General features: G+C 53.1%; 5 protein-coding genes and 1 non-coding gene across 14 annotated transcripts; 3 read left to right on the top strand and 3 right to left on the bottom strand.

Annotated features, from left to right (window-relative positions):
• The first annotated feature begins 9697 nt into the window (after positions 1 to 9697).
• Positions 9698 to 18836, top strand: DUSP26 (dual specificity phosphatase 26). Of its 4 annotated transcripts, XM_075910746.1 has the most exons (6): positions 9700 to 9884; positions 11282 to 11375; positions 11872 to 12175; positions 14113 to 14371; positions 15545 to 15759; positions 17637 to 18836. In XM_075910746.1, exons 4-6 carry the CDS (start codon positions 14193 to 14195, stop codon positions 17834 to 17836), a joined length of 594 nt encoding a protein of 197 aa, XP_075766861.1. In that variant the 5' UTR covers positions 9700 to 9884; positions 11282 to 11375; positions 11872 to 12175; positions 14113 to 14192; the 3' UTR covers positions 17837 to 18836. The 4 variants fall into 4 exon arrangements, with proteins under 4 accessions (XP_075766860.1, XP_075766862.1, XP_075766861.1 ...); XM_075910745.1 differs by lacking the exon at positions 11282 to 11375 and having other exon boundaries at positions 9698 to 9884; positions 11872 to 12205; XM_075910744.1 differs by lacking the exon at positions 11282 to 11375.
• A 3465-nt stretch (positions 18837 to 22301) lies between these two features.
• Positions 22302 to 55538, top strand: RNF122 (ring finger protein 122). Of its 4 annotated transcripts, none has more exons than XM_075910665.1 (7): positions 22302 to 23757; positions 24706 to 24868; positions 41215 to 41371; positions 50017 to 50062; positions 51477 to 51637; positions 52788 to 52870; positions 54170 to 55538. In XM_075910665.1, the coding sequence occupies exons 1-6, from the start codon at positions 23686 to 23688 to the stop codon at positions 52822 to 52824; spliced, it is 636 nt and encodes a 211-aa protein (XP_075766780.1). In that variant the 5' UTR covers positions 22302 to 23685; the 3' UTR covers positions 52825 to 52870; positions 54170 to 55538. The 4 variants fall into 4 exon arrangements, with proteins under 4 accessions (XP_075766780.1, XP_075766781.1, XP_075766779.1 ...); XM_075910664.1 differs by having other exon boundaries at positions 23421 to 23757; positions 51477 to 51518; XM_075910666.1 differs by lacking the exon at positions 51477 to 51637 and having other exon boundaries at positions 23413 to 23757.
• Positions 55539 to 58490: 2952 nt separating this feature from the next.
• On the bottom strand, positions 58491 to 58589 carry LOC112547386 (small nucleolar RNA U13). The gene has a single exon (XR_003091129.1). It is a non-coding gene; the product is annotated as a small nucleolar RNA U13 (small nucleolar RNA).
• Positions 58590 to 59413: 824 nt separating this feature from the next.
• Positions 59414 to 67566, top strand: TTI2 (TELO2 interacting protein 2). Its single transcript, XM_006132633.4, has 7 exons — positions 59414 to 60285; positions 61488 to 61674; positions 62785 to 62877; positions 63758 to 63945; positions 64026 to 64169; positions 65848 to 66010; positions 67410 to 67566. The coding sequence occupies exons 1-7, from the start codon at positions 59543 to 59545 to the stop codon at positions 67488 to 67490; spliced, it is 1599 nt and encodes a 532-aa protein (XP_006132695.2). The 5' UTR covers positions 59414 to 59542; the 3' UTR covers positions 67491 to 67566.
• Positions 67540 to 77286, bottom strand: MAK16 (MAK16 homolog). The gene is made up of 10 exons (XM_075910690.1): positions 77161 to 77286; positions 75660 to 75709; positions 74621 to 74730; positions 72512 to 72576; positions 71114 to 71265; positions 70712 to 70766; positions 70542 to 70616; positions 69312 to 69425; positions 68347 to 68403; positions 67540 to 67885 (listed from the first exon to the last, which is right to left on the bottom strand). The coding sequence occupies exons 1-10, from the start codon at positions 77173 to 77175 to the stop codon at positions 67676 to 67678; spliced, it is 903 nt and encodes a 300-aa protein (XP_075766805.1). The 5' UTR covers positions 77176 to 77286; the 3' UTR covers positions 67540 to 67675.
• Positions 77287 to 85434: 8148 nt separating this feature from the next.
• SLC18A1 (solute carrier family 18 member A1) lies at positions 85435 to 107644 on the bottom strand. Of its 3 annotated transcripts, none has more exons than XM_075910877.1 (16): positions 107313 to 107640; positions 103487 to 103809; positions 102223 to 102592; positions 102078 to 102136; positions 101581 to 101664; positions 100339 to 100431; positions 99459 to 99548; positions 96462 to 96505; positions 94927 to 94987; positions 94692 to 94787; positions 90932 to 91010; positions 90385 to 90436; positions 89059 to 89122; positions 87396 to 87515; positions 87071 to 87204; positions 85435 to 86066 (listed from the first exon to the last, which is right to left on the bottom strand). In XM_075910877.1, exons 2-16 carry the CDS (start codon positions 103608 to 103610, stop codon positions 85950 to 85952), a joined length of 1587 nt encoding a protein of 528 aa, XP_075766992.1. In that variant the 5' UTR covers positions 103611 to 103809; positions 107313 to 107640; the 3' UTR covers positions 85435 to 85949. The 3 variants fall into 3 exon arrangements, with proteins under 3 accessions (XP_075766992.1, XP_075766993.1, XP_075766994.1); XM_075910878.1 differs by having other exon boundaries at positions 103487 to 103693; XM_075910879.1 differs by lacking the exon at positions 87396 to 87515 and having other exon boundaries at positions 107313 to 107644.
• Positions 107645 to 111506: the final 3862 nt, after the last annotated feature.

The following is a 111506-nucleotide window of genomic DNA, read 5'->3' as shown; positions in this document are numbered from 1 at the left end:
CACGTCCACACTGCCACGTGCGAGCTGTGCTTTTGCACAAGCGCGTCCATGGCAGTGTGGATGCTCTCTTGCTCAAGAAAGCTCTGCTGGCCATTTTAGCCATAGGGCTTTCTTGCGCAAGAAATCCCTGTAGCGGGTCCACACTGCCTCTTGCACAAGAGCTGTTGCACAAGAGAGCTTACACCTGTAAGAAAAAGCATAGCTCTTGTGCAAGAAGCCCTCTCTTACCACACCGTACTGTAAATTTTCTTGCACAAGGATACTCTGAGGATTCTTGCACAAGAACGGCCGTACTTGCACAAGAACCCACCAGTGTAGACACAGCCTCTAGGTCCTAGTGGCCCCTCCCCCCCACAGTCTAGCACCTCAGGCCTCAGTTCGCCTCCAGGTAAGGCAAGCCCTGGCTGAGAGCCAGCTCATGTACTAAACTCTAGGGCTATGTCTACGGCAGCTTCTTGCACAAGAATAGCTATTCTTGTGCAAAAACTTGCCGGGTGTCTACACTGCACGCGCGTTCTTGTGCAAGTAAATTTACAGTCTAGCATCAGAAAACAGGGCTTCTTCCGGAAGAGTTATTCCTCTCCCCACGAGGAATAAGCCCTCTTGTGCAAAAGCTCTTGTGCAAGAGGCCAGTGTAGACAGGCAACATGAATTTCTTGCACAAGAAAGCCCTATGGCTAAAATGGCCATCAGGGCTTTCTTGCGCAAGAGAGCATCCACACTGCCATAGACGCTCTTGTGCAAAAGCACATGCCAGTGTAGACGTGCTCTTTGGAAGAGTTTTTGTGCAAAAACTCTTCCACAAAACAGTTCTTGTGCAAGAAGCCGCCAGTGTAGACGTAGCCTAGGGGTACATCTACACTGCATGCTTATTTCGAAATAAACTATTCCGGAACAGTTCTTCCGAAATAACTTATTTTGAAATAGCACATCTACACCACAAGGAAACCTCAAAATTAGTCCGAAGCAGGCTTACCTAATGTAGATGTGCTATCTTGATTTAGAACCGCAGGAGGCACTGGGGAAGAATAATTTAGAATGACCCTGGTGAGGGTCTATTTTGAAATAGCAGTACTGGAACATCTACACATGCCTTATTTCGAAATAGCTATTTCAGAATAGGCGTTATTCCTCGTAGAATGAGGTTTACAGATTTCTGAATGAGCCATCCGTTATTTGGAAATAATTTCAAAATAACGGAACGGCTGTGTAGATGCTTGCATTGTTATTTCAGAATAACACTAGTTATCTCAAAATAACAGTGCAGCATAGACACACCCTAGAGGTTCCAGGTTTGGTCCTGCTTGCTGGCATTACGCACAGTTAACCTGTGGAACTCCTTTCCGAGGGATGTTGTGAAGACCAAAAATAAAACTGGGCTCAACAAAGAATTAGTTCAGTTCATGGAGGACATTTAACCAAGAAGGCCAGGAACACAATCCCAGGCTCTGAGTGTCCCTAAACCTCTGATGGACACTAAATTAGATGGACTACAGTTCTGGTCCAGTAGGGTTGTTCTTACGCAGTGCGTTGAACCTCACCAACCAGCTAAGTAGCAGTTCTACAGAAAAGCACCTGGGGGTTACAGTGGATGAGAAGCTGGATATGAGTCAAGTGTGCCCCTGTAGCCAAGAAGGCTAACGGCATATTAGGTTGCATTAGGAGGAGTATTTCCAGCAGATCCAGAGATGTGATTATTCCCCTTTATTCGACTCTGGTGAGGCCACATCTGGAGGATTGTGTCCAGTTCTGGGCCCCCCACTACAAAAAGGATGTGGAAGGGGTCCAGCGAAGGGCGACCAAACTGATTAGGGGGCTGGAGCATATGACCTACGAGGAGAGGCTGAGGGAGTTGGGTCTGTTTAGTCTGCAGAAGCGAAGAGCGAGGGGGGACTTGAGAGCAGCCTTCAACTTCCTGAAGGGAGGTTCCAAAGAGGCTGGAGAGAGGCTGTTCTCAGTGGGGGCAGATGCAGAACAAGGAGCAATGGTCTCAAGTTGCAGTGGGGGAGGTCCAGGTTGGATATTAGGAAAAACTATTTCCCTAGGAGGGTGGGGAAGCGCTGGAATGGGTTACCTAGGGAAGTAGTGGAGTCTCCATCCCTAGAGGTGCTTAAGTCTCGGCTTGACAAAGCCCTGGCCGGGTTGATTTAGTCGGGATTGGTCCTGTCTAGGGCTGGGGGCTGGACTTGATGACCTTCTGAGGTCTCTTCCCACTCTATGGTTCTATGATTCACCCTGCTGCATTGCAGCCACGTGTGCCTCCTCCGCTACACTGTCTCTCTCTGCCAGCTTCCTTCTGTGATCAGTCTATTGGATGGCAGCTGATCACGGAAACATGTAAATCCTCTCTTGTTTATGAGCGAATATAATCAACTTCTGGCTCCCGCACTTTCCAGGTGGCCGTTGGATGTGCCATGCTCAGTGTATAAATCCCTGGTGATTGATCTCTGATCTTTAAAAGAGGGCTGAGAGGGCCGCAGCAAATCTGCATGCATCTGGAATCCAAAGCTGGGAAGCAGCGGTTCTGAAGCGCCTGCCATTTATTCCCTCCTGCTCCGCTCTCTGTTTCGCTGCAGTCCAAACAATGCGCCTGAAGGTGATTTATGTATAACAAGAGCAGCCCCCAGTGGCTGCATCCGTGAACTCCGCCACCAAGGAGCCTGTTTCCTTTGTGTCTCTTGCAGGCTCTGCAGCTCTGTCTCCCTCGCCTGCATTTAGTCCTGCCCTGGCACTGAGCCCAGCATAGGGAGGGCGTGCTGGGGGTCGCATGCACCTTGCCTGTTGTGGGGTTGCTGGGGGCTAATTTGGCCTGTAGAACAGAATAAAACAGCCCTCGTGCCCTGACTTCAAAAGCCGCTCCGGGCACGGGGGGTACCTGAGAATAGCTAAGACTGGTCACTCGTGTTCCCTCTATTTTTTTTCCATCCATGTGTGGAATAAATTTGGTTATGTGCACCGAGGCGTGTGCAGATGTGCACCACCAAGAGAAACACACGGTGCTGGCTGTGGGCAATCCGCTAATCAACTGGGTGGCATTTGAATTTTGCCTGGATGGTCACCCAAGCTCTCAGCTGCCAGGGAACACTGCTGACCATCTCGTCTCACTCCTGCTGCTGGCATACCCTCTGCACCAGGAGCTCTTGCAGCTCGGGGGGTGTATTGTCAACTATGCCCGACCCACGTCTCTTCTCTGGGAAGGCAAAGGAACATAGATACCATATACAGGTGGAATTTCTCTAGTCCAGCACCCTCGGCACCTGATTGGTGCCGAGCCAGAGAATTTGTCAAACTACGGGAGGTCAATATTGTCTCAGCATCACCAACACTCCTACTGCTTCGTGGGCTCTTAGAAGACATTTGGGGGTAAATTAGAGCTAAATAACAGCACAGAACAGGACTGGTGACAGTCAACAAACTTTTGGGGACCGCGGGAAACTTGGCCACACCCTTGATCAGTGGATATATGGCTAACTCAAATCATGCCGGACCACGGAGGTTGCTGGACCAGAGAGAGCCGGACTAGAGAGGTTGCTTGTGTCAATGTTGGCAGAATTACATCAGCCGAGAACTAACATGCCATCGTGGCTGAGTGTTGTCTTAACAAGGCTGCATGCAGGAAGGTGAAACTGGCTTCTGTGACAGCTGGACTCTGTGGAGTCCATCTTATGTCAAGACGGTGGCATTAAGGAGTGTTCGTAACTCCTATCCCATAAGGCTTGCGAAGGGGCTGGCAAGGCCAGATCCTCTGCTGGGGTCAATCAAACGCCCAGTCCTGCATACAGGACCCAAATTGCACCCACATTTCCTCTGAGCCTGCAGACCAATTCCTCTGCTCGGAGCTGCCCCTTCTCTTTGAAAGAGGCGAGCTTCATACGAATTCCCTGAGCCTCTCGGCAAGTCAAAACCCCACCCAACAAAGAGGGAGCCAGTTGCTTTCTGCTCCACGTCCAATGCGCGGGGAGAAGCGTTAGTGGGGGAGGGATGGCTTGTGCCCATCGCTCTGCTCGTCATAGCCGAGCGACTTCCCTTAACTTAATCGGGAGATGGCTTGTTGACATTTTTGCTCCATGTGGCTGCCCAGGCATTTCAAAGTGCCTGAGATTTCATTATGTGAAAGGCAGTCGTTGGCTCCGCTACTGAGTCTGGCTACTTTTCAAAGCATCTCCATTATTATTATTGCAGTAAAAACATCCAGAACGAAAATCCTCCAGTTAAATGACCAGAAAGTGCCCTACAGGCAGCACTAAGCCAAAACATTTATCTACCTAATTTTATTTCCCAACGACTTTTTTTTATTCAGATTTACACTGGAGTGATAGATATTTGTAGCTTTTTTTTTCAATGTAAATTGTGAGCTGATGAACAGTCCTTGACCAGTGGCCCAGGAAAGCAAAGGCTTCCATTTATCCACATTAAAGGTGTAGCCAAAATGTAGCATTTTAGATTTGGTATAAAAATATAAATGTGATGTGTAATGACTTGCTTATCTGTAGGCTTCTATTTCACCCTGGGTACGTCTAAACTACGTTTTTTTTCGGAGAGGATATACAAATTCAGTGGCAATTTGCATATCTTCTTCCGATCTCACTTTTGAAAGAGGATCTTTCGAAAATGAAAGTAGTCTAGATGCCGTTTTTTCAGGAAAAAAACCCTTTTTTGAAAAAACTGCGTAAACCTCATTTTTTTTAAGGAGGGGCGGGGTTTTTTCGAAAAAGGGTTTTTTTTTCTGAAAAAAACGCATCCAGACTACTTTCACTTTTGAAAGATCCTCTTTCGAAAGCAAGATCGGAAGAAGATATGCAAATTTCCATGGTATTTGCATAGGCCTAGTTTCTCCTGATTAGCCAATGTCCTGCGTTGCAAACTGAGTTGTGTCTTCTAGTAACTATGACTGCCTTTTGTGAAATGCTCTGCAAAATTGTGTGGTGTGTGTAGAGAAGGTGTGTGTGTGAAAGCCACAACCAATGCCCAGATGGTCCAGAAACTGTGGGGACCTTGAAGATAACCAGGAAATATCCCTGCTGCCTGAGGCTGAATTAAATTGGCAGAATAGATGAGCCCTGGTGACAGGCAGACATTCCCCCCTCCTCCCAAGACTGAGACACAACCAAGAGATCTGATGGGAAGCCTGACAATTGCGGTCAACGAATAACTGTGGAAAACCCTGGAATCACCATCGACGGATGAATGTTTGCAGCAGGACACTGCAAACCCCAGAGCCTCCCACGGGAATGGGCATGTATGAAGTGGCGGGCTTTTGCCATAAGACTCTGGGTTGGGTCCTGCAAGCCAAGGCTCAGAGGAACCTCAAATCGCGATCGAAAGACCCATGCTCAGTCTGACTCTGCCAATAAGATTGATTTGAGCCACGACAGACTGGTCACAATAAATCATCTGCAGGGTGTGTGTGTGTGTGTGTGTGTGTGTGTGTGTGTGTGTGTGTGTGTGTAGATGCATATGCTGCGTCTCATACTGTACTTTTAATACACACAGCATATTGCCTTTTCCCTTGAAAAAGATCCCATGGGCTTCTTATAAACATACCAAAAATACTACATGGGGCAGCCTTTCCCCCACACCGCCGGGCCAATGTTTCTCTGTTGTGACATTTCCAGGTACCAGTGGGAAATTCAGTCTCTGTCACAGAATCGTAGAACTGGAAGGGACCTCGAGAGGTCATCTAGTCCAGTCCCCTGCCCTCCCGGCAGGACCAAGCACCATCTAGACCTGGTGTTTATCTAACCCGCTCTTTAAAATCTCCAATGGTAGAGACTCCACAACCTCCCTAGGCCAGGGGTCTCCAACCTTTTTAAGCAGGAGATCACTTCTCTGAGACCCCACCCCTGCTTACTCCATCCCTCCGCCTCCTCCCTCACTTTCACCAGGCTGGGGCAGAGGGTTGGGGCGCAGGCTCTGGTCTTGGATTAAGGGATTTGGAGTGGGAGAGGGGCTCTGCGCTGAGCTTGGGGCAGACATTTGAGGTGTCAGAGGGGTTCTAAGTTCAGGCTCTGGGAGGATGTTTGGATGCAGGAGTGCTTGGGGCTAGGACAGGGGCCTGGAGTACAGGAAGAGGTTCATGGCTGGGGTAGGGTTTCAGGATGTGGGATCCTACTGGGCACTGCTTACTTCAGGTAGCTCCTACAGTGGGCCTAAGGCAGGCAGGCTCGCCCTGGCCCTGCACCACTCCCAAAAGCAGCCAGCAAATTCCATCCTAAATCCTATTATGCCCCCTCTCTGCTCTGTGGAGATAGGATCCAGGGTGGGAGAGGGGGCACCAGCAGTCCTCTTCTCCCTCCCCTGCCCTGCACAGCAAGCAGGAGGCTCCTAGGTGTGGGCAGAGGCAGCTCCAAAGCGAAGGGCAGGACTGCGCAACAGCAGGGAGAAGGGCAGCTGAAGTGCCCATACTTGATAGGCTGGTGGCCAAACCAGTCGAGATCACCTGTCAGAGGCTCCAAGATCTGCCAGTCGATCCCGATCTCCTGGTTGGTGACCACTGCCCTGGGCAATTGATTCCAGTGCTTCACCATCCTGACAGGGAGGAAGTTTTTCCTAATGTCTAACTTAAACAGGGCCGGCCCACAACGTTTTTGCACCAGAGGCGGGGAGCTGAAATGACGCCCCCATGCCCCCTCGCTTGGGCCAAAACTTTGACAGGTCTCAATTCTCTGGGTCCTACTGGTGTCCCCTCCACCAAAGCCTGGCACCTGAGGCGGCCACCTCAGTTCGCTTCCTGGTAAGGCTGGCCCTGAACCTAAACCTCCCTTGCTGCAATCTAAGCCCATTGCTTCTAGTCCTATCACCAGAGGCCAAGGAGAACAAGTTTTCCCCCTCCTCCTTGTCACACTCTTGAAAGTTACATAACCTCTCTCGGTCTTCTCTTTTCCTGACTAAACAACCCCAGTTCTTTCAGTCTTCCCTCCTAGCTCATGTTTTCTAGACTTTTCATCATTTTTGTTGCTCTTCTCTGGACTTTCTCCAATTTGTCCCCCTCTTCCCTGAAATGCGGTGCCCAGAACTGGACACAATACTCCAGTTACGGCCTAATCAGTGCGGAGCAGAGCGGAAGAATGACTTCTCGTGCCTTATTTACAGCGCTCTTGTAAATGCATCCCAGCACGACGTTTGCTTTTTTCCTTTTTGTCATGGTACCACAGCTAAGACTCTCACCAGGTCCATGTGACCTATCCGCAGCGCTCTCAGGTACAGAGCTGGCCCAAGGTACGGGCCAACCAGGCTACCGCCCGGGCTGCCCCATCGTAGGGGGTGCTGCACGGGGTTGCCGGGCCGGGCGGGGGCAGCACTGAGCATGGTCCACGTGCCCGGGGTGGGGCCATGCATGCGTCGGGCGCCTGTGGGCTGCGCTGCGCTCCCGGGGCCATAAATGGCTCAGGCCAGCTCTGCTCAGGTGACCTGGAAGGGCGGTGCACCATCTGGCTCACGATGGTGGGAACCGTGCTGACTCCTTGCTCTGGAACTTCCGAAAAGTTCATGCTTCAGGGTTTAAACTGGCCACCTGTAGGGGTCAAGAAGGGTTTGTTTTTTTTCTTAAATCTTCTTCCTCTGAAGCGTCAAGGACGACCATGGGTGGAGATGGGACACAGGACAGGGAGGACCAGGGCTCTGAGGTGGCAATGAGCATTCTCCCATGCTCGGCTGGTCGGTTCTTGGTCAGGGTCACCAGATGTGGTGCTGGGAAGGAATTTTCCCCCATGTCAAGTTGGCAGTGATCTTGGGGGGGGGGGGGGGTGTCACCTTCCTCTGTCTCCTGATTCCTCCTGTTGTGGGGGAGGGGGAGCCAGGGTTATCTCAGTCTCTCTCATTTAGCCATTTCCTGACACGTGCAGCTTGGTTCCCCCTCTGCCTGGGGTATATTATAGTGGGATGTCGGGCGCAGGGTCTCCTTGCTGCAGGGGGATCTGGTGAGCAGTGGGGGGGGCTAAGGCAGCTCCTTGCCTGTCCTGGCACCGCAGACTGCGCTGCGCCCCAGATGCAGCCAGCAGCAAGCCTTAGGTGGAGGGAGCACACAGGGCTCCGAGCCCTGCCCCGACTCGAACACTAGCCCCACACTCCCATTGGCTGGGAACTGGCTGCCGGCTACTTCTGGGGCACCACAGGGTCAGCAGTGCCAGGAGAGGCAGGAAGCTGCCTTAGCCTCCGTGCTGCACCACTGACTGCGAGCCGCTCAAGGTCAGCCCCTCCTGCCCCAGCCATGCCCCCCCTCATAGTCGGAGCCCCCTCTGCACCCCAAAGCGCCCCTCCTCCGCCCCACCCCGGAGCCCAAACTCCAGTCAAATAATGTTGGGTCACAGCATCAACAATTGTCTTCAACTGGCTCAGGAGAAAAAAAATGGAAAGCTGCTGGTGTATAGTCTAGTCTCCTGCCGGCTCTCACACTTGGGTTTATTTTCAGGTGTTGGGTTTAGGGTGTGGGTGCTGGGTGGTGTTGGGGTCCTGTGAGAGGAGCTCAAACTGGATGAGCTGGCCCTCCCTTCTGGTCTTAAACTCTACGGCTACGTCTACACTGGCATGATTTTCCGGAAATGCTTTTAACGGAAAAGTTTTCTGCTAAAAGCATTTTCGGAAAAATCGCGTCTAGATTGGCAGGACGCTTTTCCACAAAAGCACTTTTTGCGGAAAAGCGTCCGTGGCCAATCTAGACGCAGTTTTCCGCAAAAAAGCCTCAATTGCCATTTTCGCGATCAGGGCTTTTTTGCGGAAAACAGTACTGTGCTGTTTACACTGGCCCTCTTGCGCAAATGATTTTGCGGAAAAACTTGCCAGTCTAGACACAACCTCTGACTCTCTTCCCAGTTATTAGTATTCGTACTTCTGGCTAGCTCTCAGGGTATGTCTACACAGCAGCGTTATTTCAGAATAACACAGAGCGGGTCTACACTACAAGCCTTAACATCGAAATAATGGCGAGCTGGAGGGTTTCTTACTCTGACTCCTGTAGCCTTCATTTCACGAGGAGTAAGGGAAGTCAGGCTACATCTATGCTACGGAGTTTTTCTGGGATACCAGAGACGTATCCCGGAAAAACTCCCCCACGTCCAGGGAACGTGTCTGCTCTTCCGAAATGTTTTTCACGAGGAAGAAGGGCTCTTCCGAAAGAGGAGGTTTTTCCAAAATTTGGCCCAGAGTAGATGAGCCAAATTCTGGAAAAGCCTCTTCTGGAAAAAGAATCAGAAAACGGTATGCGAATTGCAGAATGCAATTTACGTACCTTTTTCCAAAAAAGAAGTGTAGTGTAGACTCAGAGGAAGAGTGTCCTTCCTTCGACTTCCTGCTGTGCAGACAGTGCCAAAAGCCAAATTAAGCTATTTCAACTTCAGCTACGCAACTGATGTAGCTGAAGTTATGTAGCTTAATTCCACTTTAGCCCTGTTGTGCAGAGGTGCCGTCATATAGAGCTTTCCATCAGTAGAATAAACCACCTTTCCTTTTTTATTTCCTGTACTAGCTGTGTATCGAGGCAGCGGGGATGAAGAACTTGTGTGGGTTTGGATGTGAGTTTTTGGATGTGCACATTCTCGTGGCTGTGTGTGTGGGTGGGGGGGTTTATATGTGTGATTGTGTGAGCGTGTGCATGCATATTCATATGTGTGTTTGCATGCAGGGTTTGTACCAGTCTCCCTCTGCTTTCTCTCTCTCCCTTTCCAACTTCCCCCCCTGCCACACACACACACACACACACACACACACACACACATGATATAAACAAACCTGCCTCTGGACATGTCATGGCTTAAAATAGATGTTCCTACATCAGCCTTTCTCCAGCAGCCGTGGCAGCAGCAAGAGCTGCAGCGGCAGGAAGACATGGCCGACCGGATCGGGCTAGAAAACTCCCCCTGAGCAGAGAAATCGCAGCCTGCACAAAGGTAGAGTAACGGGCTGGGAGGGGGGGCTGTCTCCTGCCTGCTTCCCGTCTGTCTGCCTGTCTTTCTGTCTCCTTGTGAGCATGTGGGGGTGGGCAGCCTGTCCTCAGTGATCCCGTGGCTGTGCAGAGAAGCCGTGTGTGTAGGCAGGATGCGTCTGTCTATCTGTCTCCCTCCTCCCTCCAAGTGCAGCATGTGGGGGGCAGGGGCGGCGGAGGCAGCAAGAATCACCACATACACCGACCACAATGGTGTTTGGGGGGGTCTGCTTTGAGGTCCCCTATCTCAGGTAGCAATTGGTGATATTCACCCACTACCGCCCCTTGCTCATCGACGGGGGGCTGGGGCAGGAGACGAGGCCTAGAGCCTTACGCAGGCCTGTCCCACCAATGCTCAGGGCTGTCCGCCCTGCAGTCGAAGGTGGGTTTGCAGCTCAGGCAGGAAATACCCTGACTCGCTTTCATCCAACCCGTGCAGCCAAAACCGGCCGTGAAAAGGCAGCAGCACAGGTCCGGTCGTGTCACCTTCGCCCGCCCCCCCTCTCTCCCCAAACTCGTGGCCCCCAAAGCATGCTACATTAAAACAACATTCTAGTGGGGGGGGGTCAGCCAGACTCTTGCTGTTTGAACTCCCCTGGGCACCCCCCGGGGTGCATATGTGACCAGGCGTGTCCCCCACTCTTCCACATGTGCCGAAGAAGGTAATTTTGGCCCCTGCTACAGAGCCCTTGGCTCCTGCATATGGCCGTCTCCTAGCCAGAAGTGAACCCTGTCCCCTATTAGGTCTCCCCCTCCATTTAGACCCCAGCCCTCACCATCACCCCCCCTCCATCAGTTCAGCCTCCCACCCCACAGACTCTCACTATCCTCAGTTCAACCCCCTGCTCTGCGCTCGCCTCATCTGCTCAGACCCCCACGCTCTTCCCTTCAGGCCTGGCGAGGGTGAAGTGGGGTCCCCTTTTCTATTTCCCAAGTTGGCAGGGGAGCAGCCACCTGGGGCTGACAGCAGGAGCCCCGGCTGTACCCGGGCAGCCACCTGGGGCTGACAGCGGGAGCCCTGGCTGTACCAGGAGGTAGAGTGCTGTCCTCAAGCTTGCCAGGTATTTATTGGCATTGATCTCCTGGCATTGGAAAAGGTTCAGAAAAGGGTAACACAAAGGATTAAGGGTTTGGAACAGCTGCCATATGATGAGAGATTAAAAAGACAGGGACTTTTCAGCTCAGAAAAGAGGAGACTACATGGGGATATGATAGAGGTTAATAAAATATTGACAGGTATGGAGAAAGTGAATAGGGAAAAATTATTTGCTTGCTCCCATAACATAAGTAGTAGAGGGTCACCAAATGGAATCAATAGGTAGCAGGTTTAAAACAAACCAAAGGAAGTTTTTCTTCACTCAGGACACAGTCAACCTGTGGAACTCCTTGCCAGAGGATGTTGTAAAGACCAGGATTTTAACAAGGTTAAAAAAAAGAACTAGATACATTCATGGAGGTAACATCCATCAATATTTATTAGTCAGGATGGGTGGGGATGGTGTCTCTAGTCTCTGTTTGTCTGGAAACGGATGACGGGGTGGATCACATAATGATTCCCGGTTCTGTTCACTCCCTCTGGGGCACCTGGCCTTGGCCACTGTCGGCAGACAGGACACTGGGCTGGATGGACCTTTGGTCTGACCCAGTCTGGCTGTTCCTATGTTATTCCCCAACCCAGCAGAACAAACATTCAGCAAAGTGCAGGAGACTCAGGGCAGCTGGGACCATGGTATATGCTGCTGCTATTACTCTCTGGGCAGCCACACAGGGCTGACGGGAACCCCTGGCTCCAGACTAGTCTGTTCCATGCCCTGCACAACCATCTCCAAAGCAGCCTCCAGAAAACCCTGCTGCGAGGTCAGTAGGCAGGGACGCAACCAGCAGGTCCCTCTCGATCCCTCCCGAATTCCGCTGGGCCCTCACGCTGTTTCCATCTTCTGTGCGCACTCCAGTAGGCATCTAGGGGCTGGACGTCCCCGGCTGCTGGCCGCTGCCGAGGGCCGGGCGCCAGAGCGACCGAACGGACGGGCCGAGCCGGCCAGCGACTCTGAATTCCCTCCCTTTCCTCCCCCTCCCCCGGGAGCCTCTGCAGCCAGTTGGCGAGTGCGGCGCCGCTGAGGGGAACGGAGCCGAGATGTGACACGTTGGACGGGTGCCCGGAACCTTGGAGGCAGCTCCAGGCCACTCGTCCGTGGCGGCAGCAGCAGCGGCGCTCGGCTGGCTGCACGGAGGAGGAAGGCGGAAAAGGAGAAAAAGGTTCCCAGGGCTGAACCTGTTCAAGGCTGGGTCCGTCCCCCACCTGGGTGGGGTTGTCCTGGGAGGCTCAGTGGTGCTGGAACTAAATCGTGGGTGGGGTGCCGAGATGTCCCCCCTCTTATACCCCGTTCACCTCGTCGCCCACTGGGTTGCCGACTCTCCCAAACTAGACAGACCCAACGCGATTGCTGCAAAAGGCTTCTGCCCTGCCTGGTCCAGGCGAGTTGGGAACTTTTGCTGCAGCTGGAGGCCGGGGGTGGGACCCCCAGGGGCCAAGGCCAGGAGCAGAGCCTGGGGCCGGGGGTGGGACCCCCAGGGGCAGCAGAACCTCCCAGGCAGGTGGGCTGGACCCAAGGGACTACAGGCTGCAGACTCCATAGAGACAGCAGGTGGTAGGACCCCCGGGGGTGGCAGGGAGCCTGGAGGGGCCGCTGGAGCCCGTTACACAGGGCTGGTGGTGGGTCGGCAGTAGGACCAGCCCCGAATGCAAGGAAGCCAGGTGCAAAATGGACCCGTTTAGTGACTAGCCGACGGGCCTGGGGTCCGGCCTCTATCGCTTAGAAATAAAACTCTCGTGCCCCACAATTAAGGCCTCCCCCCTGGGAGCAGCCTCCCGCTTTTCGAAGGCGCCCGGAGGCTGCTGTCCCAAGCGCAGTGAAAACAGCCCCCCTCCCCCATGCGGCTGTTTGCTGCGACGCGAGAGGCTGAGGCCCCATGTGGCACCCTACGAAACCCTCCACCTGCTTCTCCTTCCAGCCTGGCACCCTGCCCGGTCCTCCCGGCCTGCCAGCTCCTCCCGTCACAGGCTGGCGCCGCCGGCTCTCCAGCGGGCATCGTGACTGGCAGGCCGTGCCCGCTGGCCGGTTCCGGCAGCAGCTGGGCAGCTCCCTAAATAGAAAACCCGGGGGAGTCTGCTCCTGCCAGCGCGGCGCGGACCCCGCAGAGCAGAGCTGGAATGGTGCCCCTTTGCTGTAAAGGGGGGGGTCACCCGTGGTTTTCAGTGCCCCCGCTTCCTCCGGGGCTGGGCTCACAGAGCCCTGACTCTGCCCCAAACGCCCCCCACTTTGCAGGAGGGCTGCTTCAGATGCACGGCCTCCATCCTGACCCCGGGGACCCGCCTGCGGCTAGGTCACTCTGGGCCGCTGTGGGACTCTTAGGAGGCTTCCGATTAGGGGCGTGAAAGGTGAACCGCAAAGCCAGTTAACCGGTAACCTGTGGGGCGGGAGCGGCCCCCACCTGTCGTGGGCAGGGGGCTGCTCCTGCCCCACAGGGGCCCACTGCAGACAGGGGTTGCTTCAGCGGGGGCTGAGAGATGGAAGTTGGCGACAGCCTCAGCCCCCGAGCAGGGACTGGGAGCTGGGGGCGGGAGCCCCGCTGGCGGGGGATGGCTGGCGTGACATCCCGGATCCCGAGTTAGTTGCTTAACTGGTGAAACATTAGATTAACCCACCGTTTAACGGGTTAACCAATTAACCAGAACTGGGCACCCCTAGTTCTGATACACGACCCACTCACCGCCGTTCTAGGGGCCCCACGAATATGTGTGTGTGTGTGTATGTGTTCCAGGGGCCCAACGTGTGTGTGTGTGTGTGTGTGTTTGAGCTCATCACCTCACCTCCATCCCAGGGGCCCAATGTGTGTGTGACTGTGTGTGTTTGTGTGTTACGGGGGCTGTGTGTGTGTGTGTGTGTGAGAGAGAGAGAGAGAGAGAGAGAGAGAGAGAGAGAGAGCTCATCACCTCATCCCCATTCCAGGGGCCCAATGTGTGTGTGTGTGAGAGAGAGAGAGAGAGAGAGAGAGAGAGAGAGAGAGAGAGAGAGAGAGCGCTCATCACCTCACCCCCATCCCAGGGGCCCAGCATGTCTGTCTGTCTGAGCTCATCATGGCTGGGCAATACGCCCGTGCTAACACCACCTGGTTTTCTCCGCTCCTTACAGGACAGGGCTGTGGGTGGCAGCAGCAGCAGCCTTGTCGTCCCGGGCCACACAGGGATGCGTCGTGCGTCTCGGCAGCTCCAATGGCGTTCATGTCCAGGTTCTCCAGAAGCAGCTCCAGGTCACCCAGCCGGAGGGTTCAGGAAGACGCCGGCAGCCCCTCCATCCTCAGCGTCTTCGAGCTGGAGAGGCTGCTGTACACGGGGAAGACGGCCTGTAACCATGTCGACGAGGTCTGGCCAGGACTCTATCTGGGAGACCAGTAAGGACGGGCCCAGGGGGTGGGGGGTTCTGGTTGTGTGTGGGGCGACAGGTGGGGGAGGGGGAAAAGGGGGGGTGGGGAGGAAGAGGGGCAGAGACTCAGTAGCATTGTGTGTGTGTGTGTGTGTGTGTGTGTGTGTGTGTGTGTGTGTGTGTGTGTTTCTCCTTGACCAGACCGACCACACACACACCTAACACAGCAAGCACCCCAGTTGGGAGCAAGGGTGATGAAGCATTTGATTCTCAAACAGAGAAGCTGTGAGGGGTTTCTTAATGTCTCTCCCACAGCTCTCTGCAGCACATGATAGTAAAACGCGGCGAGATTTAATTATTAGCCGAGCTAAACTATTAACTCGTCAGGATGCTGTTACCATGTTACTCGCCAATTGTAGTGGATAAAAGAATGATTGGTCAGAATATCCCATATATAAGAACATAAGAACGGCCGTATTGGGTCAGACCAAACATCCATCTAGCCCAGTATCCTGTCTGCCGACAGGGGCCAGTGCCAAGTGCCCCAGAGAGGGTGGACCGAAGACAATGATCAAGCGATTTGTCTCCTGCCATCCCTCTCCAGCCTCTGACAAACAGAGGCCAAGGACACCATTTTATCCCCTGGCTAACAGCCTTTTATAGACCTAACCTCCATGAAATTATCTAGCTTCTCTTTAAACTCTATTATAGTCCTAGCCTTCACAGCCTCCTCTGGCAAGGAGTTCCACAGGTTGACTATGTGCTGTGTGAAGAAGAACATTCTTTTATTCGTTTTAAACCTGCTACCCATTAATTTCATTTGGTGTCCTCTAGTTCTTCTATTTAGGGAACTAATAAATAACTTTTCTTTATTCACCCTCTACACACCAAATCACACAAATTCAAATCCCAAGCTTCATTTGCAACTCCGGTTGCCTACATTAACCACCCTAGTTCGAACTAGGGTGGTAGTGTAGACATACCCAGAGAGAGATGTGTGTTACTGGGTAAGGAGCGACAGACGTTCTTATATTTTCATTTTTGGGTGTCCCCACAAAATGGCTCCCCCTCTTTCCCTCCCCTCCCCCCCTTCATCAGATCTGCTCCCTCCTATAAATCCACGCCAGCCTGGCCCATCCGTTGCCTCCACATCAAGTCCCCCCATGGGCTCCGTTGTAACCCTCCGCACCCCTCTCTGCAGAGATATAGCAGCCAATCGGCGGGAGCTGGCCCACCTGCGCATCACCCACGTCCTCAACGCCTCGCACAGCAAGTGGCGAGGAGGCGCCGAGTTTTATGAGGGCACCGGCATCCGCTACCTAGGCATCGAGGCCCACGACTCGCCCAGCTTCGACATGAGCCCCTACTTCCACCCCGCCGCCGACTTCATCCACCAGGCGCTGAGCGAGAGAGGAGGTATGGGGAAGGGGAAGGGTTGGAGGAGGGGCTGGGACCAGGAGCTTGGCCGGGAAAGAGGAGAGACCCCTCGTCTCTAATGACCTTCTTCCCTTATCAATGCGCCACCCGGGGTTCTGTGCTGAGCAAGACCTGGGGATCCTCTCTCCCGCCTCCACAGCCCTTCCCCAGGTGAGGAGCGCATGGCTCATAGAAACTTCCCGAATCCAGCCACTTCCTCCTGGGTCTGCGAAGCGGGCACCAGCGACACCACGCTGGAACAGTGCGATGCTCCTTTGAGCTCCGGATCTGGCCTCCTCTGCCTCACCAGACCAGACCCCTCCCCCCATCCATCGGGAGGAGACCTGAGCCCCAGTTCTGGGCCATGGGCTGGCCTGTTCATGCCCTCCTGGTGGCACGTCCCAGATCTGAGGGGGATCCCTTCGTCTCATGACACAGGGAATTCCTATGGTGCAGGGGGTGGATGCAGCTGCTGGCAATTTAGGGTTGCCAGGAGTCCGGTATTGAACTGGGGAGCCTGGTATTTGTGCCTTCCGTCCGGTAAAAAAATGCAGAAAATACCAGACATGTAAAATGTTTTTCCCGGCTTGGGCGTTCAACAGAAGGGTGGTTGGGACACACGGTGCAACTCAGGCTGGAGTGGGCTGGGAATTAAAGGGGCTGCAACTGTATTTCGGCCGTGGTCAGTCCTTTCCCCTCCCCCCCCCAACAAATTTTTTTCCTGTTTTTTTTGGGGGGGAGGGAAGGGGAGGGAGTTCGGTATTTTTTATTAAACCATCTGGCAACCCAATGCCAGGGTGGGGGTGGATCTGGAGTCCCCAGCCCTGGATTCCCGGGGTGCAAAGCAGGCACAAGCATCTTCGGCCTCTCACAGTCAGGAGACACGGCCCGGAAGCCGGCTCATGGGGACCATGGAGTAGGCTGGTTGGAAACGTAGCTCTCAGAACTGCGCTTCAAAGGAAGATCGGGGGGCTTTTGACTAAACGTTTTTCACGAGAAGTGGAGACAGCCCAGGCCTGCCAGCAGCAGGGGCACCGAGGGCGGGCAGCCGACTTCAGCGGTGTGACTAAGCAGGCGCAGTGCAAGCCCGTCAGAAAATCAGATGGAGAAAATTGGCCCCACATGTCCCACCCCCAGGGTTGCCTCTGACACAAGATTTCCGTGGATTTTTCACACACACACACACACACACACACAAAGTTTTTGATTTTCAGCCAAACCCTGAAATATTTAGCCCCACCCGCGAACACCTGGATTTGGACATACGGCTGCAGAGCCTCCTGGGAGTTGTAGTTCCGTGGCCTCGTAGCCCCGTTCTCTTTGGCACCAGGCTCCCTAGCCAGACACCACCTCCCAAGATGCATTGTGGCAGAGGGACTCCCATGATGCATCCCTTCCCCTCCCTAGAAAAGGGCTGTGGTACAGCATGGCAGAGGTCACCTGACCGATCCACCCAACCAGAGTGGAAAATGCGGGCACGAACGTTCCGAATTACCGCCAACCGGCAGCATTTCGGAACTGAAATCCTTCGGCTTTTGATTTTTCAATGACGTGTCACGTTTTTTCCCAAGGGAACCCTGCTCCTCTGCCGTTGTCTGATCATCTGCCCCAGCTATAACCTAATTCAGTGCCCGACCCCTTCCCTCGGAGGTTTGGGAAAGGGGGCGGAGAAGGGGTGTGTGGACCGTGGGCTGCAGTAGGGCCCCTCGTGCGGCCCACTCACTAGCCCTGGATGCCCCTCTCCGGCCTAACGCCTACACTGGCGTAACCATCTCCCCCACACTGTTAAAGGGCTATTTCCTAGACATCCCTGACCCAGAGCAGTGGGGCCTAGGGGTTGCAGCTGTTCCGTGACACCGCTCCCCTTCTCCCCACAGGGAAGATCCTCGTCCACTGCGCCGTCGGGGTGAGCCGCTCGGCCACCTTGGTCCTCGCCTACCTCATGATCCGCCAACGCATGACCCTGGTGGAAGCCATCAAGACCGTCAAGGACCACCGAGGCATCATCCCCAACCGGGGCTTCCTGCACCAGCTGGTCTCCCTGGACAACTCCCTCCGGCTGAAGCGGCGAGTGTGAGCGGGCAGGGGAGGGGGCGCTGTTCGGTGCCCGGTGCTCAGCCTAACGCTGCTGCTGACCGAGGAGCAGACACGCGGCAAGCACAGGGTGACTCCCACGACCCCGAGCCACCTGCCCAGTGGAGTCCACGAGGAGTGGGAGCTATACAAAGGGGTCTCCGCCCTGCAGCGCTGCGGTCTAGAGAGGCCTAATATTCTTCCTCCTTCCAGCCTGCGAGATGTAGCGTGTACCCCACAGGGACTATAATCCTGTCTCAGGCTTCTTCTGCCCCACCCCAACCCTGCTGGCTCCGGGAAGCCCTCGCGGGTTGGTTCTGCCAACGGGCACACCCAGGCACCACGCCAGCCCTTCCTGCCATTCCTGCGAGATTCTAGCTGCGTGCATTTCTTTGTGGCCATGTGAACCAGGCATGGGCCCCAGGGAACAGGGCCTTCTGGTGGCATTGACTTTGGGTGCACTCGGTGTAAAACTTTTCCCTGTAAGAATAAAGCTACCCCAGAGGAAAAACATCTGTGGTTTGGAGCGTGTTTGCCCAGACCCCCAGGGGTGGGGAACAGGCCGAATGCGGCCCCCGGCATGCCTGGGTCCGGCCCCTGAGCCTCAGAGCTCCCCCCACCAGCAATGGGGAGCCCGTGGGACTGGGACATACAAAATCTACTCACTTGGGCCCCAGACTCTGGTGTGCGAGGTCTTTCTCCTTCTCAGTCGGGGCCACCTCTATGACAATTTGTTTCTCTTTTTTGCTTCTCGCTTGTGGGCGGCCCCCGACTAATTTTTCTGTGGGTCAGCAGCCTCCGGCCCAAAAAAGTTTCCCTGGTCCTGTTTTAGACTGTGTGGATTCAGGGACCGCATCCCACTGTGGAACGGAAGCGCTGCTGCCCTGTCGCTGGTAGCTCCGGGCGCAATTTACTGGCACTACAGGGCAGACAAAGGTCCAGCCGACCAGCAGGGTACCCAGATACTTAAAAAAAAATGGTGAACATGGCGGGGAAAAAATTGGTTGAGCAAAAAAAAAGGGGGGGGGGGGACCAAATCTGTTGAGCAAAAAAAAAAAAGGCAAAAAAGGAAGAGTCACTGCGCCTTTAAATCCCCGTGCTCACCGCTCCCCCTGCCCCCATCAGATACAGCAGAGGGGATGGGGATTGACAATCTGGGGGGAGCAGCCCTCCACAACCCTGCTCAGATGGGGGCTGGGCAAGTCTGTGGCACCATATTGGTAGCATGGCCTCATTCTAGAAGAGTATTTATAAACAGGCTGGGGGGGAAGGCTGAGTACAATGAGCTGGCGGCGCAAGCTTTGTCCTGGTTTTGGTGGGGGGCCAGGGGGCCGTTTCTGCAGAAGTCTGCTGACACCGGGGCTGGATTCAGACATGCAGAGGCCCTCAGCTATGCCCCGTTTAAGCGGCCCCCCAGCATTACCACAAAAAGGTGCACTATTCTACCAGAACGCACAATGGAAATAGAAATCATAAAGTTTTATGTTTCCATATTTACCCGTAAATAGGCAGAGATGCAATTAAAACCTAGTCATTTTTTTTTTTTAATTTAGAGGCCCCTTATAATCGGAGGCCCTAAACTGAGATTTATTTAGCTCGTGTATAAATCCGGCCCCGCCTCTGTGGGCCCCTAGGCCAGGTGTGGAGGGGGACAGCTCCATGTCCCTGGAAAGGGCGGGGCCTGCAGAAGAAAGGGCGGGGCTAGGGCAGGTAGCCCTTAGCCCCACCCCTTCCCAGCCTCACAGCCTCCCAGTGCAAACTCCCACCACCTCAGGCTGCCCTACAAGCCATCCAGAGCACTCCGTGTGGCACTCCGGCCACGATTTAAAGGGCCCAGGGTTCCAGGTGCCAGTGGCAGGCCTGCCTCAGGGCAGTCACTAGCTAGCAGCAGACTCAGCAGAGGGAAAAGATTGACGGGCCACGGAGCCTAAACCCCCCGACCACGGGACAGATCAAGACCCACCCCACATCTGCCATAGGCCAGGATTGCTTCCAGCTGCATTCATTGCAGCCCTACTCAAAAGCATCCCTGCACAAACTTGGGGTGCCGTACTACCAGTGTCCACAAGGGAGCAGCACCAGACCGAAGAGTAACCCTCCCTCGCCTGCTCTTCACTTGGACGGGGTTTCAGAGGTAGCCAGGTTCAACAGCCAGGAGCCCGGTGGCACCTGACAAATGAACCGTTTTATTAATGGCCCCAGCTTGCGTGAGCCGCACCCCACCACGTACATCTGAAGGGAGCTGCGACTCACGAAAGCGAATGTTTTGGACCCGGTTTTCCAGCCGTCCGGGAGCGTGTTCGAGATTTGGCTCTGGAGATAACTAGCCTCTATGTTTGGGCCCCGCTGTCTCCTTGTATTACAGACTTGAAGCGCCTGACCCCTACACCCACATGCTGCCCTCGAAGGGTATGTCTACACTATAGAGCAGTGTTTCCCAACCAGGGTTCCGTGGAACCCCGGGGTTCCGCCGACCATCGTCACAGGTTCCGCGAGACATCGTGGAATAAATAAATAAATAAAAAATTTGAAATACCGCAAACAATTCCAAATATTCCTCGAAATATCGCAGGAATTTTTGTTCGGCAATTGGCAATACTGGAGTAATCTTCATACGCTACCAACTGCCTCTTTGTTTTGTTTTGGTCAGTTCGTATCTAAGGTTAAATTTAGTTGTATTGTACCTGCTCTTCTGCTTCCCAGAATTCTCCGCGTTTTTAGTCTTTTCTAGTGCACGTTACGGTCGTTCGCTATTTTGTAGATTTGTAGTCTTTGCGCAGTGTTGTAATTCATGTTTTTACCGAAACAGTGGTTGTTTACGTGTATCTAAAATCTCACCTACGTAACAGTATTTTCATACGACCGTTGAAAATAAAAAAAATGTGGAAGTATATGAAAAGAAGGCGCGTCAGTGAAGGAGAGGACAATGGAAATGAATTAAAATGATCAGAGCCACGTACGAGTAAAACAGGAAAAGAAGTGACTGATATTAAAAAAATTCGCCTTTACAATGACAGTTACTTGGCCATGGATTTTACATGGACTAGGGACGAAAATTGCCCCGTTCCATTGTGCATTGTTTGCGGGAAAAAACTAACACACACAGCTATGGCCGCAGCCAAGTTATACTCGTCAAAGAAAAAATCCCTGATGTCATAACGACCCACTGCTTCCTCCATGGGGAAGTTTTGTTTTAAGAACTATTGGGGAGGATTTAAAACAAGTCCTTGATGTAGCTGTGAACATGGTCAATTTTATAAAGCAGCACCCTTTTAAGTCACACATGTTTGCAAAGCTGTGTGAAAATATGCAAAAAGACCATGTGACTCTCCTTCTACACACCCATGTTAGATGGCTTTCAAGAGGGAAAGTTTTAACAAGGGTATCTGAGCTGCAAGAGGAACTACTGCTTTTCTTCAGAGATAATAAAGCCAGTTCTTCTGACTTTCTTGAAATTACAAAATGGCTGCTGAAACTAGCCTACTTAGCAGATATTTATCAGCACTTAAACACCTTGAACACCACTATGCAGGGCCCAGAAGAAAACATTCTAAATTCCACAGACAAACTTCTTGCATTCAAGAATAAGCTCAAGGTTTGGAAAAGACACTTTCAAGTGGAAATATTGAAATATTTCCACTCCTACTTCAGTTTCAGAGTCAGACAGATTATAAAGCAGTCATCCCATTAATTACCAGTCATTTGGAATCACTGACACAAAAGCTTGACCAATATTTTCCTTCTTTGTCATCAGAAATGCATGACTGGGTTTTGTTGAATTTTGTTGAGTTCTCACAAAATTTACTCTGCAAACAGAAGAACAACTGACTGAACTACAGTGCGATCGAACTTTGAAGATAAAATTCAATGAAGTGCCACTTGATGTGTTTTGGATTTCAATAAGAAGGGAGTATCCTGTGATCTCAGCAAAAGCAGTGAACATCTTACTCCAGTTTTCAACTTCTTACCTCTGTGAACAAGCTTTCTCATGTCTTACAAACATTAAAAGCAAAGAAAGAAATGGTCTGCTCTCTGTCGAGGAAGAACTGCAAGTGTGTTTGTCAAAAATTCGGCCAAGAATTCAACATTTGTGCAAAAAGAAACAAGCCCAAGAGTCACACTGAAAGTAAACTTTATATTGACTTTGGATGGGAACTTTATTTTGATGTTTAAGTAAACTTTATTTTGATTTGATATTTTGATATTAAAAAAAAAAGATTAGATAATACAAAAAAGACAGGAAAAATGCTCCAATTTTTTTTTTTTTTTTTTACAATGTAAGCTGACATATATAAAAAACAGCTCTTTACAAATACATTTTCTTGGCAATAATTTAGCAGTAATTGAATTACGCTCCCCTCTGTCAACTTTTTCTGGCCAAGCTGTCAACCTTTTCTGGAGACTAGACCATGCGGCGGGGGGGGGGGGGGGGGGGGGGAGGGGGGGGGAGGGACACAGGAGGCCTGATTTGCCCTGAAAAATCCTAGCTCCATGCAAAAGGATGAGCATCCAAGTGTGGGGCTGTCCACACATTATGTAAGGCTCTGGGTGTGTCTGCTTCAGTGTAACTGAAAGTTGCAAGGACAACATGTGGGTCTCGATAGTCACCCCAAAAAGTGCCACGTTCTTTATGGGGTGTCCCTATAGAACCAGAAAACAAAAGAGGGCAGCTTTTGCCATGGAAGGCAGAAGGCAGGCAACAAACCCATGAGATAAAAGGCTTGAGGGCCCACAATCTGAAACGGAGCTGAGACGAATCATCCAAGCTAGGGATGTTAAATTGCATTTAATCAACAAATCGACTACTCAGTGGAATTTCCATTGACTAGTCGAGTAGTCGGTAAGTGGGGGAAACTGTGGAGCCACAGCAGGGTTAGCTCCTGGCCCCAAGAACTACCCCGCTGCAGCTCTGCCTTTTAAATGGATTAAGAGTTAAGAGCCGGCAGGGGGGATTAGGTGCGAGCCAGGAACCAGCTGTCCCGGCTCATGCCGGGTTCCCTGCTCCGCCTCTGCCTCCCCTGCTCCCCGCAGAGACTGTTAGAAGCAGCAAGTCAGGGGAGCGACTAATCGAGTCACTACTTGACTATCCCATGAGCTTATGCTTATCGGATAGTTGACTAGTCGCTTACATCCCTATCCCAGGCTATTGTATACAACACTAGCAGACTTACCCGGTGTTGCCCGGCTCCTTCAGGGCATGGCCTTGGGGATGTGTGCCGGGGTTCAGGAGGCTGGAGGCCAGGGTCATGGCTTCTTCCCCTCCCCTGGCCCACTCAGGGCCTGTTCTCTCCTTCCCCCCACCAGCCCATTCTCCTCCCCTCTCTCCCCCCCGCAACTGCCCACCCAGGGCCTGTTCTCTTCCCCCCTCTGGCGCTATACACAAGGGCCAGGATGGAGGAAAGGGTTTCGGGAAAGGTGGCTACTTACCCAGTGTGCTGGCAGGTACGATGGCAGAGCCACAGCCCTATTGACCACTCCCGTAGTGGTGTGGCTGCGCCCAGGGGCACACACACACCCCCCCCCCCCCGCTCCTCCCCGCAGCCTCATTGTGCCCAGTGGGCCCCCTCATATCACGTCCTTCCAAACAGCAGCCCCTCTCTTTGCATGTCACGGGAAACAGTCCTGTTCCCAGGGGCTTCCCGTTATCCTGGCACAGCCAACCTCTGACCTTCCTTTATGTTAGGAGAAGAGGAACCCGCATACCACATTTGGTGGCCCTCGCTCTTACCGTTTAGGAGGAGTTCTTGGGCAAATGGACAGACAGACAGACTCTAAGTCTACGTCTACAATATATATAGCTGTAGACAATGGACGCGGGAGAAGGCAAGACGAGGAAATGCTGAACCCACGCTCATGAATTGTATCCACCACCAGATGGTGCTGTTGCTCTCCGCCAAGTGCGCCGGGAAACCCGGCACAGAAAAGGTTAGCTTCTCTGATAACTATTCAGACACAAAAGTCTCTTTTGGACGCCCCCAAGAGTAGACAGCCCCCTCTCTCCTAACACACGGAAGGCCCACGCGGCAGCAACAGCGTCTCTGAGGGCATCAGGCGTTTGGGAAGTACAAGGGGAGGGGTTGCCGACTGAGGGAGTTCTGGGCTGTTCTCCAAAGCACCTGAACTGGGCATGCCAGGCACATCCCAGGCGAGGATGCTGGGATTGTGAGGGGGCAGCTCCCATCCCCACTACGCAGCTCGGGCTGGTCCCGTCTGCAGCTTTATTTGGCTTTGCTCTCAACGGTCCCAGGAGGGCTCCGGAGCACACATTTCCAATGAGCCAGGCAGGATCCCGAGTCAAGCCGGGACGTCTTTCTCACCCCACTGCATTTGATCGGGAATTGTGAAAGCCCCAGGTTGCCAGAAGCTTTCCTAGCGTACCAGGCCTGTCCCTTGGGGTCAGCTCCCTGCTCCCCATGTGGGGTCTGACAAAGTGGGTTTTTGCCCACAAAAGCTTATGCCAGGGGTGGGCAAATACCGGCTGGTGGGCCGGATCCAGTCCGCCAGGGTTAGCCCTTGGTGGGCCCCCGCTGCTGTATTCACGTGCGTTTCCACAGGTACCAGCGATCGCAGCTCCCGTTGGCTGCAGATCACTGATCCCGGCCAATGGGAGCTGTAGGAAGTGGTGTCCCAGTCCGTGCTCTTTCCCGCAGCTCCCATTGGCTGCAGATTGCCATTCCCAGCCAATGGGAGCTGCGGGAAGCGGTGTCCCGGGCCGCGCTCTTTCCTGCAGCTCCATTGGCTGGGAGCGGTGATCCACAGCCAATGGGAGCCACCATTGCCAGTACCTGCAGCAACACAGGTAAATGTAGCAGCGGCGGCCTGTCCAGGGCTAACCCCGGTGATCCGTCGCCACTTTATCTCTTCATCTCTAAGGTCGACTCCTCGTTGTTTGTGTGGATTCAGCCTAGCACAGCTACCGCCATGTTGGGGGTGTGGTCTCAACCCATCAATCGATGTCCATTCAAGCCACCAAGCCAGAGGAAATGCGGCCGTGTTTGGTCAAGGCTGGAACTCCAAACGGCCCCCCAAAGTTCAGGTGAGTCAAGTTTGGGGAACGGTCGGTTTGCACAGCTCCTAGACTCAGTTGTCTGGGGGCTGAGACAGTCTTGCGACCCACACACTGACAAGTGGGATCGAGGGTGCTGGCGCGTAGGAGTGAAGGGAATTGACGGAAGGGCTCCGGAGCAGAGACCAGACAGGCGAGACCCCAGCTGGTAACTGCACTGCACTGGTCAACATAACCACCCCCAGCTACGCTTTCATGCTGGGAGACCTTCCTCTAAAAGCCACATGCCTCCACAGCTGGCGCTAGCATCAGCTCCAGAAAGGAGCGGCCTCCAGCTTCTTTCTATGGGGCAGCCCGTAGCCAGGGGACAAAGCCCCACTGAGCCAATGTGGTTCATGAGAATCAGGCCTCAGGGCATCCAAAAATGGAGAATCCGGGGGGGGTTCTGAAAACCCTGCTGCCTCGGTTGCCCTTGTTTGCCCATCTCTGTAAAAGGCTCTGGTCTATGGCGGAAAACTGCTACAGAGGGGCTAATGAGCTACGACCACACACACGTCACCGTTCAGACCAGATTTAGCCATGTCAAACCGGCCCCACCACGCTTCCGGGGGCTATTGTCCATCTGCTCTCAATATAGCTCCATTCTTCTGCCGCTTCCTGGCCCTCCGGCCGGCGGGTCGGACTGACCTGCGCGTTCAGAACTTGGATCTTGTAAACATGTGTCGCCGACAGCTCTGACGGCCGCACAAGAGCCACTCGGCTCGGTTTGGACGGCAGCCAGCTCGTCTGGGACTCTGTAGCGCACCTGGCCCAGCATCTCGGCAGGGCCGAGGGCCCAGTCAAGCGAGCAATAGGCTGGCGTGGTGCCCATCACGCTCCCAGGGAAACACTGAAAAACGCTACTTTCCCCCTTTGTCGATAAAAGGGATGTTTGTGAGGGGTGGGGGAAGAGAGGAGAGCTAGGAATTGTGGGAAGGGGGGAATTGCATCCCACCCACACTGTGCTGTAGTGTCTAGGTTGCTCAAGGCACGGCAGGACAATACGGAGGAACTGCCCAGAAAAGCCACCGAGAATACAAACAATAGAGGTGGCTGCAGGCAGCAAACCCAGGGATTTCTGGGTAACAGAGAATATTGAGCAGGAGCAGAGGCCTTTGGGTAACACAGACTGTGCAGTTGAACAGGGCTGTTCTGAAAGACCTTGCCGTATTTAGGAAGTTCACCGCACAGGCTCTGGGCCTGCTGGCGTGGGGCCTGTGGCTAATTAAGCCTGTAACAGTGGGCACTGCCCTCGTGGGATAAAGCTGGGACCAGCGAGGTGTGGGACACAAGGAGAAACGTGTATGAGGGAAGAGCAACAACTTAGACTGGTTAGCAAGCAAGAGGTATGAATACCTCCTTTTTGGTAGCCTGTGTTAAATATATTTGGCAGGTCTCAGGATGGCCTAGACACAGGGCGGAACCAATTTAACTTGTAGAATGTTGTTAAACGAGTGCAAACGGCTTATTTCACTCTTATTTCATCTTAAATTGGGATTATTTCACTTTAGTTTGTCAGTTACAAATAGGTTTAAGCTCAGTCTCAATAAATCCCTCTTAAACTGACCTTGCAGTGTGCACACCATGGGTTTGCACTGGCTGAGCTAACCTGAGCTAAACTAAACTGTTGCAAGTTTGTGTGTAGACAAGGCCTAAAGCCTCAGGGGATAGATCCTGCCTGGGCAGAAAGACTAATTTATATAATGACTTCTGCCTAATTTTCTGTTCACAAATTATCCAGGAGCCATTTACAATGACCTCAGATAGATTTGTTATTGAAAATTGCTATCCACGGCAGTGTTTCTTTTTCCCGCTGTTAGAATCAGGTGTCTGTGGCGGAAGATATTCACATTGACCAATATGTCAAAGTTGTTTTCTATGGTATTTTCCGATACTCTCTTCAAGCTACACATTTCCAGGACCCCTGCAGCTGGGATGCATGTTTGCTGGAATAGCCACAAAGCAAACACTAATGAATGGAAACGCCACCAAAGCCAACTCATTTATACATGGAGATGGGCAGGAGGTTTTGTGAGGTTTTTTTTTTTTAATATATTCATCCTCCAATATTGTAAAGCCAGACCATAAAACCATAAGGAACTAGAGAGAGACACAGGAACGCGCAGACTGGATCAGACCTGTTGTCTGCCTAACCCATGATCCTGCCTGAAGTCATGGTTGGTACCAATTGATTCGGTGGAAAGGACAAGAAATCCCACAGTGATTGACTGTGGCGTAATGAGACTTTTCCTATCCACCACCAGTTGGGTTAGTCCTTGAAGTGCGGGGTTCACAGTTCATGGGCCTTTCAAACTTTTTCTTCCTCCACTTGCAGCACGTTCAGGGCATGTCTAGGGAAGTATTTCAAAATAACTGAATTTGAAACAATAACTCCTCAAAAAACCAGATCAAAATAGCATGTCCCTGCTACGGGGGAGCCTTGAAAATAGTCCGAGGCATGCTCCATTAATGCGGATGTGCTACCTCAACGGAGAGCCCTGGGAAGCACTGGGGAGTAATTAGTTCGAATGACTCTGGGGAGTCGTTTTTTCGAAATAGCGGCACTGGAGTGTCCACACAGCCGCCATTTTGAAATAACTATTTATTGTTCCCCAAGGAAAGCAGGAGTGCTGATTTTGAAAGACCCAGCCCGTTATTTCGAAATAACAGGCTTGGGCGTGTGGACACTCCGCGTACAATTTCAAAATAAGGGGCGTTATTTCAAAATAACGCCCTAGCGGAGACTAGGGCTAAGTGGCCTGTGGGTACGATGGGATTCAAATCTTGGAGAAGCCCTGGCAACGGATGCGAAACACATCTCTGTGAGTGACACCGATTTCTGGGATTCGGGGGAGAGAATATATGTTATAGGAGAGCTTTCCACCGCACTGACAGAGTGTGGACCAACGGATTCACCCCAAGTCCTGAATTCTGATCCAAACATTATTGCTGCCTTGAGGAGCAAGGCCCTAGACAAGTAACTTCCATTACAGCCCATGCCTTGATTTCCCCATTTCTACATAACGGGTGGAGTGAGGTCTAACCAGTGTCCCGTGAGCACACAGCTGTGACAATATAAAGCCTGCTATAAACGCGAAGCAGTATTGTCCTTTGTGGCCTTCCAAGGGAATGAGGGAGGATATTCTACTTTCTAGGGTGTGCAAACCCTAAAAAGCAGACCTGTTCCGATGTAGAACAATGCATCTTTACTCACTAACGCTTAGAGGACGCTTTGAGGACTCTCCCACCTATGAAAGACCTATGAGTTGACTCGCAGGCTTTCCATATAAACTTAAAAAACAACAAATGGTCTGGTAGCACTTTATAGACTAACAAAACACAGCCCACTTCCTTAGATGACTGGGGTTTTCAACTGATCCATGTAAAGTTACCTTGTGTTAGCCAGGGCAAGCACATCTGCAGAAAAGCAAACCTTGCCTAAAAGCCATACGCTGGAGAGAGACTTCCAGGCCAGCCTATCACACCAGACTTTGGGAGGAAAGTATGTTAATGAGCCCAGCAGCTCAGGCTGTGGTTGGCGAGGTGTGTGGCTAACAAGCTAGAGGGGGGGAGGCTGCTTCTCAGCCTCCTAGAAATGTAGCAGAGACAGGAGACAATCCTTGGGCAGCAGCTGCTTGTACATTTCAATGGTTGCTAATTCAGAGGCCCCCTGGTAGCCAAGCCACCAACTTTCTGCCATCTTGCCCTGGGCGCTGGGACTTTTCTTTTTGTCACTTGCAAGCCCAACCGGCCGGTGTCCTGGATTGCTGGGGGGGACAGGGGGGGAAGAAGAGAGCCCTCTCCCAGCACTGCTCGGCTGCCCAGCCCCTCCAGCGTCTGGAAAGAGAAAAGATCCGCTTCTCGCTTTCTCTGCTCCTTGCAGGACTTTGGGGGTCATTGATGCACCCATTTCAGTGGTGTAACGGTGAGTAGGAGGGGTTGTGGGGGGGGGGGGGTTGTGCCTTTGTGTGTGTGTGTGTGTGTGTGTGGTGAGTAGGGGGAGAGTGTGTGTGTGTGTGTGTGTGTGTGTGTGGTGAGTAGGGGGAGTGTGTGTGTGTGTGTGGTGAGTAGGGGGAGTGTGTGTGTGTGTGTGTGTGTGGTGAGTAGGGGGAGTGTGTGTGTGTGTGTGTGTGGTGAGTAGGGGGAGTGTGTGTGTGTGTGGTGAGTAGGGGGTTGTGTGTCTGTGTGGTGTGGGGGGGTAGTGCGTCTGTGTGTGTATGGTGAGTGGGGGGGATTGTGTGTGTGTGGTGAGTGGAGGGGATTGTGTGTCTGTGTGGTGAGTAGGGGGTTGTGTGTGGGGGGTTGTGCGTCTGTGTGTGGGGGGGGTGAGTAGGGGGGTTGTATGTGGGGGGATTGTGTGTCTGTGTGTGTGGTGAGTAGGGGGGATTGTGTGTCTGGTGAGTAGGGGCTTGTATGGGGGGGTTGTGCGTCTGTGTGTGTGTGGTGAGTAGGTGGGTTGTGTGTGTGTGTCTGTGTGTGGTGAGTAGTGGGGTTGTGTCTGTGTGGTGAGTAGGGGGGATTGTGTGTCTATGTGTGTGTTGGGGCCTCAATGTTGCACCCATTTCAGTGGTGTCACTCAGTTGTGTGTATGTGTGTGTCCACTTGCACACAGGCTGTGTCCAAGTTCATTGTGTGACATGATGGGGGGTGGGAAGCTGTTCCTATGTATAAAGGCAGGCTCGCTCTGCACACACAATCCAAACCTATTTGTTACAAGATTTTTTTTTAAGTCTCCTCCTTTCCTCAGAGATCTGGAGTGGGAGAGCTCTGCTGAGCCATGTGAGATGCAGGCTCCGGCTTTGTTTCCACTTTCCTCTTTGTGTGTGTTTAAAAAGATCTGGGGGGCCAGTGATCCTGGATGAAGTCAAAGCCAGGCCAAGCACTATTCCAAAGGGATGCCTTTCCCCCCAGTTTTATTACGTTTAGAAGGATAGATTTTCCTCTCCCACTGTTGAATTGAATTATCCAGATTTGCTCTGTGATTATTTTCCCTTTCATCCATTTGCGATGGGCGTTGATAGTGTTTGAATATAGTTAATTGTTAAACGATTATTAGGGTGAGTCAATTCATTCACACAGCTTCCAGTAAAAACAAAGCTTAGCTTCTGTTGTGGATAATCAAACTGGGATCCAATTCACCTAAATAGACTGGCTTATATGGCTGTTCTTTATTTTCCTTTAAACCCCCTCCCCCTCCAAAAATAGGATTTCAGTTGTCTTTAAACATCAAAGTACCTTTAATACGATTCTAAATAATGATTAAAAAATCATTTCCGTTTAGTTTTAGAAACTTTTTTATTCCTTTTTTGCTGTTCTCCTAGTCTGCTTCCTCTCCCTCCCCCCCCCCCCCGCCTTTGTTTTTTCTTCCCAGAGATGTGGTTTTAATAGCTAGCAGATGGTAAATGCTCTTTGTATGGAACATGGTTAATTAGAAGAAGAATCCTTTCTTGGATCTACTCATGCTGAGCTTGGATCAATTATTTCAAGAGGCTTTTTGTTCTAAGGCTAGTTTGCATTTTGTTCCCCCCCCCCCAATTGTAGATAGTTTCATGAAATTTAACTAACACAGCCAATTGGCCATGTGCTAAAAGACAATGGAAGGGAAAAGGAAGGGGAGTGGGGAAGAGAATCGGTTATTTCAAGGACAGCGAATCCTGCTTCGCTTTGGTGAATAGAAGCCAGTTACTAAATTAATTTGCCAGGCATTCATGTCTGAGGCTGCTAATAATGAAAACCAGACTTCCAAGAGTCCGCAGAATAAGAATAAACCCATTAAAAAAGCACCCAAGATAGGGCCTTGTACCTCTATTCTCTTGTGCTACACATGCAAAAGGGACATGACAAAACCAAGTGTATTTCATGAGTTTTATGCAATAATAAAACCTTTCTTATGACTAAGCGATTCAAAATTGTGCTGGGAACTCTCTCATTAAGCCATTGGTGAGAGGCAGGTTGACTGAAACTTCTGAAAGAGCTGCAGCGTTTGAAGTGGAATATAAGGCAACCAGTAGCTTCCTGTCCCACAACACGGCTTCATATCTAGACTGTTCTCATGCAGCTTTGGGGACAGGAAGCCCGTGGTATTGCCCTATGGTTAGTGCTGGTTTGCTGAGAATGCACTTGTCCTCTTTAAAATTAGATGTGCGCAGAGCTATCAGAGACAAATGTTCCAACTTGGATGCATAAAGCCTCCTAAATAACAGAAAGTGGATTGTAGAGGTTCTGAGAGTTCTGCTCCGTTGATTTCAGAAGTTGAGAGTCCTTGGAAAAGTTGAAAACCAGACCACTCTTTCTCAGAAACCTAACCAGGGCTTTCAGAGACTGAGGGGTGGCCATATTTGCCTGTAACTTAAAAACTAACTTTTAAAAAACGAGTAGTCCTGTGGCACCTTAGAAACGAACAGAAATACAGATGGTATCGTGAGCATTGTGGGCAAAACCCACTTCTTCAGATGAGAGGCACTTGAGTCTACTAACCTTAGGCCCTGTGGTTTGTGAATTTTGGAGATGTCTCGCACACTTAAAAGTTAAGCAAAAATGTTGGCAGGATGTGATTGCTTTAGCTTAAGCTTCTGCCCTGATGGACAAACTGATCTTTCCCCATAAATCAGGTTTGTTTCCTATTGGGTAGCAGGTAGCACACGCTACAGTTAACTGGGGAGTCCAACTCCTATGATTTATTTAGAAGTCTATAAAAGATTCTGCTTCTTGTTGAGCTGTTTACAGAATGCTGAATTATATATTTGGTCTGTCAGAGAGACACTCCAGGGGTGGCTGAGAGCCAAGTGAGCCAGGGAAGGCGTGATCCCGGCAGTGGGCTGTTTGGTACAGAGATGACTGGCTTGGGGGAATGCATGTGTTGGGAACAGCAATGAGATGCGGGGCTGGGTGTGGTGTTTATTTCACGACCTCCTGGGTGTCTCATGAGCCTCACGAAAAGGTACGAGGCCTGTCCTTGCCCCAATCCCCAATTTTGGAGCAGTTTGTCCAGACCCTTGTGTCTGCACCAATCTGGATGGGGCAGTACATGCAGACTTTGGCTCGGCGACCGTTGCCAAGGTGGGTCCCCGAGCTCAGCAAGGCTTCTGTGGTCCACTTCTCATCGGCGGCCTGTACGTGTTTAGGGCTCACCTCATTCTCACTGGGATTGCCAGTGAATCTGGCACCGAGACGGTGGATGATCTCATGCCTAAATACGTGCTAGCAAATGCAAATCTCGTCCTTGACAAGTAACTTTGAAGGGACAGGGTCGAGGGCTGTTTTCTCTCTTATCACGGGTGGGAGATGTTCCTTTTTTTCTTCCAGAAGTTCTAACACGTTTGGTCTCTTCTACCGCAGCAAACGTAGTTTTTTTTTTTTCTTATTTTTTAAAAAGACGCTTGTGTTGCTTTGAAATGTTGAAAATGAACATGGCTTCTCTCACTGTCTCCTGGTCTGTGAGCGGGATCTCTCCGCACAGCGCTGAGCAATCGATTGTTTCTGTCTGCTCGTTTTTTTTGGTGGCCCTGTACAAACAAAAGCGTTGTCTCCTCAGGAGGGGGGCTTTCCTGGGCAGATGCCCGGTTCAAAACATTCAAGTGCAGGGCTCGTCTGTCTACAAACGTGCACTGTTTTGCTTAAACCGATGCAAACCTTGAAGTGGATCCTCTTATTTTGGATGAAGAAGGATTTAATTATTTTAATCTTCAACCTACTCTGAATTGCTTTTAAATTGGATTCACGTAAACTGATGCAGTTGTCCATGTGGACAAGGTCTTTAGCTAGCCTAGGATTTCAAGGCGCGTTGGTGGAATGAGGGGGGGTGGAGGTGGCTATCTGACTAGCTTTGTGATTCTCAAACTTTTTGGCCACCCTGCGCAAAACAGGCCTTTCCCCAGATCACCTGCCATTCATGATGACAGAATGGGTGCAGGAGCGGGCTGGGAGTAGAGGGGTCTGGGTGGGAGGTAGGGTGCAGGAGCGAGCTAGGGGTGGGGGATCTGGGAAGAGGGTGGGTGCAGGAGTGGTCTTGGATTCAGGGTCTCGGTGGGAGGGAGTGCGTGAGAGGAATGGGGGTGCTTACTTGGCTTCGTGCCTTTTGTCGCTGCCAAGCACCCCCCCCCCCATTGCCTCCATTGGCCATGATTCTGGCCAATGGGAGGAGGGGAGAGGGCAGCGTGTGAGCAGCCTCCTCTCTGAGGCTCAACTTCCCCCCACCCCTCCCCGCAGCGGGATGCCGGCGCTGGAGCTCCAGCCTCACGGGGGCAGGGCGGGAGCACCAGGGGGTGAGCCCTGAGCCTGCAGCTACCTGCAAGATGGTGGTGGGCCACTAGTGGTCTGCAGACCATGCGCTGAGAACCACGACGGTAAAGCGACGCTTCCTGCGCCTGCTACCTAACGGGCGCCAACAACTCCCCTTTCTGCCCTAGTCTAGTTTGGACTGGACCGTTTCCCGTTGGGAAGGGAAGCTGCTTCTCTTTATGGCATTTCGAGCTGCATCTCCTGGATTCCACGTGCCGGTTTTCAAAGAGCCGAACGTCCAGAGCAGGTGCGGCTGAGACGCGTTTATGACGGGGATTTTCCACTCCATCGTAAACGAGTGATCAAATTGCCACTCAAGAGGCTGGCTCTCAGGCCTGGATCATTTTCGAGGACAAAATCTCTCTTCTGAGTCACTGCTTTCAGGGGCTCACGGCGAGAGATGCCGCACGCTGGGAGTTTAACGCTCGACTCCACAGCCAGGGGAGAATCCAGAGTCTTTCCAGTCTGTCGGGAAGCTTGACTGCAGGAGCCAAACACTTGTCCACGGTCACCCAGTGCGGCGGTGACCACTGCGACTTGAACCCGGACCAGCTGTTTCCTAGTCTAGTGGCTTTAACCACACATCCTCCTTCCGCGTCGCTTGGAGGCCTCGGCCTGCCCTCAAGCAAGACGTCACAGGCCTGAGTGGCAAACTCTGTCTGCAAACCTTTGTGCAGAGACAGTCCCAGGGACCGGCAGCTGGCACTTTGCGGGTCACCTGGCGGCCAAGTAGACATCTGCCAGGCTGGGTGATCTGAGTTTCCCAAACAACAAGCTGCCGTCACGTATGTGTGGCCCGGTATCCCCATCGTCAGTCATCGCTTTTAGGGGGTAACCGCTAACGGGCCTTCCTGTGTCCAGTGAGAACACGCCAAGCCCCCCTTCGGGACTCAGGCAGCGAAGTTAAATATGGCACAATGGGTATGTGTGGTGGGGGCATATAACCCCCCAAGTGCTGTGGGCAGGAGGGGCAAGGGGCCAGTGCCTCTGGGCAGCCTGGGGGACTAGCAGGAGGGGCCTGGTGCGGGCAGGAGGGGTCGGGCCCTCTCACACCATCAGTGACGGAGGGAAGCGGTCAATGCGGCTTCACTTCTCCAAGTCACTCGGGGGAGAGGTGAGACCTTCTGCCCCCCACCCCCACGCGCACTGGCAGGAAGTGTAGCAAGGCAGACGGTGGGGGGTGAAGAGGGGCCTTGGGGGCAGAGGCAGGATGAGGGTGGGGGCAGGACGAGGTGGGGCGAGGTGGAGCCTGGGGTGGAGGGGACGTGGTCCTGGCCTTTCCCCGAGAGGCACGGGGAGTAGCTACATGGGTGGGCACGTGGCTGCCCCCCCCCCCAACTTCCTCCCCAGTTGCCCCGGATACCCCTACTGTGTCTTTAAAAAAAGGGGTGATTTAATCCTGTTTTGACCATTTCTGATGCGTTTCGGGCCCCACAGGGAAGAGAGCCCCCCTCGTGCCCGTCTCTTTCCCCGCCCCTAGGGGCAGAAGAGAAGGATGCTGGGAAATGGGGTGGCGGAGGCTCTGTTCCGGTATGGCGGGAGAAGGGATACAGGACTCTGAGCCCTAGGAGCGTTTCTAGTCCAAAGGGAAGTAGCTTAGGAGTCTCGAGACACAAGCCGAGTGGGGATACTGGGTGGGCAGGGCCTGTCCCGGCGCGACACACTCTGCTTCGTACTGTGAAACAAATCGCTGGTGTCTCTCACCCGTATCCTCTCCCCTCCATACAGTCCAGCACCCTAGCGCCTGTCCTAGCTCTGATTGCTGCTCCCTCGGTCCATGGGAGACCTCATACTCCAAAGCTATGCAAAAACCAAGGCCCTCCCCAGCTCCCAGCTAGCAACACACCGAGGGGGTGGTCTGCGGGATTTCATGCCTGACCCTTGCAGGGCTCAGTTTGCACCCTAAAGCATGAACTTTGACCGCCCTTCTCTTGGCTTGTAGAACCACACATCCCAGACCTGTAATTATCCGTCCAGCTGCCGCGTTCGGCTCTGCCCCGCCCGCAGCAGCAGCCCGAGTCGGGGCTGCAGAACCTGGCCTGGGACCGGAAGATCGGTAGGCGAGGCCCCTTGTCTCCGGGTGTTCGCATGTGTCTGAACGGACGACGCCGTCTTCCGGGGGGGTGTCTGGGACGTCCGGCTAGGAAGAGCTGGATGTGGCGGGATAGCAGCGAGTGTCCGTAGCCCGTTACATCCCAGGACTGTCCAGCACTTTACAGCTGTTGCTTTCATAACCCCCAGAGCCCTCCCCTGCAGGTAGGGAAGCGCCGTCGTCCCTCTGGAAGGACGGATAAACCAGCAGCCAGAGGGGTGGGGGGGGGGATGTGCCCGAGTTCATACAGTGAAGTCCTGGAACAGGGAGGAGATTCCTGGGGGACAGCTTGGTTCACTCAAATCAGGGAGCCACTGAGTTCAAAGGGACCAGGATTCATCCATCCCCTTTTGTAGGAACATCCCCCCCCCCCCCCAGACTGCAGGTTTCTTTTTTTCCCGTGACCCAGTTGAAGAAAATCATTGATGCTGCAACACAACATAATGTGACAGCATGTGGGCTCGGGGGTGGTGCTGAGGAGGGGAGATTTGGGATGCAGGAGGGGGCTCCGGCTTTGTGGGGGCAGGGCTGGGGTGGGAGGGGCTTACCTTGAGCGGCACCCGGACAGCGGTGCAGCAGTGGGGGCTAAGGCAGCTTCCTGCCTCTCCTGGCACCACAGACCCCAGAAGCAGCCGGCAGCCGGTTCCCAACCAGTGGGAGTGAGGGGCTAGTGCTGGGGGCAGGGGCAGGGGCAGTGCGGGGAGCCCTCTCCCCCTACGAGTTGGGTCTGCGGTGCCAGGACAGGCAGGGAGCTGCCTCAGCCCCCCCACGGTTCACCTGATCCCCCTGCAGCCACAAGCCCCAGCGCCCGTCCCCCCACCACCCAGCGCTGGGCCGCACCCTGTTGTGCGAAACCCACTGGCCTAAGAGATGGGACAAAACTCAGCTCCAGGCCCCTCCACTTTCTCTAGACGTGCTGCTGTCTCTGGACAGCTGTCCTCAGCCTCCTGCTTGGCTCCTGGGCGAGCCGTTGGCCGTGGCTCTGTTCCAAGAGCCTGCAAAGCTGGGAGCTCTGTGCTCATAAGCCACTGTCCACAACTCCGCCCCTACTGGGTGGGAGCAGGGGGGAAGTGATCACCCTCTTCCACAGGCTGGGGGAGAGAAGGGGGATTTAATTGCCTGTCATGAAAGCCTTAAGGAGGGGTTGATTGAGAGGCGGCGGAGCAGGGAGGCAGGGCGCTGGAGCGGAAAGGGGAGAGGAAGAGGCACTTGAGAACACAGATGGGGCCTCAGCCCGGAGGCGGCTGCCCTTGGAAATCGCCACTGGCGCGGGCTCTGAAGTGAAATCCAAGCCCCCCCCCTTTTCGTGACGTCGGCGTCATTTTGACCGACAAAGAGGGCACCTTGTCCTGCCGAATCCTGCTTCCCCGCAGGGTCCAGGGGAGTTTGTCAGCGTGGGCGTTGGGCTTTCCCCTTCTGCTTTCTTCTCTTTGTTTCAACCGCAGCGCTCTCCCCAGTCCTCGAGGCTGCTGGTTTCACCGTCCCCGGCTGCCCCGTGGCCCCCCTGCCAGAGCTGGTTGTGCTCCCCTTCGGACGCCTGCGCTGCTGCCTCTGGCCGAGCAGCCGTGATGTGGCCGTTGGCCGTGGTCCCAGGTTGGCTGCCTCCCTGGTGGGGCCTGTGCGATTCCAAACCCTAAGGGAACAAGCCGCTGAATGAGTTGGGATGCGGAAGTCAAATCCCATCCTAGCCACTAGCACCAAGACGAGCCGCAGGAGGAATGCAGTGGGGAACGTGGGCACCGGGGGCTGAACCCAAAGTGCACTGAAGTCAGTTGGAAAAAAGTCCCATTGACTTCAGGTCGTTTGGAGCAGGCGCATTGAAGGTGCCCCCGCTCCAGGCATGGAGGCAGGAATTCATCCATCCTCCCCGGCTAGGGAGGATCTAGTCAATTTCAGCTCCTGGCTCGTGTGTGCTAGCACCAGGCTGGAATGACACATGCCAACTGTTCCTGGTTTTCAAGCCTTTGTTTTCTGATCTGCCCTTGTGTTGGACGGGGAAGGGAGCTTTCTGTATGGCTGTGGAGAGAGACAGACATCAGATAGACTTTCTTGCAAATGCTCGGGCTTCTGCCGGGGGTCCAGGATGCTGACGGAGCAGAATCGTTTTTATAAAAATCCGTTTCCGCTGGGGTTAAGAACAGCACAGAGCAGAAGCAAGTGGACAGCGGTCGCCTCCCCTGTGCTCCTCTTTTGACAGACCGCACCTGCCATAAAGAAGCACTCACTGGCTATGTCTACACTTGCGGCTTCTTGCGCCAGAAATATGCAAATGAGGCTAAGTGTGGAATATCGCCACGCCTCATTTGCATACCTAATGAGCCGCCATTTTTGCAGAAGAGGCCCTTGTGCCAGAAGGAGCTGTCTACCCTGCCCCTTGTGCAAGGAAAAACCCCTTGCGCAATGCCGCTACGCTGATTATTTTCAGGAATAACGGCGTTGCGCGAGAGGAGTTTTCTTGCAGTGTAGACAGCTCCTTCTGGCGCCAGAGCCTCTTCTGCAAAAATGGGCGGCTCATTCGGTATGCAAATGAGGCGTGGCGATATTCCACGCTTAGCCTCATTTGCATATTTCTGGCGCAAGAAGCCGCGAGTGTAGACATAGCCACACCTCTAACCCGGCCCCTTCTGCCCAGCACCGCAGAGAGGTAGGGCAGTGTGGGACAGGGATATGCCTGGAGGTTTGGGAATGCAGAGCATTCCCCTGCCTACTTTACCCGCTGCCCCAAATGTCTGCATTGTTGATGCAAAACAAAGGCACTTCCAATGCAAGAGGTTTGCTGTCCTCGACCTCTTTGTAGCTGCACCAGGGAAAACCCCTTGTAGCTGCCCAGAGAAAACCCCTTGTATATACAAACAAAGCAGCTGTTAAGTTTGCAAGCTGTATGGGACACAGTCCATTTCTTCTTTGAGTCTGTTCGTACAGCACCTAGCACGGTGGTCCGTGACTGAGGCTGCTAGAGTTTGCTGCACTAAGATAACAACGCATCAAAATATTTGCCACCTCTGCTTGGAACGAGGGTGAGCTGCATCGGTGCCAACGGGCTTTTAGCAGTGTACCCTGTCGAAGCTGGAGGCTTCCCCAGCTGCTGAACTCAAGGCAAATCCCCAGTGCGGATAAATCCAGAGATCCACTCGCAGGCCTGACTTCACTGTCCTGGGGGGTCAGTGGGAATGTGGGAAGAACAACGTGGCATCCAGGGGAGGTAGAACAAAGGTGACCTTCAGCACAGGCACTCCCCAGGAGCCCTAACAAGGCTGAAGTCCCCCAAGGGAAGATCTTGGGGAGATAAAAGCTTTGCTCTGCAGGTGAGGCAATGTTGTAAAAGGGGGCCCAGCAAAGCTATTTCTTCTCTCTCTGACCGCTCCAGGGCTATTCGCTCTGCAAGCCCCAAGGTGACAGTTTGGTTTTATTTTCTTCCCGTTGTGCTAACGCCTTTTGAGTAGGGTTGCCAGAAGGTTTAACGAAAAATAACAAACCCTGGCCTCCCAGCTCCCACCCCAAAAAAAACACCAGGGAAAAAATTCTGTTGAGGAAAAAAAAGGGGAAGACCAAAGTTGTTATTTTTTTGCTCAAGTAAATAATAAAAAAAAAAAAGCGTGGCCCCTTTAAGAAATGCTTTTGAGGCCTTTTTGGCCCGAACAGGCTGCTGGCAGCTGCCCGCCATCTTGCCTCCCTGTGCCGGGCCAAACAGCTCTCCTGCGGATCCCGGTAAGCATTCAGGATTTTTGCCTCCTGGCTGGGAAAAAATCAGAAAATACCGCACATTTTAGGTGTCCGGTATTTTTTGAATTTTTTTACCAGACAGGAGGCGAAAATATCGAACTGTCCGGTTCAATACCAGACACCTGGCAACCCTACTTTTGAGGTCTATAAAAAAAATCAACCTGGGCTCTTCCTGCTCCTGCAGTAAAGTTTCTGCAGCTGGACTCGATACTCTCTAGTGGTTGCATGGGGCAGAACAAGACTCCAGTTTGCTGTCCTGCAGCTGTCGGCTCCAAAGGGTTAATGGGAGTGGAAACATGCGTTTGAGGCCATGAAGTCATCAGCGCAGACTCAGACTAAGGCTAGGTGTACACTACGCAAGAAAGTTGACCTAAGATACGTGACTCCATCTATGAGACTAGCATAGCGGAGTCAATGTATCTTTAGTCGAATTTTTGCCATGTCCCCACTGCGGGAAATCAACAGGAGACACTCTCCTATCAACTTCCCTTCTCCTCATGACCCCATGGAGTACTGGGGTTGATGGGAGCATCATCAGCAATTGATTTAGTGGGTCCTTACTAGACATGCTAAATCAACCCCAGGAAGATCAATCTCCAGAGCATGTATGTCTGGTTAAGTTTAGACCTGGCCTAACAGGGAGCAGAGAGATGCTGTGTGAACAGAGGCCATTCTTACATATGTCTACACTTAGGCTTGGCAGAATTTGGTTTGCAATTGTATTTAATTTTGACAGCTAATAATCAGTGCCTGATTTTAACCTTTTTTAAATCCAATTTTAAATTTTCATAATTGCGAGAAATGCTGGGAGGGATTTGACAATTATTTAATGGTTGTAGAGTTGACATTCAAAAAATTAAAGCTTTATATAAATGGGTAAAACACAAATTGCCAACCTTGCATGTCAAAATAGATCTCTTAATTCAACTTCTACCCATTTTCACTAAACCATTAATATATTAGACCCTTAATAACCAGCCTCATTCAAAAGTTTACATCATGGGATTTTAACTGTAAACATTTCTCACAGTATTTTCTTTCTTTGCCTCTCTACATTTTGATTATCCTTGATTGAAAATAATGTTGCGTTTGCAGGTGTGCGATGTTTACTCATTTAAAAAAAAATCTAGTCCTTCCAAACCTGTGCATAGTGTTCTTAACTCGGGTTAAAGTAGCAGTGGAGACAGGACAGTGTGACTTTTAACTCAGATTAGCAGCTCCAGTTCAACTCCAGGTGGCTTTGCTGAGCCTTCCTGGTCTTAGTCGGGGATAGCTGATAGCAGTGGACACACACAGTCCCTTTCCTCTGCATAGCAACCCATTATAATAATATATGGAGTTGGAAGGGACCTTGAAAGGTCATCAAGTCCAGTCCCTTGCCCTCAGGGCCAGACCAAGTACCATCCCTGATAGATTTCCTCTAGATCCCTAAATAACTCCTTCAAGGATTGAACTCACAACCCTCAGTTTAGCAGCTCAATACTCAAACCACTGAGCTGTCTCTGCCTATGACAATGTTATGGTGCATGATGTGCCATAGGTGCAGGGGGTGGGTGCTGCAGCAGACCGGGCTGCCAGCTTAGGGTCTGAGATCCCAGCTGCCAGCTTCACATGCCCAGTCGTGGCTGCTGCCCTGCGTGCTGAAGCCTCAGTTCAACCCCCATGTGCTGGGGGCCTCTGCTGCCAGCCCCATGCACCAGGGGATCTGCTGGCACCCCACACAGCAGGAGCTCTGCCAGGGTCCTGGTTTGAGCCCCATCCATCAGGGGTGTCTGCTGCCAGCCCTATGCCCAGGGTCCTGGCTTCCAGTCCCATGTGCCAAGGCTTTGTCCCCAGCCTCTTCTGGGGTTGGGCCCCACTGCGAAGTGCCTACGAAGAATCCACGGGGGTCTCCGTTCTGTGGCTGGAGTCCAGATTAGCTGGCGCGTCAGGCGGAAGATAAAACCCAAAACTATCGTGCGAGGGCCAAACCCCCAGGACCTGAAAGGGGATTTCTAGGGCGAGAAGCATTAATCTCTACATCTTGAGTGCAAGAGCCAGGCTGTCTCGCGGGGGGAGGGAACGAGAGAGGAACATAGCCAAAGCCGCAGCGAGATACAATTGTGCTGTCTGTGGCCCATGCACAGAATTTGTGGGGGCAGCATTGTATTTCTCTAAGAAGGTAAAATTTGATCTTCCAGGTTTTTTTTCCTCTTTTTTTTTCATCCTAAAAGCGACTTCTCTCCTCTCTCTCTCCCCGAAGGATGCTTCTGTGGTTTGGGGCTGATTTATACCAATAAATCGTGTACGATGCCTCCCATCACCTTCCAGGACCTCCCGCTGAATATCTACATGGTCATTTTCGGCACCGGCATCTTTGTCTTTGTCCTTAGCCTCATCTTCTGCTGCTACTTCATCAGGTGAGCGAGGGAGCCCTGGGCTCTGTCTGCACCGGGTGGGATGTTTTCCTCGAGGTTCCAGCCTGGGAAAGTTTCACCCCCAGCTGCGTTTGGGGCGGGGTGTAAGGACACGAGGGCCCAGGGGGCCAGTGGGAAATGTGTTAGGTGAAAGCTGGGGGAGTCACGTAATCACATGACTCCAAGAACTGGGTCTTGAAAAAGCCCTGGCCCTCGTGATAAAACCCACGATAACGGGCAACACTGTAACTTGCCTTAATTTCAGGGGCTCCCATGAGAGAGCCTAGCAACCTCCAACTCTCACCCATTTCGTGGGAACCCAGTGGGGAGAATCCCAGACAAACCCACTGTGCCACCCCAGTTTACAGTCGCTTTTATACAGGGGTGGGCAATAACATGGTGGCAGACCGCCAGAGCTAGTCCCTGATGAGGGACTATATTCCCCTGCACGGCCACAGGGACCGGCGATCGCAGCTCCCATTGGCTGCAGATCACTGCTTCGGGCAAATGGGAGCGGCAGGAAGCGGCGCGGAGCGAGACACCACTTCTTACAGTTCCCATTGGCTGCAGATCACTGCTGCCGGCCAATGGGAGCGGCAGGAAGCGGCGCGGAGCGAGACACCGCTTCTTACAGTTCCCATTGGCTGCAGATCACTGCTGCCGGCCAATGGGAGCGGCAGGAAGCGGCACGGAGCGAGACACCGCTTCTTACAGTTCCCATTGGCTGCAGATCACTGCTCCCGGCCAATGGGAGCGGTTGGAAGTGGCCATGCATGTAAATATAACAGCATGGGGCCGCCAGGAGCTAATCCCAGCAGACCGACTCCAGCCTGAGGGCCATACTTGCCCACTCCTGCTTTTATATCTGTACAAAAGACCTCTGCATTTCTTTCTCTTTCTGTTTTGCTCCAACAAATGCTGCAGATTTTTCCTCTAGCACACGCGTGTGCGCACACACGCACAAACACACACGGCGCACGGTGGCTGTTGATCGTAGGGGTTGCTTGTGAACCCTGCATTGAGGACACGGACTTGTTAGCGTTGCTTATGACGGCCAGGCTGCTTTATTTTTTCTAAAGCGCACTCAAGCTTCCGATTTGAAGAAGGCAAATGAAGAACTTCCAGGGCCCTGCAGGCGTCTGAGAGGGGGGGAAATACACCTCCGGCTCTGCCGCCCTCAGGGCCCCTTCACAGAAGCAGAATTAACCCGCTTCCCCATTGCAAACTGTAAGGAGAGGCTGCCTTATGCCTCCCTTGTGCTGCCATCATTCTAGTGGTTTTTCATAGAACCCCAGGGCAGGCAAAGACCTCAGGAGTCATCGCGTCCAGCCCCCTGCCCAAAGCAGGACCGACCCAACTCAATCAACCCAGCCAGGGCTTGGTCAAGCCGGGACTTAAAAACCTCCAGGGATGGAGATTCCACCCCCTTCTTAGGGAACCCATCCCAGTGCTTCCCCACCCTGCTAGGGAAATCGTTTTTCCTAATAGCCAACCTAGACCTCCCCCATGGCAACTTGAGACCATCGCTCCTTGTTCTGATTTCTGTCACCCCTAAGACCAGCCTCTCTCCATCATCTTCGGAGCCCCCCTTCAGATACTGGAAGGCTGCTATCAAATCCTCCCTCCCTCTTCTCTCTCCTCCTCCCCCCCCCCCCCCCCCCCCCCGCCATGGAAATGAGTTTTTATGGGTGATCCCTTAAAAATAACCAACCCTCACTCCCCTCTGCCCTGTAATCTGCTGGGAACCGTTTGTTCAGGGCAGTCCTGCCGGCTCTCGCTCCGCCAAGGAGCAGAGAATCAACCGCTTGCCAGGCGCAGCGCTGATCGGTGTTGGGGGCGGCCGAGCCAGGAAGGAAGGAAAGACCTGCTGTAACCCTGACCCTTGTGTGGACACGCACCAGGGGAATTCTGGAGATGGCATCATCAGAGGAGCTGGGACTATTTTTAGGAGCCTTTAAAGCCCCCCAGAAGCTGCCTGTCGCCTCTGTTCCGAGACTGAGCTCTGTTATTTTTATGGAAACTATTAGTCGTTTCATCTCTTCTGTGTTACAAGATCAGCCCGTCTTGAGCTTCCTGGAGGGTCATTGTGACAAATCCATGAGCATTAACCCCGTGTGTACCCAGGCCTGGCTTGCCTGGGAAAGCGTCCCATTGGGGAAGGGTGGAATTGGGGATCAGGGCTGGCAGAGGACAGCAGAAAAACAAATTGTCTGGCGGGATTTTTTTTCCTTTCTTTTTTTGACCCAGCAAAGCTAGTATCAAAATCTGCTTCTGAGCAGCACTTTCCCTTCCGCCTTTGCAGGCTTCTGCTGTCATCTGACACCTGGTCCCTCCATGTGTCACCTTTCGGAACAGCAGCTGTGAGCTGGCTCCCTACAGAACGCTCTGTCTGTATCTGACACAGGGCTGGAAATGAGCAGCTTCTTCTGCTTCAAATAAAGCCCCCCTCCCTCCTCCGAGGAATACACTGGGGAGACAGCAGAAGGGAAGGGGCGTTTTCTAGGGGTCGTGTCTGCCAGGCAAACTCACGTGCTCAGGCACCGAAGAGCATGGCCCAAGGCTGGGTTAGTGATCTCAGCCCAGAGAATCTCAGGGCTGGAAGAGACCTCAGGAGTCATCGAGTCCGGCCTCCCAACCAAAGCAGGACCGATCCCGACTCAATCAGCCCAGCCAGGGCTCTGGCAAGCTGGGACTTAAACACCTCTAGGGATGGAGACTCCACCCCCTCCCCAGGGAACCCAGCCCAGCGCTTCCCCACCTGCCTAGGAGAAGAGCTTTTCCTAATAGCCAACCTAGACCTCCCCCACTGCAACTTGAGCCCATTGCTCCTCCTTCTGCCATCTGCCCCCACTGAGAACAGCCTCTCTCCACCCTCTTAGGAACCCCCCTTCAGATAGTTGGAGGCTGCCATCAAATCCCCCCTCACTCTTCTTTTCTGCAGAGTAAACAAGACCAAATCCCTCAGCCTCTCCTCGGGGGTCATGTGCTCCACAGGGGAGTAGGGAGGGGCGGGGGTGGGGCAGTTACCCCCAGGCACCACGCTGGGGGGGGGGATGGCCAGTTTAGTCCCCCTCCGCTCCCCGTGTCATCCCTCGGCTCGCCTGCTCCTTCTCTGCCCACCGCCGCTGGCTGGAGCATCCTCTCCACACCCAGCCCAACTCCGCTGGCGGGTTAGTGCATGTGGGGGCCCAGCCCCAAACTGGAGAGGGCGAGAGAAGAAGCAATACAAGCTCCTCCCTGCCCCAAGGTCGGGCTCAGCCATGCACCAGGTTCGGGGGTGCCGGCAAGGGGGAGGGGCGGGGCGCAGATTTATCCTTTGCCCTCCAGGCGTGTAACACCCTCGCTCCGCCTCTGGTGCTCCAGACCCCTCATCACTTGTGTTCCCCTCTGTTGGACTCTCTCCAATGCTCCCACACCCTGTCTGTAGCGGGGCAAGACCCGGACGCAGCACTCCAGATGCGGCCTCACCCGTGTCGAATAACGGGGAGCACTCCCTGTCCTAGATCTGCCGGCCATGCTCCTCCTAACGCAGCCCAATGCGCCCAGGCCAGGTCTGGGCATCAGGAACCCTGGATTCTTTTCAGGACTTTGCCACGGGTAGACCCAGGGCTGGCTTGAGCCGTTCCTGCGCCCTGGGCAGCGGGTGCGTGACGCATGAATGGCTCCGCCCCAGGGTGCATGGCGCATGCGTGGCCCCGCCCCCTGGTGCGCTGCGCACCTTACAGCTGCAGTCGGGCACGCGGTGCCTGATGGCAGCCCTAAGGGGCACCGCGCAGATCCCGGCCCCGGTGCACAGCGCCCCTTAGAGCTGCCCAGCTAGCCCCCCCATTAATCCGGCCCTGGGTAGACCTTAGGAAAGTCGTTTGCCCGTCCCCCCCCCGTTTTTCCCCAAAAGCAGCTTCTGATTTTAGGTGCCTCCATTTCTGGCAGCCCGCTGGGAGCTCTCCATCACCCCCACCCTGGCAAAGATGGGCCGAGTGACTCGCCCCCTTCGCCCGCTCTTGTCTTTCGAGCCACAGCCGAGGCTGGGATGCAGACGGGGCTGAGCGTTTCCAGCCCCCTGTTGTGTCGCCTGGCTCTGAGCACGCCCCTTGCTGCTGCCTCGGCTATTTATTTCCGTAACCTGCTGGGAGCCGTGGGCCAGGAGCAATGGCCCTCTTTCCCCAAGGCGCAAACCGTCAGCTCCCTGCAGGACTCGGAGTCGAGCCAGGATCCTGGTCTCCCTGGAAGCACAGACCGAACTGTGACTCTGCGGAGCAGGAAATGCTGGAAACGGGGGGGGGGGGGGGGGGGGTCCCTTATGATTCAGGTGACCCAGCTAGACAAACACATTGTTTATAGGGGACGGATGTGTCTTTTCATCAGGCTATTTTTAACTGCCTGAGGTCAGCCACAGCTGGGATTTCTAGAGAAGTCCAAGTGGGCTGGGGAAAATCGAATTCATTACCCGCCGGGGGGGCCTCACCCCTCTCTGCTCCTGCGTCTCGTGTCTGCCCTCCCATTGCCCCAGTCATGAGACTCTGCGTGGCTTGCTTTTGCCCCTTCCTCCTGCTCTGCAGCCCTTCCACCCTGCTCCCCCCCTGCCCTGCGGCTTCCCCAGCGCAGCTAGTGCCTCCGGCTTGCGACTTCCTTCGCAAGGGAACCCTCGAACCTGCAGGGAACCTGCCAGTCCCCCCGTAGCTTTTGGCAGTGCAATATCCGACTTTCCACCCGCCCTGACAGCTCCTGGATTCTGCCCCAGGGTCTCCTGGGGGGGCAGGAAACACAGCCACTGCCTCACACGGACCCACCCAGCTGTGGACACAGCACCTTGGCCTGGCACTAGCTTGGGCCACGTGAAACAGCCTGTTGCCCGTGCTCAGCTGCTCTCTCACTCCAGCGATGTAGTTAATATTATTCATTCAAATAGAAGCAGGGGGGTCAGGAGAAGACACGGAGGGAGCTGGGCTTTTTACAGCTGGCCTGGGTTAGCGGGGGCGGGGCTGGGGAGGCAGACTGCCCAGGAAACTGCTCTGGTGGCTCGTAAGCCCCTTCTGCAGCTGTTCCCGGCTGGCACATAAAGGATGCTCTGTGTGTGAGGGGCCTTTTCAGGCCTCGGCTCTCCAACGAGATTCTGAGGAGGAGGCGCTGGAGGGATAAACATGAAGCCTCAAGCCTGCCCCGGCTCCTGGTTTGCCAGGATGAACGCCCAGCAGTTTGCGTCCCCGCACCCTGTGTAACACCCTGACCGAGTACACGCAGGGTCCCGTTCCTGCTCCCCGAGTTTGGGCCGCTCGAAGGTAACAGCCTACAACTGCTGCCCGCGAAGTTACTCCTTTAGCTCAAAGGGAGAGGCCCGCGCTGGATGGGACTGAGTTCAGGCCCCGCTGTCGAGCCTGGGGAGGGGAGTTATTTTCATTTTGGCAACTGTGATTATTTGGCAACTGTTCCAGCTAGAGCCGGGGCAGGCAATGACAAAACGGCGACCCGACAGGGTTAGTCCCCGGTGGGCCACGGCCACTAGGGCTCAGCAGATCGCAGCTCTCATTGGCCGGGAGGGGCGAGCCCTGGCCAATCGGAGCGGCGGGAAGCAGTGCGGAGCGGGTCACCGTTTCCCGCTGCTCCCGGCTGTGACACCAGCTCCCTGGACAGCATGGGCGGCGGATGTGCTAGGCAGGGAGAGGCATTGCCTTTCCGAGCCGCCAGCCTGGCCCCGCCCACGCTCCGCCTACACTAGAGGCGTTCTGGGGGCGGAGAGTTGCCGCCTCGGGGCGCCTGCCCTCCATCTGCTCCAGGGCTGAGGCGGCTGGGGCCTTTCCTGATGCTCCGGGGCCAGGGAGGCTGGGACCCCATGCCTTCCTCCCTCCCTCCCTGTGGCGCTGGGCGGAAGGCTGGTGCACCTGGTGCAGGGGGCGGGGCCTGGGCAGAAGGGGCGGGGCTAGGGTGGGTCTGAGGGGCTCCCCTCCCCCAGCCCTACCTTCACCCACCACTTATGCTGAACAGCTTGAGGAAAGCAACCCCAGCGCCTGCCCGGCTTCCCAGTCCCCCTCGGCGGCTAAGGACGCGGATAGCTAGGTGACAAGCAGGATCTAGTGGTGCACCAAGAGGGCCCGTGTCCCGTCCCCGGGGGCGTGAATCAAAGCCAAGGGAAAGTAAAATCAAGTTTCTGTGTCAACAGGAGGCTCTCTTAGGGGCCGAGGCATGTGTCTGCTCCCTCCCTGCCTCACGCTCCTCCCCACCCTTCCCCTTTCCCTGCTAGCAGGGTGTCCGTAAGCCTGGCGCCTCCCTGGCCGTCGCTGGGCGCAGCAGGCGAACAGCTTGCGAGCTGCTGGCAGGACTCGGGGAAGAGGAGCCCAGATAGACACAGCTCAGTTGCCGGGGTTACAGACTTCACATGCTCCTGCGATGCGCCGTGTCGATAACGAGCTTTTCCACAAGCACTGCAAAGCCGCAGGAGCGGGGGGTGCAACTGAAGAGCCCCGGAGTGCAAGGGAAATGAACGGACCTGCCCGTTGCCTGCAGGGAATCTCGTCACCCACACTGTCCCCCCTGGAGAATTGGGAATTCCAGCCTTCCTCCCCCCCGCCAGACCGAGGTTGGGGGCTGGTGTAGCTGCTGCCGGCGGGCTGGCAGGCTCTGGAAATACAGGGCTTCCTGGAACGCTCCCTGCTTCCTAAGTAAAACAATTGGGGCCGCAGGCTGCATGATCTCCGATTCCTGCTGGTCTTTCAGGAGACGCTTTTGTGCTCTGTCCAGTCCTGGACGTGCGGCCTTTGGACAACCAATGGTGTTAGGCCGTCCTGAATAAATGCCCCTCCCCCCCAGCAAACGCTTACGCTGGCTGCTTGCCCTTGCAGGGAGAGAAGGGACGGGAGGTGGTCTCAGTGGTGACACAGTGGGCCAAGCACAAATCTGGGAGCTGGGTATGCCTACCTCCTAGTCCCACCTCAGAAATGGCTTCCTGTCCGAGGCCTTGGACAGAGCCTCCAAAGGGACCAGTGACTTCAGCTGCCTCTGTTACTGGATGGCCGCCATGAGAGAGGCTGGGTTCACCGGGCTCTCGTCGGAGTCCTCGAGCAATGCAGCCGCTCGGTGTACCTCCGACCCAGCACCAGGCCTCTCAGACGGGGACCACCGCAAATCTGAGGAAGCTTTAGAAAGTCTACCTCTTCAATAAACTCCCGTACGTCTCTAAGGGTATGTCTGCCCTACAGCGTCATTCTGAAATACCTCATTTCGAAATAGTTATTTCGAAATAACGCGTCTACACACAAAATGCATTTTGAAATAGTTTTTTGCTGTTTCGAAATCGCGCGTCCACATTGATTGGACGCTGAATCGCATTTAAGGCCGGCCGGAACTGGTTCTGACAGAGCATCAGGTCAGAAGTTATCTTGTGGCCAGGGCGGTCAGCAGGGCACTCTGGGAAGGGCTGGAAGCCCCCTATTTCGAAATAAGCGTCTACACAGCGCTTATTTCGAAATAGCAATTTCGAAATTGGCGCTATTCCTCATGGAATCAGGTTTGCCAATTTCAAAATAAGCCCTCCGCTATTTTGAATTCATTTCGAAATAGCAGTTGGCTTGTGGAGACGCTAGGAAAGTTATTTCGAAATAACCGCTGTTATTTCGAAATAACTTTGCTGTAAAGACATACCCTTGCTCTTCCTACCCAATGCTTAATCTTCCCTGAGAGAGCTTAAGCGCCCGGAGCAAAGTCTGAGGTGCCTCAGAAATGCTACTTCATTGTTAAATACGGATGTTGAAAATCTCCTCTGATTTCTTTAACCGATTAGAAGAAACGTAGGATTTTTTTTTTTTAATTTTTTTGACTGTTGTGTTGGTGAAACGTTCTGGACTGACTGCCCTCGAGTCCCTTATGAAAAGGCCCATTCATTGGGATGGCAACATATTCCGCGCTATGAATACATCTCTGTGGGTTGGTGTCCCTTGCTAATAAGCTTTGTCCGATGGTTTTCATATAATTGTCCTTTATTTCCTTGGTCGCCCTTCCAGGAGGAGCTGGAAGAAGGGAGCTCATTCTCCATGGCTTATTCAGTCCCTTGGCTTCTCTCCTGAAACCAGAAGCAAGGGGGCATTCAGTGAGAAACAGGCAGTGTTTCTTTTTGATAGAGGCACCTCTTAGACTAGAAGCTGGACAAAGGTCACCTCTTAGAGGCTCCAAAACAGCCTTCGGTGGCTGATGGTCATGACTGACTCTAATCCGATCCAATTATAGAATCCCACACCAAACTCCCCTCATGCTTCCTGTGACGTTAGGTCAGATTTGCACGGACAATAGAGCAGACTTTTCTCTGACTTTCTCATTGTTCTTCTCGGGCTTTGTCCTTTCCTAGTCTTCTTCATTTGAAAATTCCCATATCCCGCAGGATCCCTTGAATCAAATGAAGGGCAGAGTAAAGGTGATCTTGGGCCTGGAACCTCAAAGGTCTTTAGGCATTTCACTGCCAAAATCGATAGGAATCAAGCACCTAAATATCTCTCAGGATTTGGGCCCCAGCAACTGTATTGGGTTGAGTCTGAGTGGGGGATGTCTTATGTGAGAAGGCATTATGCTGTAGTGTTTTAGTTTGAGAAGTTTGAGTTTTGCCTTAACTGCCTTTCACCAAGTTTATTTTATGACCGAATATATTATTTTTCCTTCACCAGCAAACTTCGGCATCAGGCACAGAGTGAAAGATTTGGATACAAGGAGGTAAAGTGTGGCTAATTTCTAAATATCGCTGTAAGGTTTCACTGCGGGCCTTTGATATTTACAAGCACGTAGATTAGTGTCGGTGACTGGAGGGGATTGTGAGGCATTTTTCTGGAAGGAGTTGGACTGACACACATTTATTATGTAGGTCAAAAAGCCATCAATGGGTATAGCCTGAAGTCACTGCTGCCCCAAAGAGTGATTTGGACTCCTAGAGACAGCTCTTCACTAAACAGAAGAAGATCGATGCTGCCGTGATCCATCTTCCGGAGTTTGATTTAGCAGGTCTAGTTCAGACTCGCTAAATCAAACCCTGAGGGTGTCCTTCCCAGCGGCTGGTACTCCTGCTTCTGCAAGGAGTACCAGAAGCCGACAGGAACATTTACTCCCATCGGCCTCCCGCTGTGGGAATGCTGGGGAAACTCAAACTAAGGTGCGTCAACTCCAGCTACGTAATTAATGTAGCTGGAGTTGCGTATCTTGATTCGACCTTTCCCTTTTTAGTGCAGACCCTGATTTCTAGAGGCAACTGTGTTGCTCACAAGAGGGTGATAATTTACCCCTGCACGGGAGGCCAGTGTGAAGTCTCGGAGCTTAACTCCCAGGCATCCAGAGTAGAGCTGCACGCGGCGTCTGAGATGCCAAGAGAGAACAGAGCTGAGGCACGGCTGGGAATTGGGTCTGGAGGGGAAGGCCCGGGGTAATTTAGTGCTGAGGATGCCATTGAACTGAATAAAGAGCCAAAGCAAAGCCAGTGCTGGGGAAAAGCCTGCCAGGACTACAACGGGGATCCTAAACAAGCAGCAAAGGGGCCCTGGGCAGTCAGGTGCTGCCCTCCACAGGGGGAGACCTGCCATTGCAGGGTCCAGGTGTCCATCCTAAAGGGAGCCAAAGGCTTTTATTTCTGGGGGCGGGGAGGAGGAGGAGAGGGGTCTGTCCGGGATGGTGTGGTCATATGCAGGGCAGGTCCCTCCCCCTACCTCTGCCAATGCCCCTCAGTGCGGACGGGCAGTCTGCCCTCCTTTTCCAGGTCGGATCTCCCACCCCACCCCCACCAACGCCTCTTGACCCTGGTTTACTGCTCCCTGTTTTTCCGGCTCTGGGATCCCTTCCGGCTCCATCACTGCTCCGACGTCCTGCCCTGTGCCGGGCCGGGGCTCTCCCACTCCCCTCCTCCCCTCCTCTCCCTCCCCCGTCGATGCGCTTCCATCCTGATCTACAGCCCACTCTCGGGGTTATCCCGAGTGGAATCGTGTACCACTTACTAGCTAGCCCTCTCCTGCTTGGGCGCTCTGTCAGGCTGTCCGCTTTCACAGGCCCAACGTTTGCTTCGTTAAAAATAACCAGTCCCATCGTGTTGAGAGAACAGGTTCTGATCCTCCTCTGCCGCCTTGTTTTCCCTCTTCTCCTGCAGGTGGTTTTGAAAGGGGATGCCAGGAAGTTAAATTTGCACGGGGTAAGGACGACCAACCTCCGCTCTGATTTCTACCCTGAACTTTGGGAACAGGTCTCGTGGGATTTCCTGCCCCCTCTGAGCCCCATTTCTTTCTGCCTTTGTTCCCTGGAGTATAAGGGGTAGGTCTGGCCAGACATGGGCTGTGAAGACCGGGTCTTTAACAGGGTTAAAAAAAAAAGAACTAGATAGGGGGTGGATAACTTGATGATTACCAGGGACAGAGAATAAAACAAAGAATGATCTTACTTCCTCTGTATAAATACCCGGCACACCCACATCTTGCATACTGCGTACAGATGTGGCTGCCTCATCTCAAAAAAAGAGACATTGGCATTGGAAAAGGTTCAGAAAAAGGCAACAGAAATGATGAGGGGTTTGGAACAGCTGCCATAGACTGGAGCGTTTCAGCTTAGAAAAGAGGAGACTAAGGGAGGATAGGATAGAGGTCTATAAAATCATAGCTGGTGTGGAGAAAGTGAATACGGAAGTTATTTACTTGTTTCCATAAGGTAAGAACTCGGGGTCACCAAATGAAATAAATAGGTAGCAGGCTTAAAACAAACCAAAGGAAGTTTTTCTTCATCAATCAACCTGTGGAACTCCTTGCCAGAGGATGTTGTGAAGGCCAGGGCTTCACCAGGGTTCAAAAAAAGAGCAACATAAATTCATGGAGGTTAGGTCTATCAATACTTTATTCGCCAGGATGGGTAGGAATGGTGTCCCTTGCCTCTGTTTGTCTGGAAATGGATGACAGGGGAGGGATCACTTGATGATTCCCTGTTCTGTTCCCTCCCTCTGGGGCACCTGGCAGTGGCCACTGTCGGCAGACTGGACACTGGGCTGGATGGTCCTTTGGTCTGACCCGGTCTGGCCGTTCTTATGGGCCCCTGGGAGAATTTCGCTGCCTGGGAGCAGATGCCTGTTAACAAAACTCGTTATCGTGGGGCTTGGAGGTCAGACAGACATTCACAAGCCCAGAGAGCCTGCTCAGTCTGCCCCGGTCTCTTTGTCTGTCTGCCAACGATGCTTTTCGAGGCTCATTTGGGTGACTCCGGGGAACGCGGATGCTAGGCAGGCCCCAGCGGGTGCAGCTGCACTCAGTGCGTGAACCTCTCCCTTCCGAGGGCTGTTTGTGGGAGCTGCCGAGGGCGCAGAGTGCGAGAAGGCGATGGCGGGGGGCCGGCTCTGTCTGGGCCAGCTGGGGCCTGTGGGTGCGACGCTTTGTTCGGCAGGCTCATTCCTCCCCCCTCTCTCTCTGTCTCCCCACAGCAGACCTGTGCCGTCTGCCTGGAAGACTTCAAAGTGAAAGATGAGCTGGGAGTGTTGCCATGCCAACATGCCTTCCACAGAAAGTGAGTCCCTGCCAAGAACAGCCTGCAGCCTGCTCCGTGCCCCCGGCTTGGCACCAGGCCCGGGGTTCAGTTGTGCCTCGCCGGCCCGAGGCTGGAGCCTTGTGCAGCTCCTGCGTAGGGAGAGGCCAAAACGGCTGGTCCTTCCCTACCTCTGGAGGGCAAAGATGTCCCAGGCAGCTCTGAGCAAGCTGGATCATCCTGTGCCCCCGGTCCCGGGCTACCCCCTCAGCCCGCCTCTGCTTGGGGGAGTCGCATCTCGGCCGGGTGCCAACGGGTCAGAAATACACTTCAGACCGGATGCGGGAAGATGGTTTCTTGCCCCCTGAGGCGCGAGGCTCTGGAGCAAGGTCCCAGTCGGAGCCGGGGAGGCGGGGGGGAGATAAGGAAGGGGCAGCTGCTTTGGGCAAATTTGAGCGGGATGATGTGCTGGCAGCAAAGGGCTGGCCATGAGGACGTGGCCGGGCCCTTCTTGCCCCAGGGCCGAGTTCTCTAATCAGCCCTTTCAGCAGGCACCCTTTACGGCTGCACCCCCTTCTTTCCCCTCCACGGCGTGAGTGGGAACAGGCGCCGCGGATTCCGTGGAGCTGTGGGTGCCACCCCAGACGAGATCCACGTTACAGTGCCGACACGGCAGCGTTACCCCTGCCCGCCCCCCCACAGTCAGTAGATTTGCCAGCGGAGGGCGGGAGGGGGACGAAAGGGTCCCTGCATCTGCCAGAGCCCCAGTGGGAGGCCTGGGCCCTTCAAATTGACGCCGGGGCCCTATGGCTCCTAGCGGCCATGGCAGGAGCTGCAGCCATGAATGGCTGGCTCCGGCAGGCTGGTCCCCTTCCGCCCCTTGTGGGGGGCGATCCCCGCACTCAGAGCCACCGCTGCACCCATCGCGGCCTCCTCCCCACCCAAAGCCTGCGTCCAGCGAGAAACACTGACTGGGGAAGGGGGCGGGGGGAGGTCTGCGTGGGAAGGGTCCCCTTTCTGAGCACCAGGGAGGGACAGATGTACAGAGCCCTCGGTCCTGGAGGCTGCTCGTGCTCGCACAGGTCTTGGGATCCCTGAAGGAGGTGAGAGAGGCACCGTGATAACACAGCGGCCTGCGGGGGGGTATGGACCACTGGAGCGCTAAGGCGAAACGACTCTTCCCGTTGGGGTGGGCACATGCCAGTGGCAGGAGCCTGCTGGGTTACGTGGGCCCCTGATGTTCTACGGGGGAGGGCAGGAGGGAGGAAGGTGATGGGCTCAGGAAAGTCACGTCTGCCCTAAATCCCTTCCCGCTCCCCCGTCCCTCTGTCTTGGCTGCAGGTGTCTAGTGAAATGGCTGGAGGTTCGCTGCGTCTGTCCCATGTGCAACAAGCCCATCGCAGGCCCCCCAGAGCCGCACCAAGCCATCGGGACCCTCCTGGATGAGCTGGTGTGAGGGCCCCGTGTCTCCACCCCCCATGAAGCCAAACAGCCATCCGGACGGACCATTTCCCGGTGCCCTTCACACTGAACCCCTCCGCCTACCTCCCCCCCCCCCCCGTGGCTTGCTAAGCTGGCTACTTGCTGCCATGGGCAGAGGGCCCCTGGTAGCCCCCGGGACAGATCCGCTGCCATGCGCGCCGGAGCAAAGCACGCTGCATCCTCCTCTGAAGCACACGGAGGAGGAAGGGTTGGCTTGTCGTGGGGTCGTTGGGACTGGAGCACCACAAACTGCTGATGCATGAAGGGCCGGGGCGATGGAACCGTGCCCCTTCCTGGCTGATCCTGCGGGGACGTCTGATTCCCAGGCCCCCGGCTTCTGAACCTGGAGATTCCTGGCAGAGACCACCCCGTTCAAACAAGGCAGGAGCTTCCTCCCTAGCCGGCTGGGAGGCTGCGGTTGAAACCCACCGGTCTCTGCTGTTCTTCACAGGCTCCTGGAACCCTCTTTCAAAACCAGAACCTACATCTAGAGCCTTAATTCTCCTAGAGGTCCCTTGGACAGGCCAAAACTTCAGCTCTACCAGAGCCAGCCAGGGAATTGTCCCCTGGCTGCTGGAACCACAGCTCTGAGTCTGATCGAGTACGGCCCATTCATGGGATTTCTTTGTCTTAACAAAATAGTCTGTGTTTACGTAGGGCCTGAACAAAAACAGAAGCTGTGGAGGGCAGGTTATATGTGATTAGATCCTGTTGCAAGAGTGGGAGGGGTGTGTAGGAACCACAGCTGGGAGCCAGGGGAATGCCCTATATCGGCCATTTTTATTCCTTTCTTGTATCAATCTAGTAAGACCTTTGGCAGCTGGTGGAGATGGTTTGGAGAGGTTTCAACTATAAAGCAAGTGGGTTTTTTCTTTTTTAATTATTTTTAATTTAAACTTGAGGCTTTTTTTTTTTTTTTTAAAGTCACCTCTCAGAATTTCCTTCCAGCTCAGAGACTCTGTAAAACGGTAAAACCACTTGGAGATATTATCTTTTGTACATTGAAAGTGAGCTCTCACTCCTTGCATACAGGAGAAAGTTCGGGGAGGAGGGACCTGATGGGTGGAAAACCCAGACTGGGTTCTCCCACCTCCGACCCAGCCTGTTGCGTTGTAAATAGTATTTTTGTATGTATTACTTTCCTGACTGTCTCAGGCTTCCTACGCACCCCTGAGGATGGGGGATGTACAGTTTTATGTAAAACAATAATTAAACTGAAGACATCTCAGTGTAAGGAGGTTTTTTTCCCCACTCCAACTCCTCTGTGGAAGTGCGTTTTATATATAGATATTGTTAGTCTCTGAAGTTTTGTTTCTGACAAGGGGTGTCTGGCAGTAAGTTCTCAAGGGCCAGAGAAGTGTCTTGTCTTAGGACACACACTAGCGCAGTGGTTTTTATACTTTTCTCATGACCCAGTTGAAGAAAATTTGACTGGGATGAGGTCTCGGGGGGGGGGGGGGCTGAGGAGGAGAGCTTTGGGGTGCAGGAGGGGAATCCGGAGGGTCAGGGCAGGGGCAGGAGGGGCGTAGTTGAGCAACTCCCAGTCAGCAGTGCAGGGTGGAGGGAAGTGTTAAGGCAGCTTCCTGCCTCTCCTGGCACCGCAGACCCTGCTGCGCCCCAGAAGCAGCCGGCAGCAGGTTCCCAGCCAACGGGAGTGCGGAGCTAGTGCTCGGGGCAGGGGCAGTGCAGGGAGCCCTGTGCGCTCGCCCATGCCCTATGGGCAGGGGCTGCTCTGGCCAGGCGGGAGCAGCCCCTGCCTGTGACGGGGAGGGGGGAGTCAACCCAGCAATGGGCAGGGCTTCGTTCCAGTTCACCCTCTCCCCCTTTAATCAATTAACCAGTCTAACAATATGTTTAACCAGTTAGCCAATAAAACGGGATTTTACATCCCTAGTTTCTCTAGCTCCAAGTCCCTAAGGGTATGTCTACACTACCCCGCTAGTTCGAACTAGCGGGGTAATGTATGCATACCGCACTTGCTAATGAAGCCCGGGATTTGAATTTCCCGGGCTTCATTAGCATAAGCGGGGAGCCGCCATTTTTAAATCCCCGCTGCTTCGAACCCCGTGTAGCGCGGCTACACGGGGCTCGAACTAGGTAGTTCGGACTAGGGTGCCTATTCCGAACTACCGTTACTCCTCGTTTCACGAGGAGTAACGGTAGTTCGGAATAGGCACCCTAGTCCGAACTACCTAGTTCGAGCCCCGTGTAGCCGCGCTACACGGGGTTCGAAGCAGCGGGGATTTAAAAATGGCGGCTCCCCGCTTATGCTAATGAAGCCCGGGAAATTCAAATCCCGGGCTTCATTAGCAAGTGCGGTATGCATACATTACCCCGCTAGTTCGAACTAGCGGGGTAGTGTAGACATACCCTAAGTGTTTCTTGGGCCTTTCCTCTCATGCTAGTAAAATCACAGTTTAGTGGCGGATGGAGCCCTTGCAGGGTAATAACATCTAGGGTTGCCAGATGGTTTCAGAAAAAATACCGAACAAACAACAAAACATGCCAGGAAAAAGTTTAAGCAAAACAAACACCCCCCCCCCCCTAAAAAAAAAAACCCACCGTGGCCCCTTTAAAAATCGCGTGGCGAGGCTTTTTGGCCCTAACAGGTTGTCGGTGGCCGCCCGCCATCTTGCCTCCCTGCGGCGGGCCGCACAGCTTTAGGTAAGCACTAGGGGGTGCCAGGCTGCCTCCGTATTGAGCTGGACAGTCCAGGATTTTTGCCTCCTGGCCAGGAAAAAATCAAAGTACCGGACATTTTAGGTGTCTGGTATTTTCTGAATGTTTTTTACCGGACAGGAGGCAAAAATACTGGTTCTATACCGGACACCTGGCAACTCTAATAACATCGGTGCCTCTTCCCACGTTCCCTACTGCCATCTGTCGGACACAATCGGAAAATTCACCCCACAGCAGACACAAGCCACCGGTGGAAGGAAGTCTGAGCAATTCAGCAAATACGGCACTTCCCTGAGTTTTCTCACTTGCTTGGCACTGTCCCAAACACCTGTCCAGTTATGGGATAGTATAGTCTTCCCCCTTACACTGTCCTTCAATATGAAAGCATCTCTGTTGAGGAAATGAAGTATTGTTATCTCCGCTGCACATTAGGAGAAATTTGGCTACACAAAGAAAAAGTGACTTGCCCACAGTGGCAAAGGAAGTCACTGACAGAGACGTTACCAAGCCAGAGTCTTCACATGTTCTAAGTGTCTAAACCCCAATTTGCTAAGCACTTAAATCACCTTTGATCATGGAATTCGGGCATTCCGAAATCTGGTTTTTGAAGCTTTGACCAAGTCTGTAAGTTTTGACGTCACCAAAGAGGAGGGCAATAAGCAGAGACAGTGCCAATTATTTTCTGTTCTCCTTGCAGAAAAAATGCAGGAATTCTGTAAATGAGATAAAAAGGAATGCAAGGCAGTCTGATAAAATAAGCTTTCTTAGCCCAAGCTCTAAGAAGTGGTAATGTGAGTTCTAGCCACAGAAATGACTTCTATAGCCACAGCGCATGATTTTTTTAAAAAATTACTAAAGGTTGTGCCCCAGGTTAAGTGCCCTAAATACAGCTCATCTGAAGAAGTGGGTTTTACCCAAGAAAGCTCATGAGCCAATATATTTTGGTTAGTGTCACGGGGCTACTTGTTTTTAAAGTTACAGACTAACACGGCAACCCCTCTGAGACAAACTACACCTGATTTTCCCCAAATTAGTGAAAGTTTTGCTGCCTGGTCAGTTCCCCCCCCCCCCCCCTTTTTTTTTGGCTAGATAAGTTTTGCTGCTATTTTTGGGGGAGGGACCGGGGGAATGAGGATTTTTCAAAAATCAAAAAGGGGGGCATGATGCCAATTATTAATTATTATTTTGCTAAATAAGTTTTGCCACTATTTTGGGGGAGATGAGTCTTCTTCAAAAATAAAAAAGGGGGGCATAATGCCAGTTACTTATTTTTGCTAAATAAGTTTTGCCGCTATTTTGGGGGAGATGAGCCTTCTTCAAAAATCAAAAAGGGAGGCATAATGCTAAAAAAAATTGAGCGCCACTATTCTAAGGCTGTGCAGCCTTCCTCACGATTTGTTTTTATTTATTTAGGATTTACTATTACAAGACCCAGCTGCCCTCCAGGGACCGCGGGGCGCTAGATCTCCCCCCTAACCCCCCAGTAGCTCCCCCAGGTTCGGATCAGAAGGGTGCTGTGCCCCGTCGTAACAGCAGAGGGCGGCACATGTCACACAGCCGTGTGCGCTCCCCATTCATCATTTAGCAGAACCTGAAGGATCAGCGCCCCGCTGCCGCGCGCGGCTTGGCCACGCCTCGCGCCCGGCTTCTCGCTCAGGGCGAGCAGGGCGGGCCCGCTCCTGACCCCCCCCTGCGGCCGGGCCCCCCCGGTGCGAGGTGCCCGAGGGCTCCCCCCCGCTCCCGCGGGGCCTCATTTCCCCGCCGGGCCCGCGGGAGGGGCAGAGGCTGAGCCGGAGGAGCCGCCTCATTACGCATGCTAATGTATGCGCCGCCCTACCCCGCCTCCCCGCGCCGCGCGCTCCGCCATGACTGGGGGGGGGGGGGGTTGCGACAGGGCGGCGTGGTTTCCGGCAGTGGGGGAGGGGGGTTTCCTGGGGCGTGGGGAGTTCTCCATTGTCAGCCAGGGAGGGGGGGTTGTGCTCTGTGCACCCCCCAGCAGCAGCAGGCCCCCCCCCTCGCACGCCTGGGCACCCCCTGGAGAGGGGCCAGCACTGGGGCCTGGACCCCACAGGGGCGGGGCTGGGCTGGGCTGGGGGCGGCTTTCCCCTGCTGCTAAAGTCATTCCTGAGGGGGGGGGGGGCAAGCTGAGCCAGGCAGGGGGTAGTTAGGGTCAGTGTAAGGGGGGGGTCAGGAGTGCAGTTGGGGGGGCAGTGTCAGAGGAGGGGGTGGGGTCAGGGTTTAGAGTGGGGGTTGCAGTTGGGGGGGCAGGGTTTAGAGTGGGGGTTGCAGTTGGGGGGGCAGCATAAGAGGAGGGGGTGGGGTCAGGGTTTAGAGTGGGGGTTGCAGTTGGGGAGGGCAGTGTCAGAGGAGGGGGTGGGGTCAGGGTTTAGAGTGGGGGGGCAGCGTAAGGAGAAGGAGTGGGGTCTGGGTTTAAGGGTGGGGCTTACCATTGTGGGGGGTCAGCATTTAAGGGTGAGGGGTCAGTGGAAAGAGAGAAGTCAGTCTAGGGAGAGGAGTTTGGGGTCAGATCCATCACTGAGGGAGAGGGTGTGCATGTGTGTAGGGGGCTGTGCTCAGGGTCACTGTAGGAAGGGCAGAGGGGTGTCTGGAGTCAGCACCATGGAGCTCGCTGGCCTGCTGAAATCCCTGCAGCTGGAGAGCCAGCGGGAGAGGGGAGACCCCAAAAGCCCCCCTGTCTCTGCCCCCCCAGCAGAGCAGGTTCTTTCCCAAATCCTCTCGCTTTTCTCAGCCCCAGGAGTCAGCAGCAATGCCAAGGCAGGGATGGTCAGAGACCTGCGGGTGCTCTTCGAGGCGGCAGACTGTCAGTGGCTGTTTGGGGACTCTCGCCCTAGTGCAACCCCCAAGCTGCTGGAAGATTTGGTGACTGCCCTGAGCCACTACGCAGGACTGCCAAAGCAGGAGTCGGACACCAGGGGCCCACCCAGCGATGAGGGCTTTTACGCCACAGTGCCTGATAGAACAGCCGAGGTTGGCTTGGTATTTCTTAGCCTCCTTGCTAAAGTGGAAGCTACCAAGGGCTCTAAGACCCTGGGTGCCCTGGCAATGAGACAGATCCCGCCACGCTGCCTAGGACGGATCTACATCTTTGCTGCAGCACACCATTCGGAGAAGCCATGGACCAACCCGAAGTCTCAGGCAGTAGCAAAGGAACTGCTGACTTTGCTGGTTCAGGCTGCAGGCTGTGGGTCGCTGTCTGAATTCCTCCGGGGAGAAAGCGAAGATGAGGAAGGGAAGTTTGCTGCCGTGATGGGACTTCTGAAGCCAGAGCTGACTAAGTGAGTAAGATCACTTATGGGGGGGGGGGGGGGGGGGGCATGTTGGGGGTGGAAATGTTGGCTTGAGTTGCACTATTGAAGGTCTGGATTACTGGTGTCCACTGTGCAGTGAGATGAGGAACAAGCTCTATTGAGAGGATAGGGCACCTAGCTGGGATCAGCACCTGAGTTGGAAAATCAATCAGCCCAAACATTGGATTCCTCCCAGGGAAGCGGTATGCTAGTCTGCCCCAGTAGCTGAGGTTGCTGACTGCTACTCTGGCCTGATTATTGTTCGGCACGTGTTACAGACATAAACAAGTGTGCCTGCCCTGGCCCCGTCTTCTGCTTGTTCTTGAAGTTAATGGGAGCTCTGTGGAGAATCAGGCCTGAAGGATATCAGTGGTGTACCCCCAAACCTATGGAAACAACAGGCCACAGGTAACAGAAAGATGCTGACTGTAATATGGTAATAGAAAGACCAGACGATTATGTTACTGGCTTTCTCTTATCTAAACAAAAACCACTGTTGGAACGATAGTTACATCTCTGACATTTTCACAGCAAGGATTAATAAACCTGGTAAAACTTCCTAGACATGTAAATAGTGTTAAAAATAATAATTTGTGGCTACCTGTGAAAATGTTAGGGTGTGTCTAGACTACAGGGTTTTGCCGGTAAAACTATACCTGTGTCTACACTGTCGCTGAGTTCTGTCGACATAACGTCGACAGAACTCAGCAGTTTTGTCGACGGCGGTAAACCTCATTCTACGAGGAATAACGCCTTTTGTCGTCAGAGTTCTGTCGCCAGAAGGCGTTATTGCATCTACACTGTCCTTTGCGTCTACACTGTCATGTCGACAAAGCAGCTTGCTTTGTTGACAGAATTGGCTGTAGTCTAGACGCTCTCTGTTGACAGAAGCTTTGTCGACAGATAGTCAAAACTTCTGTCGACAAAAGTCTGTAGTGTTAATGTTTTATTTACTTGGACTCTTACTTCTGCTGCTAGTGGCCTTATCATCCCCTTTTTGCTGGTTCAAGTGTCAAGGATTCTTTGCAGAGCAAGAAACTACTTGATTTGAAGAGAGGAAAGATTTGCATATTAAAAAACGGAAGTCTGCCCTAATCCCAATCCGGTCCTGATCTGTGACCGGAATCTTACATGGTGAGATGCTTCAGTGAAATCACTATGGTAAATCTTTGCTTTGTGCATTTTTCCAGAGAAACTTGGAAGCGTAATCCTGCCACAAAGCATGTGTTCTCCTGGACGCTGCGTCAAGTCACCCGGCCGTGGCTTAGCCATCACCTGGAGACGGTCCTCCCCCCATCTCTGTTCCTTTCGGATGACTACCAGGAGGAGAATAAAATCCTGGGCGTGTGCTGCCTGCATCATATCATTCTCAATGTGGTAAGGAAGGATCACTGCTGGGAGGAAGAGGGACCCTGGTGCCAGAGGAGAACATAAGGAGGAACTGTGGTCCAATGGTTAGAGCAGAGGACTGTTAAGTCAGGATTCCTGGCTCTGCTGTTCACTCTCAGGATGACCGGGGACAGGGAACACCGTTTCTCAGCTTTGTTTCATTAGTGTTCAAACTACTTATGGTGGCAGCTGGAAAATATTCACGTCCATCTGTGTGTGACTCATAAAAAGGTAGATGCTAATAGGGGCTATTTATAAGAGGCTGGGCAAATCTTAAAATATTTCCACATATGCTCCCAATTACCTTAAACTTAGTGCTGTGGGGGTTTTCAGGCAGTGCTGTTTGAGCAGGAATTGTTTATTAATAAAACACTGCTTTTCTCTAGACCTTTCACATAGTATCTCAAAGCACTTTAGAGATACAAAGACACCATCTTCCCCTCTTGCGAGGTTGGTGAATATTCACCCCTCTCTAAAAAATGGCAAAAGAGGTACAGAGCAGTTAAGTGACTTAAGGCCACATGGTGAGTAAGGGAAATAGAACTCAGCTGTCCTGTTTTCCAGTTCCCTGCAACCATTACGCTAGGGCTTAGTGTTTGTTATTTGGAAGAATATTTTAATAGTGCTGGTTTGTAAAGCACTGATTTGCTGTTGCACTCTCCCTATGCTCTGAAGTGCGGCACAGCTAGTATCCTGTTCTCTAACGCCTTGTGTATACTTACCTGGAAGGTCGAATTAAGATACGCAATTCCAGCTCTGTTATCTGCAGGGCTGGAGTCAACTTGCCTTAATTTGATCTTTGGTGCCATCTCTGCAGTGGGAGATGACAGGACCAAATGCTCCTATCAACTTCCCTTACTCCTTGCGAATCAAGGAGTACTGGCATCGATGAGGGCGCCTTCGGCGTTTGATTTAGCCGGTCCTTTACCAGTCCCACTAAATCAAATGCCAGAAGATCAACTGTCGCAGCATTGATCTTCCCAATAGTAAAGGCATGGCCTAAGAGAGGTGAGGCGATCAGCCTTGTATAAAACTACTGTATATGGTGCACCTTCCATCATGCTGAATATACACACGAATGTTTCCATGTTGTTGCAGCCAGCTGCCGATTTGAACCAGTTCAACAGGTCCCAGGTTGTTTACCACGCACTGTACCAGCACCTCTATGCACGGGAGGCGCAGCTCATGCAGGTGAGCCGCTGGGGATTTTAATTACTATACTGGCTAATTCAGACGATTGGGAGTGAGATGTAGAATCTCCATTCTCTAGGTCACCCTTTCTAATCTAGGCTTAGGTTAGCACTCTCAGACAATTAGTTAGTGGCCCCCGTATGTCATGAATTTGGATCTAGGTCTTAATGGACAGGGAAAAGGACCTCACCTCCTGCTCCCCACATTGGCAAGCCAAGTAGAGAGGCTAAAGCTGCGAAGGGCCATGAGGGAATGCCATACAATCTGATGCCCTAAGACAGGTAGTCCAGGGGGTACGTCAACTCATCTAGGTATTTGCTTGGTTTTACAAGCTATGTAAACACCACTAGTGAACTCAGGACAAGCAAAAATTTCATAGTGGTAGAAATGTAGCCGTGTTAGTCTGGTGCAGCTGAAACAAAAAACAGGACTGTGTAGCACTTTAAGGACTAACAAGATGGTTTAATGGGTGATGAGCTTTCGTGGGCCAGACCCACTTCCTCAGATCAAATAGTGGATTTTAATTGTATCCTTTGGTATTAAACCAACTTGTTAGTCTTTAAAGTGCTACACAGTCCTGTTTTTTGTTTCAAAAATTTCATACAGTGACTTGTTTCTATGCCCAACATACTGCCGTGTAAGTACAGTATTCCAGTCGCTAGTAAAGCCGTCTGCTTCAGCAATAGCATGCTGTGATGTTTCGCGTTGCTATATCTGATGTGGGAAGCAAGTCGTTTTAAGGGAGATGAAATGTGGGGGTACCACAGACAAATCAGACTCTCAGAAGGGGTGCAGTAGTTGGGAAAGGGGGAAGGACCACAGCCCCAAGAGTACTAAAATCACTGCATGGCGACTCCCACCCTGCTTCTCCTTGCATCAGGTGGTGCTGCTGTGCTTGCTGGACCTGCTGCTGGTGCTGGAGAGAGCCCCGCAGGGACTGTCCCAGAAACCCAAAGCAGCTGCTCCCTGCCATGACGTCCTGCAGCTCGTGCTGACTCACATGGAAGCAGAACATCGGCTCCCTCTCCGCAGAGTGTATGCCAGGAACCTGCCTGCCTTTGTGGAGAGGTGAGCGCTGCCCCTTAGGCCGTCAGGGATCACTTACCAGGCATGGTTACTTCCCTCCCTGACTCTACTTGTCTTGGCAGACTTGGCATCCTGGTCACAAAGCACCTGAAGAGGCTGGAGCGAGTGATCATGGGCTATCTGGAGGTCTGTGACAGTCCAGAGGAAGCAGCCAGACTGGGAATACTAGAGACACTGAAGTGCACCATACAGCATGCCTGGCCAAGGTACCGTCAGAGACAGCCTTGCTAGGAAGCCAGAGCTAACTGGCTCTGGCTCTTACGGAGCTTACACTTGCCTGGGCATCTTGAACCTAGAGGAAAACTTAGTCTTGGGTGGGTGCGTCTAGACTGGCAAGTTTTTGTGCAAAAGCATCTGCTTTTGCGCAAAAACTTGGCAGCTGTCTACACTGGCCGCTTGAATTTGTGCAAGAACACTGACGATCTAATGTATGATTGTCAGTGTTCTTGCGCAAATACACTGATGCTCCCGTTCGGGAAAAAGAGGGCCAGTGTAGACAGGTAAAAACTGTTTTGTGCAAAAAAGCCCCGATGGCGAAAATGGCCACCGGAGCTCTCTTGCACAAAACCGTGTCTAGATTGGCAGGGATGCTTTTGTGCAAAAGCACTTTTTGCGCAAAAGCATCCGTGCCAATCTAGACGCTCTTTTGCGCAAGTGCTTTTAACAGAAAAACTTTTCCGTTAAAAGCATTTGCGCCAAATCATGCCAATCTAGACATAGCCGGGGAGTTCTGTGTGCCCAGGACTCGCTCACAGCCTGAAATCCCCCTGGCAAGTTGAGAAACTGGCTCACAGCGAAACCAGTTCTTGTTTTGGCCTGACTTGACAACTGTGGTACCACCCAGGAACTAAGCCCTTTGTCCTGCATGCAGCTCTTTATAGACTTCAGTGCTGTAGCTGCACGATTTCATACTCCGTTTCCTCTGCATTTAGGGACAGCGGGCTCCCTCTGGTGGTCACATCAGAACACGTCCATCCCAGTGGCCACAGGATTTGCCTGCATTTTAGGAAAGTTCAAATCACGAGGGTAGTAGGGATATGAAGGTTAACTGGTAAACATCACGCTTACCAGAGGATGCTTACCTGTTATGGTTAACCACACGGGGCTGGAGCAGCTCTACCCGTAGTAGGCCTGGCCCGGCGCGCCACACACGGGGCACTCCAGCCTTGCTAGAACTGTCCCCCTCCACCATGGGCCTGACCCAGGCGCGCAGGGGTGCTTCAACCCAGCCGGCTGGGCTGCATCGGCCCCCCTGCCCACCCCCATTCAGTCGGTTAACTGCTTAAACATGACATTTAACTGGTTCACTAATGAAATGGGATTTTACATCCCTAAAGGTCAGCTCTAGATGGTACGTTGCTATGCAGTAAGCCAGGCTGTGAATTAACAGCCCACAGGTTGTTGCGTAGCAACAGTCCACACGGACAGTCGCAGTACAGTCAACGGCCCACAATGCTGATTGGTGTCGGGCACTTCAGACAGTCAGGCTGTGCTCCGGGGCTTGCGCTGTAACCATGTTCATAGTCTCCGTGGCAACTAGCATCCTATAGACTCAGACCCTGGCTTGCTGCACAGACTAAAGGAGGGAAACTTCAAGGGCGGGGAAGGAAAAACGGGAAGGGCCATGCTCTAGGACGGTATTTCCCACCGTTTGGTGTGTAAAGTAAATGCCAAACTACTCTCACTGCTTTAAAAATAACCCTCTAGCGCCCGCCTCTGAGGCACGTCTAACCCAGCCTGTAGCTATCCTGAGCCCACCGGGCAGCTAGAACCCAGCATGGCTGAATGGGAGACAGGCCTGCTCCAGTAAGCGGCTCCTGCTGCCCAGAGGTCAGGGCAACGTTCCCCAGCCCGGCTATTCACAGCTTCTCTTTCCCCTCCCAGAATGGCCTGCAGGCTCGCCGTGCTCCTCAAGGCCCTGCTGAGGCTGATTTGGGATGTTGCTACTGATGGAGGCCTGACACCCGAGCCAGCGAGAACAGCCCTGTTCCAAGGGGCCACAGAGTGCCTGATCCTGCTGGATCGCTGCTCTCAGGGGCAAGTGAAGGTGAGCCAGGGCCTCCAGCGATTGCCGTAGCTGAAGTTGCGTAGCTCATTTCGGCTTTAGCCCTGCTGTGTGGACATCCCTTAGGGAGGTGTCAAACTCTCTGGGCCAGCGCAGACTCTGGCAGTGTCCCCTTCTCCAAGTGAGACAAAGCTGGTGCAGGAGGTGACTCAGCTGCATACATGGGGAAACTGGAGTTATAAAAGTCACCCACTGAAGTACAGGGACACTGCCACCTCCGTGCTGGCCATGCCTTTCAGGTACTGAAGATGGGTAACGAGAGAGTAGATACACGAGGAAGCCTTGAGGGCCACGCTGAGCCCTGCGCAGATACAATAAACGGGGATCCGCATCTGCGAGGCTCAACTTGTCATCCAATCTACCATGCGGATTTTATTTCCATCCACTTCTAGGCTGTGTCTACACTGGCGCGATCTTGTGCAAAAATGGCCGCTCTTGCACAAACTTGCTGCCTGTCTACACTGGCCGTGAGTTCTTGCACAACTCCACTGACTTTCTAATGTATGAAATCAGGGCTTCTTGCCCAAGAACTCTGATGCTCCCGCTCAGGAAGAAGCCCTTTTGCACAACTGTTCTTGCGCAAGAGGCCAGTGTAGACAGGCAACATGAATTTCTTGCGCAAGAAAACCCGCTGGTTAAAATGGCCATCAGAGCTTTCTTGCGCAAGAGAGCGTCTCCACTGGCACGGATGCTCTTGCGCAAAAGCACATGCCAGTGTAGACGCTCTCGTCTGGAAGAGTTCTTGCACAAGAAGCTGCCAGTGTAGATGCAGCCCTACAGGGCCAGCTGGAAGGGAGGGAGCACAGATGTGTGAGTGGGGTGGGGGTAGGCAGGGAAGTGGCAGGCAGCATGAGACCATAGACTGGGGTTAGGGGCAGCAGGAGGGTCTTGAGAAGGGGTGCGGGACGGGGAAGGGAATAGAATTGCATCCGGTGCTGTTGCAGCTGGGGGCTCGTGAGCGCTGGCAGCAGATTGTCAGGTCACAGCAGGGCAGTGAAGCATCAGCTCCTGCCCCGACCCTGCACCCTTGCCCCTCAGCAGGGTAGCTGGCTACTTTGCTGGGAGCCCTCCTCCTCCTCTCCCAGAAACCAGTCCCCTCCCCCCGCACGTGCTCCCAGCTTCACAAGCCGGCAGCACAGACCAGCCTGTAGGACGGGCAGCACGTGTCCCCGAGCGAACCGGGACCAGGGCTCCCCCCAGCTCATCAGGCGGGGGCAGCACCTGGCTCCTCTCGCAGGGAGATTTAGGAGCTTGCTGCATCCCTGCCCCCGCCAGGCCGAAGGAGTGAGCCCACCCGGGGTATCCGTGAATATCCGCAGCCCCGATACGCAGGGCTCTCCACACAGCCCTGAACGAGGGTGTTCTGCTCTTCCCCATTCAGATCCTGCTTGAAGGAATCGGCAAGAGCTGTGACGACAGCAGCCTCCAGGCCTGCATCAGGCAAGTGCAAGAGAACACCTGAGACCCGCCTACGAAGAGCCGAACCTGGTTTGGTTTGGGGTTTTTTTTTTTTTTTTACATTAAACTATTTCAAGGTGTGGGCTTCGCATTTGTCAGTGGCCCTGCTAGAGTCTGTCAGGCGCTCCCCCGCCTCTCCCGCCCCGCTGTCCAGCACACAGCTCAAGTTCATGCCCTCCGTGGAAGGAGTCAGGTTCCTTTGAATTTGGCTGCAGGTTCTGTTTCCTGCTCGTACTCGATTTCAACGTAGGCTCGTTTCCTCCTGGCTGGTCCCTTCACGGGCGTTTTGCCCTTGGATTTCGAGGGATGAGCTCGCTCCGCCATCTCGCTTTCCTCTTCCTCGCTGGAGGACTGGTCATCCCGCTCCTCCTCGCTGCTTGTCCCCAGCTTATCCATGTCCTGGACGGGAGGCAAGCCAGGCGGGTGAATACAGATACTGACTAGAAAGCACAGGGCTTTAGCTAAGCCTCCGTTCCACTGCAAGTGTAGGATTCCCTGTGGAGGTCCTGGCTCCCCGTTCTCTATTCCCTGCTGCTTTGGAAGGGAACAGAATGGACACGCTGCAGTCTGATAGTACAGCATGTGAATCCAAGTGCTCTGGCACTAATCCCTTGAACCCAGCTCTGACCACAGCCGGAGGGCAGGAAGTTGGGAATTAAAAAGAGCTAATCTGGGCAGTTGCAGGAGGGCGGAAAATATCAGGGTGATCAGGGCTGCATTCCACTGACTTAGCACCCGTTCCTGTTCTGAGTTGAACTAGAACCCTTCAGCCAGGTGAGTGCCACCCCCTGTCAGAGTGGGGCCAGGACACCGTCCCCCTTCCCGTTTAATGCACAGCTGGATCGGGCTGTTTCACATACCTCGAAATCACTGAGGTCGCTCTCGTCCACCTCTACAAACTCCCTCTTGTTAGCGTCCTGCAAGAGATCAGGTCAGAAATCGAGCATCTAGCCTGAGTACACGGCCCGAGGACCTCGTGGGGGGAGGATATCACCGCAAGGAATGTGCACCCCACTCGGAGTGAAAGTCAAGGTGCTGGGCCATCTTTTACAGCAGGATTCACGGGAGAGCCTGGAGCTCCGTCCCTCCATTCGCTACATGGACTCAAAACTGTAAACGATGAGTTAATAGCAGCACCTTCTCCGCACCACACAGCAGAGTCCAGAAGCTAGTGGTGTGTCTGCCAAGCCAGGAACGCTAGTCGCTGCTAGCAAGGGAGGTGGGGTGGGCTCCGCTCTGGAGTGGCCTAGAGGATAGCACATTCACTTGGAGAGCACAGGGTGGTGCGGGTTCCAGTCCTGGGAGCCGCTGGACAACCAACAAAGGCTGCCCTAGGGATGGACCAGGCTTCTGCATTAGGAAGGCAGGATAAGGGACTCCCCAAAGGCAGGGGGGACCCTGGAGTGGCCTAGGGCAGTGCCCCATAACCCATAGGGGCACCCAATAGAAGTCTGTGGGAGTACGTCAACAGAACAAATACAGCATGCTGCCTTCTCCATGCTGGGATCTCTACAGCTGACTTCTGGCCTAAACCCCCTACAGATCTTGGCACCGATTCTCACGGAAGGGATTTGAACACTGGTTGCAGGTTACAAAGGGCTCGGGGACAAAGCTACAAGCCAAATCGCCGTTGTACTCGGCTAACGAGGGAGAGAAGAGGAAACGGCAGAAGAGAAGGGAGATGTGAGTGATTCTTAATATGCTGTTGTCTCCGTATACGTCCCTCTTCTGCAAAATTCACATACAGCCCCATGCACCCAGCTCTGCAGCAGTCCAGGGTCAACTGCCACACTCGGATGGAAGAATTCATTTTAAACCCATTAACCTCCTCTTCCTCCTCTTCCTTCTCCTCCGCGTCCGACTCTGCTTCGCTCTCTGCTTCCTGCTGCTCCAGAGCCTTGTCGAAGGCATGAATGGGGAAGTTGTAGATATCGCCGTACTGAAAGGAAAACAAGCCCCTGCTTTAAATCATGCCGAGAAGACAGATCAGCTTGGAACTGGCTCCTCTTGGCTCTGTTCCGCAGCATTCTGGGGGCTAAGAACGCAGGTGATACCAAACCAGATGAGACCCGTAGGCCCACATATGGTACTGGCCTCTAAGGAACCTGCCCGAGTTAGCAGCCTGAAAAGAAGGGAAGGGGTAGAACTTACTTTCTTGACATTTGCAGTGGTCCCCTAATGCCCGGATGCATGTCAGCTTCTCCCAAACTCACCCCCCTAGCTTAAGATGCACGGTTCTGATGCTCAAGTCATTGACAGGGCTTTGGTGATACACTGCAGCCAAACCCTATCACGTACCTCCCTTCTGGAGCGTTTCAGCTTAACACGCTGAATTGAAGTGACCCAGCTCTGTGAAATCTAGTGCCTGGTACCCCCCTTTCTGGTTCAATAGGTGGAGTAATTTCCTTGCATAGGGTGTATTCGCTAAGGGAGATTACTGAGCTGTCTTGCCCCTGTGGCATATGGAGAGAGCTGATTCATTAGAACTGGTGGAAAAGACTGAACTTTCTAATCATGTCTGATAAAAAGGAGAAATTTCAGCGATTCCCTGCCGTGTAGCTTTTCTCATCAGGGCTCCTCGCCAGCCCTTGCTGTTAGCCCGGCCGTTCACGCTGCTGACCCAGCTGTAGAAGGCCAGGGGCCTGGCCTGGCCCGGCCTGGCTCAGGTTGTTCACTGGTTTATAGCGCTGATTTTTGCCGCACCTTATGCCCGTCGTGTGATGGGCCACTTCAGGACTGACTCAGAACCACTGCAGCGATGAATAAGTACAGGACAGAGCTAGCGACCAGTAACGCTGTCCTAAGATGAGAGCGCTCATCTTCCCACCAGCATTCCCCATCAGAGGAACGGCCACGTAAGACCAACCCGCCCTCCGTGCCCCCCATCTCAGCCGAGCGAATGACCACAAGTTAGTTGGAACTGCTGTGAGCAACCCTGCAGACAATCCAGCATCGTCTGCCTCCCGTATCGCTGTTTGAACGAGCGGGGGAAATGCCCCCGCCTTCGCCGAGGGATAGCCCCTCCCAGCTCCTCGCACAAAAAGGCAATTCTTACCGTTTCCTGCTTTAGTCTCTCCAGCAGCTCCTTCTCTATGGCGTTGTCCAGCTGCGCCGCGATCAGGGCTTTTTCCTAGTACCAGGGGAAAGAGGAGTTGGCATCAATTCACTTCCAAGACGTAAATAACCGGGAGCAGTGAAGTCAGAACTGCACAAGCATCACGTTACCTCCCTCCTTTTCTCTCGCCTTTCAACCTTTTTGCTTAAAGGAACGAGCTTCCTCCTGTGGCGAGGGAAGAGAGACGGGCGGTTAGTGATGACTTCGGTCTACTGACCACAGGTGAACAACGAGTGAGCGAATGTTTATTCAAGTCCCTCCACAACCTCCGATACAGGGTACTCCCTGCTCCCTGCCTGGCATGCCCTAGCTTCTCAAAGGAAATAGAGGCTAAGCTTGTAAAAGCGCAGTCTCAATCAGTTTACGTGCGTCTACATTAGGCGTGTAACTAAATTGGTTTCAGACTGATTCGGTTAGAGGGATTTTTTTTAAACAGTAGATCTAACAGAGGCAAACGGGTAGATGGTATAGTGTGGGGGGAGGGCCGAAGGGAGGGGAGCGCCGTCACTTACTGGCGCTTGAGGGTCAGCTTCCGAATGCGGATCAGGTACTGGGTGATCTTGGTGAAGCGCTGCTTGCATTTGTGCCGGAGGAAGCGTGGCCAGTAGATGAGGTTCTCGTCGATCTCCTCCAAAGCCTTCTCATAGTTCTTGCTCAGTCGCACCTGGCGAGAGAGGGAGGGCGAAAAGCTTTGGAGTGGAAGCCGTGGCGGGACATCCTCGCGAAGGGGAGAGGAGCGTAAGGGGGCAGTGGGGCTGCACAGCTTCCTCTAAAACCCGGCCCCCGAGGATGGATGTCCTTGCAGATAAGACACTGGAAAGTGGCTCACAAGATCTGGCTTCCAATCCCAGTTCTGCCACCGACTCCCTGAGTGACCCTGGAAAGTCATTTCATCTTCCCCACCCTTCTCTCCTCTCCTGTGAAATGGGGACCATTCCCTTCCTGCCTTCGGTCGGTCTTGCTGGTTTAGACCACAAGCCAGTGGGTCTCAAAGTGTGGTCTGTGGCCTATGGCCAGCTTGCAGGTGGGCCGCGGGCTCAGGGCTCGCCTCCATTCCTGCAGCAGGGAGCCCGTGCAGGCGCGCCAGCCTCGCACGTGCCCCCGGAACGTTGGCTCGGGGGTGGGGAGCCCCACGTCTCGTGGGCTGGTTCCAGCTCACTGGGGAAGGAAGCAACTCTGCATGCTGCTGCTCCTCTCCCGCCCCCCGGCTGGGGGAATAGTGCAGGCAGCCACTCACTCGCTGCCCAGACCCCCCGTATCCAGCCCGCTCCTGCACCTGACCCCCCCGCCCACTCCTGCACCCGACCCCCCCCACCCTCAGCCCGCTCCTGCACCCAACTCCCCCACCTCCACACACCCTCAGCCTGCTCCTGCACCCGACCCCCCAGCCCACTCCTGCACCTGACCCCCCCACCTCCACGCATCCTCAGCCCGCTCCTGCACCCAATCTCCCCCCAAAACCCTTCCACGCACCCTCAGCCCTCTCCTGCACCCAACCTCCTGGCCAGTCTACGGAGAGCAGGGCCTACGCGTATTCTCTGTGCATAGGACATTTTGTTAGGATGTTTAGCCCCACAAACTGCAGTGACACGAGGGTTCTGAAGGGCCAGCGTCCAAGCCACACGCTGCCCTAACGCCCAGCAACAGAGGGTAGGTTCTCCCCAGCACGGCTGGGACTTTGATTTTTATCCAAACGTCCCAGAGAAATTCAAATCATTTGGACTAGCTAGTCCAGTCCCAGGCTGGCCGTGGCTGGACCCCACTGCTGAGCTGTCAGTCTCCCCACCTCCTCTTTATGCCACCCCCACCACAGGACAGACACGCGCGGCACATTTCACTCCAATGACGTGTCAGCTGGCGGGGTTAAGCCGCAGGCTCGGGGTGCAATGACCCTCCCCCTTTCGACTCACCCGCTCCCAGAGTCGACTGGGGAAAGCCGCCCGCTCTATCGTCTTCATGTACAGGTAACACTGACCTAAGGGAAAGAGGAACGACGTGAACGTGCCCACACGGCAAGCCGGCACCCGAGAGACGGGCGCAGCTCCTCCCAGTCTCTGCAAAAACACCCAGCACTGAGACGCTCGCCCTGGCCCCCAGCCTGAACGGGGGGTCCAACGTCAGACCCCAGCGCTCACCACGGGGCGACACCGCAAGGGTAAGGTGCCCGGCTCCCAAGTGAAAAGCCACCAGCCTAGCGTGCCCACTTGGCACTGAAAGAGGCACCCACGCCTGAAATCAACCCGTCCACTCAAACCACGTCCCATCCACTCTACAGAGCAGATACCTCATGCAGGAGCGTGGGTGATCGGCCTGCCCAAAGGCCACCACTGGCAGACACACAGCATCTGTGCCCCAAAGAACCCCACGGAGATGCAGCCACTTGGGATCAGATGCACAACAGGAAAGTCCTGTGGGACGGGAACTTTCACACCCACCCAGGGCAGCCAAGAATTCAAGGGTTCCTCCAACTGAAGACCTCGCTTCTCCAACTGGGCCAACAGGCTGAGGGCCCCGCCCCGTCGCTCCGAGAGATTATGTCTCCATTGCCGGGTAAGCCATGGTTCAAACCTAGCCCTCCTATCTGCACACGACACTCAGGATCCCCGCCCTAGGGTGGAAGGTCCAAGCCTGGGTCAAAATAACACTCAGGCCCAATGGCTTTGCAGACTGGACACAGCCCCACTGGACTTGTGCTCTAGGAGTATCCCACAATCCAACGGGCTGACTCTCTTTGGGAGACAGCCACGTTTTCCCACCCAGCACCAGACAGGGTGAGAATGGCCACACTTTGGGAGAGCACAAGGAAGTCTGGGTTATGGGCAGTTGGACATGAGGAGGCCCAGGTTGGGACCCAGGGATCAGTAACCTGTGGAACTCCTTGCCAGAAGATGTTGTGAAGACCAGGACTTTAACAGGGTTCAAAAAAGAGCCAGATAGATTCCTGGAGGTTAGGTCCATCAATGGCTATTAGCCAGGATGGGTAGGAATGGTCCCTCGCCTCTGTTTGTCAGGGAAATGGGTGACGGGAGGGATCACTAGATGATTCCCTGTTCTGTTCATTCCTTTAGGGGCATCTGGCATTGGCCACTGTGGGCAGACAGGCTACTGGGCTAGATGGACCTTTGGTCTGACCCAGTCTGGCCGTTCTTGTGTTATGTTAATTCCTACCCTGGGGTTACACTGTGTAGATCCTCAAACCTGCATCTGCTAACGTGAGTTCAACTTCTCCCGGGCTTACACTGCAGCGCCGACACCCCCAGAGAGTCTACGGCAGCGATGGGCAAGGCAGGCTAGTGAGCGGGCCCTCCTCCATCTCAGCAGGCTGCAAGGTCATCCGAACTGAGACAGTCTCCGGAGACAGGGCAGCTTTGCTAACGGGGCTGGCGCGCCTACAGTCTGCGGGAGGTGCCGACTGACCCGTGGCAGAGATTTGGTGGGATGCAAAGGGAGCCCACGGCTCTCACAGTCAGTAACGGGTGCAGTCAGCACACACCTCACTTCCTGGGCCCCGGCTGTACGTGAATGTCCCTTTAGCAATTACCAGTAGGGAAAAAAAGATGCAGACGGCAACCAGCAAAATCTGGCCACCCTGCACGTGGTCAGTGGTCAACAAAATGTCCCGTGAGCCGCACACAGAACCCCGAGGGGCCCACCACTGCTCTGGGGGTCGGTTAGAAGCTTCCAAACCCGAGGCGTAGAACCCGGAGCCGTTCCCTCCGGCTACCGTTAGCTCACTGGGGAGGAAAAAGGAACACACAGAAAATTCCCGAAAGCCCAGGCTGGGCGATTCAAGGCGTGGCCCGGAGAGAGAGACTGTGGGGGGCTGCTGGAAAGGACAGAGACTTCCCCTCTGCAGCGTCCAGCTGTAATGCGTGGCAGACCTCTGGCTGGGTACATTCGAGACCCAGAGAGGCCTTCCGGGGACCCTGTCCGTCCGAGGAGAGGGAGCCAGAGCGGCCCAGGATGCCAAGGAGAGCGCCGAGGTGCCAGAGCCGTGCCAAGCCCTGCCGAAGCCTCACCTTTCTCCTCTCTGATGGTGGCGTACTGGCTGTTGGCCAGGGGGCAGGACGAACGATTGCAGAGCCCTGTCAGGTTGTACTCGTTCCGGCAAAAGCTTTGGGTCTTTGTCCTGGAAAGAAGAGACGTGGGATGAGCCGCGCACAGTCCACCTGAGCATCTCACAACCGGAGCACGCGCTCATGCCTTGCGCTCCACGGCGGCGGCGGTCAGGCCGAGAAGGGTGTTTCTGCCTCAGTTCCCCCACCTATAAAATGGCACTAGATGCCCTCGGGGTATGTCTGCGCAGGGATCTCAAACGTAACACACCTTAGGGTCAATGCCAGGGCTCAGATCCTCCTTGTGGGCCAGCAGGCACCCTCCTCTGGCAGGACTCGGGGGGGCACTGCCACCCCCAGGTGATTTAAGCCCTCCTAGGGCCCCCACCGCCACCATGGGCAGCGCACTGGGGCTAGAGCAGCTTCCAGCTCCACACCCGTATCGGCACGTCCCTGTGGTCTGCAGCTGTCCGGTGCTCAGGATGGTTCGGGGTGGCCGCCCCAGGCCCATGCTAGGGATGGGCCGGTCCCCCATACTCAGGTTAGCTTGTGGGGCCCTGGGTGGGCTGGGGCCGGTCGTAGGCATCAGGCCCCCCTGCACTCACCGCGATGGCAGAAGCTGGGGGCAAGCGGAGCATCCCAGCAGCCTGCTCCTCTCTGTCCCCATCTCCCAGGCCAGCCCGGTGGTTTCGCTTCCTGCCACTGTGGTGAGTGGGGGGGATCCAACCCCTGCTGATGCCCCATGCCAGGCCCCCTGGTTACCCCGAGGCCAGCCACGGCCATGCTGTGGGCCTTCTATTCCAGGGTAGGCGTACCCTGCGTTTCCTAAGCTTCCCATTCCAAATGCTGGCTCCACCCTGCCCCAAAAGTGCAGAATTCCTCCAGCAGTAAAATGAAAGCGCTAGGGGACACCCTATTCAATTCAGAGCGCCCCCAGCCTCCCTCCCCGCCGCCACTCGGGTCTCAAGCCGCCATCTGCAGAGCTGCCCGGGGAAATACTCACTTTATCTTGTACGAGCAGAACTGTTTGTTCCCCAGGGTGTCCCAGACAACCTGAATTAAGCAGAGTTCAGTTAGTGCATTTCACAGGGTAGCACGTAGAGCAGCCAGTCACCCCGAGCTCTCACAGCACGTTACAAACATTCTTGGACCATCAGCCCATCTGAGGGAAGAGCTGGGTTGTTATTTCCATTTTACAGAGGGTAACACTGAGGTACAGAGCAGCAAACTGTCGGGGTTAAAGTCAGCAGAACATCCTGGAATTGAACCCAGGAGCCCTGACTTGTGTGGATCTACGACAGCCCACTGCAGGCAAGGAAGCCAAATTTGGAGCCTGGTATTGGTATGGGTATACCCAGCCTGTGTATCCATACTTTCTTCGAGTGGTGTGTGGTTTTCACTGTTTTGAAGGGTGCAAGGAGCACGGAAGGATGCACTGCAGCTGACACATGTTATAAGTTTTCACAGTGTAAAACAAACAACAGCTACAAAATCCCAAAGTATTAAAACCCATGACAATGGATGCAGGGTTTGCCAGGACCACATCCCCCGCTGGGACTCTCACGTTTTCATTTAAACCCAGAACTCTTTAGGAGAGAGACCACCTCTCCTGTGCGGTCCCAGCTCTCCGGTTAGTGTTGGAATAGCGTTGGGTGCCATGACACTCACACACAACAGTACCGCAGCCGGCTGCATTATAGCCAGCTGCTAGCCCATGATGAAGCCGGGACTGTTTGGACAAACCTGCTACCCAGAGCACAGGCACCTCACACGCTCTTGTTGGGTGCCTGCCCAATAACCCTGTTAATTGGCTAACCAGTTAAACATTGTTTAATCAGTTAACCAGTTACAAGGGGGACCCACTGCTTGGCTGGAATGCACCCCTATCCCCATCAGTTCACCTTAACTGGTCAGCCCCATCCATTAAGGGTGAGGCTTCCTGGTTAACCAGTTAAACCATCCCATCCCTGTCCCGACCATGCTCTTTCAGCCCCAGCACAGTCATGGGGGTGACCCTATTTATCTATTTAAATACCCTATTTTTACCCCACCTCTCTATTGAACATACTCCAGGTGGATTACAAATCCAGTTTCCAAGCTATACCGAGCACCCCGTGCAGCCCTGCAGGAAACCTGGTTTCCCATCACCCCTAGATGCAAGGAAGCCGGAAAGGGAGACCCAGATGCTGCCCCATGGGAGACTTGGGTCCGCTTTACCCTGTTCTCCGCCCCATGGGAGCTGGTGGGTCCCCAAGTCCGGCTGGGACCAGGCTCTTTAGGGGCCCCCCAGACAATCGCCCCTTTAGTGCCCCCTATCTGCCACCCCACGTGCTTCCCCTCCCGGACACTCAGGGCCTGCCCCCCGCATTTCCACGTGGGCAAGGAGGACGGGCCACCCAGCCGGACGCTACCGAATCAACCCGGGCTTGGGGCGCGCTGATTGGCTAGGACGCGGCTGCCTGGAGCGGGCGGACGCAGCCGAACCCACCCCGGCGCGGACTCACATCGTCCGAGTGCATCTTGGCTCCGGGCTCCGCCGACAGCAACACGCGTGGGGCCGGTGGGGCTTCAGGGAGCCGCCATGACAGTGGGAGGGCAGAGGCCGGGCTCTCGCGAGATCGGGAGGGGGGGTGCAAAGGAGGAGGGGCGAAGGGAGGAAGGAGGAATTATAGGGGGGATAAACGGTGGGGGGAGGATTTTGGGGGTGGGAGGGGGAGATGGGAGGGGTCGGAAGGGGGAGGGGTGTAAAGGAGGGAGGAAGCGCTGGGGGGTGCAGAAGCATCGGGGCCATGGGCTAGATCCCCCCCCCAATTATCAGCGCCCCGCAACCACCGTCCGTCCTCTGCCGGCTCTGGACTGATAAGCCGCCCCCGGGGGAGCGCTGGGGCAGGCCTGGTACCGGGACCGCAGCGTGGGGTGTCGTTCGCGCCTGCCGCCAGCAGATGGCAGCAAGGCGCCTCTTGCAGGTGCGGGGTCCGCGGATCCTACCTGCGCATCTGGCCTGCTGCTGCCCGAGGATAATGGGGGGGGGGGGGGGTTACAGTGCGTGGATCCTGCGTGGATGCCCGAAGTCGGTGCTGGGGGGGCGGTTCCTCCTGGATCCTGCCCGGCCAAGATTTTTTTTTGCAACCGCCTTGTCTGCATTTCCCCTCCTCCCCTCCAAATGCCCCACTGGCTGAGTCCCGGGCTCAGCGTGTCCGTCCTTCCTGCGTGTTCGCAGCGCGCTGCTTCCGAGGGGCACGAGGGTCCCTGTCGCGCACCCCGGCGGGGTCTGCCCGGAGCAGCCGATGCGCCGCGCTTTCCAAATCGCACGCCCAGGGGCCGCCCTGCTCCGGTGTGGAGAGCAGCGGGGCGGGCTCTTCTCCGCAAACACCGAGGCTACGTCTACACGGCAGGCTTTTGGCCCAAGAATGGCCGTTCCTGCGCAAAACACTTGCGGAACGTCTACACGGCCCGCGTGTTCTTGCACAAGTACGTTTACAGTAAGGCATCAGAACAGAGGGCTTCTTGCACACGAGTTGTTCCTCTCCCCGTGAGGAATAAGCCCTCTTGCACAAGAGCTCTTGCACAAGAAGGCAGTGTGGACGGAAACAGCTTTTCTTGTGCAAGAAACACCTAGGGCTAAAATGGCCATCCGAGCTTTCTTGAGCAAGAGAGCGTGCACGCTGCCATGGATGCTCTTGTGCAAAAACTTCTTGGGCAAAAAGCCTGCAGTGTAGACGTAGCCTGAGTCTGTGGCAAGCTGGGGAGGGAAGCCACCTCTCCCGAGCTGGTCATGGACTGTCTGTGTGGGCCCTGTCAATGTCCCGGCTTGGATCTTCTTTGAAACCATCTCTCAGGTCCCTGCCTTCCTCCTGTCTCTGTATCCATCATATGTTAGTGATTTGAAACCTTCTAAACTTGCAGACTGGCAGGAGTATTTCACGGCTAAGTCCCGCCATGTTACAAGAGAGGTGCCGATGTGACCTTTTTAGGAAAAAAAATCAGAAAAGGGCAATAAAAGTGTTTAGGGGTTCTGAACAGCTGCCCTATGAGGAGAGATCAATAAGATTGGGACTTTTTAGCTGGGCAAGGGAGATATGATAGAGGTCTGTAAAATCATGACAGGTTTGGGAAAAATAAATAAGGAAAAGTTATTTACTTGTTCCCATAACACAAGAACTAGGGGGTCACCAAATTAATAGGTAATAGGTTTAAACAAACAAAAGGAAGTATTTCTTCAGATGATGCACGGTCAACCTGTGGAACTCCTTGCCAGAGGATATTGTGAAGATGAGGATTTTAACAGCATTCAAAAAAGAATGAGATAAATTGATAGAGGATAGGTCCATCAATAAATGTTAGACAGGCTGGGTAGGGATGGTTTCCCTAGCCTCTGTTTGTCAGAAGCTGGAAATGGATGACAGGGGAGGGATCATTTGATGATTCCCTGTTCTGTGCATTCCTTTTAGGGCATCTGGCATTGGCCACTGTCGGCAGACAGCACCCTGGGCTAGATGGATCTTTGGTCTGACCCAGTCTGGCTGTTCTTATGTTCTCGGTGATGCCTTTTCCTTCTCATGGAGACCAGAGACCATCACGTTCTTTACTAACTACAGCCCTGCTGTTGGGGGAAGATATACATACACCTCTGAGCTAGGCTCTCAGGGGAGCTGTGTTCCCCTGGACTCCTCCTCCCCGTCCATCCACTTGTCCATCGTTGTTCTTTTGCTCTGACAGAACCCACGTCCCTCTCTGCGGGCTATTAATAATAACAACCCACCTTATCAGATGAAAGCGGCCGCTTTGTGCGTGCAGCTGGGATTTCAATGAGAAGCAGGAGGAAGTCTGGTCTTTCAGGTCTTATGTGTATAGGTTGTGGGCCAGATGAAAGCCGAGGCCTTGGCTGATTGTATTCAGTGGCTCTGGATGAGTCATGGAGGCAATTAACGGAGGCCAAATAACGGGATTGTGATGTCTTATCAGCAAGGAGCTTGTTATTTAAACTGGCGGCTGAAACCAGCCGTGGAACATGTAGCATGGCTGTGAACTGGCAACGTGTCTGCGAGGCCACGAAATCCTCCCCCTCAGAGAACCAGTGGAAGCTTCATCACTCCGGACCCTTAAAATCAGACGGGATGTCGCCCTAATGAATAGATTGTGAGAAACAAGCCTGCACTGGGGACAGGCGAGGCTGAACTAACAGGCCTTTTACACCCTTGAATTTGCTGAATCGGTGAAATGCCCCTGTGACAACGCGTCAGTGTTCCCCCGACTCCTGCACCCCGGTAATGGCACGAACAGATCCACCAGCCAGTAGAACAGAGGAAGTTTATTGCTTCTCCAGGATACAGCACAGATGTAATCTGGTTCCAGGCAGGCCTAGGATGTCTCAGCCCCCCTTGAGATGGGGGAGACTGGGCCCCTAAATCCCAGCCCCTTGCTTAGGCTGCTTCCTCCATGATACCAGACAGAAACTGCCCATCTTCCAGCCCTGCCCCCCAGCCAGGGGCTGCCCTCCGCCTTCCTCCCTTTGTTCCTCTCCCTGGGAGGTAACCAGTCGAACAGGTAACCTACCTGACCCATCCGCTACTCTGCTGGGCCGTGGTACAGATTCACGTTAGGGATGTAAACAGTCGTTTAAAAACGTAACTGTGTAACCGAGATGATATATAAGATATGCCTTATACTGCAAAGCCCACAGCGATGCCTCCCTAGGAGCGTAGCCAACAGCCCGCCCTTCCTCACCCCCAGCCAGGCTCCCAGGGAGCCAGCGTGTAACCTGAGGGGGCCCAGCCCCACAGAGCACTCCCTGCCCATTGTGGGCCCCACGAGGCTGGAGCAGCCACCTGCCCAAGTCAGTCGGGGAGCAGCTCCAGCCCTTAACTGGAAGCAGTAAACCTGCCCCCTTAACCGGTTAACCCTTTACATCCCTTACTCATATGTAGGTCATCCTGGGGCCTTTGGCTGAAGTTATCGCGAGCTCCTGGAACTGTGAGCCCACGAACAGGGATTCCACTTTCCAGAAAAGCTGCATGTAGAGAAGTACACGCCCCCAGGGATGTGTCAGAGAGAGGGCCGGGACGCTGCGCCGTGTGGTGCCCTTGGGTAGCGTTAGGGACAAGTCTTCAGTGACTTTGTACCTGTGAGCAACCGTTTTACCTCCGTGCCCACTTGTTCACAGTCCCATCCTGGTTCCCAGCCACCCAAGGTATGTCTACACTACCCTCCTAATTCGAACTAGGAGGGTAATGTAGGCATACCGCACTTGCAAATGAAGCCTGGGATTTGAATTTCCCGGGCTTCATTTGCATGAAGCCGGCCAGCGCCATTTTTAAATGCCGGCAGTTCGAACCCCGTGCCGCGCGGCTACACGCGGCACGGAGTAGCTAGTTCGGATTAGGAGGGTAGGAGGAGAACTAGCTGTACTCCTCATTCCTCATTCCTAGTTCGAATTAGGAGGGTAGTGTAGACATACCCCTATAGACTTACAGCATTTTCCAGGGCACTATGGAGGACGTATGTCCCCAGTCCCTGACAGGCAACGCAGGGTTAAATTAGGAACCTTTTGCAGCCGGGCTTTTTCTAAGGAGCATCTGGAGTCCTCAGAGCCGGTGCTGTTGCTGCTTCCCCAGACACGCGTCCCCGCTCGATTCCCCCAAAGGCCAATGCAATTTCCGAAAGCACTTTCCCATCTCGTTCACTCTGTGAATGACACAGCGGGATCGTAACCCCCAGCAGGAAATGCAGCTCTGAACTGGCGCCCGGAAGCTCTTTAACAGCTCAGCACAACAGCCAGGGCGCAGAAGCCGTCAGCCCAAGAGCTGAAATAGAATCCTGAATTCCTCCGAAAGCTTTAGAGATGCAGAAAGTGCATGGAAACCAGGTCAGGACACCGGTCTTACAAGGCGCCCTTGTAGCCAAGCAGGCGAATGGCATATTGGGTGCATTAGGGGGAGCATGGCCAGCAGATCTAGGGAAAGGATTATTCCCCTTTATTCGGCACTGGTGGGGCCCCAGCTGGAGTATTGCATCCAGTTCTGGGCCCCCCATTATAGGCAGGATGTGGATGCATTGGAGAGAGTCCAGCTGAGGGCAACACAAGTGATGTGGAGGCTGGAGCACATGACTTATGAGGAGCGGTTGAGGGATTTGGGTTTGTTTAGACTGCAGAAGACAAGAGTGAAGGGGGATTTGAGAGCAGCCTTCAACTACCTGAAGGGGGGTTCCAAAGAGGCTGGAGAGAGGCTGTTCTCAGTGGGGGCAGATGGCAGAAGGAGGAGCAATTGGCTCACGTTGAAGTAGGAGAGGCCTAGGTTGGAGATTAGGAAAAACTGTTTCCCTAGGCGGGTGGGGAAGCGCTGGGCTGGGTTCCCTAGGGAGGGGGTGGAATCTCCATTCCTGGAGGTTTTGAAGTCCCGGCTTGACAAAGCCCTGGCTGGGTTGATTGAGTTGGGGTTGGTCCTGCTTTGAGCAGGGGGCTGGACTCGATGGCTCCTGAGGTCTCTGCCCCTAATGTAGCCCTTCTGAGCCTCCCGTACTGATCTCTGCAGCCCCCGGCTTTCTAAGGAAGTGTCTCCTCCAGGTACTGGCCAGCCCCCACCCTGAGCTTGTGAGAGGTGAAAGGGCCACCGCAGAGGTGGCTTTGGCCACAGGGCACGTCTGTTCTTTCCACACCCCCCCCCCCCCCCCCCCCACTCTGCTTTGGGCAAAGGAAATTGCAGCTGCCGCAGCGGCACACACCGACTGATACAATCAGCTCCTGACGTGGACTCGTTCCTTTTCATTCCACGCTGAGTGCACATGTCGCTGCAGCTGGGAGGGGAGGACATGTCTGCAGGGGTGCAACCCCCCGGGGAGCTATCCCAGTCCTGTTTCCCCCCAACTCCCTTGTCTCCCCAAGGGGCAATGGTCAATTGCAAGAGTAGGATTCAAATCGGTAGTATGAGAAATAATAAAATCAGAGCACTGGAAGGGAGATGCATCTAGAAGTCATCTACTCCAGCTCCTGTATCATCTCGACTTTCCCCGATGGGTTTGTCTAACCTGCTTTTACGTAGTACATGAACTTTCTCTGCCTGGCTCGTACCTTCTCAGGCTATGTCTACACAGCTGTGTTATTTCGCAATAACAGATGTTATTCCAAAATAATATAGTCCGCAGTCATTTCTATGAGCGGTGAGGGAAGATTGAAAGAATTGGGCTTATTTAGTTTGGAAAAGAGAAAACTGAGAGAGGACATAGCAGCAGTTTTCAAGTATCTAAAAGGGTGTTACAAGGAGGAGGGAGAAAAATTGTTCTCCTTGGCCTCGGGTGAGTGGACAAGAAGCAATGGGCTTCAACTGCAGCAAGGAAGGTTTAGGTTGGACGTTAAAAAAACTTCCTAACTGTCAGGGTGGTGAAACACTGGAATAAATTGAAATACATATAATAGGGGGGTTGTGGAATCTCCATCACCAGAGATATTTAAGAGCAGGTTAGTTAGACATCTATCGGGGTGGTTTAGATGGTGCTTGGTCCTGCCATGAGGGCAGGGGACTGGACTTGATGACCTCTCGAGGTCCCTTCCAGTTCTAGCATTCTATGAGTCTATGATTTCGACATTATGTTGAAATAATGTTGAGCTGGAGGACTGCTTACTCAGACTCCTGCAACCCTCATTGTACGAGGAGTAAGGGAAGTCGGAGGAAGAGTTCTCGATTTCGAAATAAGTGCTGTGTAGACGCTCCCAAATTCAAAATCAGCTATTTTGACGTAAGCTACGCAATTAGCGTAGCTCAAATGATGTAGCTTATTTTGCGTTCAGCCCTGCTGTGTAGACACTCCCTCGAACGCTAGCAAATGATTTCCTCTCTGTCAAGATCTCAGCAGGTGGGTACTCAATGTGTTCAAAACCAGAATTAGCGTGGGCAAGATGGGTGTGCAGCCCGCTTGACAGGCCCCGTCAAGATATACGGATAAGAACAGCTGACTTAGAAGACCAACTTCTGAGCATTGTGGAATGTTACTGTCTCTGCCCATGTGTCTCCGGGCAGAAGACCCATCGCAGTATTTATTACACTGTAATGTGCATTGCACGTGAGGTCTAAATGGCTTTCCGCGTTTTTTCCCCCAACGCCTTTGTCAACGACCTTGCAGAGAACGGGATCTTTATTAGGAACTGACAATGCATCTACAATCCAAACAGCAGCCCTACTTGCATGGCCAGCCACCAAAATAAGAGGCCCGCAGGTGATTATATGGTTTAACTGCCTTATATTCCTTTTAAAGCATTATTATATGTATTTCAAGCATTTAAAATGTTGGCTTTCATGTTAAGGTTGATTACAATGTAGGGTCCCATTGGCTACGTCACTATTAATGCCGTTGACTTGACACGAAGGATAACATACTGCATAGGTGTGTATCTTTACTTGCCTGCCTGGACAATTCTCTCCACATGGTTGGCATAAGATACAAAAGAAAAATCCCGAAAGCCGCCCCCACACCAGGGAATCAAAGCATTATAAACTCAGCATGCACCGGTGGGGTGCAGCTGGACTACAAACACCCTCTGAAATTAGTAAGGGCTTTGACTTGCAGCCCCCATCTGCACCGGATGGAGCACTGCCGGCTTGGGAGAGTAATTGCCCAATGGTTGCCCCGTGGCTGAGTAACTGACGAGGAACCCATTGTGTGGGTACCATTGTCTCCCAGTCTTCTCGCGTTCGGTGAGTTTCCATAGCATCCAGTTGCAGAGAATGTGCCCGTGAGGTTAAAGTTAATATTTACCTGGGCACCCTATTGTAGATGTGTGAATAGATCTGCAGGGAGGAAGGTCACTCCCTCTGCCTCTTCCCTGGAGAAAGTAAACACGCGTCTCATTGGAAATCCTGGCAGAACAAGGAGGCAGGTGCTGACGTGAGCTGGGGAGGGAGTCATCAAATAAACATGCTGCTGTATGTCGTTTTGAGCTAGTCAGCTCCAGGTGGCCTAAGAAATTGAGTTGCACCATTTCCTGTTTGCATGGGTGGGGGAGCCCTGGGGCATATGGACGGAGTGAGACGGGCAGTCGGGAACGCCACACACAGACACTGAGATAGGAATAAGGCAACAATTTTGACATGGAAATTGGTAGGGAATTTCAGAGCAGAGATGTAAAGGAAAAACTAAGTCATGGAAAGGACGTAAACCCTTCTAGGCATACGCTGATCACTAAAGGCTGCATCTCTCTAATCTCTGGTCTGGCAAAGTCTGGGATCTGGCATCCGTGGGGGCAGAGTGGGGGCTGGTGGCAGGGAGGGGAGCCCCATGGCCGGGAGGGGGGCAGTGGCCCATGGGAGCAAAGCCCAGAAGATAGCATCAGAAGGGCTGGCATTGATCTCCCCTGGTCCAGCAAACTCCCTGGTTTGGGAGCGGTCAGGTCCTGAGGATGCCAGACCAGGGAGATCCAACCTGTAGCTGATGGGGGTTAGAAAGGAGTACATGACCATCACTGTCCCAGGCAGGATACAGGGCTCCAGGGACCCGTGATCTAAGCCGCCGTAGAAATTGCAGCGCTCTGCCATAGTTTGAGCCGAGGGTGGTGCCAAGGGAAATAAGAAGATTCCACCAGCGGCTTCCATTCCGTTTCCACCTGAATTTCTTTATCAATTCCCACCAGAAATTGAAGAAGATTGAGTAGAACAGGCACTCAGAGGAGTCGGCACTGACCTCATACGTGGCCTGCATGGCACATAAGCCGAAGGGAGACTGTGGTAGGCAGGATTTGCGGTTGCCACCTTAATACAAGCCAGGGACACATGACTGTAGCGGTAGCTTTATTGGCACATCGGCAGTGCTACGAAGAGATGGTTCCGTGGTGTTACAGAGCAAGTCCATGCTGGCGAGGGGGAGTTATAATAGGATCTGCGGAGAAGAAATCTCCCTGGAGATAGCGGTTTACCCTGCATGAGTGCTTTTCATCCAAAGAACACAAATACAGGCATTGATTGACACAGCCTCACAACACCCCTGTGAGGTAGGTTGATGCTATTCCCCATATCACCGGGGGGTGGATTGCACGGCACAACTGTTTTTCTGTAGAACAGTATGGGCTGACCCCGCCTGCCTATAGCCCCTTATTACAGAGGAGACATGATGAGGTTAGGTGAGGTGACCAAGTCCACACAGCCAATGAGAACAGCCAGGGTATAGCTGGCTCTCAGACTGCCTGACCACCCAACGCCGTGAGCATAGCAAATTAACAAAGCCAGGATTCCTTGCTCTGTCAGCTTTCAGAAGGGAGGTCTCCGGGTTCGCCTTGTATGACGAGACCTCCTTGATACCTTCGCAGCTACTCCTCCTCGCTCTCTGCCTCTTCGTCACTACCGTCTGTCAGGGGGAACTCCCGCCGAGGTTTCTGGGTGGCGTAGCATTTGGTTTGCATGGGGCATTCCTGGTTTAAAATCGCCTGGGAATAGGAGGGGGAGAATAATATTTCATCATCATGCTAAGAAATGAAGAGAACGACCCACCATCACCCCCAAAGCGTGTACGGACTTTGCACAGTGATGACAAACTAGAGGGAAAGGGGAATTTTAAAGCGGGGTGGAGGGGCTTCTTAGCCAAGACACAAGAGAAGCGTTGAGTGGCTAGAAGCGTCAGAGGTTGGCATTTGCTCTTGTGAGCAAAGAGGGGAACCTTTGGCTAGTTGAGCCTGGCACAGGGAGAACTGCTGAAATATTATATTATAAGTACCGTAGCAGCAAAATGGCCCAACCCAAATTAGGGCCCTGTTGTGTTGGGGATGCAGTGCAAGTCACATGCAAAGCATACAGTGCAAGACAATCCCCACCTCAGATTTCCTTACAATCAAGCTAGAGATGACGTAGAAAGAGAAACAGGCACAGAGAGGAGAAGGTCACACAACAAGCCAGTGGCAGAGCCAGATAACAACCAGGGATCTCAAGTCCTAGGCCAATTTTGTCTACCGGACCACGGTAGCACAGATTTAACTCTTAGGCCAGGTCCACATGACAGGGGATGGCCAAAGTAAGATACACAACTCCAGCTACGTTAAGTACATAGTTTGAGTCTTAATTTGACGTGCCTTAATTTGAGTTTCTGCATGGTCTCCGCCATGGTAGGCTGACGGGAGCACATGCTCCTGTAGGCTTCCTTTGCTCCTCACGAGGAGCAGGAGTACTGGCGCAAATAGAGACACCTTCTGAGTTTGATTTAGTGGGTCTTTACTAGACCCGCTAAATCAAACTCGGAGAGATCTACCACAGCTGGCTTCAATGTGTCAATGCCTCCACCACCCAGCCCATTTTGGGTTCTTTTTGAATGTCTCTGCATGCCAACCAATTTGTTAATATCTTTCAGGTGCTGACTACAATATTCTAGACACATTTGCATCAGTCATATGCAAGCCCCCCGGATGATCAAGCCCTCAGGCTATAGGGTTAAACTCACAATCTTCTCTTCTTTCGCTGGAGGGCTCTGCAGGTACCAACAGAGAGGGGCATAAGCAATGTTGGTCACTCCTATGATGACCATTAGCCAGGGAAACCCAATGGCCCGTACGATCAGACCCCCAGTAGATGGACCTGGATGGAAAGAGCAGTTAAACACATCACAAGATTACAAAAACCACCTTTGTCACGTGGGCTGGTTTCTGTGCCCTGTGCCAATCACTTCCAGCCAACACTAGGGCGAGGTGCTAGGAACATATGCTCTGAAAACACACGCTGGAAAAGCACCACATAGGCCGTCCTTTTGGGGAAACGTGAATCCGTACCGATAGCAAAGCCCATGCAGAAGGCAACATCAGCAATGGCGTAGACGCTGCCATAGACAGAGGTGTGGCGCAGGTCCACCAGGTATCCCATAATAGGCATCATCGAGGAATCCACCATCCCTGCCCCAAAGCAAAAATTAATAATGTCAGCTGTTGCCCTTTTCAAATGAATCTTGCCAAAGGCAGACAGAAGGGCAAGCAACATTTCTCCAGCACTTGTCAGTAAGGCCGGCTAGATTTCGTGTTCTATTGGTGGTGCACTTTCGCACACGCACATAACATTATTCCGCACATGGATGAAAAAAATCCTCACGTGAGTGGAAAAGATTAGAGGGTGCATTGGCCAGGCCTGGAACTCAGCAAATCGGGCTGTTTCCAGGATCTAGGGCTGCCAGCGTCTCTTCTGAGTGCAACACACAGGAGTCTACTCAAAGCAGCTTTCGCGGGAAGGCAAAATACTGAGCTCCATCCGATGGCCTCTGAAAGGCCTAAGGCACCATCGCTGTTCCTGTATTTGTGGCTCTGTGGTCGCTCAATAGCACAAGGTTATTTCCTGGCCAGACCCATTGGGGCTGAGTGATACGGAGGCATGTTTGAGAGCAAGGTCTAGGGCAAGGGGTCTCCAACCTTTTGAAGCACGAGATCACTTTCTGAATGGAAGTGCAATCCAAGATCTATCTCAACCCCAAATATATTTGCCCCGCCTCCTTTGTGCTCCTTGCCCCCACCTCTTTCTGAGGCCAGCCCCAGCTCACTCCATCCTCCCTACTCCCTCCTCCTCACTCACTTTCACCAGGCTGGAGCAGAGGGTTGGGGGGCAGGTTCTGGTCTTGGGTTAAGGGATTTAGAGCGTGAGGGGCTCTGAGCTGAGCTTGGGGCCGGTAGTTGGGGTGCAGGAGGGGGTTCTAGGTACAGGCTCTGGGAGGATGTTGGGATGCAGGGGGCTCAGGGCTAGGGCCGGGGCTTGAGGCGCAGGAGGGGGTTCTAGGTACAGGCTCTGGGAGGATGTTGGGATGCAGGGGGCTCAGGGCTAGGGCCGGGGCTTGAGGCGCAGGAGGGGGTTCATGACTTGGGTAGGGGTTCAGGATGTGGATTCCAGCTGGGCACTGTTTAGCTCAGGTGGCTCCTGGGGGCGGGGGGGGGGGGGGTGCAGTGGGGCTCCCCCCTGCCCTGGCCCTGCACCACTCTCAAAAGCAGCCAGCAAATTTGCTCTATCCCTAGTCCTGTTGTGCCCCCTCTGTGCTCTGTGGAGACAGGATCCAGGGTGGGAGAAGGGGGCACCTTGGGATCAGCCCCCTCCTCTCTCTCCCCTGCCCTGCCCTGCCCAGCAAGCAGGAGGCTCTGGGGGGAACAGCCCCAAGGCAAAGGGCCAGAGATGCGCCGCAGTGGGAGGAGGAGCAGCTGAAGGGCCGGCACTTGGCAGCGACGGGGCCAAACCAGTCAGGATCCCCTGTCAGAGGCTCTAAGATCTGCCAGTCGATCCCGATTGCCTGGTGACCCCTGGTCCAGGGCGTGTTCTCGGCTCCCTGGGAGTTCACACTGGACTTGGGGCTCAGGCGCTGGCTATGTCGTGGAGAAACCTGCCTTGCAAGGGGCAGAGCAGGGACGGTGGCTACAGGCCAAGGTATCCTGGGCAGAGTGATTCGTCACATTGGCGTCTTACCTATGGCAAAGCCAAGCCCCCCGTTGGGGCCGATCAGCCCATAAATATTCTGCGCAAGAGGCACCTGGGAGGGGAAAGAGCGAAGACGTGAGGGAGGCCAGCTTAGGGGTTGCTGGGCAGGAGGCCCAGACGCACTGAGGCTGGGTTCCCGCTACCTGCCCGTGAGCAGAGCCTGTTGGGACCTGCGGGAAGATGCGACGTTAGAAAAGTCTCCAAAGGCCACAATTTCAAAGGTATTTAGGCACCTGATGCGTATCGGTGTTCGGCTCCTAAGTCACTTGGACACTTTGTGAGTTCTCTCTATATGCCTAGCGGATGCCTAAGTACCTTTACCCCTCTGGCCTTACGCCTGAGACGTAGCAAAGCCCCGGAACCCACTCGGAGCCCCGGGCCCCAGACAAGGACGGTTCCCCGTTTACAGATGCCACAGCTGGGTCCCCAGAGATACGTCGCCAGCGCCTCTTTGGCCTGGCCTGAGGCCTCTTCCACCCCACTCTGGGCTCCTCAGAGGACAGGGGGGTTCCAACTTTTTTTCCCATGACCCAGTGGAAGAAAATCGTTGACGCCGCAACCCAACAGAATGACTGGGTGGGGTGGAGGAGGGGCGCTTTGGGGTGTAGGAGGGGGCTCCGGCTTTGGGGGGCAGGGCTGGGGAAGGAGGGGCTTACCTCGAGCGCCTTCTAGGGAGCGGTGTGGGAGGGGGGCTAAGGCAGCTTCCTGCCTCTCCTAGTACCGCTGACCCCAGAAGCAGCCGGCTGCCGGTTCCCAGCCAATAGGGGTGCGGGGCTCGCGCTCAGGGCAGGAGCAGTGCAGGGAGCCCTGTGTGCTCTCCCCCCACCTCCGCACGACACACCAAGGTGCTTCTGGGGGGCAGCGCAGTCTGTGGTGCCAGGCCAGTCAGGGAGCTGCCTCGTCCCCCCCCGACTGCTCACCGGATCCCCCTGCAGCCACGAGCCCCAGCGCCCGACCGCCCACCACCCGCCCTGGGTCGCGCCCCGTTGTTTGAAAACGGCCGTCACGGAGCACTGCCAATGCCCCTAACCTGGGATTAACCGCGACCCCGCTGTTCACCCACGGCTCTGCCGACACAGCCCCCTCTGCCAGCCCCGTGCCGGGTTTGGGATGGGGCTGCCTCTCGGGGCTTTGCGAGATGGACACACGCCCCTCGGGGCTGGGCGGATATAACCAAAGTCAACTCATACACCTCGGGGGCTCCAGCGTCACCCCGGCGTGCAGAGCTGGAAGGCCGGGCAGGGACGCTTTCCGCCGCCTGCCTGGCCGCTGACAGCTCTGCAGAGACGTCTCAGAGCGTCTTGCGATACTTACACACAGGAGACTCACCCCCACCACGACCATTCCAATCAGGGAGCACAGCCACCTGCCGTGAGAAAGGAGATAGGAAAACCATGGCGCGTGGAAAGCCTCCAAGGTGCAGGAATTGTCATACTGGATCACTGGTCCTTCCATCTAACAGAGCACCAACTGCGCAACTAGGGGAAACATTTACTTCCTGACCTAGGCAGTTTACATCCAGAAGCATGAAATTTGATCCCCTTATCGTATCCTACAAAGCCGCAAATATTATTACTGATTGTCAACCCCTCTGAGAAACCTTGACAGTATTTAGCTCGATAGCCTCCTGCCGCGGTGAGTTCCGTAGGTCAATTTCACTCTGCGTGAAATAGCCTTTGCTTTGCTCCTACATTTGCTGCCCTTTAATTCCACTGAGCTACCCTTCCTCCCTACCACCCTGAAATGTGGGACAGGCTTTCCGCCGAGCGGAGTCACTTTCTCATTACAAATAAGCAGCCGAGCAATCTGAAGACAGCTGGAAAGAATACGAAGGTTGCGAAAGCCACTAAGTTCCACTTACCGCCCCATTTTGTGAGCCAGCACCCCGAAGAGGTTGGTGCCAATGAGGTACGATACGCTGGCAGGCAGGAACGCCATCCCTGAAAAAGAAGAGCTCCAGTTTCAAATGCGATCATCAGTTTTCCCCTGCGTCCCAAAGTTCAGGACTCAAGCCCATGAGATGCTAGAAGGCTCATAATCAAATGCTCCTATTTCTTGTCTTTGCTACAGGTTGCAGGTGGTGGATCTGGGCCTTGTATTCCCAGTGAGGGGCCTCAAATGCTGTAAGTAATTTGCAAAGATGCAGATCCCTATTAAACTAATAAGCTCTTTGCAAAGACACAGACGAGCTCAAGATGCAGTCTGCAGAGTCGGAGTCTGCTCCAGTCTTGCAATCAGTCGAATAACGCCTGCCATTGGCTACGTGAGCCAGGAGAGGTTGGACAGGAATATCCAACACAGAGTCCCCAAGCATAATGTATATTAGCTCTATTAGTCAATGGCTTCTCTTTTCTGCTGCTATTATTGTTTTTTATTATATACTGTAGCTGTATTACAACAGTGCTTACATAGCAAAAGCTCCTTGCGCTCACGGTGACACAACCCCTACCGCAAAGAGCTCAGTCTCGCTAGCCATCACACACACAGGGCAGTAGAAAAGCAGGGGCTTTATCCCCTTTCTGTAGATGAGAACCTGAGCCATCAAGTGGTTTGCCCATGGTCACATGAGGCATCTGGGATAAAACTAGGAACTGAATCTAGATCTTGTGACTTCTATTCTGTGGCTTTAACCATAAACAGTATTCCCTGTAAGTGTGTGTAGCTGCTCAGGAGTGATTTAAATGCCACCCAGATGATTAGCAAAGTGTCCACAGGTAGGTTTTTGTTTCTAGGGGTGGTGCACATCCACACAGGCCTCAGTGCACGCAACAAAATTTATTCCACATAAGGCATGTCTACACTGCAGGTTTTTTCTGGAAAAACTGCCGTTCTTCTGAAAAAACTTCACTTAGGTCCACACTGCAATTATGTTCTTTTGAAAACAATCGAAAGAACAGAGGGGGTTTTTTCCGACCTTGGTAAACCTCTTTCTATGAGGAAGAAGCCTTTTTGCGAAAGAGTTCTTTTGGAAAAAAGCTTGTGTGGACAAGTAAGAGGGAATTCTTTTGAAAGAAGAGGAAAGAGGAAAAAGCAAAGATGCCCTGGTGGCCATTCTGTCCATAGTAATCACAGCTTAAATGTGAGATAGCATCCATTCAATGTGGCTGCTCTCTTTCGAAAAAGCAGATTGCTTTTTTGATGCACTTTTGCTGTGTAGACGCTCTCTTTTGGAAGTTGTTTCTAGAAGATCTCTTCCAGAAAAGCTTCTTCTGAAAGAAACCTGCAGTCTAGACATAGCCAGATGGAAAAATCCACACATGGATGGAAAATATTAGAGGGAAGATTGACCATAAAACCATTCTGCTGCTCTGCTCTGTTTTTTTCTTTCTCTTTGTCTTTCCCCTTCTTTCGTCTCACAGCATAGAAAAACAGCCTATTGAAAAGTCTCGGGGAGTATAATTAGTTAAAATCAAATATTTGACCACCCTGCTGGTTTGCCAGTTGTTTATTTTTAATATACCCAACTACAAACTATAACGAAATCTTGATTGGCTCTGTTTGCCTGCATATTAAAGCAGCTTCCTTATTAAAGCACACTGGTTTGCGCTTAATTTCCTTTCCCCCTTTTTAAAGGTTATAAAGCGTTGTTAATCCTGCTGGGGACGGCTGAGCTTTTCCCATTTCTCCAAGGGTAGGCAAATTGAAACAAATGAAGAATTTCACCTGCATTTATAGCTGCTTTTAAGATGGATGCTGTTAAGAAGAGTGGGTTATTCTTCAGCTACATCTTCATTATACGGAAGATCAATGCTGCCATGGTCGATCTTCCAGAGTTCGACTTAGAGGGTCTAGTAAAGACCCGCTCAATCGAACTCAGAGGGCTCTCCCTGTTCTCCTGCTCCTCCCAAGAAGTAAAGGAAGTCGATATGAGTGTCTGCTCCCGTTGAGCTCCCGCTGTGGAGACGGCGTGGAAACTCAAATGACAGTATATCAACTCGGCTACGGAATTAACGTAGCTGGAATTGTGTCTCTTAATTCGACCTTCCCCTGTCTGTCGGGTACCAGCTGTTCCCACTGAAATCAATGAGAGTTACTGGCTCCCTCTGCAGGGTGGAAAGTTTGTTCTTGGAGTCAAACATTTCTGGGGATGGTGACAGCTGAGGTTTTGATCTGGGTTCTTCTCATACATTCCCAGGTTAGTAGCCCCCTTGGGCTCCATTTCCCCCCTCTCTGCCTCTTCCTCTGTCAGGCCGCGACCAGATGTCCATGGAAAGATTCCACGTCTCTTCAATGGGCCCGGGATAACCCCCGAAGCTGCTCAATGTCTTCTCCTGCCCCCACCAAGCACTGTCCCTTCCCCCTCTATCCACAAACCTCCTCCACCCCTGCTCGGTCACTCATCCCAACCAAGACATCATGGCCCCTTATCTGCATGAATGCTCCTGCTGGACTCGTGAGTAACTCAGTTAGCCGCTCTCATTAGCTCTGCTGCTGCCCGCTCGCAATTCAATTTGGCTTGTAAGTGTAGCTCGGAGCCTTCCCCAAAGGTCATTCCACCGCCAGTTGGCTTTTATAACATGGCTGCGCCGAAGGGAGGCAACGGTGCCGCCTTATCGCATTTCCTAGACAGTGAGTTATTGGCACAGGCCACGCTGTCCTCCCCTGGCTCTGCAGCTCGCCCGATTTTACCTGGGGCTTACAAGGGCCTGTTGATATTGTGGCCCTGGGAGAGGACGGCGCTGGGCACCTGGGCTGGGAAGCTCGCCCAGAGGGGAACCGGCCTTCTGGCTAAGCCCTGTGTGTGTGTCTGGTCACAAAAAGGGCCAAATGTGGCAGGGAGGTAAGCAAGCACCACCCCACTGCTTTTAATGGCGTCACCCTCTGCCACTGAGGACAGATGTAGTCCTTGGTCACCTCACTTCTGCCTCACCCCCAGAGTATATCACCCAGAGGAAGACCAGCGCCTCCAAGCCCTGCAGGCTGGCAGGGAAGTGGGAGCCCCACACGTGGTAGTGGGGCTGCCCAGTGTGGCAGCAGGGGCTTACCGGGGCATGGGGGGCCAGCAAGTTGGGGAGGTCAGGCCAGGGCTGGGGGAAGGGACAGCGGCAGTGAGGCCAGAAAGGAGCTTCCCTGGTCCAGCAAAATCCCTCACCTGGGACCAGTCAGGTCCTGAGGGTGCCAGACCAGGGAGGTCCAACCTGTGCTGTTAAACTGGTACCCCGGGCGGGGAGGGGAGGTGACGATTGTTTAGAGCTGTGATTTTATCATCTCCAGCAACACAGGAATGAAATATGTTTTGTCGGCTCCCAGAGCCAGTTCGGAGATGCACAGGGGGTGGCAAATGCCGGTTCAATGGCTTCATTGCCGCGTGACTGGCTCTTTCCCAGGTTCAGAGTCTGCGAAAAGCTCTGGCCGGCTGTGCCACTTGTAAGTTGAAAGAAAACGAACCTCCTCTTTGGAGGAAGCAGAGCCACAGAAGAGGAAGAGGCAGGCGGATGGACATTATGACCCAGCAGTGCCCCAAATGTTCAGGTGCCCTACGCAGCTGCGTGTTCTGTGGCTGGGGAAGGCCGGCCCTGCCCTCACCGCCCTCTCCACGAGCCTCCTCCGCTGTCGTTTGCACGCCCGGGGTTTATTATTGTCGTTCAGTCACTAAGCCGGTTGAGGAGCGAGGCACCTACCCAGCTGCCACTTCGGGGAGCACATGGTTTGCATCATCCAGATGGGTAACGTGGGCTCCAGCATCGCCACGCCCATGTTGGCAAAGCAGAGGGCACCTGGGGAGAGCGAAAACAATGGGAATGCGCCGTGGTCCCTGCCCACCTGGGGACCCTTCCCCCTGGCTCCGAGCCCCGCCCTGGCGAATGGCCCAGAGCACAAGGGGGCGATGGGAGGGGCGCAGCCATCCCGCCGTACCTGCAGCGATCAGGATGTAGGGGTCTCGCAGCAGCGTGAATACGGGGGTGCCCCTGGTGCTCTGGAACACGGAAAGGAAGGAACAGTTACAAGGAGGGCCGCAGGGAAAGCTGGTGAGCCAAGCCACGTGCTAAGGACACACCCGGTCCAGCGCGGGAGCCAGCCTGCGCGTGCACGGGGCCCAGAGCCTGCGGCCGGCCGGCCCTTCTACAGGAAGCCGCTTTGCCTTGTCCTGCGAGGGCCGCGGTGGGGAAAGTGCGACGGGCGCCTGCTCCATCAGCAGGTTGTTTCTGAGCGGCCCTGTGAAGATCTGTGGCCGGGGCTGGCGGGTTCATCCCCTACCCGCCGTCTCATCTAGCCATGGTGCCGGGGGCAAGCCAGCCCAAGGGCTTGCTAACCCTGACCCCAGCTTTGCCAAGCCGGCCTCTCCTTTCTCTTCCTGTGAAATCGGCGCTGAGGCTAGCCCGGCAGGGGTGAGCTCAGAGCTGCCTCCGGCTCTCCAAAGGGAGCATGTTGTTTCTCATGGGTCATCCTTAAGCACTGAGCACAGGGGAGCTGTCAGCCTCCCCAAACCCCTTGGCCAAGTGGGATGGCCAACTCTGCTCTCCCAGAAGGGGCGGGGCCATGAGTGGAAGGGGCGTGGCCATGAGTGGAAGGGGCGGGGCCATGAGTGGAAGGGGCGGGGCCGCATTATGACTTTCCTGGGCCCTAGGCACTTTTGCCTTCGTGGGCTCCTTCCACCATAATAATACCAATATTAAAGATGATTTTGGATATAACTTGAAATACTTCACCATTTTATTTTGTTTCTGTTTTAGGCAAAATTGAATAGATTTTCGTGGGCCCTAAAAATTCATTTTTTTCTTCTGACTTTAAAAGAAATTGAAACATTTTCATGGGCCCCTAAAAGTCTCGTGGGCCCTAGGCACTGTGCTAATGGATAAGTCGGCCCTGGTGGAATGGGCGGGGCATCAATTGGAAGGGGTTGGGCTTCGAGTGGAAGGGGCGGGGCCACGGCAGCCAGCACTTAGCGCTGCCAAGAGCATGTGGGTCCCCTCCCCCAGCCCTCAGGGCTGCCCGGGATGCACCGCATGGGGCTCCGGTAGCGATTTAAAGGTCTGGGGTTCTGGCTGCCCCTTTGAATTTCCAGGCCCTGGGACAACTGCCCCCTTTCCTCCCCACCCCGTCAGCGGGCCTGACCGAGCCTCTTTCAAAGGGAAGGCTCCTTTCTGGCTCTTTTCACTGAAGCGCAGGGAGTCGGCCCATGGGTCATCAGCTGCCGTGGGGAACAGCCGCGCCGTCAGCTGCAGGGCGTTAGGCCTGACACCAGTGGAGTCGTTCCGGAGCTGCACGCGCATCCCCGCGATCTGAACGGAGCCCAGTGCTGTATTCAATGCACCGGCAGATGCACTAACCCCTCATCCACACAACCATTCCCAGCTGCCATCACTGAGTTTGGTAGGGTCCCAGTCTCCCCCTACAGGGAGTCCAGGTCTGTTTTGTTTGCACCGTCATGCTCACAGGTGTGTACTTACTTCGGGGGAAATCTTAGAGGGCTGCAGGATGCACAGCTGCAAAGCTAAGGGAAAAATACCATTATTGGCCTATTCCTTTCTACGGCGTCTCCATCCGCGAGTCCCCCGTGTTTCTTATTTACCGGAGATCCCCATCAGTAGCTCAAAGCCCCGCCCGCCCAGAGAAAATACCGGAGATGAATACTCAGCGTGGTTTTTTCGGATGGAAGGCCAGTGGGGACATTTCTCCCCTGCCGTGTCTGGTGGGGTTGGGGGGGCGGAGGGAGTGGGGAATTTAAAGGTGCAGCGACTTTTTTTTCTCAACCAGTTTGGTGTCCCGTAGTTTTTTGGTTTTTTTTGCTCAACCAACTTTCTTCCCTGCCATGTTCGGGATATTTTGCGAAAGTATCTGGCAACCTTACAAGTCCCGAGCAGTGAAACAGATGCCCTCATTAAGGTGAGAGCCATCTGTGGGACAGCCACAATAACAGCCCAGCCCAAGCGATGGATGGAAGTACCTAGGGTAAGAGGTATGAAGGGATTTAGGTGTTTCACTCGCTCTGAGGTCAGGGGGAGTTTTAAGGCCAGATAAGGTTTTATTGTTTTGTGATTTGGAAAATGGGTTCTGATGTCTGTGCATTTAGAAATGGGTTTTCCTCTCCTGGCCCATGGTGTCCCCCCCCATGAGTATATTACTTTGTGACTTTTCCATCTAGTCATTATGCTTGCAATGGGAATATTGTGGTGATAATAAAATTCTTTCACTTTTCTTTTTATTAACCTGGCATTGGTTAATTTTTGTGTCCTGGTTTGTACTTTAGGGGTGAGATTTCCCGAGTAATCTCCCCCCCGGATTTTCTTATCCTTACTTGGGTGGTGGATTTTATCCCCCAAGATCTAGGGTTTTAAAATTTTGGGGGAAGTTTAATACCAAAGCCTGGTAGATAAGGTTTTGGGGTACTTTAGCAGGTACTTTCTGTATTCATTGTGCCAGAGTAGGAAAGCAGCCATGACAGTCACTTTGCAGCAAACCAGAGGGTGTGATTCTCCAGTGCACCAGCTTGCCACAGAGTTACGTCCCAGCTGGTCCCTGCTACAGCTCCGGGATTTTCACTGCCCTGTATCCGTGTCCACGCAGGACACCACTGCGTGGCAAGCTGAGGTACTACAGAGTCACAGCCTGTCTTACTGTGCAGTGACTTGCCATTTCGACACGCCCTTAATCCAGGGGTGGGCAATAGAACGGTGCCGATTCACCAGGGGTAACCCCGGTGGGCTGCTGCCGGGGTATTTACCTGCACCTCCGCACACATGGGCGACCGCAGCTCCCATTGGCCAGGGACAGCAATCCATGGCTGACAGGAGCTGCGATCCACACACCTGCGGTTGTGCAGGTAAACACAGTGAAATGGTGATCCGCCGGGTGCTCACCCTGGCAGACCGGATCTGACCTGTGGGCCAGTATTTGCCCACCTCTGCCTTAATCCCTTTTGAAAATGGGATGTAGGCTTTTCATTGCCTCACTGCTTTTGAAAATGTCACTCCTCTGTCTTGCATGATGAGCTCTTTGGGGCAGAGTGCGTGTTCTCCCTGCAAAGTAAAGGGGCCTGGATCCTCTCGGCACAACAAATACAACACAAATAATACCAACAATTTATAATAATAACAAAATGAGGCAATTACTCCTGTTCCACCAGATAATTTGGGGCTGCTAATGATTTTAGCTCAGCATGAAGTGAAACAGCATTATAGGCAGAGCAGTATGGACGGCTATCGTTGACGATGCCAATCACCAAGGCTACGTCCACACCGGGAAGGTATGGTGACGAAAGTGCTGGCGACAGGCAAAAGTCACCAACAGTGAAAACTGATCAAACTGGTGTTTCTGCCTCCCATTGTTGACATTTCATGGCTACATGGCTAGCTCCCCTGTCAACAGACAGAGCAAAGCATCATGGGGAAGCATCCCACCAGGCAGTGCGGTGGGAAGGCAGAGAGGATCCCTACACTTCTTAGGATTCCCTGGAAGCTTTGGGAGCGCCCCATGCTGAGGAATGTCAAAGGAGCACAGCTGTGTCTCCAGCCCTCCCTCGGCAGCAACAGAACAGAATCATTTCAGCGATTTGTTTATTGTTTTTTTCCCCAAAGGGAACAGCTCACTCAGCTGCCAGACACTTTCCAGAACTTTGAAAGGGGAGGGGCACATGCCTGCAGGACAGCAGAGATCACAAAGCACTGAGTAGAGCCAACAAGACAGGCCTTGTGGGAGACTGACAGAAGCCAGTTCTCCCGACAAAACAGCAGAATCCACACTGGCTCTTTGTCCACTATAAAGGGAGGGGGAAAGAGAAAAGTCTCGCACAGGACTGGAAGTTTTTTGTCACTAAAACTGGTTGATTTTCCCAACAAAAGTCGCTTGGCAGTGTAAACGCTCTCACTGTTTTGTCACCAAGAGGCAGCTTAGGTGACAAAACGTGCCAGTGAGGACAAGTCCTTAGACAGCGCTGTTAGCAATGTCTCTAGTTAAGGGTTCCTACTATAAGACCCCGCTTTAAATTGTTTGTAACTTTGCCATGATATGGACTGAGGAAACGAGTCTAGCCTGCAATATGCCACAGTCATCCTGAAGCGAGTCAGAAGGGCCGTTTTATGCCACAAATGCAAACTCAGAGCAGGCTGCAGAAAGCACCAGGTGTGCCGGTTAAGCAGAGAAGCTGGATTAGCCAGGGCATAGAGCTCTTAACACAAATTTCCCTGCATCTGTTATCTATTCCAGTGAAGCAGTCAAGTGGTTTCTATCAGGAACGCAAGGCAGAGGGTGACAGGCAGTGAAAACAGAGCCAGCGTCTGAGTGCGCAATAAAACCCAGCTATCGTAATTGATTATGATACCAGCATCTTTTTCTTCCCTACAACGTCTGCGATGTAGCCTCTCCGCACTTCCTTGAATGGTTGAGTTCACCGAGGCGGATGCTCGGAGCGATGATGCCGAAACTGGTCAGCCTTTGCAGTTACTCACCTCCATCCAAAAGGGCTAAGATGGCCAGGATCAGAAAGGGGGAGGACTTCCCAACAAATTCATACATCACGCTTCCAAAGGGGGCTCCCACTGCGAGGGAAGAAAAAGGCTGGTTCAGTACGGTGAGTGGGAGTGGAAGGATAGAGGGGGTGTCTGGGGGCTGGACACCCTTCCAAAGGAAGGATGAGGGGGGCACAGAATGTAGGGAGGTTGGGGGGCTCCTCCAGAGGTCGAGGGTTTGAGACCTGCCTTCCCACCCTCTGAGGACAGCCAGTCCTGGCACCCTTGGCACAAAGAACAACAGCCAGTTGGTCTGTATGCCTGCTGAGCATCCGCTCACTGAAGGCAATGGAAAGTCTTCTGTCGACTCAGAGCCGGCATTAGCGCTCCAGCATTCTGTCTGCACGAGAGGTGAAAGAAAGGGGAGGCGCAGCCCTGGTAGGAGCTGCAGAAGCCAGCGGGGAGCTATTTAAGGAGCTGGCAAGGACCCGGGTTGCGGTAGGACAGGACCTGTAAGAAATGTTAAGTTACTTTCACCGCTGGTCAGAACTCTGCCCATCTCTCATTCTGTGCAGAACTGAAGCAGCAGGGAGAAAGAGGAAGGAGCCGTTTATACTCAGTTGCCATTTTCATGGGCTAAGGTGCCTGCTGGGAACAATTTCCAGCCAGCGCGAGAGAGCGAGGACAGGAGAGAAATGGGGCTCCAAACGCTGGGAAGGGCAGGCGGGAAGTCCAGCCGTCCCTTTCGGAGTGAGCCCAGTTCTGCCTGTGACAAGACGGGGGCTGCAGTCCAGGGCTTGGGAGAACCAGCACCTGACGGCGGCAGATGGAGGAGAGTTCTCGTTAATCGCAACTCCTTTGGAGAGCCAAGTGGACTCACCGAGCACCCCCAATGCCAGACCTCCTAATGCTACCCCCATGGCATTTCCTCTCTCGTAGTCATCTGTGTACACGCTTGCCAGCATTCCCAGGCCTGGCAAGAGAGAGGAAAAAGAGATGCAGGTTGAACCTCTCCCGTCCAGCAACAAGAGAGCCCCTGGGGCAGAAATCCCCAGTCACAGAGGATGCCAGTGGCTGGGAGCGGAACTGGTCTGGCAGGGTGGCAGCCCACTGGGCCAGTGACCTGGGGGCAAGGAGCCTTCCAGGGGCCTGGAGCCGGCTACCCCCAATTCGCTCAGGAGTCTGGCCATTCTGTCGGCCCCCCCGTCTATGCGGTCCCACATAGCGAACAAATATTTCATTGTGGGCCCTCCAATGTGGTAGAGAAAGCGATGAGGTGACCCCATGGTGGGACGTGGAAGCTGGACAAAATCAGACTGGAAAAATGGGGAGACTCGTTAACCATGGGGACAACACGCCGAGGTTTGCAGCAGACGCTCCTTCGGTGTCCATTTTAAAATCCTGATTGGAGGTTTCTTCCTGAACGAGCTGCGCTAGGAACTTCTGGGGGATGGGGAGGGGGCAGCTCTCTGGCCTCTGGCATGGAGGAGGTCAGATCACAGGGGTCCTTCTGAGCCTGGATCCTCTGAACTCTGCCCCCCCAGTTTATCCCTCCCTCCGGACAGTCAGAAATCTGACTCCGGGTCTGCGCACGGCAGCGCCTGAGGCGGAGATGGAGGAGGGTCGGCGGGGGGCAGAGAGGCGGGGAGGAGGCTCCAGGCGGCGGGGGGAGGAGGAGCAGGCGAGCTGAGGGATAACAGGGGAGCAAAGGGACTAAATTGGCACCCCCCTGGTGTGGCCCCCGGGGCAACACCCCTCCCCCCCCGGTCACTACACCACTGCCCTCAGTGCTGCCCAGAGCTTGCTGCGTGGGGCTCCGGCGGCAATTTAAAGGGCCGGTGCACCAGCCGCCGCCACCAGGAGCCCCGGGCCCTTTGGAGTCGCCAGGCCCAAGGGCAGTGGTCCCCTTTCCCCCTCCCCGCCCGCCAGTGGGCCTGCCCTCGGGAGAGCTGCCTCGGCTGGAGGAAGGATTCTCAGCAAACTGAACCGTCAGGGTTCCCAGGCTGATTTTCACCCCGTGACCATGAAAGCTCAGACAAAGCAGCCGGTGCCCAGAAGCTGCTGCTGCTGCTCCTTGGTGGCTAGGACCTGGCTTGCTGCTCCCACCCTCCCATCCACTCACCTGCCACGGACGAGAAGGACGAGCCAATGCCCTGCAGTGCGCGAGCCACCAGCAGCAGGGCGTAGGTACCCGAGAACGCAAACACTGGGGGAGGGAGAAGCAGGGAGGCAGCGTCAGCATTTGGGGGGTCGCTCCACGCCCCTAAAACCAGCCCGCCCAGCTCTTCTTAGCTACGCACTCGCAGGTGTGTCATGATCCACCTCTCCTCCTGCTTGGAGGCATTAAATGGCAACCGGGCTGATGGGGGACCCCTAGAGGAGCCCCAAGAAGGGGGGAACGCTGCTCCAGCAAGCGTCCAGCTCAGATTTGGCCAAACCCTGTTGAATTTCACTCTGTTTCTAGAATGGGAGTGGGCCCATCTGCCGCCCTCCCCATCTTTCCAGCACTAGGACCCTCCTAGGCAAAGGATCCCAAGCCATCTGCGTGGAGATCCGTGGCTGGTTCACTCGACCAGCTCCGGTGCGACCTGAGGAAAGGCGGGGATAGAGACTACTCACTGACGGTAGAGAGGAACATGATGACGAATCCAGCGAACATGGGGATGTGGTAGCCTATCCTAAAGAAGGACGGGACAGTCAAGAACTCAAGGAGAGTTTCAACGATTCTACGGGCACAGACTCTTTTCTAGCCTGGCTGACCTACCTGTTGGTCAGGGGTCCCACAAAGGGGTTGACTGTGAGTTGCACCAGGGCCTTGGAGGCAAAAAGCAGCCCCACCCGGACGTTCTCCTCGGCGAGAAATTCCTCCCCCTCCACACAGCTGTTCCTTGCAGGCAGGCTGGCCCCAGGGAGCTGAGGCAGGTGGCTGCTCTCTGTCCCGTTCGCCTCCTCTGTGGCATCCACAGCCACGTAGCCTGAGACGGTCACCGTGGTGTTGTCAAAGTAAGAGAACACGGAGGAAAAGGTGGGGGCTGGGAAGTCCTTGGGTGTTGCTGCCAGGATCCAGTTCTGGGAAGCAGAGCTGTTAGCCCCTTTGTATTCTGTGGCATATAGGAAAGTGGGGACGATTGGCACTGGAAGAACGTTAAAGGAGGAGATTAGTTAGAGAGGGATTGGGAAATGTAGAGGGAAAGGCAACAAAAATGATGAGAGGTTTGGGGCGGCTGCCATAGGAAGAGAGATTAAAAAGACTGGGACTTTACAGCTTAGAAAAGAGAAAACTAAGTGGGGGGATATGATGGAGGTCTCTAAAATCATGACGGGTGTGGAGAAAGTGAATAAGGAAAAGTTATTTACTTGTTCCCACGACACAAGAACTAGGGGGTTATCACTTGAAATTAATAGGTTGGAGGTTTTAAACAAACAAAAGGAAGTATTTCTTCAGGCAACACACAGTGAACCTGTGGAACTCCTTGCCAGAGGATGTTGTGAAGGCTAGGACTTGAACAGGGTTCAAAAAAGAGTTGGATAAATTCATGGAGGTTAGGTCCGCTGATGGCGATTAGGCTGGGTAGGAATGGTGTCCCTAGCCTCTGTCAGAGGCAGGGAATGGGTGACAGGGGAGGGATCATTGGATGGTTCCCTGTTCTGTTCATTCTCTCTGGGGCATCTGGCGCTGGCCACTGTCAGCAGACAGCACATTGGACTGGATGGACCTTTGGTCTGACCCAGACTGGCCATTCCTATGCTCTTAGGGTTTTGTTCAGCACTTCTTCTGAGTGCAAAGGAAATTAATGAAAGGCCAAGAGTTCAAGCCGGATATAGGCGCCGGGGCAAACTGCCTACACCCAACTCTCCCAGCAAACCTTGCTCCAGACCTGCAGCGCTGCCTGGCAGGGAGCCCAATCACACTCATTTCTCTTGTGACCGGTTTCTGCAGTTGCCGCGGGGACGCACCGAGTCTTAACGCCATCAGCGCGTCACGGAGGACACCTTGACCTCTACGCCCGCGCCCAGACTGCACGTACCCACCACTGTGAGCAGCATATTGTCCAGCAGCAGCGCCACAAAGACCACCACCAGAACCAGTTTCCGGGACTCCCTCCCTTCCTTCAGCCACCTCCAGGGGGCGCACTCCACCACTCGCGGCATTGTTGGAAACCCAGTACGGTTGCTTCAGTCTTTCCACTCCTGTGTGCTCCGCCCACTTCTCCAGGCTACCAACGTCCTGTACTCTTTAAGAAAGACACTGTGCAAAATACCCTGCAGAATACATAGGGTCTGATCCGAGGGCCGGAAGTAGGAATCTTTCCATTGACTTCAATGGGTTTTTGCCCATGCCCTAAACAGGCTGGAAAGATTTGTATCAGTAAATGGGTAGCAGGTTTAAAATTAATAAAAGAAAGTTCTTCTTCACACAGCGTGTAGTCAACCTGTGGAACTCCTTGCCAGAGGAGGCTGTGAAGGCTAGGACTATAATAGAGTTTAAAGAGAAGCTAGATAATTTCATGGAGGTTAGGTTCATAAAAGTGTATTAGCCAGGGGATAAAATTGGTGTCCTTGGCCTCTGTTTGTCAGAGGCTGGAGAGGGATGGCAGGAGACAAATTGCTTGATCATTGTCTTCGGTCCACCCTCTCTGGGGCACCTGGTGCTGGCCACTGTCGGCAGACAGGCTACTGGGCTAGAAGGACCTTTGGTCAGACCCAGTACAGCCGTTCTTATGTTCTTATGTCCTTAAACATCCATTTCTCCCCGCACACGCAAACGAACCAATAAAAAAATATTTCCATCGATAATAATCCAAATTCAGAGTTATGCAACATCAGACAAATGTTGCTTGAGAACTTATAGAATGTGCTATATGATTATAGCTGTGTTACTCTGTAGGGTATGGCTACACTTGAACCCTCTTTCGAGAGGGGGATGCAAATGAAGACATTCGAAATTGCAAATGAAGTGGGGATTTAAATATCCCGTGCTTCATTTGCATATTCACATTATGGCGCTATTTCGAAATAACAAATGCTGTTAAGACATGGTTATTTCAAGAGAAAATCCTTCTCTTGAAATAACCTTTATTCCTCATACAATGAGTTTTACTAGTTATTTCGAGAGAAGGGTTTTCTTTCAAAATAACCGCGTCTACACAGCATGGCCGTGTCTAAACTGGCCAGTTTTTCCGGAAAATCAGCCGCTTTTCTGGAAAAACTTGCCAGCTGTCTACACTGGCCACTTGAATTTCCGCAAAAGCACTGACTTCCTACTGTAAGAAATCAGTGCTTCTTGCGGAAATACTATGCTGCTCCCGTTTGGGCAAAAGTCTCTTTTGCGCAAAACTTTTGTGCAAAAGGCCAGTGTAGACAGCTGAGATTTGTTTTCCGAAAAAAAACCCCGATCAGGAAAATGGCAATAGGGGCTTTTTTGCGGAAAAGCGCGTCTAGATTGGCCATGGACGCTTTTCCTCAAAAAGTGCTTTTGCGGAAAAGCGTCCGTGCCAATCTAGACGCTCTGTTTCGAAAATGCTTTTAATGGAAAACTTTTCTGTTAAAAGCATTTCCGGAAAATCATGCCAGTCTAGACGTAGCCCATCTGTTATTTCAAAATAGCGCTATTTCGAAATAGCACCATAATGCGAATATTCAAATGAAGCACGGGATATTTAAATCCCAGCTTCATTTGCAATTTCAAATGTCTTCATTTGCATCCCTCTCTCGAAAGAGGATGCAAGTGGAGACATACTCTAAGGGTGAGTCTACACTGTATCCTTCTCTTGAAATAAGTGACGCAATTTGTGTGGCTTATTTCGAAATGAAGTGCTACTCCAACAAGTCCCTTAACCCTCATGGAATGAGGGTTACAGGGATGCTGGAATAGCACGGCCGTTATTTTGAAATATATTACATATATTATATAAAGACACAGAATTGCTATTTCAGGATACTTCCGGTATCCCAAAATAGTGCCACTGTCTAGATGTAGCCTAACTGAAAAAACTTAAAAAACAACAAATAGTCCTTCAGCACCGTAGAGAGATGAAAGAAGATCTGAAGAAGTGGGCTGTGCCCACGAAAGCTCACGATTCCATCTACATTTTTTGTTAGTCTCTAAGGTGCTGCTGGACTATTCGTTGGGTTTTTTAACGTTTTTTCAGTTCTTTATTTGGTTCTTTTTGACATATCATGTGGACAGTTTGTGTGTCCATGGTTATAAAGCGTTCCCTTTTTGAATCTTGATGTCTGTTTTCAATTATCAGACCCCCTCCCTTGCAACTGTGAAGAGTAAGCAGATAAAAACTGGAGAAAAAAAATATGGCTACAACATAATTTTGTGCAAGTTGGAAACATCGAATAGATCAAAATAGTTTTTAAATGCCACAAAATACACATGGTGGTGATCTGTAGAAATTGTAAAACATAACAGTTGGATTCTGGTGAACAATAAAAATGTGTTCAGTAGTCTTTGCTCAGCCTGAAGTTCTCTGGTCCCTCCGTTCTCCCCCTTTCCCCCTTCCCCCCTCATTTCTTAAGGAATCTTCTCTAGGTGATGCTCTCTCAGTGTCCTGGGTTTGTCTGCGGAGATGGCCAGGAAGGGGGTCAGGCAGTCTCCACTGCTTTTAAGAAGTGAGCATCACTGGTTAGGATTTAAAGTGAAACTACCAGCTTACTACCAAGGGACGGTAATTCCCCGGGCTGCGGATCTGTGCTGCTTGTGAAACTGTAGCATGGCTCTGAAGTTCCCTATTTCCTGTCACCAGTCTCCTAGATCAACCATTCTGGCTTCAGGGCGTCATTTAAATCAGGGTGGAGAACCTCAGGCCTGTGCCCCTCAGCTTCCCTGTGTCCGGCTCCTGAGGCTCAGGGCTCCCCCCTCAGCATGGTGCTCCAGCCCCCCAGCTGTTCCCCACAGGGTTAGAACACACAAAACCTACCAGCCCAGTCCCCCCTAGGCTCTGGTGTGCGAGGGGAATGTGGGGAGTGTCTTTCTCCTTCTTAGGGTCCACAAAGAGAGTTTTTTACTTGTGTGCAGCCCCCGACTGATTTTTCTATGGGTCAGTGGCCCCCAACCCAAAAAAGGTTCCCCGCCCCTGATTTAAATCTTCTTTTCTGTACGGCTTCAGAAGACGCTAAGCAAATATTGAGCTGGTAGCTCATTCGCAGTGATCGCTACATCTTTCATTCCACGTTTGCTCCTTGGAGATTAAATTAAGTTTCTCAAAGGCTTTTCATTTCCTTTACACCTCTTTTCATTTCACCTAATTGAAACATCACAGCCAAACACAAGACTTAAAAACCGAACAAATACAATTAAGAGCAGGGCTGAAGACGCTCTTGAGAAAAGATTGCTTGTGCCACCAAGGTGAATAAATGAATTACAAATCTGCAATTAATTTGCAAACAAACAAACAAGCAAACAGAAGCGCTGTCGCCTCAAAGACTAAAGTGGTTAGAAGAGAGGGTCTGAATCGGAACTAGAGTTCATCCTCATCCTCCTGTTGATTTGTGAAATCGTGGACAAAACCATCTGCCCTTACACTTCATTCTTTATGAGCAATATTGTTTTTCTTTACCAGAATGATGGGTCCCACCCATCAGTAGTTGGCTCAGAACCTTGGGTTATTTCCTTCAGTTATTTCCTCAAGGGAAATGGGAACAAACAAACAAATGTTAAGTACAGAATCTAACAAATGAAAAAGAAAGAAAGAAAGAAAGAAAGAAAGAAAGAAAGAAAGAAAGAAAGAAAGAAAGAAAGAAAGAAAGAAAGAAAGAAAGAAAGAAAGTTTAAAATAAACATAATTAAACTCAACCTTTATATCTAAATTGGTTCCCACTGACCAGAGAAGAAAGGACTCTTACCATAGAGCGCATTTTGGTCTGTGGAGCAGTCTGCTAGCGATGACAGTGGCAGCACTGTGTTCTGAAACTGCTGTTCCCAATGAATTTATCCTTGTATCTGGGGGAGGATATGAATGCCCCTCTGCCATGAAGATTTAATTGGAACCTCAGATAGGTTCCATTCAACCCTGCAGCTTCCTCTGCGTCAGGCAGGAAAGAAGGATGGGGAGGAGGGGGAGGATGGGGAGGATGGAGAGATTATCTGCAGGAGTGAGGCACTAGCACTCCACAGCTTTCCATCACGGCTTATCTTTCATCACACACCTTAACTGTTGCCCGAGTCTCAGCACAGGCAGTGAGAGCTGTTCTGGGGTTTTGCAGCTCTCCTCCTCCATGGCATGAAACACTCCTGTATGCCACCAATGGCCTTCTATGCCCTCTGGCGGGTCATACCAACAATAAATATAATACAAATATTTGGCAGCTGGTCATGGGAAGTGAGACACTAGTGTACCAGCCCCAGTTGCTGATTCCAGATCCTGATGGCCCCTCACATCCGAGTCCGGTTCCGTGATCCTTGCATGAAATGACTTGGCAGGTTTGTAGTCCAGTATTCACAACGGAAAATTCCTACAGGTTGAACCTCTCTAATCCAGAACTCTCTGATCTGTAAACACCTGTGGTCCAGCATGGTTTTAGTGGGCAGGATGGCCACTCATCATGGGTGTGGGCCAAGTGTCCAGCAGCCCGATAAAGTTTGTTGACAGCCACTGGTCCTGGCTCTCAGTGTTCTGTGCTGTTATCTTGTTCTATTTGACCCCCACATGTCCTCTAAGAGCCCAGTAAGCAGTGGCAGTGTTGGTAAAGCTGCTGAAAAATATTATCCTCCTATGGTGTAGAAAACTCTCTAGTTTGGCACCCAAGGGTGCCGGACTAGAGAGGTTCAACCTGTACCTACACAACTGTCACGAGTTAGTTGGCAGTTTTGAGCAGCCTGACCATGAAAAGAGTGGGCCATAGACTCTAAACTCCACTCTGACCAAAAAGGTGGTCAGATGCAAATTGATGCAGGGACAGGATGCAGCATAGATATGTTCTGAGGCAGCCTGCTTCCTATCTGTTCTGCGGAGAAACAGAAGGCATCTATCTCCAGGGCTGTTAATCTGGCATCTCTCCTCAGCCTTATAGTCACTTAAAATCCAATTTGAAAATAATAAAATCCTTGTGTGGTTTCTCCACAATTGTCCTGAAATGCCATGCACAAGTTCTGTCTCGCCCTCTGCCTCTGATCCGTCCGGAGAGCCCGAATATCTGGTGAGCCGAATGCTCTTGAAGAATTGAGGTGAACCTGCTGAGTGGGGAAATGAGAAATGAATGAGAGTCTGAGAAATGAATGATTATTTTCTGAGTTCCCGAATACCGACTGCAGGGATGAGTGTGCTGGTCAGATAAACGAAAGAGGAAGCAAACAGTCAAGCTCAGAATCTCCCATGCAGCTTTCACCAGGCTAAAATGCCTCCTGCAAAGCCCCCAAACAAACAAACAAACAAACAAAAAATGAGCTCAGAGGAATCATTTGTACAGCCTGAAATGGGAGCTGGAGCTGACTCCTACTTCCTTGTTCAAATGGTGAATCAAAATTACCACACTCCTGTGTATAAACAGGAAGATTTAAGTGGGTCTTACCCACAAAAGCTCATGGTACTATATATTTTTGTGAGTCTTTATGGTGCCAGAGGACTTCTCTTGCCAGTTACACTAGACAGTAAGACCATTTCCTTGGCTTTTGCATTGACAACCACAACTGTTGATAACACCAGCTGAGTGCACTGTACCAAAGCATCTCCTAATTGTGTAGGAAAGCAGACGTGGGCGCCTCTCCAGGTGTTCTGTCTGTGAGTTTGGATGAGAATGGATAAATCTGGAAACTCTCTTCCAAATATCTGCAATAGAGATGCAGCATGAACAATGTACCACTACCATCTACTGGAGAGAATCATAAATGCTCCGTTACATCAGGGCCAGTAACCACCTAACAGTGATTCTACTTTAGCTTGTGAGACAGGGATCCGGAGCTGGAGGCATGTAGCTTTATTTGCACCACGAAGTTCTGACCAGCCATCCTCTGCAGTCATCGGAGGTCAGATATTTGTTAATTTATTGTGTATCTTCTTGCACGGAGATAACGGCAAAACATATTTAAATGTTCTCCGTGGAAACATGTCCGTGTGTGCGTTAGACATTTTCCAGTCTCTTTCTCTGGACTACTTTAAAAATTGTTATTACTACTATTAAAAAGAACAGCTGACCAGAAGCGGATGGGGTAGAAAAGCTCCTTTATTTCAGATACTCGTTCCCCGCGGAGCCCCCCAAACCCTGGAATCCGAGTGAGCAACAAATTAACCAGAGGTACACCTTTATATTTTAATTAGCATGGAAATAGCCTTATCAATCATGTCACCCTTTAAGCCCTAATTTAGTAATGTGAACTCCCCCTATAAAGCATAATCATAACCATGTGATGAATGCAATTATACCCACCCGGCTGTGTCTAGACTGGCAAGTTTTTCCGCAAAAGCGCTTGCTTTTGCGGAAAAACTTGCCAGCTGTCTACACTGGCCACTTGAATTTCTGCAAGAACACGGACTTCCTACTGTCTGAAATCAGTGCTTCTTGCGGAAATGCTATGCTGCTCCCGTTCGGGCAAAAGCCCTCTTGTACAAATGCTTTTGCGCAAGAGGGCCAGTGTAGACAAGGCGGTATTGTTTTGCGCAAAAAAGCCCCGATGGCGAAAATGGCGATCGGGCCTTTCTTGCGCAAAACCGTGTCTAGATTGGCACGGACGCTTTTCCGCAAAAAGTGCTTTTGCGGAAAAGCGTCCGTGCCAATCTAGACACTCTTTCCCGCAAATGCTTTTAACGGAAAACTTTTCCGTTCAAAGCTTTTGCGGAAAATCATGCCAGTCTAGACGTAGCCCCCCTGTTTACTGTTTACAACTTTTTAGCTAAAGCAAACAATTCTCACATCACCAAACTTCTTAAATCAGCATTTCATGGGAGGAAGGGGGAGAGGAGATGTGACCCGGAATATGTTTCATAGCAAATGAGAATGGGTAAGAGGGTAAGGAAATCCATGGAGAGCATTCCTTAAAAGTTACATCTTTGGTACAGCAGCATGCGTATCTATCCTGAGCAAGCAGGAAAGGAGGGACCAAAGCACGCCTATGAATCAATAGAAGCAATGTCAGCCTGTGCCATGTCCCATTACGATGGTCGCAACTACCAACACTTAGGTTGGCCATTAGGAAAAACTTCCTGTCTGTCAGGGTGGAGAAGCACGGGGATAAATTGCCCAGGGGGGTTGTGGAATCTCCATCTCTGGAACAAAACACAGGACTATGTAGCACTTTAAAGACTAACAAGAGGGTTTAGTAGATGAGGAGCTTTCGTGGGCCAGACCCACTTCCTCAGATCAAATAGTGGAAGCGGGTTTGGCCCACGGAAGCTCATCGCCTAATAAACCCTCTTGTTAGTCTTTAAAGTGCTACATAGTCCTGTGTTTTGTTTCAGCTAGACCAGACTAACACGGCTACATTTCTATCAGTATTCTCCATCACTGGAGATATTGAAGAGCAAGTTGGACAGATACCTGTCAGGGACGATCTATGATGCTTGGTCCTGCCACTGGGGCAGAGGACTGGACTCGATGACCTCTTCAAGTCCCTTCCAGGTCTATGATTCTATGAAGACCCCTTACATACTCCCAACAACTACTTTTTAACCCTTACATACCCCAACAGCTACTAACGGCATTTGCAATGACAACATGAGCTTGGCTTCTCAGTACTCCCATTAACTCCTGTGGCTTGTCATCAGCCAGAAAGCAGCTGGTTGTCATGGTGACACTGAGAGTAGGACTGCTCCATTTGACCTTGCATTCTTCCTTCTCTATTTTATAGACAGCTTCTTATAAGAGGCATGAGACAGATAGAGGCTCTGTCCGGGCACTAGCAGGCAAGATGTTACTCTCCAGGGAAATCTGTTTACACCGCGTGCTCAGACAGGTGTAAAGGGTGAGGTTATGTGACTGAGGGCCCAATCAGAGAGAGAGGGTTAGATGAAGAAGAGCACTGAGCTGATGGATTTTTTTAGTCCCTGTTCTGGTAGCTGGGGTTTTCCCTGCTCCTAAATCCTGACAATAAAGTCTTGTGAGAAA

The sequence above is a fragment of the Pelodiscus sinensis genome, chromosome 28, assembly GCF_049634645.1.
Source record: "Pelodiscus sinensis isolate JC-2024 chromosome 28, ASM4963464v1, whole genome shotgun sequence".
NCBI classification, from domain to species: Eukaryota; Metazoa; Chordata; order Testudines; family Trionychidae; genus Pelodiscus; species Pelodiscus sinensis.
Note: the sequence above shows the minus strand (reverse complement) of the source record. Positions and strands in the feature narration are given on the sequence as shown.

Coding starts and splice junctions, on each gene's coding strand:
- DUSP26 (XM_075910747.1), top strand. CDS start 14,193: ATGGCGTTCATGTCCAGGTTCTCCAGAAGCAGCTCCAGGTCACCCAGC. Junction 14,372..15,544: donor GGACTCTATCTGGGAGACCA/GTAAGGACGGGC, acceptor CCCTCTCTGCAG/AGATATAGCAGCCAATCGGC. Junction 15,760..17,636: donor GGCGCTGAGCGAGAGAGGAG/GTATGGGGAAGG, acceptor TTCTCCCCACAG/GGAAGATCCTCGTCCACTGC.
- RNF122 (XM_075910664.1), top strand. CDS start 23,686: ATGAATTGTATCCACCACCAGATGGTGCTGTTGCTCTCCGCCAAGTGC. Junction 50,063..51,476: donor AAAGATTTGGATACAAGGAG/GTAAAGTGTGGC, acceptor CTTCTCCTGCAG/GTGGTTTTGAAAGGGGATGC. Junction 52,871..54,169: donor CAACATGCCTTCCACAGAAA/GTGAGTCCCTGC, acceptor TCTTGGCTGCAG/GTGTCTAGTGAAATGGCTGG.
- TTI2 (XM_006132633.4), top strand. CDS start 59,543: ATGTGTGTAGGGGGCTGTGCTCAGGGTCACTGTAGGAAGGGCAGAGGG. Junction 60,286..61,487: donor CTGAAGCCAGAGCTGACTAA/GTGAGTAAGATC, acceptor GCATTTTTCCAG/AGAAACTTGGAAGCGTAATC. Junction 62,878..63,757: donor GGGAGGCGCAGCTCATGCAG/GTGAGCCGCTGG, acceptor TCCTTGCATCAG/GTGGTGCTGCTGTGCTTGCT.
- MAK16 (XM_075910690.1), bottom strand. Junction 70,617..70,711: donor GGCGAGAGAAAAGGAGGGAG/GTAACGTGATGC, acceptor CCCTGGTACTAG/GAAAAAGCCCTGATCGCGGC. Junction 68,404..69,311: donor AGGAAGAGGAGGAAGAGGAG/GTTAATGGGTTT, acceptor GATCTCTTGCAG/GACGCTAACAAGAGGGAGTT.
- SLC18A1 (XM_075910877.1), bottom strand. CDS start 103,610: ATGCCGCGAGTGGTGGAGTGCGCCCCCTGGAGGTGGCTGAAGGAAGGG. Junction 96,506..99,458: donor CTTAGCCCTTTTGGATGGAG/GTGAGTAACTGC, acceptor TTTTTCCCTTAG/CTTTGCAGCTGTGCATCCTG. Junction 87,516..89,058: donor GGGGCTTGGCTTTGCCATAG/GTAAGACGCCAA, acceptor GCTTTGGGGCAG/GGATGGTGGATTCCTCGATG.